General features: G+C 42.1%; 1 long non-coding RNA gene across 3 annotated transcripts; it reads right to left on the reverse strand.

Annotated features, from left to right (window-relative positions):
- Positions 1 to 350: 350 nt before the first annotated feature.
- On the reverse strand, positions 351 to 59,248 carry LOC107126973 (uncharacterized). 3 transcript variants are annotated; one of them, XR_012429124.1, is made up of 3 exons: positions 58,982 to 59,248; positions 50,661 to 50,855; positions 351 to 3,179 (listed from the first exon to the last, which is right to left on the reverse strand). It is a non-coding gene; the product is annotated as an uncharacterized lncRNA (long non-coding RNA). The 3 variants fall into 3 exon arrangements; XR_001484152.4 differs by lacking the exon at positions 351 to 3,179 and adding an exon at positions 31,447 to 42,066; XR_012429126.1 differs by lacking the exon at positions 351 to 3,179 and adding an exon at positions 48,690 to 50,231.
- Positions 59,249 to 144,179: the final 84,931 nt, after the last annotated feature.

Consider the following 144,179-nt stretch of genomic DNA (forward strand, 5'->3'; position numbering starts at 1 on the left):
TGCAACTTGATTCCTAAAAAGAGTACGATGGAGGTGAGGTGTGAGGCAGATTTTCTTGTAGCCTTAATTTCTTCCCACTCCCCATTGCCTAGTGAGCGCAAATAGCTGAGCCCCCAGTCCAGTGCCCGGCCCGCTCTTACTTTGTCTCCTAAATCTGCAGTGGCAGAATTAGCTGGGATGAGTGGGGCTTGTGGTCTGGATTATTATCTGATGGGTAAGGTGACGCCCATTTCTGTTGTTCTTCTCCGTTTCCCATCACACATCTGGGTTGAGAAGGAAGCAATTTTCTAATGACTTTAACTGGAAATTGTTTTCATAAAACATTTAATTGAGATAATCCCAAACCATGTTGTCACAATTCAAATCACACTTGGTTAACTGAAATAAAAAAACAGCTTTCCGAGACCTGGTCTTAGTGTCCAGGTCTCGGAAAGCTGTTTTTTTATTTCAACTCCTTTAATTCAATGCCTTTACCTTAATGACACTGCAAATAAAGGCATCCCAGGGAACTTCTCACCAGACCCAAAGAGGAGAGCTATAGCTGTGGGCCAGGCTGTGTCTATGTGTGGCCTGAGGAGAGAAGTGGGCACTGTGAAATCCTGAGGGGTAGAGGAGGGGTGACCAAGGGACTTTTAGGAAGAAGGATACCGAATTTTCCACTTAAATGTGTTAACATCTTGAACTGTGATGAAACCCCTAACTTCAGGATGAGCCTGCTGTGCATGCCACTCTGTACCAATAGGGTACAGTGGTCTCCGCAGGATGAGAACAGCACCGAGACCATTCCAACGCATGTCAGGCACAGAGTTAGCAGGCCTGAGAACTTAGTGAGAGACGTAACTCAGAGAACTTAGGCCTCAGGGATTTACTGAGATTTGGGGGTAGGTGAGCTGGAACTCCCTGCAGCCTCAATCTCCTGGGTTCAAGCAACCTTTCAGCCTCAGCCTCCTGAGTAGCTGGAACTACAGTCATGCACCCCAGGGGCAACTCGTTTTTTAACTTTTTGTGGAGACGGGGGTCTCACTATATTGCCCAGGCTGATCTCGAGCTCCTGGCCTCAAGTGATCCTCCTGCCTCCATCTTCCAAAGCACGGGGATTACAAGCACGAGCCACTGTGCCCAGCAGACATGAATGAAGTTTATACAGGAGTAAATAGTAAATAATAAGGTGACATAGCAAGGGGACACCCAGGTGATAAACTTCTGTGTAACCTCAGGTTATAGGAAGGTTATGAAATCAACAGCAGTGATTAATTTTGCGTTCATCCTTGTTCAGGTATCTCCAATCTGAACAAAACACATTCTTCTATTCAATAGATATTTCCGAGCAGCTGCTGGGGGCCCAGTTGTGTGCCAGGTGCTGGGGATATAATGATAACCAGAAAGTTGGTCCTGGTCTCAAACAGCCGGGATTCCCGGCTCTCCTCTGTGTCCCCACTCCCTCTGAAGCCCAGTCCTGTCACATTTACATGACCCCTCCACCTTCCTCTTCTGCACTTTCACCAATGACCCTCCCAGAGCCTCAGGTATTCATTCATTTATTCAACAACTGTGTGCCAGGCACTATTCAGGGCAATGGGGACTCAGCAGTAAACAGAATCGATTAAAATCCCTGCCTTCTTAGAGTAGATGGAAAAACAGTAACTAGGATAAAATGCAGCCAAGATACAGCGTGTAGCAGATACAGCATGTTGGGCAGTGACAAAGAGAAACAACAGAGCAGGGGAGAAGAGAGGTAGTCTGAGGGGTGGTCCAGCCAGGCCAGGAGTCTTTCAGAAGGTTTACGACAGGAAGGACTGGAGAGAGGATCCCAGCAGCAGGAAAAGCAAGCGCAAAAGCCAGGGGTGGAGGTCAACTCCTGACCTCACGAGCAAGAGCAGGGGGGAGCAGTGTGGCTGCAGTGGAGTACAGGGAGAAAGAGACAGAGGTGAGCCCAGAGTAGGGTGGGGCTGGAAATCAGACCAGCTAGGTCCTTGCAGGAAGAGGAAGAACCTGGCTTTTCCTCTGAGTGGTGCAGGAAGCCACGGGTGTGTTTTGAGATGTGGGGAAACATGGCATGTCTTAGTTTAGCAGGTGGCTGGCTGCTATGGGAATAGCATAAAAGAGCAGGAGGCTACTATGGAACCCAGGCAAGAGATATTGGTAGCCTGGACCAATGTGTGATGGTAGAGTGAGAGATGTGGTCAAATCCAGGATATATTTTAAGGTGGGGCCAATGGGATTTGTTGACAGATTGTTAGATATAAAAGACCTAAAGATGACATCAAGTGTCTTGACCTGAGCAATTACTGAAACCAGGGAGACTGCAGGAAAAGCTGTTGGGAAAGAGCATAAGCTTGACTTTGGACATGCTGAAGTCTGAAGAACCTATCAGATGTCCAAGTGGAGATGTCAAGTAGGCAATTGGATACTTGGTTCTAGCTTAGGAAAGAATTCCGAGCTTGAGATGCAGACTGGGGAGTAATTATGACTGACCATGGACTTTAGGCTGGGAAAGGAGAAGATGAGGGGTTTAAGGGACAGCAAAAAGGGAAAAGAATTATTAGATTTGGGAGTGGAGGGTGGGGAGAGTCACTACCATACTGAGAAACTGAACAGGCCATTGCTTGTCCTCAGCAGAGCAAGTTTCAGCAAGGGAAAGGGAGCATTCAGGGAAAAAGTGCAGAGTTGGGGATTTTGCTGATGACTGGCAGTGAGTTCCAGAGAGCACAGAAGTTTCAAGAGAAGCAGGGGAGAAGAGGAGGTGGGGCTGGAAAATGTGACATTCTGAATAGAATGTGCATAAGAGGACAGAAGATGAGGAATGGTCTCTGAGTTTGGGGCCTGTCATGGGGACAGAGGTAAAGAGGGAAAAAGGCATAAGGATGCTGGACCTCTAGGGACCAAGACCAAGGAGGTGAAGAGGGTGTGAATGTTCTGGTGCACGGGGTGAGGGTGGGCCTGGGGCAGGGAGCACTCCCACTGGACTTCAGAGTCCACCCTCACATAGTTACCTTTCCAGCCTTGGCCCTGGGCTACACTGCTTTTGGGGCACTTTTCCTTCTGACCTGTTGACTGCAGGCTCCCAGGCCTCTGTCCTGAGCCAGGCTCTTCTTTCTTTTGCACTGCTCTGAAAACGCCAAAGCTTACAAAGATTCCTTCTGTTTCATGCAGGTGCTGCACTTGCCTTCTTCGAGGTCCTGAAAGTAAAGATGTGTTTGGGACTCATGGGATTGCCCAATGTGTGCCCGAACTGAGCTCATCCTTCACAAGCTGTCACATTTTCCCAACATCTTAACGTCTATTTCCTTTTCCTCACAGCCACTTCCTTAACCAGCCATAAATGAAAGACTTTTTAAAGCCAATATTTTGCATTCTTTGTTTTTAATTTTTAAAACAAATAAAAGTCAACTGTCTTCCTCCTTCTGGGGTCTCCTCCAACCTTTTTTTTTTTTCTTTTCATATATTGATTAATTAATTAGTTAGTTAATTTTGACACAGGGTCTCCTGTTGCCCAGGCTGGAGGGCAGTGGTGTGATCACAACTCACTGCATTCTTGACCTCCTGGGCTCAAGAGATCCTTCCACCTCAGCCTCTGGAGTAGCCAAGACTACAGGCACACGCCACCACATCCAGCTATTTTTTTTATTTTTTGTAGAAATGGGGTTTTGCCGTGTTGCCCAGGCGGGTCTCAAATTCCTGCCCTCAAGCAATCCACCCACTCTGGCCTCCCAAAGTGCTGGGATTACAGATGTGAGCCACCACACCTGGCCTTTAAAAAAACAAGCAAACAAACAAACAAAAAAAACTATAAGATTGATAGCCTTCTGTGATGAAAGGATTCCCTTGTGTTCCTCTAGCCCTTTGAAGCATTGGATTTCCTACAGAATTTTTCTGAGGGCCTTCTCCTCTCTGGGCACAGTGTCACCCATAACCTTTCTCCAGCCCAGGGCTTCTACCCTTTGGCCCACATTCTCTGGGCCCCACTTCCTGACCACCAACTGGGCACTGGCTCTCCAGGAACCCCATCTGTCTTCAAGCAATACTAACAGCAGAAACATCATCTGGCAGAAGAAACAAACGGGAAGATGGTGCTTGACAGACTACTCATCTGACATGGTTTGGCTCTTGTGTCCCCACCCAAATCTCTTGTCGAATTATCATCCCCAGTGCTGGCGGAGGGGCCTGGTGGGAGGTGATTGGATCACGGAGGTAGATTTCCCCCTTGCTGTTCTCATGATAGTGAGTGAGTTCTCAGGAGATCTGATGGCTTAAAAGTGTGTGGCAGTTCCCCCTTCTCTCTCACCTGTCAAGCTGTGAAGAAGGTGCTTGATTCCCCTTTGCCCTTCCACCATGATTGTAAGTTTCCTGAGGTCTCCACAACCATACTTCCTGTATAGCCTGTGGAATTTTGAGTCAATTTAACCTCTTTTCTTTATAAGTTACCCAGTCTCGGGTAGTTCTTTATAGTAGTGTGAAAACAGACTGACACACCATCCAAGAATGAGCAGGAACAGAAAAGGCACATTGTACGCAACACTGTCAGATGGAAAATACAAGGCTAATCAGAAGGACAGAGAGAAGAAACCCCTTCAGTGGCCAGGCTGTTCTCTCTAGAGGTGTAGTCTTTTTAAGCTATTGTTTGCAGCTCTGCCAACAGGTTTCCTATCAGAGATTCCAGGGAAGAACAAACTAATCACCATTAAATGTTCATGAGTAGCTACCACAGAGTTGGATCAGAGCAAGTGATGGCTGGGTTCTTGGGTTTGCTTTCTTTCTTCTAACACAAGCACATGACATTGGTTGCCCTGACTTGCGGGCAGCTGGGCCTGCCCCTTGCTCCCGCTGGGCTCGTTGGAACAGATTTTTAAAAACAGGTCAGGGAGGAATCCGTCTCACATGACGCACTGCACATGAACGGCTCCCATGTGCTTTCTCACCCTGAACATGTCCCCTTATTAATTATGATGACAATCCCAAGCTTGGATGCTTTAGAAAGTCATCCATCTGCCTGTGTGTGTGTGCGCGCGCGTGTGTGTGTGCTATGTGTATGTTCTTTGTGCTCTGTGTGCATGTGCGTCATCTTAGACAAGAAAAAAATATTTCGCTGTTTAAAATACCTTGTCAAGGTACAGGTGGCTGGCAAGATGGCCAAACAGGAACAGCTCCGGTCTGCAGCCCCCAGTGAGATCAATGCAGAAGCTGGGTGATTTCTGCATTTCCAATTGAGGTACCCGGCTCATCTCATTGGCACTGGTTAGACAGGGTGGGGCATCACTTCACCCAGGGAGTGCAAGGGGTGAGGGAACTCCCTCTCCTATCCAAGTGAAGCTGTGAGGGACTGTGCCCTGAGGAATGGTGCACTCCAGCCCAGATATTACACTTTTCCCATGATCTTCGCAACCTGCAGACCAGGAGATTCCCTCAGGTGCCTACACCACTAGGGCCCTGGGTTTCAAGCACAAAAATGGGCAGCTATTTGGGCAGACAACAATCTAGCTGCAGGAGTTTTTTTTTTGTACCCCAGTGGTGCCTAGAGTGCCAGCAAGACAGAACAGTTTGCTCCCCTGGAAAGGAGGCTGAAGCCAGGGAGCCAAGTGGTCTAGCTCAGTGGATCCCACACCCACAGAGACCAGCAAGCTAAGATCTACTGGCTTGAAATTCTCCCTGCCAGCACAGCAGTGTGAAGTCAACCTGGGTACTCAGCTTGGTGGGGGGAGGGGCATCCACCTTTACTGAGGTTTGAGTAGGCAGTTTTCCCCTCACAGTGTAAGCAAAGCTGCCAGGAAGTTTGAACTGTGTGGAGCACACTGCAGCTCAACAAAGCTGTGTAGCCAGACTGCCTCTCTAGATTCTTCCTCACTGGGCATGGCATCTCTGAAAGAAAGGCAGCAACCCCAGTCAGGGGATTATAGACAAAATTCCCATCTCCCTGAGACAGAGCACCTGGGAGAAGGGGCAGCTGTGGGCACTGCTTCAGTAGATTTAAATGTTCCTGCCTGCCAGCTCTGAAGAAAGCAGTGGATATCCCAGCAGAGCATTTGAGCCCTGCTAAGGGACAGACTGCCTCCTCAAGTGGGTCCCTGCCTCCTGACAGGGAGACACCCCCCAGCAGGGGTCGACAGCCACCTCATACAGGAGAACTCTTGCTGGCATGAGGCAGGTGCCCCTCTGGGATTAAGCTTCCAGAGGAAGGAATAGGCAGCAATCTTTGCTATTCTGCAGCCTCCACTGGTGATACCCAGGCAAACAGGGTCTGGAGTGAACCTCCAGCAAACTTCAGTGGACCTGCAGCAGACAGGCCTGACTGTTAGAAGGAAAACTAACAAACAGAAATGAATAGCATCAACATCAACAAAAAGGACGTCCATGCCAAAACCCCATCCAAAGATCATGAACATCAAAGACCAAAGGTAGATAACTCCATGAAGATGAGGAAAAATCACAAAAAGCCTGAAAATTCCAAAAACCAGAATGCCTCTTCCTCCAAAGGATCACAACTCCTCGCCAGCAAGAGAACAAAACTGGATGGAGAATGAGTGTAATGAATTGACAGAAGTAGGCTTCAGAAGGTGGGTAATAACAAACTCCTCCGAGCTAAAGGAGCATGTTCTAACCCAATGCAAGGAAGCTAAGAACCTTGAAAAAAGGTTAGACGAATTGCTAACTAGAATAACCACTTTAGAGAAGAACGTAAATGACCCGATGGAGATGAAAAACACAGCACAAGAACTTCGAGAAGCATACACAAGTATCAATAACCGAATTGATCAAGTGGAAGAAAGGATATCAGAGATTGAAGATCAACTTAATGAATTAACGTGTGAAGACAAGATTAGAGAAAAAAGAATGACAAAGGCTTCAAGAAATGTGGGACTGGCCGGGCGTGGTGGCTCAAGCCTGTAATCCCAGCACTTTGGGAGGCCGAGTCGGGCAGATCATGAGGTCAGGAGATCGAGACCATCCTGGTGAACACGGTGAAACCCCATCTCTACTAAAAAATACAAAAAACTAGCTGGGCGAGGTGGCGGGCGCCTGTAGTCCCAGCTACTCGGGAGGCTGAGGCAGGAGAATGGCGTGAACCCGGGAGGCGGAGCTTGCAGTGAGCTGAGATCTGGCCACTGCACTCCAGCCTGGGCGACAGAGCAAGACTCCGTCTCAAAAAAAAAAAAAAAAAGAAAGAAATGTGGGACTATGTGAAAAGACCAAACCTACGTTTGATTGGTGTATCTGAAAGTGACGGGGAGAATGGAACCAAGTTGGAAAACACACTTCAGGATACTATCCCAGAGAACTTCCCCAACCTAGCAAGACTGGCCACATTTAAATTCAAGAAATACAGAGACCACCACAAAGATACTCTTCAAGGAGAGTAACCCCAAGACACATAATCGTCAGATTCACCAAGGTTGAAATGAAGAAAAAATGTTAAGGGCAGCCAGAGAGAAAGGTTGGGTTACCCACAAAGGGAAGCCCATCAGACTAACAGCAGATCTCTCTTCAGAAACTCTACAAGCCAGAAGAGAGTGGGGGCCAATATTCAACATTCTTAAAGAAAAGAATTTTCAACCCAGTATATCATCCAGCCAAACTAAGTTTCATAAGCGAAGGAGAAATAAAATCCTACACAGACAAGCAAATGCTGAGAGATTTTGTACCACCAGGCCTGCCTTACAAGAACTCCTGAAGGAAGCACTAAATATGGAAAGGAAAAAACAGTCCCAGCCACTGCAAAACACATACCAAATTGTAAAGACCATTGACACTGTGAAGAAACTGCATCAACTAACAGGCAAAATAACCAGCTCACATCATAATGGCAGGATCAAATTCAAACATAACAGTGTTAGCCTTAAATGTAAATGGGCTAAATGCCCCAAGTAAAAGACACAGACTGGCAAACTGGATAAAGAGACAAGACCCATCAGTGTGCTGTGTTCAGGAGATTCATCTCACGTGCAGAGACACACATAGGCTCAAAATAAAGGGATGGAGGAAGATCTACCAAGCAAATGGAAGGCAAAAAAAAAAAAAGCCGGGGTTGCAATGCTAGTCTCTGATAAAACAGACTTTAAACCAACAAAGATCAAAAGAGGCAAGGAAGGCCATTACATAATGGTAAAGGGATTAATTTAACAAGCTAACTATCCTAAATATATATGCACCCAACACAGGAGCACCCAGATTCATAAAGCAAGGCTTTAGAGACCTAAAAAGAGACTTACACTCCCACACCACAATAATGGGAGACTTTAACACCCCACTGTCAATATTAGACAGATCAATGAGACAGAAGGTTAACAAGGATACCCAGGAATTGAACTCAGCTCTGCACCAAGCAGACCTAGTAGACATCTACAGAACTCTCCACCCCAAGTCAACAGAATTATACATTCTTGTCAGCATCATATCACACTTATTCCAAAATTGACCACATAATTGGAAGTAGAGTACTCCTCAGCAAATGTAAAAGAACAGAAATCATAACAAACTGTCTCTCAGACCACAGTGCAATCAAATTAGAACTCAGGATTAAGAAACTCACTCAAAACCACACAATTACATGGAAACTGAACAACCTGCTCCTGAATGACTAGTGGGTAAATAACAAAATTAAGGCAGAAATAAATAAGTTCTTTGAAACCAATGAGAACAAAGACACAATGTACCAGAATCTCCGGGACACAACTAAAGCAGTGTTTAGAGGGAAATTTATAGCACTAGATACCTAAAGGAGAAAGCAGGAAGATCTAAAATTGACACCCTAACATTGCAATTAAAAGAACTAGAGAACTAAGAGCAAACAAATTCAAATGAATTCAAAAGAAGACAAGACATGACTAACATCATTGCAGAACTGAAGGAGATAGAGACACAAAAGACACTTCAAAAAATCAATAAATCCAGGAGCTGGTTTTTTGAAAAGATCAGTAAAATAGATAGACTGCTAGCCAGACTCATAAAGAAGAAAAGAGAGAAGAATTAAATAGATACAATAAAAACTGATAAAGGGGATATCACCACTGATCCCACAGAAATACAAACTACCATCAGAGAATACTATAAATAATTCTATGCAAATAGACTAGAAAATCTAGAAGACATGGATAATTCCTGGACACATACACCCTCCCAAGACTAAACCAGGAAGAAGTCAAATCCTTGAATAGACCAATAACAAGTTCTGAAGTTATGGCAGTAATTAATAGCCTACAAACCAAAAAAAAAAAAGCCCAGGACCAGAGAGATTCACAGTCGATTTTTACACAGTCGATTTTACGATTTGAGGTACAAAGAGGACCTGGTGACATTCCTCCTGAAACTATTCCAAACAATAGAAAAAGAGCAGCTCCTCCCTAACTCATTTTATGAGGCCAGCACCATTCTGTTACCAAAACCTGGCAGAGATACAACAAAAAAAGAAAATTTCAGGCCAATATCCCTGATAAACATCAATGTGAAAATCCTCAATAAAATATTGGCAAACCAAATCCAGCAGCATATCAAAAAACTTATTCACCATGATCAAGTTTGCTTCATCCCTGGGATGCAAGGATGGTTCAACATACACAAATCAATAAACATAATCCATCACATAAAGAGAACCAATGACAAAAACTACACGATTATCTCAATAGATGCAGAAAAGGCCTTTGATCAAATCCAACACCACTTCATGCTAATAATTCTCAATAAACTACATATTGCTAGAACATATCTCAAAACAAGAAGAGCTATTTATGACAAAGCCACAGCCAATATCATACTAAATGGGCAAAAGCTGGAAGCATTCCCTTTGAAAAGCAGCACAAGACAAAGATGCCCTCTCTCACCACTCTTATTCAACATAGTATTGGAAGTTCTGATCAGGGCAATCAGGCAGGAAAAAGAAATGAAAAGTATTCAAATGGAAGAGAGGATATCAAATTGTTTGCAGATGACATGATTGTATATTTAGAAAACCCCATCATCTCAGCCCAAAATCTCCTTAAGCTGATAAGCAACTTCAGCAAAGTGTCAGGATACAAAATCAATGTGCAAAAATCACAAGCATTCCTATACACCAATAATAGACAAACAGAGAGCCAAATCATGAGTGAACTCCCATTCACAATTGCTACAAAGAGAATAAAATACCTAGGAATCCAACTTACAAGGGATGTGAAGGACCTCTTCAAGGAGAACTACAAACAACTGCTCAATGAAATAAGAGAGGACACAAATAAATGGAGAAACATTCCATGCTCATAAATAGGAAGAATCAATATTGTGAAAATGGCCATAGTGCCTGAAGTAATTTACAGATTCGATGCTATCCCCCTTGACTTTCTTCACAGAATTAGAAAAAACTACTTTAAATTTCATTTAGCACCAAAAAAGAGCCTGTATAACCGAGACAATCCTAAGCAAAAAGAACAAAATTGGAGGCATCATGCTACCTGACTTCAAACTATACTGCAAGGCTACAGTAACCAAAATAGCATGGTACTGGTACCAAAACAGATGTATGGAACAATGAAACAGAACAGAGGCCTCGGAGATAACACCACACATCTACAGCCATCTGATCTTTGACAAACCTGACAAAAACAAGCAATGGGGAAAGGATTCCCTATTTAATAAACGGTGTTGGGAAAACTGGCTAGCCATATGCAGAAAACTGAAACTGGACCCCTTCCTTACACCTTATACAAAAATTAACTCAAGATGGATTAAAGACTTAAACATAAGACCTAAAAACCATAAAACCCTAGAAGAAAACCAGGCAATGCCATTCAGGACATAGGCATGGGCAAAGACTTCATGACCAAAACACCAAATGCAATGATAATGAAAGCCAAAATTGACACAGGGGATCTAATTAAAGGGCTTCTGCACAGCAAAGGGACCTATCATCAGAGTGAACAGACAACCTACAGAATGGAAGAAAATTTTTGCAATCTATCCATCTGACAAAGGCTAATATCCAGAATCTACAAGGAACTTAAACATATTTACAAGACAAAAACAAACAACTCTATCAAAAAGTGGGCAAAGGATATGAATAGACACTTCTCAAAAGAAGACATTTATGTGGCCAACAGACATATGAAAAAAAACTCATCATCACTGGTCATTAGGGAACTGCAAATCAAAACCACAATGAGATACCATCTCAAGCTGGTTAGAATGGTGATCCTTAAAAAGCCAGGAAACAACAGATGCTGGAGAGGATGTGGAGAAATAGGAATGCTTTTACACTGTTGGTGTGAGTGTAAATTAGTTCAACCATTGTGGAAGACAGTGTGGCAATTCCTCAAGGATCTAGAACCAGAAATACCATTTGGCCCATCAATCACATTACTGGGTATATACCCAAAGGATTATAAATCATTCTACTTTAAAGACACATGCACACATTTGTTTATTGCAGCACTATTCACAATAACAACGACTTGGAACCAACCCAAATGCCCATCAATGACAGACTGGATAACGAAAATGTGGCACATGTACACCATGGAATACTATGCAGCCTTAAAAATGGATGAGTTCATGTTTTTTGCAGGGACACAGATGAAGCTAGAAACCATCCTTCTCAGCAAACTAACACAGGAACAGAAAACCAAGCACTGCATGTTCTCACTCATAAGTGGGAGTTGAACAATGAGAATACATGGAAACAGGGAGGGGAACATCACACACTGGAGCCTGTCAGGGGGTGGGGGACTAGAGCAGGGATAGTGTTAGGAGAAACACCTAATGTAGATGATGGGATGATGGGTGCAACAAACCATCATGGCACATGTATACCTATGTAACAAACCTGCATGTTCTGGATATGTATCCCAGAACTTAAAGTATAATTTAAAAATATGTATATATATCTTGTAATGCTATTCTTTTAAGGAAACAGCCTGAGGCAGTGGGCAATGGAGGAGATTATACTTGATGGATTGTTTAATAAAAAATGATAAATGAATATAAAAATAAAGTTAATAGAATAGATAAAACTGCATTTTAAAGAGTTTTTACTAGATATTTATTGGGTATGTTTACTATTCTAGGCATTTCATATACAAGAACTTGGTTAAGCTCTCTAATAGCCCCAATTGAGTAGGCATTATTAATTCTACTTTATATATAAGGCAAAGTAACTTTTTTAAAAATATGCCATTAATAAGAGATAAAACAGAGGTTTTTAAGCAACTCTGCCTTACTCTAATGCCCATGCTTAGCCCACTACATCATGATGACTTTAAAAGCAACCAAAGGGCCCATCTATAAGGTGAAAATGTCTTTTGCCTGGCCATTATGGTTTGAATGATGATGTCCCCACAAAAATTCATGTTAAAACTTAATCCTCAATGCAACAGTATTAGGAAGTGTGGCCTTTGGGAGGTGATTAAGTCACAAGGGCTTCACTCTCATGAATGAGATTAGTGACCTTATAAAAGGGCTCACAATTGAAGGAAGCTCTCTCTTGCCCTTCTGCCCCTTCTGCCAAGTGAGAACACAGTGTTCCTCCCCTCTGGAAGATGCAGCAATTAGGGACTATCTTGGAAGCAAAGAGGAGCCCTCAGCAGACACCAATCCTGCTGGCACCTTGAGCTTAGACCTCCTGGCCTCCAGAGCCATGAGAACAAATTTCTATTATTTATAAGTTACCCAGTCGATGATACTTTGTTATAGCAGCACAAATGGACTAAGATACTCACAAATAACCAAGAAGTGTTTATCAAATATTGACTAGATGGGCAGCACTGAGATCGGGGCTAAGAACTCTTCCCACATTCAGATGAGACAGAAGCTAATTCTTGTGAGTTGTAGTTGGCTAACAACTGGGAGGGTGGCATGTATTTTTACTATGTCAAGCATTGCTTCCCAAGTAGCAAAGAGTGAAACTATTGATGTCTGAAGGAGGCGGCAAGGGACTAGGCATATTCTACACGGTCTTCGGTTGTGCCTCAGCTCTGACGTAAGTCCTAGTATTACCTGGGACTGCATCTCAAGCTTGGCTCAGAGGACAAGAACAGCCTATATTCCAGCTGGAACACACACACACTCCTCTCTACACTTTATCTGCCCCCAGCTGATACAAGTCCTTTTTTTTTTTTAAAGATAGAGTTTCACTTTTGTTGCCTAGGCTGGAGTGCAATGGCACAATCTCAGCTCACTACAACCTCCACTTCCCAGGTTCAAGCAATTCTCCCGCCTCAGCTTCCTAAGTAGCTGGGATGACAGGCATGAGGCACCATGCCTGGCTACTTTTTTGTATTTAGTAGAAATGGGGTTTCACCTCATTGGTCAGCCTGGTGTCAAATTCCTGACCTCAGGTGATCCACCCACCTCAGCCTCCCAAAGGGCTGGGACTACAGGTGTGAGCCACTGTACCCAGCTCCTCAGGGAATAGTTCTTTTCTTTTCTTTCTTTTCTTTCTTTCTTTCTTTTTTTTTTTTTTTTTTTTTTTTTGTGGTTGCAAGATTTAATAGAGTGAAAACAGAGCTCCCATACAAAGCGTGGAGACCCAAAGAGGGTAGCTGTTGCTGGCTTGAATGCCTGGGTTTATATCCCAATCATTGTCCCTCCCACTGTGCTCTCAGGCGATAGATGATTGGCTATTTCTTTACCTCCTGTTTTTGCCTAATTAGCATTTTAGTGAGCTCTCTTTACTACCTGATTGATCAGGTGTGAGCTAAGTTGCAATCCCCGTGTTTAAAGGTGGATGTGTTTGCCTTCCCAGCTAGGTTTAGGGATTCTTAGTTGGCCTAGGAAATCCAGCTAGTCCTATCTCTCAGTCCCCCCTCTCAACAGGAAAACCCAAGCACTGTTGGGGAGGTTGGCCGATGACCACTCTAACTGCTTCCTGCTGAAGTGAGGAGTAGTAGAGGTTGTGTAGTTGAGATTTCCTCGGGAGGGTGCCTTTGATGTCATCAACATTGGAGCATGGGCTAGCAGGCCGATCCAGGGGTCTGCAGTAGATTTTAGTCATGTACTGCATCTGGGGCTCCATTTGAAGAATGATTTGTAGCTTTACAGCTTTGATTCTGGAAGAGACAAACTTAACAAGGAGGCTAAAGATACAGGGATTGAAATGTATGGCCTAAAGTGCAGGGGAGTTTTTTTTTTGGGGGGGGGCACACTTCACAGGCCCTGACTATCTGCTTGATAGTTTTGAAAAGGCCTGGTCCAGTAAATAATGATTTGACCATCTGATGGGTGCTATCAATGCTTAAGTGAAAGGTTTGGTGAAGGGTTTTAAGTAATTTTCATTGGGTAACTGCTGGTGAAAGTATTTTTCCTTCTTTGGTGGCTAGCCATCCTGAGGGGAGGAAACTGTGTCCTCATGAGGTTCCCCATTTTATTTCTTCTGCTGAATATTGGGGCTTGGTTTCTCAGAAGGGATTATCCCACACTAGGGGGCTTTCTATAAGCATTTCTAATGGAGGGTCCTGTCTTGTGGTTCTTTTTGCTTTAATATCCACTTGGCGGTCCCCTTTTATTTCCCTTTCCTTTCCTTTCTTTTTCTTTTTCTTTTTTTTTTGAGACAGAGTCTTGCTCTGTCACCCAGGCTGGAGTGCAGTTGCACAATCTCGGCTCACTGCAAGCTCTGCCTCCCGGGTTCATGCCAGTCTCCTGCCTCAGCCTTCTGAGTAGCTGGGACTATAGATGCCCACAATCATGCCGGGCTAGTTTTTTGTTTTTTAGTAGAGACGGGGTTTCACTATGTTAGCCAGGATGGTCTTGATCTCCTAACTTCGTGATCCGCCCACCTCAGCCTCCCAAAGTGTCCTTTCTGATGACCCCGGCAGCGTAAGACTGCCACCTTTTTCAGTTTCTGTACTGCCAATAATAATCTCCTAATTATCAGGGAAAACCCCACCCCCGATATTTAACATGGGTTCTTTTTTATTTCCCTAAGCATTGGCTGGTCTGAGAAATAAAGGGAAAGAGTACAAGAGAGATAAATTTTAAAGCTGGGTATCTGGGGGAGACATCACATGTCGGCAGGTTCCATGATGCTCCCTGAGCCGTAAAACCAGCAAGTTTTTATTAGCGATTTTCAAAAGGGGAGGGAGTGTACGAATAGGGTGTGGGTCACAGAGATCACATGCTTCACAAGGTACTAAAGTATCACAAAGCAAATGGAGGCAGGGCAAGATCACAGGACCACAGGATGGGGCGAAATTAAAATTGCTAATGAAGTTTCGGGCTTGCATTGTCATTGATAACATCTTATCAGGAGGCAGGGTTTGAGAGCAGACAACCTGTCTGACCAAAATTTATTAGGCAGGAATTTCCTTGTCCTAATAAGCCTGGGAGTGCTACAGGAGACTGGGGCTTATTTCACTCCTTCAGCTTCTACTGTAAAAGACAGCCGCCTCCAAGGGGGCCATTCATAGGCCTACCCTCAGGGGCGCATTCTCTTTCTCAGCGATGTTCCTTGCTGAGAAAAAGAATTCAGTGATATTTCTCCTATTTGCTTTTGAAAGAAGAGAAATATGGCTCTGTTCCATCTGCCTCACTGGCATCAGAGTCCAAGGCCATCTCCCTTGTTCCCTGAACACTGCTGTTATCCTGTTCTTTTTTCAAGGCGCCCAGATTTCATATTGTTCAATCACACATACTCTACAAACCAATTTGTGCAGTTAACACAATCATCAAAGGGTCCTGAGGGGACATGCATCCTCCTCAGCTTACGAAGATGACGGGATTAAGAGATTAAAGTAAACACAGGCATAGGAAATCACAAGGGTATTGATTGGGGAAGCGATAAGTGTCCATGAAATCTTCACAATTTATGTTCAGAGATTGCAGTAAAGACAGGCATAAGAAATTATGAAAGTATTAATTTGGGGAACTAATAAGTGTCCATGAAATCTTCACAATTTATGTTCTTCTGCCGCGGCTTCAGCTGATCCCTCTGCTTGGGGTCACTGACTTCCCGCAACACCTAATGGCTTCCTGATGTTTGATAGGTGTTCCCTCGGAAGTTAGGAATTCCCTTTCCCTCCATATTGCTGCATGGGCATGGAGGACTAGGTAAGCATCCTTAGAGTCTGTATATATATTTACCCTTTTTCCTTCTCCTAATTCTAGTGCCTGAGTGAGGGCTATTAGTTCTGCCAGCTGAGCACTAGTTCCTGGAATGAGAGGATTACTTTCAAGTATTCCATTATCACTGACCACTGCATACCTTACTTTCTGAAGTCCTTTTTCTACAAAGGAACTTTTATCAGTATACAAGTTGAGGTCAGGATCAGTCAAGGGAACCTCTAGAAGGTCCCCTCGAGCGGCGTAGGTTTGAGCAATTACTTATTGACAGTTATGTTCTAACTTTTATTCATTGTCTGGAAGAAATGTGGCTGTGTTAAGAGTTGCACAAGTGTGCAGTTGCAGCACTGGCCCTTCAAGTAATAGAGCCTGATATTTAAGTAAACGGTTGTCTGACAGCCACAAGTCTTCTTTAGCAGTGAGTATGCCATTCACATCATTAGATGTCCACACAGTAAGATCTCTTCCCTGTATCATTTTAACTTTTCAGATACTAAGACTGCTACTGCCACCACTACCTGTAAACAATGAGGCTAAGCCTTTGCCACCACATCAATTTCCTGACTTACGTATGCCACGGGTTGCAAGCTCGTCATCCCTTGGACCTGTGTAAGGACTTCTGGAGTTATTCCTGTTTTTTCTGTGACATATAAAGAAAAGTCTTGCCCTGTTGGCAACCTTAACACTGGGGCTTGGGTTAGGGCCTTCTTTAGGGCCTAGAAAGCTGCTTCTGCTTCAGGTGTCCATCTTACTAAATGGGTATTGGCTTTCTGAGTTTCCTTAATTAGTGTATATAATGGCCTCCCCAGGGAATATTTCTTAGAATGTGTGTGTGTGTTTTTTTTTTTTTCTTGTAGAGCCTACTAGACCTAAAATAGCCTCCAAATACACACATGCATGTATGTCAGTGGCTTCCTACGGGCCTTACTGACAAACACTCTTCCTTCATACACTGACCGCATGAAAGGGAATACCTGGTCCCCATTGTTCTTGACAAGGCTGTAGGGACCCCACGCTATTTGGTTGTTCTAAGTGTGTTGCCAAGGCCACTACCATGAACAACTTTGGGCAGCAACTCCAAGTCTTGTCCTGGTCTTGTCCAAGGTAACCTGGAGCCAGGAAAATGCATGCCAGGATTTTGGGATTTGTCCCACTATTGGCCATCTTGCCCTGAAAGAAGCTGCTGGAGCAATTAAAAATCAAACAAAAGAGAGGCCATGCACACACACCTCCCTACCTCAAGGAAAAGGAACCCCATGGGGAAAATAAAATTTAGGAGGTTTATTGAACCCACTGTAGAGCTGATCCAGAATTTAAATTGATTCCATAATTTATTGCATTTTAATTAGCAATCACAGGAGACCAAGAATTGTTTACTCTCTTGTTAGGAGCTCTAGCTGGAAACAAATACCAGTGAGTCTTAATAAGGATGAGTTATATTTACTATTTTCCATTTTACAGCCTTGTTATAATCATCACAAGAAGAGATTCATTTAGTGCTCATCTGTTCTTGGTATGACATTTGTTGACCACTAGGGTGACATAAAGTCAGAACATACCCCAGAAGCCAAGCAAGAGCCCCTCTAGCCCTATCCCACCCCATGGTTGCTCCTGCATTGTTTTCAATAATATAATTTAATGTGGAAATATTTCTAGCTTAGATTAGATAACATGAGTTCCCATGTGCCACTGTCACCCAAAATGCATCCATCTGACTGTTGTTGGTTATTTATTTACAAAAGAAAAATGCTACAAACAGACAGCTGTATTTATATGCACCACTCCGACTTAGAAGCACCAGCTCCATCAGGCAGCCAAGACGCTCGCTGCCTCTTGGCCACAGCGCACACCCTTCACTTAGCAGCCATCCATCCGACGTGTGATTCCACTTGCTTGCTTTCATTCTGCATTGTTGTTTTGGGGGTTTATGTAATATTAATTCTTTTTAATGACAGTTCTCCAGGGCCAGAGCTTTTGGGACTTCTAAACAGCTCTTGTTATTTTACGTAAGCAGGAAGAATCCTGCACTTCTACTTGTGGGTTGGGACTCTCCGGAGTAATGCGTTTCCCTGGGAGCATCCTGGGTTCCTATTTCTTGCTAGGAACATTATCAAGTACTTTTTAAGTACCACTGCATACTGTTCCAGCGATTCCCATCAGTCATCCCAATTCTCCCTCTTGAATCGGGCTCCCAGCAGGTCAGGAAGCTCATTATCTCAAGTCTAAAGGATTTTTCATTGAATGAGGAAGGAGGACTAGATTCCAAAAGGCCATCCTCACAAAAGGGATGCTTTGTGTAACCTGAATACACATTCTCTTTTGAGACTTTTCATTGAAAATGGACTTTTTTCCCCGAAAAGCAGGTAGAGTAGGTGCCATTGTTTATTTACTCCTCTTTTTCTTTTTTAACCTAGTTTTTCTGCTTAGCCACAGAGGTACCAATCCTATGCTGGAGTTTTAATTAAACCTTGCTCTCTATTAAAAAGCTCCTATTGTCCTTTTCATTTAAATAGGATTCTTCTTAGATCTTTAACAAGACCACGGAGGAGTAATAAATCTAAGTAATTGTCCTTATTAAGAGGAGATTATTCTCACAAGACTATAACAGTCACCAAAGTAACTAAAGCCATTTCCAGATAGCACTTAGAGTATTCTCCTCCTACCCAAATACAAAAATGCCTCGTTAGTCACTTTCTTTGGTGCTCAAATTAAATTAGATGGCATTCTGTTTATTTTTCATATCTTTTGCTAACAGAAGGGGATTTGCCTTTTGATGGCATTAATCAGGAAACCTCAAGTCCAACTACACTGAGTCCATGGGATGGAGACGACCCCTCCCTCCCTTCTTTCCTTCTTCTTTCCTTCCTTGCTTTTACAACTGATGACTGAGTTCCTGCCAGGCATTCTGCTAGGCATTAGTGGCTCCAAGATAAAAAACCTAGTCCCTTGGATGGTATATCATATGTTCATCTAATCTTTACTAAACATCTTCCATGTGCAAGGCACTGTAGTAGGTGCTGAGTTTTCAGAGGGGAAAAGCCCACCTTCTTGGAACTTAAAATGTAGCAGGAATTTAGACATTAACCCAATAATTACATAATCCACTACAACCATGGTGAAAAGTTATGAAAGAGAGGCCAGGGTACTATGCGAGCGTGTTCCAGAGAGTTAGAAGCAGTCCACCAGAATTACCCACTTAGTTTATTCCATTACAGATGCAGACCTCTGCTTTCCTGTCTTACAGGGGAAGCTTTCCCATTTCCAGGGAAGCTTTCCCATTTCCCAAGTTCTTATGTAGTCAGTGGCTCCTGATGTTTTCAGTTTTTATTTAAAATCCATGTTCTAAATAAGCCTCCCTTAGAGAAAGCCAACCTAACATTTCTAGAATAGAGTTGTCAAACAATAACAACAATAACAAAAACTGGTAGCAAACTCAAGCATCCCTTAAAGTTTAAGAAGTACCTTACAGAAGTGCCTGCCAAGAAATGGACTCCCTAAGGAGCTTGGGGAGGGGGGGTTAAGCCAAAATGAGAAAGTATTGTGTGTCAATCTTATTGGCTTCAGAGTTTGTCTTCAGATCTTGAGGGCATAGTTGGCATCAGCTTAGCTCTTATAAACACTTCATGTTGAGTGTTCTGTGATGTTTGGGAATTGCTAGTAAGAACTGACACATTTGTTGCTCCCCAGATTGCCAGTAACATAGAACTTTTGGGTATTACTTGCAAAATTCATTTTCAGGGCACAAAAGAGAAGCAACCTGAAGCTGTGCAGAGATGAAAATTGGAATCTTGCAATTTGAGATGGAAAATTTCGGATTATATGACAATAGAAAAAATTAGCTCTCTTTTCACGCATCCAACAAGTCAGAAAGTTTTCTTGAAGAACAATATCAGCAGCCCATCTGCTGGGAAGCCTTGACTGGTGGACTTCATGGCCTTTGCAAATTGTCCATGAGCTACGTTGGACTTCAGCCTTGTGGATTCAGAACTTAGACAATGTACCAAGAGTAGATCCACTTTTCTGAGAGAGACCCATTAGCTAAGTAGTGAGATTGAAGGATAAAAGCACTATGCCAGGGTACTAATTAGCAATGAGAAGTAACTGTCAAAGGGGCTGAAATGCTCCAAAGTCTACATGACCAGCACATTATTTTCCTGAAGCCCACTCCAAGTCATGATCAGAAGACTCCTGGGGAAGTGTATCATCAGAAAAAGAAGAGTTAGATGACTTGAATATTTAGTGAAATAAAACTAATACCACTCAGTCCTTCCATTTAGCGACAGAACTAACTGGGGCTAGAAGACTGGAACTCAACTGGCCTTACCCCTCCACATTCATCTTCACATTAAGGATACTTTTGCCAATGAGAGGGAGTGACTCCGTTTGTTGAGTTTGACCTCCTTTAACCTCCTTTAAGTGAATCTTCCCCAAATGGCACTTTGCTATTCACAATAAAGTAATCAAGAGAGCATTCTCAGGAAAACATTTTTGAAGTCTTAAAAGTAAAGCTACTTCCTCTTTACCAAGGGATGCTTAAAAACAAAATCCTCATCTTATACATGAGCATATATGATAACCATTTATAATTAAGAATCAGTAATTAAGTAGGGACCAGAACCATGACCTCAATAGGGTGGGATTCTCTTCCCTGATTTCCCACGGCCTCTGGGATCCAGCCGCAATTCCTTTGCACTGGGATTCAATGCACTTTGCTTATGCCACTAGCACATGCCCTGGTACTTCTTCTTCCTCTAGGCTGCCAAAGCTGACTAGCTTTTCTTATAATGGGCATGTTCTTCCTTTATCTATGTTACCTCTTCCCTGGATTGCTAATGGGGTTTTAGAGGCCCTGGAGCCATTTTGCCTTCATCAAGAAACTTTGCTTCTTTCCGATATTGGTCTTGTTGTTTGGCTTTCAAAGGGCAGTCTTATTTCTGGTTCTCAGGGAAGCAGGGTGAGGTGAGGGAGTACCTTACTAAAGCCCCAAGTACACAAATAAGGGCGCCATCATCATAGCATACTTGAAACTACAAAAGGAGTTGGACTTTCACAGTTACCAGTATACAGCACAAGTGTGAAAACACATGCACACACACTTCCTCTTTGTAGGCTCTGCTTCGAGATCTCTAGTAGCAAAATTCTTTTGAATGAAAATGTAATGACCCAAAGTAACAAAGAGAAATATCTGTATTTTCCCTTAAGCTTAACAGAGTTCATTATTATAACTTTCTCTCTCTTCTTTTTTTGAGACAGAGTCTCACTCTGTCACTCAGGCTGGGGACAGTGGCACGACCACAGCTCACTGCAGCCTCGACTTCCCCCACCTCAGGCAGTCCTCCCACTTCAAGCCTCCTGAGTAGCTGGGACTACAGGTGCATGCCACCATGCCCTGCTAATTTTTGTAGTTTTGTGTAAACAGGGTTTCATCATGTTCTCCAGGCTGGTCGTGAACTCCTGGGCTCAAGAGATCAGCCAGTCTTGGCCTCCCAAACTGTTAGGATTACAGGTGTGAGCCACCACACTTAGCTATTATAACTTTTTCTAAAATGACTTAATACAACAGATCTTTAGTGACAAATAATCGTAAATAATGATCAGAAAACTTAAGATTAACCCACAACTCAAGTTATGCCATATCCTCTGGGCTTATTTGTGTTTCCACAGAATAATAGGGTGGCTTTGACTTCCTTATTAGTTAGTTCCCTTTACAGAACTCTTGCTGCTTATGTTGTTGCATTTCTTGCATTATTAGTATCCATTTCTTGACAAATGAAGAGGCTGCCCCTCATACATTCCTATCCCACTGTACAGGGTTGTCCTGTGGCTCTGGGCAGGAAGTGAATCACGCAGGACACCTGTGCTAAAGGGGCTCTGATTTAATGATGCTGGACATAGAAAACAAAAGGCCTGGTAAATGGAAGAGAAAATCTCTAGAAAGTATGAAAATTGATCTTTGAGCTTTAAAATTGTCCCCAGCAGAAATGGGTCCCTACTGTGTGTAGCAGAGACTGCTGGTGTTCACTGAGACCGCAGGCTCCTCTGTTCCCAGCCTCCTTGCAGTTGGGAGGGGCAGCATGACTAGGTTCTATCCAATGTGGGCAGAGCATGTACTTCAAGGCTTGGCCCCTAAAATGCCCTGCAAGCTCTTTTGTGGTCCCTCTCTTTGCCAGCTGTGTTCCTGGAGCAAAGGACCCTGAGAAGTCAGAACCACATGCCATGTCAGGAACTGAACCCCTGAACTCATGACTTAAAGTTGCCTGACCTGTGACATTCACATGGGACCTTGTGTGAATGAAGAATAGCTTTTATTGTGTTAAGTCACTAAGGTTTTGCAGTTGTTTCTTGCCATGCTTAGCCCAGCCTCGCCTGAGGGTAGGCAAGCCCAGTGAGTCAGCATGCTGCCAGCACTCCATGGAGTCCATCCCCAGGTGCCTCTGTCCTCTTTGTTCTGATGCATGAACACAGGATGCACGCACCACCCAGGACGTTTTCACTCTGGGGATCCAGCCAGCTCCATACTTTCTAGTACATTTGTAAATGATTTTCTTATTGAATAAATATTCCAGATGGAAAAGCCCATCAGACCCACTATTGCGCCCAAACTTACCACTGTTGGTGGACACAAATTGTAATTGTGTCCAACAGTGGACACAAATAAACAACTTTGTCCATAGCTTTCTCCTAAAAGGCATTTTTCCACAGCCCAAAGACCCCAAGAATTCTTTAGATATCCACGTAGGAAAGGAAAGCCCATCTAGGATCCCGCTAGACGTGAACAGAGTCTGTGGCTCCATTCCCAGCATTCTCTGGAGTTTAGCTTGAGAAAATAATAAGAATCCTATAGGATCAGTGATCTCACTCATTTGGACTACAGTAAATCTCTTCTATATTACTGCTCAGCCTCTGAGAATATTACATTGGGTCTCATTTTATTAAAGAATGTCATGCATGCCCAGAAGTCGCTATTTAATTTTTAGCTGCAAGATACAATTTTGAAAAACCATTATCTAGAAAGTGCAATAATCAAACAATGTAATCATGAATGTTAAACCTCCTTGGAATATTATTTTAAATGCTTGCCAGCTGGAAGCAAAAGTTGACAAGGAAGTATCTGACTTGGTTGGCTTTGTAATTTGTCAAAGCATCTACACTTTCCAATATGATATATTTGTTAAGATATGTTTTTTTCCTCTGCATGATTGTTTTGAAACTATCAAAGAATACAAAATCCTTAAACAAGGAAGACAGCTTTGCATTTTCTATTTGTTCCAGCCTAAGATTTAGGATTAAATCACTTTAAGAGATAGAATTGAATCCTTTCTCAGAGGAGCCAGACGGTCCACATACATCATCAATTGCCTCTGAGCTTTCTGGCTGCTCTGTGAGATCAGACTCATAAATTCTGTGGCATATGGAAAACATCAGAAAGCCACGGCATGCATTTTAAGAGAACCCAGCAAGTTGGACTTACACTGTCATGAAAGATTCCTGGCAATTTCCCCATTTTTCCCATCACTCAACATTGAATCTCCACAGAAAGGGTCGATTGGATATTTGGCCCATGACTGGGAGTCTGGGGGGCGATCCAGCTATCTGGCGAATGTGCCACCCTCCCTGCCTAAGGGGGCCCAGCAAGTCTATGCATCACTGAGCAGTTCCCCAGGAAGGACATCTTTTTTTTGTGGGGGGGAGGGGCGGGGCTCTGAACTTTGGTTCAAGAAAGTTCTGCAATCAGTGAACTCCCCATTTCATTCCTACACACTTCCCACCTACCTCTCTCTCAGCACTTGTTTCACTGTACTATAACTTACAGATCTGTCTTCACTATTGGGCATTGAACTTCTGGAGTGTGCTTCTCTTAGCACTTGGAATGGCTAAATATCAATGTCTGCTCCTTAAAAGGAAGACTGGAAGCAGGATCGTCATGCTTCCTTCCTCCCCAATGCCATCTCTAAGGAGTCCTCGATGGACCCAGAAGGGGTGGTGATGTTCAGCCTAGGCCTTATTGTCTTTGTATGACCTGAATTCGGCACTTATTCAGGCACTTGAGATGAACGAGTGAATGTCCACCTGCTTGGGGAGCCTGGGGATGGAACAGGGAATGATTTTAATTCCTGGCTTGTCTTATTCACGCTACCGTCTACCTTCAAAACCTTAGGCAAGATATTGAACCTTTCTTTAAGTTTTTTTTGTCTATGAAATAGGAATTATAGTGTTGCCTACCTCATAGGATGTGATGAATAGTGAATGGTGTATATATCTATTATATAAACTAAAAGCTAAAATGATAGCTTGCACTAGTAAGAGCTCAATACGTCTTAGCTAACAAAGTGAGTTCTCAAAAAATACGAGCTGTCCTTACTAGACATAATAATGCCTTTCCAAATGGCCCACTCCATTGAACTTCCTTCTACAGCCTAAGTCTCTGTGTAAAAAAGTGATGATTATTGGGTTTACTTAGAGGAGCTATTTGCTGGGGCCTCAGGGATTCTGGTAAAGTAAATAGGGATTTTTTTTTTCTGGGAGTGTGCTTCCCTTAGCACTTTGAATGACTGTATCAATGTCTGCTCCTTAAAAGGAAAACTGGAAACAGGACCTTCATGCTTCTTTCCACCCCAATGCCACCTCTAAGGAGTCCTTGATGGACCCTGGAAAAGGTGGTGATGTCTGGATCTGGCTTTGGACAGCGCTTCAGGTTCTAATGTCATTGAAAGTCTACAGACCCAGGAAGGACTTTGAAGGGCACAGGGAGCCACGGCCCTGGAAAGCAACAAGCCCTGCCCTGTGCAGATGGTGGGGAGAAGACTTGGTCACCATCCAAGGCCCCCTATTGACTTTGGAGGCATAAACTATAGAGCTTTAAACATTTCTAGGCAAAAGGGTAAGGGCATGTTTGAGAGAATGGACATGGGCATGGGTTGGGGGGCAGATAGATGTGCAAAACTGCCCCAGTCCTGATGGCAGGTGTCTCCATCCTCAGACCTGCCTTGCCCTCTGAGCAGGGGCTGTGAGCTGGGGAAGCAACTATCTGAGTATTGTCTGCAGGAGATGGGGAACGGAAGAGTAAGAAAGAATGAGACACCCTAGAGCCATTTCCCTGGAGACTCCCGAAATCCAGAGGCCCTCACCCGCAAAGGAAGCGATTGTGTGATGTTGGTCCTGAATCCACAGGCAGGTGACAAAGGAGCAAGTTCTAGCTCTCTGTCTATCTGTTTGGGGCCTTGGGTGGTCACCTAGCCTTGCCTTAGCCCCTCCTCCTGTAAAATGAAGCTAATACAACTATGTCACAGAGCCATTGTCAGTCTCTAATGAAGTAAGGCTTGGGATGTGTTCTGAGATCTATAATGTGATAAATTAATAGCAAGCATTTTACATATAATAATTGTACTTATGATTTAAAGACTCCTGGGATAGAACTGAACTAGGTTTTGTCTCAGGGGCTAGCTGCTGTGGTAGCGATGGTAGAATGAGTCCCATGAGGTTGGATGCCCCTGTCCAAACTGGCCTCTCTCCCTCATCTTTCCTCCACAGCCTGGATAAGATTAGCAGTAAAGGAGAGTGGTTGTATGGAAGCCAGAGACCTGCATTTGAATCCTGTCCCGGTCACTGACTAGCTTCATGGCCTCAGGTAAGAAATTTAAATTTTCTGTATCCATTTCCTTGTTTGTAAAATGGGATGATATTGTTGCCTACCTTGTAGGATGTTGTAAACACTGAATGATTTAATGTATGTATTATTGTTTAAAATGATAGCTAACAAAGTGAGCACTCACAAACTGTGAGCTGGGTTTATCAATCATGGTAATGTCATTCCAAATGGCCCAACTCCATTGACCTCTCTGCTCACTCAAAGAATACTGGGTCTGCTGGGTTTGGTGGTGCATGCCTGTAATCCCAGCTGCTCAGGAGACTGATGTGGGAAGATCACTTCAGGCCAGGAGTTCGAGACCAGCCAGGGCAAAAGAGAACCCCGTCTCTTAAAAAAGACACACAACACAACACACACACACATGTGCACACACATACTATATACATGTATATATACACATATATATGAATATATACATATATTCTTTGTGTGTCTACACACACACACAGATTACACACACACACACACACACACACACACACACACACACACACAGAACACTGGGTCCTTTCCACCCTGGCAGGTCAACCAGGAAGCCAGAAGAAAAAAAAAATTAGAAATCTCTGAAGAATGAAAATGTCTTTTGAGGGGAGAGGTTACACACCATGAGTAGTTATATGATTTACTAGGAATCCAGTAGATCCACAATTGGGGCTGTTCCCTCATGGTCCGATTTGACTTCCTATAGAGGAAGGCCCTCAGGGAGGCACCACCTTAGTTCAGTAGGACCTGCTCTCTTCTTCAGTTTCTCCAATGCTACTGCCAATGAGAATCACACACTTTAAGACTGGGAAGGACCCTACAACATCACTCAGGCCAATGAATCATGAGGTCCAGGGGAAAGACAGTTGACTGAGGGAGTTCTGTTCTTGAGAGGCAAAATCCACTACCTGCCTCCCAGAGCCAAATGCAGACAACGCAGCTCTGTGCTGCATAAGGGAGGACTGAGGATGTATTCCAGCAGTTCCGTGACACTCCTGGAGCATCTACCAACCTACCACAGTCCTGTGCCACTAAGAACCTCAAGGTTTAGTAGAGGGAGGCCCACGGTGAACATCGTCTCAACACAGTGTGGTTAGAGCCATGTTTTGGGTATTCACAGGGTTGTGGGGAAGCAAAGGGCAAGGGCACCAAGCCAGTCCTGGGTTATGTGTGGAAGGTGCTCTCCAGGAGTTGGTGACACTTGAGCTAAGATTGAAAGGAGGAAGAGAAGTAAATCTAGGAGAGAAAAATGAAAAGATCCTCCAGGTAAGAGTAGAGAGAGTGAACGAGCAGATCAGTGTGGATGGGGACTAAGGTGCCAGAGAGAGGGGAGAGTGACGAGGCCAGAGAGACCAGGAGCCAGGGTGCAGGGCTTATGTTCCTGAATGGAACAGGACTTTAGCTTGGATAATGGGAGCCACCAGTAGGGTTTTCCGCAGAGGAACTGTGTAAATGTGCAGACACTTGGGGGCTGACTGGGAGAGGATGGATTGGAGTGGACAGACCTGGAAGACGTTCAACTGGCTTCCCTGAGTGACGCTTGGGTTTACCACTTCCTTAGTGAACAACAGGGCTTCCTAGAGACCGAGGGCAACAGGCTGACAATGACATTCCACATGTGCCACCAAATATCTACCCCTCACCCTGTGGTAACTGTCCTTAATTATCCGGGTATTCCCTCACCCCAACACAGCCCATGTACTCATGGGGGACACTTTACTGCACCCAATGGGGATGAGGCTTACGCTTAAGTGAATGAGCACAACTGTATCCCTCTGGTCATAGTATTTGCTTTAAAAATGGTCAAGTGGCCAGGTGCAGTGGCTCATGCCTGTAATCCCAGCACTTTGGGAGGCCTAGGCAGGTGGATCACCTGAGGTCAGAAGCTCAAGACCAGCCTGGCCAACATGGCAAAACCCCGTCTCTACTAAAAATACAAAAATTAGCTGGGCATGATAGTGCACACCTGTAATCCCAGCTACTCAGGAGGCCAAGGCAGGAGAATCTCTTGAACCCGGGAGGCGGAGGTTGCAGTGAGCTGAGATCATGCCACTGCACTCCAACTCCAGCCTGAGTGACAGAGTCTCAAAAAAACAAAAAACAAAAAATGAGTGGTCAAGTGATTCCATTCAGGCCACTGAGACTCATGGCAACATTTTGCTGGGGGCTCTAGAAGGTGAAATGTGCAGATGTGAGGCTGGGAACTGCTGCAGCTATTTTCCATCATGAGGGAAGGCAGGCCTAGGACAAAGCTGGCCCATGGATAGCAGAAAACATCAGAAAAATGGTTTGAGGCCCTGACGATGGGGTGAATCAAATGGGATCAAAATGGGATCTCCCTCCCCACAGAACAGACCTCTGGACTTTTCAGTCACAGGAACCAATATACCCCCTTTGTTTTCTAAAACTTTTTTTCTTGCTTGCAAAAGCTCAGAGCTCAGGGGCAATAATGTCTCCCCTAGATCACAGTGGTTGGAACTGACCAGTTCTAAACAGCTCAAAAACAAAACCACAGGGTTTTCCTGACATTATTTTAGAAAACTTAAAAGTTGTTTTTAATGAAAACCATTTTTCAAAGCTCTTTGCTCTATGGGACTTGCCTCCCAAATCCACTTCCTTTCTGGGTCCCCCTAAAGCAGTGGTGCGCTGCCACCTGCTGGCTGCAAAGCGGAATGTGCTCTAGAAAGCAGATGGCGCGCATTAATGCCGAAAAAGGCGTTAGAGGTCAGCGTGGGGAATACAATTAAGGGGAAATTCGTTCTCTGCTAATGTATATTGTTGAGCTGTTTGAATTTTGATTGGGAGTTTTATTTTAAAAAATAAAATAGGCCGGGCGCAGTGGCTCACGTCTGTAATCCCAGCACTTTGGGAGGCTGAGGCGGGTGGATCACAAGGTCAGGAGATCGAGACCATCCTGGCTAAAACGGTGAAACCCCGTCTCTACTAAAAATACAAAAAATTAGCCGGGCGCGGAGGCGGGCGCTTGTGGTCCCAGCTACTCGGGAGGCTGAGGCAGGAGAATGGCGTCGGCCCGGGAGGCGGAGCTTGCAGTGAGCCGAGATCGCGCCACTGCACTCCAGCCTGGGCGACAGATCGAGACTCCGTCTCAAAAAAAATAAAATAAAATAAAATAAAATAAAATAAAATAAAATAGGGACAGTCACTTTCACAAATATAATATTGCATATCTTGTGGCATTTGTTTATTATACTTGGTTATATTCATCAATACCTGACATTTCCTTGAAAAGCAACAACTGCAACGACCACCACAAAAAAAGCCCTCCTTTCTCTCTCTGCACAAGCACATCTGGAAGCACACATGCACGTATTTTGCCTCTACTAACTCTGCCTGAAGCAGCAACCACCTCCCCTTAACTCCGTTTCTGGGGCAGTCGGCCAGCCCATTTCTTACCTGTCAGATTTTCTAGGCAGAAGTCTGACCTTAGTCCAGTGTCTTTTTATTCAGGAAAAACTTACCAAGCTTTCCAAGTATTCTCCTTAGAGTCTCTCTCCAGACTTCATGCAGGGCGCTGCCACAGATCCCCTCCTACCAACCCTGGGAGAGAGGGGATTTAACAGCTTCTCACTTTAAAAATTCTCTTTGCAAATCCTCTTTGCCTTTTCCTAATGGTTCAGGAATTTAAAAGGTGTTTACCCTGTTCTTAATACTACTTTGAAATTTCTGCACAGTAGCCCCTTCGGAATTTAGCATTTATTGTATTCATGCCTCAACCAAAACTAAAATAATAAAAATCCCGTCGAGTGCTGTTAAAAATTCCCTCCTGGCCTCCATTTGAGGTAGACCTGCCCAGAGCCAGGGTAGCAGTAGCCTCAGTCTACCAGCAGGTGGCGCCCAAACAAGCCTTATTGCCATTGCTCCATCTGGGACTGAGCTTGGTGCCAGACCATCACCCCTCCGCACAAAAGCCTCCCGCCACTACAACCCCCCTTCAGTCTGCTAAGGTGTGACTTAGATGCTTCCTGGACTTTGGCTTCTGTTACCGGTAAGCCCTGACATACCTGCCCAGCTCCAGCGGGCCCCTCCTCCAGGGATCTTTCCCTATGTTGCCCCAAATTCAACCCACCAGCTGGGGGCTGACCTGGCTGCCCTCTTCCCTCCTGGATGTCCACAGCCATGCTCCTCTCTGCATGACCATGCTCTCTCGAACCAGGCTTGAATTTTCCAGATCTCTCTAGACACAGCATTGTGGACTGACAGCCCACCTCACGGAGTTCACCATATAGCCAGGCCGGCTTTCCCTGGCCCCTTTCTACCTAGTCCAGGACCCTCTTACCCGCTGAGGCGGCGTTGAGGCTGCTCCCCCACGTCCACGGTACATGTGCATTTGTAGTCTGGAGCTGACAAGGCCAAATATGATCTGGTCCTGTTCTAACATCATCTCATCTGCCCGTCTCAGCCTTCATCTCCACTGTGCATGTTGGGAGAACCTCCAGTCTCTCGTAAAAGCCCACTCTCTCACTATTTCAATATTCTCCTATTTTAGTCCATTCAGCAGCCATGTGGTACCTGGCAGTTTCCTCCAGTCCAATTCCCAGTGGAGTGTCTGTGCTAAGGTTTCTGAGGCCCGCCAAGCCCATGAAGGTACCCGGGCCCAGCCACAGCTGCCATCTCCCTCAGAGTCCACCTACATCGTGTGATATCACCTTCACTGAGCCACAGCTCTGGGCACCGAGGGCTCAATGACATCGGTGGGCCCCTCTTGCCTGTTCTGTGTGGCCAGAATGTCCTTCCCCATTTTGTCCCTCTGTCATCCTTTAGGAATCAGCATTGATGGCCTTCTCTGTGAACCTGCTCCTGTATTTGGAACAGGAGACTCACCTGGATTGAAGGTGTGGTGCCTTCACCCAGGTCCTGCAGCTCCTCTGGCCCAGCCTCCTCAAGAGCTCCTGTCTCTCAAGCCCACATTGATCCCCTCTGAGCTGGCTACACCAAGGCTCTTTGCATCCTTCTGCCCATGGGGTTTAGAGTAAAGTGTACCTGGGCTCAAACCCTGGCTTCTCTACCTATTAACTCTGCGTGACTTTGGGGAAGTTACTAAACCTCTCTGAGCTTCTGCCCTCTTTGTAAAATGGGGTTGATAACAGCATCTGCCCCATAGGTTTGCTGTGAGGCTCCAGTGAGACTGACGGTGCACATAAAACAATTACTAAAGGCGTGGCAGAGATTTCGCATTCCATAAAGGGCAGCTCTTGCTAACCGCAAAAACCAAGGCTGCTCCCAACATTGCTCTCATCAGAGTAGGAGGTGCCTTTGAAACAGGAACTAACTTCCTCAACTTTATGTGCCCACCTAGGATGGTGCTTGATACACAATGGGGACTCAAATATCTATTGAGCTGAAATATTTGATAGCACTATGTTCTCTCTTCTCATTTAGGTTTTATCTTTCTTGAGGATAAAAATTACATGTCTTTTGTATACTGACTTTTTAATTTTGGTAAAATATACATAACGTAAAAGTTAACCATTTTCACTGATTTTAACTGCACAATTCAGTGGCATTAAGTCCGCGCACATTGTTGTACATCCATGTGGTATTTTTTAAAACATCCACAGCAGTCAGCGCAGGAGCAGGAATAGAAGCCGAACGGATATCGACTGAGTGGACATGGATAGAGAAGCCCTGCAGCAGCAGGCAGGCTTCGTTCAAACAGGGGCTGTGCCTGTCCCCCAGCACTCGGCACAGTTCCTGGACATGGCAGGTGCCCAATAAACGTGAAATGTGCCACAGCAGGAGTTGCCCACTGGCAGGGAAGCGGGACGGGGCAGTGAGGCATGTTGTCTGGGGCCACACAAAGTTTTTATTTTTTAAAGTTAAAAAAAAAAATTGTTTTGAATAAATTGCGCTCTCACACAAAAATCTATATTGTAGTTTCTCTTGAAGAACAGAAGGCTCTAGCAGCTTTGGGCCTGCATTTTTGGACGGCAGCACTCTGCGAGCACTGAGCGCCGGCTGCCCCTTTGGATGGGATGAGTGGTCTCCAGGCCGCTGCTCTCACTGAAATGACTCCACTGCTCCCCTGAGCACTTGAGTTTCAGACCCCTGCCACAGAGTCAGATGAACAGCTGACTTCCTCCGCTGAACAGCTCAGAGCTCTTAGGAGGTCAACCAGCCACCGAGCCTCCACATCCTCATGTGTAGAATGGGAAAAATGGCAGCTTCCTTTCTGGGTTTCTGTGGAGAGTGTTATGAGATCATGTATATCAAAGTGTGTGAGAGGCTGGGTGCTGTGGCTCATGCCTGTAATCTTAGCACTTTGGGAGGCTGAGGCAGGAGGATCACTTGAGTCCAGGAGTTTGATACCAGCCTGTGCAACACAAAAAATTGTCTCTACAAAAAGTTAAAAAAAATAGTTAAAAGTTTTAAAAAAAGTTTTTTTTTTAGTTAAAAAGTTAAAAAAAAGTTAAAAAAAAAAACTTAAAAAAAAAAAAAATAGCCGAGTGTGATGGCGTAAGCCTGTTGTCCCAACTCCTCGAGGCAAGAAGACTGCTTGAGCTGGGAGCTGGAGGCTACAGTGAGCCCCACTGCACTGCAGACTCTGTCTCAAAAACAAAGGGGCAACACAGTGAGACTCTGTCTCAAAAACAAAACAAAACAGTAACAAAAAAACACACCAAGTATGTGAGAAAATGTCAAGACCATGATACAAATGCTGGCCCTTCACCACAGGCCTGCTACCTGCAGTCTTTGTGCCTGCACTGAGGATGTATGGATTCCCCTGCCAACTGGAATCTCCAGGGTTTTTTATGTTGCATTCTCACCTGGGAAGACACCAGCACCTGGAAAAGCCAGGGTGCTGGGGCACTATCTGGTAAACACAGGCAGCTACCACGTACCTCCATCACCTGTCAGTCACCTCAGGGCTTTCGCAAAGTCCCTGCCTGGGTGTGGCACAGTTGAGAGCAAGTTCTGTGGGCACAGGCCTGCTCTCCAGTGCCCTTTCGCCTGAGCGCCCCACACACACCGCACAGCAGCCCCACAGGTATGGGATTCCACGGTGCACATCAGTGCATAACGCACTGCGTATTTGTCACACCTTAAGCCAACTCCTAAGGGTGGGGTTTTTGGCATCAGAACACCACCAGTTCCCTCCCCTGCCTCCTTCTCTCACTCTCCCTGCCCTTCCGTTCCCTTCCCAGGCTAAATTTCCATGGTACTTTTTCAGCCTCTGCTGTTAACACCATCCTTTCAAAATCTAAAGGAAATGAGGGCTCTTTCCCTTTAAGTCCTTTTTACAAACCCCTTTCTCTCAATTCACCTGAAAATTCGGGTCCACTGTGTTTCATTAGTAGCATCTTGATATCAACAAAAGAATTCAAGACAAGAAATAAATAGAAAAGTAAGTCAGGTGATTCTGTTTTGAAATAAAACAAGTTTGTATAGTAACTGGTTCCAGATTGCCTTACAGTCTAGCTTGGCAGGTAGAGATTTATTCCTGATAGCGTACCACATGTCACACTTGCTCTTCTAAGACATTTGCTTTTATCTCCAGCAGTTCCTGATGGAATAGATACAAAGAAAAGACTAGAGCCTTGTTTAAGCAGGGACTAGCGTGTTTGCATCCTGACACCAGAGATCTGATCATCTGAGAGCTTCCAATCTTGGGCTTAACAGCTTTAAAGAAATCAAACATGTTAAAACAAAACAAAACAATAGAAAACAAAAGCACAGAGAAGCAGTTGCACATATTGCAATCTTTTGTGTAAAAAGCGATAACATGCCCATGATACAAGAACCAGCCACCACCTAAAACAAGATGTGCGGTTTCCCTCTTCTAGAAGCAAACTAGGCCTCCAGAAATTGAATATTAGTTTCTGAGGAAAAGCAGAGGGTCCTTTGACAGCATTTCATTGTGACAATGAACTCAGAAACTCCTCTGAGACTCGTTTTTGCCAGGAGCGGCAGCCTTCTCCCAAGCCGGGCCCTTTGGTAGCAGCGCCTGCCCTGGGCCTTTCCTTCCCTTCCTGCCTCCTTCAGGCCGCTGCCGCGCGGTCCCGAGGGCACTCCCTGGCTTAGCAAATCTTAAGTACTGGAGGCTCTTTAGCAAGTCGCACAGACCCACTACAAACTGGCTTAAACAAAACAGCACAGCCCTGAGAAACTTAACAGCACTGATGCACAGACCTTTGCTCCAGACCTGTCGTTAAGAGGAATCAGCTCCCGTCTCCTGATCTCAGTGTCTCTCAGCTCCACATCCCAGGAGAGAGACGCTGTGTGCTCCAGCTTGGATCTCATGTCCCTCCTGCTGTAGTCAGCTAAGTCCAGGTAGGAGGGTCTCATAGACATGTGGCTCTTGAAACTCATCCTGGAGTTGGGGAGCTGACCAAAGGAGCAGGTCACGGCTGGCCAGACACCCTAGGAGGAATCTGCCACTTCATACGACTTGGTTTTGATGAGTGGCTGTGGCAGTGTTACAGTAGGTAGCGAATCAGACATGAACAGGGCAAGAGAGGGCCTCCCTACTCCACCAGGAGTTCCAGGTGACCATCAGGTGATGGTCAGGCAGTTGTTACACTGTCTCTCTAAAATAACTGTTGGTGGCAGCTGGCGCCAGGGCAAGGCAGTCCCCCTATAGAGAGAAAAAAAAAACCTGAACATAATCAGCAGTTTCCTGATAAGATCTCAGGAGTTGAGTGAGTGAACTCAAGTGTGCGCATTAAGAGGGGAAATGGTGGAGTTTAACCGGTATATGATCTCAGTGACATTTGGCTGGTAAGGGAAAAACACCTCAAGTTGAGCATGCACGCAACTCCAGTAAAAACACTGCGCATGCTCCCCTCCCTGGCGCTGGCAGACCACTGCGCATGCTCCCCTCCCTGGCGCTGGCAGACCACTGCCATGCGGACAGCCCATCCCAAAGGAAGAGTCAGGGGAGAAGGAAGGCAAGACTCCAGAAGCATGCCAGCATATAAAATCCCAAGTTAAAAGGTCAAATTGCACACTTGTCTTTCAAGTTGCCCGGTTGGCCCTCTTCCAAGTACACGTCTCTTCCTTTCCTTCCTGCTCTAAAGCTTTTTGTTTTGTTTTGAGGCAGAGTTTCGCTCTTGTTGCCCAGGCTGGAGTGCAATGGCGCGATCTTGGCTCACCGCAACTTCCGCCACCCGGGTTCAAGAGATTCTCCTGCCTCAGCCTCGGAGTAGCTGGAATTACAGGCCTGTGCCACCACGCCCGGCTAATTTTGTATTTTTAGTAGAGATGCGGTTTCTCCATGTTGGTCAGGCTGGTCTCAAACTCCCGACCTCAGGTGTTCCACCACCCGCCTCGGCCTCCCAAAGGGCTGGGATTGCAGGCGTGAACTACTAGTAGCGCCTGGCCTCTAAAACTTTTTAATAAGCTTTCACTCCTGCTCGAATACTTGCTTCAGTCTCTCCTTCTGCCTCATGCCCCTCGGTCAAATTCTTTCTTCTGTGGAGGCAAGAATTGAGGTTGCTGCAGACCCATAAGGATTCACCGCCAGTAGCAGCAGGGGTGGGACTTCTGTGTTGACTTACTCTCAGCGTAGAAGCATTATTTATAGGGGGATGAGAGATCACATGGCAAACTTAGGAGCTGTGGCTCAGGGAGCTTGTATTAGGAGTTTTCTATGGCTGTTATAACAAATTACTACAAACTTAGTGGCTTAAAACAACACAAATATATGATCTTACAGTTCTGTAGTTCAGATATCCAACACAGGCCACTGAACTAGGAACACGGCATCTGATTCCTTTCTGGGAGCTTCAGGGGAGAACCTGCTTCCTTGCCTTTTCTAGCCTCTGAGGCTACCAGCATTTCTTGGCTCCCGGCACCCTCCTCCATCTTCAAAGCTGGCAATGTTGCATTTCTCTGACCAGTCCATTGTCACCACTCTCTCCCTGACTGCAGATGGGAAAGATTCTCCACTTTTAAGGACTCGAGTGACTAAATTAGGCCCCTCCAGGATAATTCAGAATAATTTTCCCATCTCAAAGTTATTAACTTTAATCTTCTGCAAAGTCCCTTGTTAGGAGTTGAATCATGTCCCCCAGAAATTCATATATTGATGTCCTAACCCCCAGAATGGGACCATATTTGGAAACAGGGTTGCTGCCATTGTAATTAGTTATGTTGAGATCTTACGGTAAGCCCTAATCCAAAATGAAGCATCCTTATAAAAAGGGGAAACTTGGACCCCCACCCATGCAAAGAGGAAAGATGAGATGAAGAGATACAGGTTGAAGACGGCCATCTCCAAGGCAAGGAGAGAGGCTTGGAACAGATCTTTTATTCACACCCCTCAGGAGGAACCAATCCTGCTGACGCCTTGCTTTCTTACTTCTAGCATCTAGAACAGTGCCACAATAAATTTCTGTCATTTAAGCCACCTAGTTTGTGGTAGTTTGTTACAGTATCCCTAGCAAACTAATACCTCTCTTTTGCCACGTAAGGTAACATATTCAGATTCTGAGGATTCAGACATTGGAATCTTTGCAGGGACAGGGCCATTATTCTGCCTACCACTGGATTAGACAGCAGATCCTGGCCAAATGACTTTCACTTGACCTTGTCGTGGGACTGTGGTCGGTAGCCCCCTACCATAAATGAAATAATGTCCTAGACCACAGGCCTGTTGCTCGCAAACACCCTACCAGCATGAGAGTAGACTCAAAACGATTGGTCTTTGCATGGACACCATCCAGCTCCAGGCTCACTGGTTCTTATATATGACAGTGGAAGGTGTTGGTATTTTCTGCTATTTTTGAGAGGAAAGATTGTGTTCCCAGAATCAACTGAACTGGACATTGTTGGCTACTTTTGTACAACAAATGAAAACATATATTCTGTGTTATCCTTTGTGATGGTTAATACTGAGTGTCAACTTGATTGAAGGATACAAAGTATTGATCCTGGGAGTGTCTGTGAGGGTATTGCCAAAAGAGATTAACATTTGAGTCAGTGGGCTAGGGAAAGTCAGATCCACCCTTAATCTGGTGGGCACAATCTAATCAGCCTCCAGTATAAAGCAGGCAGGAAAACGTGGAAAGAGAGACTGGCCTAGCTTCCCTCCCTACATCTTTCTCCTGTGCTGGATGCTTCCTGCCCTCAAACATCAGACTGCAAGTTCTTCAGTTTGGGGACTCGGACTGGCTCTCTTTGCTCCTCAGACTTGCAGACAGCCTATTATGGGACCTTGTGATCATGGAAGTTAATACTTAATAAACTCCCCTTTGTATATATACATCCTATTAGTTCTGTCCCTCTAAGAGATCCCTGACTAATACACCCTTCACTGTGAGTTCACTGTAGGCTGCTTCCCCTACACTTTAGTGAGCAAGCAACGCTCCCAGACCTTCCACCCAGCTCCACCACCCACACAGGAACCAGGCCAGCTTGGCTCAGACTGTCTCCCCTGCCAGTTGGAGTAGCCCAGATGCCAGGTAGCAGAAATTGAAGTAGAGTCCTAGCTGGAGAGACATGAACAACAACATTGGAAGTAAATCTGTGACTGATAATAAAATAACAGGTTCATGCTCACTACAAAAAAGTGTTCACCTTGCTCCATGTCCCCCACCACTGCCCTAATCATATCCTTATTCTCTTTGATTTGGACCATGCAACACTCTTCTAGGTGGCTCCATATCCTCAATCTCTTTCCTTCCATTTTTCATCCTTGATCTGTTCTTGTAATCAGGAAAAAGAAGAGTAAAAAAAAAACACAGAAATCTGATAGTGTCATTCACCTGCTCAGGCCTTAAAGCATCCAGTGGCTCCCCCTGACATAAAGTGCAAGTTTCTCACCATGGCATTTGAAGTCCATCCCACATGGGCCCAGCCTGCTTTTCCAACCTCACTGTTCACTGCTCCACACACCCGGGAATCTATGACAGTTTTCCCCAAAGTAGGTCCTTGAGCACCAGAATTAGCATCACCCAGGGTTCTTGTAAAAAAATGTCAGTCCCTCTGAATCAGAATCAGCAAGTGCAGGAAACCATTTCTGTGCTCACTACAGCTGAGGTCACTCACCTAGAGCCACCATGTTCTTTCCCCCTGTGTCTCCCTAGCCATTCCCCCTTCTTGACTGCCTCCTTTTGAAGCATTGTTCATGTAGCCTCTTTTCTTTCTCATAAGCCAAATAAGTATTCTTCTACCCCTATTTCTTTAGCACTTTATGCAGACCCTCATAATACGTTTTGGTTTACAGATGTTTGCTACAGATCTGTCTTTCCTGTTGAGTTCTGAATTCCTTGTCATTAAGAACCAGGTCTTATTCACACTTTTTCCTGTAAGTAACTCTACAATTTCTCTGTTTCTACAGTGGGAATGTGTATTGAACATGTTTTCCTTTTCCCTGGCCCCCTAATGCGCTTAGGGTAAAATATCCAACTCAAGTATAACAATTAGGAAGGCCTGCATGGGCTGTGTATCTGTGTCCTCTTTTCCCTCTGGACTTGACCTATTTTAATTTATATTTCCCTTGCCCTGAGTTTTAAAAACCTGCATTTGGATGTTTTGTTTTATATGTTTCTGCTACAAGCTGCCTCACATCCTTTCTGGAACAAGGTGGGAGAGAAATAAATTATTCATCTCTGTATTTCTACCAACCTGGACAGCATCTGGCAGATAGAAAATACTCAATAACTGTTTGTTAAATGTAATCAAAGGAATAAAGTTACGTAGATTCTGTGACAGCTATTTGAATTGTCACTTAGACTTTCTGCTGATTTTTATCATAGTGTTCAAGAGCTAAAAATACTGAAAGGATACCTGGTGGATAAGTGCCTATTTCTGTATTAGGTTGATGCAAAATGTATTTGATTGCAGCAACTCAATTATTGCAGTTTTCCACCTTGATCCAAATGTAACCCATCTGAGAACTCGGACTACTCATCAACTCTGTACTGCGTGATTAATCTTAAAAGATGGTGACTAGATAGCCGGGAAATGAGAAAGGGGGCCAGGACAATGCAGCTCCATAAACAGGGAAGAGAGGCATTGACATGGGATTGCATGAGGACAGAGCTGAGGATGGGACACAGGATGTTAAGGACAGGACCTCAGAGATGGGGAAGCACACCAGAAATGGCAATAGACCAAGGGTGAGGAGCCCACGGGCAGAGGCCAGACTTCTGTTTCCTAAAGACAAACCATCGCTATGTCCCCGTGTGCTGCTGGAAAGATGAGTGTGTTTAAGCACACAGTTAAAGATGTCAATATCAAATCTCTGCATAATAAAACTATGAAGAGATAAGAGGAAAATCTTCAGAACAAAAAACAATCTCACTTTTTATACTCATTTTTCTTCAATTTACAACTAATGTTTCCTTAAGAAAAGCCATATTTTCCATCCCTATGTATTATATCTGAAAAAATAACAGCAGCACCCACATCTCTTTAAATTGGAGATTTTTTTCCCTTGAAAACACATGAGCATGTGTAGTCTTGACTTTCAGTTGTCACCTCAACTTTCTAAACAAGTCCCTCACGCTTCCAGTTAGCTATTTTCAAAACATCATTCAATTGGAATTTTTTTTTTCTTTGAAGAAAATAAAGGTATGCTAACCTACTGATTGCTACACATAACCAACTACATGTAAAACCACATTTAATTTAAATTTGCTCCAGACATATTTGTTTCAATCAAAAACATCAATTCAATGTGTTGATTTTAATCGTGTTTTTCTTCACGAAAACCTAGGGAATCTGAGTGAATTCTTTGAATGACATAAAAGAAAGGTGTTAATATTAAAAATATTAAAATGGAGAGTTTGTAGGAATGAATTTGGTTACATTGTTACCATGTGAAAACATACATATGTAAGATTAAAGGACTAGGCCATCATAATAAAGTATGGCTCTTTCTCCCAAAATGACTTGAACAGAGAAACTGTGAGTTAAGGTTTGGGATACATGGTTTTTTACATTGTCTTGGCCCAATGAGCTACTTGTTCTGCCTGGGAGTTTGGTCTGGGCCTCAAAGGATTGAGTGTTAATGACAAGGCAGTCGGCCGGGTGCGGTGGCTCAAGCCTGTAATCCCAGCACTTTGGGAGGCCGAGACGGGCGGATCACGAGGTCAGGAGATCGAGACCATCCTGGCTAACACGGTGAAACCCCGTCTCTACTACAAAATACAAAAAAACTAGCTGGGCGAGGTGGCGGGCGCCTGTAGTCCCAGCTACTCGGGAGGCTGAGGCAGGAGAATGGCATAAACCTGGGAGACAGAGCTTGCAGTGAGCTGAGATCCGGCCGCTGTACTCCAGCCTGGGTGACAGAGCGAGACTCCGTCTCAAAAAAAAAAAAAAAAATGACAAGGCAGTCACCTCATCAGCCCAGACAAGGAGGCCTAGTTAACCTATGATCTGAGGGTCCAGTGCCTGGATATGTTAGACCAGGGCTGGGGTCAGGGGTCATGTGCCAGCCCCTCTATGGCAGGGGCCTCCTGCTCAGCTGAAGCTAAGCTGAGAGTCAGGCAAGTCTCTCATTTGTCACCCCCAGCCCTAACTGATGGCACCAATACTCTCAACTTGTAGGCATAGCCCTCTCGCATTCTGAGCCTGGGAATCACACCATGTGTATGGCCAAAACAGTAAACTCAAAGGGACTCGATGCTTGGCATGAGATTAGTCAAGTTGCTGTAAGCCTGGGAATGGGCTTAGGGACATCCTGGAAGTGTCTCTGCACCCATCAGGCTGCCTGGGCACTTCCTTGAACCCTTCTGCAGTCCCCCAATTCCCAGAATATGTAACTGCTCATAGCTGCTGCTATTTCCTCTGTAGCATTCCAGTTTCCCTTCTGAGACCTCAGCCCCCTTAATGGAAGTCTTGATACCTCATCAAACTTTGGTCAGTTCCATCCCAGAAGCTGTATCCTGACTTGTTAAACAGAGGCACAATCCCCTCCCCACATTCCTACTGGTAGCCTACCTGGTTCATCCTCCCTCCAGTCCTAGTCCCTAACAGCCCCCTTTCTATGCTCCTTTATGCCTCATGACTACTGCTGTTGTGATGTCAAATCACAATAATACAAGCTGACATGACTTCAGCCGTTGCCGTGCGCCAGGCTAGGTGCTAAGAACTTAACATACAGTATCTCAGGTCATTCTCCCTACAACAGGATGAGATAGATATACTGTCTTAATTTTACAAAGTAAACTAAGGCTCAAAGAAGTTAAGTCGCTTATGGGAACAACACTCATAAATGATAGGGCCAGGATTCAAACCTAGGATTGAAGAAGGCCAAAATCACCCTATTTCTCCCTTACAATGAATGAGAAACAAAGAGATCATGGGAGTCATCTAGAATCTTAAGGATATTACATTGCAGTTGGTTGATTTATTGACATGTCATGAGTACCACTCCAAATCCCTTCAGCCCTACCTCTTCCAGTCATGGAAAATGCAACTGGTTCTGTGCAGGCTTCAGTTTGCCTCATGCACAAGTAAGCAGGCAGTGCCTTGCCTCATCTTGTGTCTCCCATCCTGTCACTTCTTGCCCTGTGACTTCTCTGATGTCACACCATGGGACACCACAGCACAACATTTCTACAGGACAACTCAAAACATAGGGAGTTAACCTCCTGGGGCCGCTCTTGACCAGTGGCAGATGAGAGCTGATAAATAGATGTTTTACTCTTCCATTCCCATAGTGGATATTCTGAAACACATCTCATCTGGCTTCACAGAAAGTTTCACTGAGTCAAGTTCTAGTTGCCTATGGCTGTAACCAACCCAACAATACATCTTTATATTGGCTCTCATTCCCCATCCCTGCCCCCCTGGGACCACATCTCAAGTTACCTACCTGTACATAATCCTTTGTCTCAGGCTCTGCTTTCGGGGGAGCCCAGGCAGGTGAACAGACAAAAGCCCATTTCTCAAGAAAACTGGTCCATTAACTTACATAATGCTTACATAATGCTTTCTCCTAGTTACCACAGAGATTTTTCTCTCTGTTTCTGTTCAATATTTTTCATCGTGGGATCCCAGGCCCCCTTTCTCTTTCCAAAGTCACTACTGATTAAAATGTCCTGAAGCATATCTGACTGTGGCAGAGAGGACAGTCAACATCTCTAAGCCAAAGGCTTAGTGAGGGCAGGGCTTCCACAACACAGATGAAGATGTGAATTTAAACCAAACATAAAAGCTTTTCCTGCTACAAAGATAGAATAATTATTTTTGGAAAGAAGCCTCTCTCAGGACTGAAAAAACACACAAAGAATATCGCTCATCACCTAAATGCAGGCATCTGGGCTGGGACTGCAAGTCTGTTTCTAACCTGCTTCCACCAGGCTTCCCAGCATTTCTCTCCCTGTGGCAGACAGAGTTCCAGCCTCTTTGTTTCCTTAAACCATTGTTACTTTTAATCAATGTAGTTGCTTCTTCTTTCCACATATATTCTCAATGGGGAGGTCAGTGTCATCACTCTCAGCCTGAAGATGGGCCTAGGGAAATCAGGAAGATGAAATGGATCAAGAGAATCCCCATGGCAGCCATACTTTCCATCTTATCTCAGCAGCTGAGGTGCGCACTGAACATTCCTGAGTGCCCTACTTGAATTCCTCCATCTACTTGAGCACAGGCAAAACCAAGGAGTGTGCCAGCCTCTTTTCCAGCCCTGAAATGAAATTTATTCATTTTTTTCCAGATATTTATTTATTCTTATGTATTGTGAGACAGTCTCACTCTGTCACCAAGGCTGGATTGCAGTGGCACAACCTTGGCTCACTGCAACCTCTGCCCACCGGATTCAAGCGACTTTCCCGCCTCAGCCTCCCAAGTAGCTGGGATTACAGGCACCTGCCACCATGCCCGGCTAATTTTTATATTTTTAGTAGAGACAGAGTTTCACCATGTTGGCCAGGCTGGTCTCAAACTCCCTGACCTCAGGTGATCCACCCACCTTGGCCTCCCAAAGTACTGGGATTACAGGCAGATATTTATTTAGAGTTAATTTTACGTGAAGCCTTTCTGCTAAAATAGGCCTTTTACCCTTTTAGTTATTTTCATCCTGGTGACCCATTTTTTGCTTTTGGATGCAACAGTTTCTTTTCTAAGAAACCTAGAATTTAATAAAATCATAGCACCCATGTCACATAATACATTACACTAAGAAATGGCAGTTCCTCTTTTTGTGACTCTAGTAATGATCAAATGATTGCCTACAAGTACCCTAAACCATTGTAGCCACAGTCATCTTAATGGCCACTGCATTGCAGGGCTGTGTCCCAAGGCTTCAGACCTCTAGGGCTTTTGGAGCTGTTATGAGAGAACTCAAATCCAAGCATAATTTGTAGTCTTAAATACCTAATACCTATTGTATACATATTTATGACCATTTAAAAGTGTTTTCAGAAGCTGTTGTGAACAATACAATGCAAACCTATGCATTTGTTTTAGCTCATTAGAAACTACAGTGGTGGTAGGAGGTAGTATAAACATATTTTAACTATTAAAATGAGGTCCTAGTGCCCCCAAAAGATTAGAGTAATTGGTGTCATGGAAAGCATACTGAAGACAAGAATTAGAAGACTTAGGCCCATATTCTAAACTCAGTTGTTGATGGGTTCTGAAACCTTAGGCAAGACACTGGTCTTGGTAAACCTCAGTTTCTTCATCCGCAAGAAGATAATCACAGCCACATCACAGAACTTTTATAAGAAACATAATCTGGGCCAGGTGCAGTGGCTCATGCCTGTAATCCCAGCATTTGGGAGGCCAAGGCAGGAGGATCTCTTGAGGCCAGGAGTTTGAGGCCAGTGTGGACAACATAATGAGACCACACCTCTACACAAAGTTTTTAAAAGTTAGCCAGATGTGGTGGAACTGAAGGGAAAAACAGACACAAATACAATAATAGAGGACTTCAACATCCCACGTTCCACAATGGATAGATCATCCAGATAGAAAATCAATAAGGAAACAGTGGACTTCAGATGGACCTAAGACATATGGAACATTCCATCAAACAGCAGCAGAATACACATTCTTCACAAATACACAAACATTCTCCAGGATACATCATATGTTAGGCCACAAAACAAGTGTTATTAAGTTTAAGAATACTGAAATCATATCAAGCATCTTTGCTGATCACAATGGTATGAAATAAGAAAATATGAGAAAAACTGGAAAATTAACAAATATGTAGAAATTAAACAAATACTCCTTAACAATCAACAAGTCAAACAAAAACTTAAAAGGAAAATAAAAAATAATCTTGAGGCAAATGGAAATGGAAACACAAAATACCAAAATGTATGGAATGCAGCAAAAATAATTCTAAGAGGGAAGTTTATAGTGATAAACACCCACACTATAAAACAAGAAAAACTCAAATAAACAACCTAACATTATACCTCAAGAAAACAGAAAAAGAAGAACAAACCAGGCCCAAAGTTAGCAGAAGGAATGAAATAATAAAGGTCAGAAGAGAAGTAAGTGAAATAGACTAGCAATACAATTTTAAAAACCAACGAAACTAAGTATTTTTAGGAAAGGTAAAAATAGACAAACCTTAAACTAAACAAATACAAAAATCAAATAAATAAAATTACAAACAAAAGAGGAGACATAAAACTGATACCAAAGAAATATAAAGATTTATGGGAGACTATCATGAAAATTTAATATGCCAACAAATTGGATAACCTAGAAGAAACAGATAAACTCCTAGAAACATATAGGCATACCTCATTATATTGCACTTTGCTTGAAGGTTTGTGACAATTCTATGTTGAGGAAGTCTATTGTTGCCATTTTTTTCAATAACCTGTGCTCACTATGTGTCTCTGTGTCACGTGTTGGCAATTATCACACTATTTCAAACTTTTCATTAATGCCATATTTATTATGGTGATCTGTGATCAGTGATCTCTGATGTTACTATTATCACTGTTTTGGGTTGCCACTTACTGTACTTATATTTAATTTGATTAAGATGGCAAATTTAATCAATCAATGTTGTGTATATCTGACTGCTCCACAGACCAGTTGTTCCTTCATCTGCCTCTCTCTCTTTGGGCCTCTCTATTCCCTGAGACACAATTATATTGGAATTAGGCCAATTTAAAAACCTACAATGGTCTCTAAGTGTTCAAGTGAAAGAGTCATATGTCTCTCATTTCATTTCAAAAGCCAGAAATGATTAAACTCAGTGAGAAGGCATGCTAAAAGCCAAGATAGGCTGAAAGATAGGCCTCCTGCACAGAACAGTTAGCCAAGTTGTGAATGCAAAGGGAAAGTTCTTGAAGGAAATTAGAACAATGATCTTGTTCCTGATCTTAGAGGAAAAGCTTTCAGTGTTCATCATTGAGTATCATGATGGCTGTGGGTTTCTCATATATGAATAGGAGGGGATTGGAGCAAGATGGCTGAATAGAAGCCTTTATCAATCATCCCCCACACAGGAACACCAAATTTAACAACAGTCTATACAAAAAAAGCACCTTCATAAGAACCGAAAATCAGATGAGCAATTACAGTACCTGGTCTTAACCTTCTTTCATATGTCTGAAAGAAGCTCTGAAGAGAGTGGGAAAGACAGTCTTGTCCAGGCATGGTGGCTCAAGCCCATAATCCTAGCACTTTGGGAGGATGAGGGTGGATCACTTGAAGTCTGAAGTTCGACACCAGCCTGGCCAACATGGTGAAACCCCATCTCTACTAAACACACACACAGACACAAAAATTAGCCAGGCGTGGTGGCAGGCGCCTGTAATCCCAGCTGCTTGGGAGGCTGAGGCAGGAGAACTGCTTGAACTTGGGAGGCGGAAGTTTCAGTGAGCTGAGATCACGCCACTGCACTCCAGCCTGGATGACAGAGTGAGACTCTGTCTCAAAAACAAACAAAAAAAAGACAGTCTTTAATTGCCATACCTGCCCCACCTCCATGGCAGTGGCCAGGTGACATGGAGAATCGCTGAGTTTGGGGAAGGGAGAGCACAGTGATTGTGGGACACTGCACTGAGCTCAGTGCTGTCCTGTCAGAGTGAAAAGCAAAACCGGGCTTAACACAGCTGACACCCACGCACAGAGGGAGCATTTAGAACAGCCCTAACTAGAGAGAAATCGCCCATCCCAGCAGTCAAAACTGAAGTTTTGGCAAGCCTCACCACCATGGGCTAAACAAACTTGAATATATTTCAGGATCCTAAATAAACTTGAAAGGCTGTCTAGGCGCAAAAACTGCAATTTCTAGGCAATTCCTAGTGCTGTACTGGGCTTAAAGTCAGTAGATTGGGGGGCACATGACCTAATAAGACACCAGCTGGGGCAGCTAAGGAAGTGCTTGTGCCACCCCTCCCCCATCCACAGGGAGCACAGCTTGCAACAACAAAAATGACTCCTTCCTTCTGCTTGAGGAGAGAGGAGAGGTGAGAAAACCTAGAGAAATTCAAGATAATGCAGAGGAGGAATTCAGAATTTTATCAAATAAATTTAACAAACAGATTGAAATAATTAAAAGAATCAAGCAGAAATTCTGAAGTTGAAAAATGATGCATACTGAAGAATGCATCAGAGTCTCTTAATAGCAGAATTGATCAAGCAAAAGAATTAGTGAGCTTTCAAACAAGCTATTTGAAAATACACAATCACAGCAGACAAAAGAAAAAATAATAAAAAAGAATGAAGCATGCCTTCAAGATCTAGAAAATAGCCTTAAAAGGGCAAATCTAAGAGTTACTGGCCTTAAAAAGGAGGTGGAGAAACAGATACGGGTAAAAAGTGTGTTCAAATGGATAATAAGAGAGAACTTCCCAAACCAAGAGAAAGATACCAAATTCGAGTAAAAGAAGGTTATAGAACACCAAACAAATTTAACCAAAAGAAAACCACGTTAAGGCATTAAATAATCAAACTCCCAAAGGTAAAGGATAAAGAAAAGATCCTAAAAGCCACAAGAAAAAAAACAACAATACAATGGAGCTCCAAAACATCTGGCAGCAGACTTTTCAGTGGAAACTGTACAGGCCCAGGAGACGGTGACATGATAAAATGTTGAAGAAAAAGAACTTTTACCCTAGAATAGCAGGTGAAAATATCCTTCAAACATGAAGGAGAAAAAAAGACTTTCCCAGACAAACACAAGCTGAGGGATTTCATCAACACTAGACCTTTCCAACAAGAAATGCTAAAGGGGGCCAGGCACGGTGGCTCATGCCTATAATCCCAGCACTTTGGGAGGCTGAGGCGGGCGGATCACAAGGTCAGGAGATTTAGACCATCCTGGCTAAGATGGTGAAATCTCATCTCTACTAAAAATACAAAAAAAAAAAAAAAAAAAAAAAAATTAGCCGGGTGTGGTGGTGGGGAGGCTGAGGCAGGAGAATGGTGTAAACCTGGGAGGCGGAGCTTGCAGTGAGCCGAGATCGTGCCACTGCACTCCAGCCTGGGCAACAAAGCGAGACTCCATCTAAAGAAAAAAAAAAAGAAAAGAAATGCTAAAGGGAGTTCTTCAATCAGAAAGAAAGAAAAAAAAATGTTAATGAGCAATAAGAAGTCATCTGAAGGTACATAACTCACCAGTAATAGTAAGTACAGAGGAAAACATGAATATTTTAACACTATACTTTTAGTGTGTAAACTACTCTTAAGTAGAAACACTCAAAGATAAACCAATCAAAATAATAACTACAACAACTTTTCAAGACATAGATAGTACAATAAGATATAAATAGAAACCGCAAAAAGTTAAAAAGCAAGAGGATAAAGTTAGAGTTTTTATTAGTTTTCTTTTTGCTTGCTTGTTTATGCAACCTGTGTTGTCATCAGATTAAAATAATGGGTTACATTGTATTTGGAAGCCTCATAGTAACCTCAAATCAAAAAATATATGACAAGCCGGATGTAGTGGCTCATGCCTATAATCCCAGCACTTTGGTAGGCCAAGGCAGGCAGATCATTTGGGGTCAGCAGTTCAAGAACAGCCTGGCAAACATGGTGAAACCCTGTCTCTACTAAAAATACAAAAATTAGCCAGGCATGGTGGCGGACACCTGTAATCCCAGCTACTCAGAAGGCTGAAGCAGGAGAACCTGCTGGAACCTGGGAAGCAAAGGATGCAGTGAGCCGAGATTGTGCCACTGCACTCCAGGCTGGGTGACAGAGTAAGACTTCATCTCAAAAAAACAATAACAAAAAATATGACAGATACACAAAAAGTAAAAAGCAAAAATTAAATCATACCACCAGAGAAAAATCATCTTCAACTAAAGAAACACAGAAAGGAAGGGGAAAAGGAAGAGAAGACCAGAAAACAAATAACAAAATGACAGGAATAAGTCCTTATTTGCCAATAATAATATTGATGTAAATGGACTTTTATCCATTTAGAGTAGGTGAATGGATAAAAACAAAAGAAGGCCCAATGATCTCCTGCCTACAAGAAACACACTTCACCTATAAAGACACACATAGACTGAAAATAAAGGGCTGGAGACGGTACTTCATGCAAATGGAAACCAAAAAAAAAAAGGCAGCAGAAGTAGTTATACTTATGTTATGTCAGACAAAATCGATTTCAAGACAACTATAAAAAGAAACAAAGAAGGTTATTACATAATTATAAAAGGGTTAGTCCAGCAAAAGGATATAATAATTTAAAAAATATATATACCCAGTACTGGAGCACCCAGATATATAAAGCAAATGTTATTACAGCTAAAGAGAGAGATAGACCCCAATACAATAATAGCTGGAGAATTTAACAGCCCACTTTCAGCATTGAACAGATCTTCCAGACAGAAAATCATCAAAGAAACATTGGGCTTAACCTGCACTATAGACCAAATGGACCTAATAGATATTTACAGAACATTTCATCCAATGGCTGCGGAATACACAATCTTCTCCTCAGCACATGGATCATTCTCAAGGACAGACCATGTGGTAGGTCACAAAACAAATCTTAAAACATTCAAAAATTTTAAATAATATCAAACATCTTCTCTGACTACAATGGAATAAAACTAGAAATCAATAGCAAGAGGAATTGTGGAAACTACACAAACATGGAAATTAAACAATATGCTCATGAATGACCAGTGGGTCAATGAAGAAATTAGAAGGAAATTAAAAATTTTATTGTAACAAATGATAATGGTAACATGACATATCAAACCTATGGGATATAGCAAAAGCAGTACTAAAAGGAAAGTTTATAGCAATAAGTGCCCACATCAAAAAAAGAAGAAAATCGTCATATAAATACACTACCAATACATCTTAAATAACTAGAAAAGCAAGAGCAAACCAAATTCAAAATCAGCAGAAGAAAATAAATAATAAAGATCAGAGCAGAAATAAATTAAATGAAGAAAACAGGCTGGGCGCCGTGGCTCACGCTTATAATCCCAGCACTTGGGAGGCCGAGGCAGGCAGATAATGAGGTCAGGAGTTTGAGACCAACCTGGCCAATATAGTGAAATCTCATCTCTACTAAAAAGACAAAAATTAGCCGGGCATGGTGGCACATGCCTGTAGTCCCAGCAACTAGGGCGGCTGAGGCAGAAGAATTGCTTGAACCTGGGAGGCGGGGGTTGCAGTGAGCTGAGATTGCAACACTGCACTCCATCCAAGGCAACAGAGTGAGGCTCAGTCTGAAAAAACAAGAAACAAAAACCAACAGAAACACTTGATGGTCTTAGGTTTAAGAAATATTTCTTAAGTATGACTCAAACAGCATAACATATAAAGAAAAATTGGCCAGGCACAGTGGCTCATGCCAGTAATCCCAGCACTTTCGGAGGCCGAGGTGGGCAGATCATGAAGTCAAGAGATAGAGACAATCTGGGCCAACATGGTGAAATCCCATCTCTACTAAAAATACAAAAATTAGCTGGACATGGTGGTGCGCACCTGTAGTCCCAGCTACTCAGGAGGCTGAGGCAGGAGAATCGCTTGAACCCGGGAGGCAGAGGTTGCATTGAGCTGAGGTCATGCCACTACACTCCAGCCTGGCAACAGAGCAAGACTCCATCTCAAAAAAAAAAAAAAAAAGAAAGAAAAGAAAAATTTAAAAATTGGACTTCACCAAGATTAAACACATTAGCTCCTTTAAGGCACTATTAAGAAAATAAAAAGGCAAGTCATAGACTGGGAGAAAATATTTTGAAAGCATACATCCAACAAAAGACATATCTATTAGGTGAGTACAAAAGTAATTGTGGTTTTTGCATTGTTGGAATTTGCCATTTGATATTGGAATACATTCTTAAACAAATGTGGTTATGTTATACATCATTTTAATGTGCATTTTTCACTTTATGTTTTTTGCTAATAACTTATCACTTGCTGTTTATGTTTATTTTAGACTATGGAAATGATATTATTCGAGTTCAAAATGGGTCGTAAAGCAGCAGAGACAATTTGCAACATCAACATTGCAATTGGCCCAGGAGCCGCTAACAACATACAGTGCAGTGGTGGCTTGAGAAGTTTTGCAAAGGAGAGGAGAAGCTTGAAGATGAGGAGCGCAGTGGCCGGCTATCAGAAGTTGACAACGACCAACTGACAGCAGTCATCTAAGCTGATCCTCTTACAACTATACGAGAAGTTGCTGAAGAACTCAGTGTTGATCATTCTATGGTCATTCAGCATTTGAAGCAAACTGAAAAGGTGAAAAAGCTCCGTAAGTGGGTGCCTCACGAGCTGAGTGAAAATCAAAAAAATCGTCATTTGGAAGTATCGTCTTCTCTTAATCTATGCAACAACAATGAACCATTTCTTGATCAGATTGTGATGTGTGACAAAAAGTGGACTTTATATGACAACCGGTGATGACCAGATCAATGACTGGACTGAGAATAAGCTCCAATGCACTTCCCAAAGCCAAATTTGCACAAAAATTTGTCATGGTCATGGTCACTGTTTGTGGTCTGCTGCCAGTCTGATCCACTACAGCTTTCTGAATCCCAACAAAACCGTTATATCTGAGAAGTATGCTCAGCAAATCAGTGAGACGCACCTAAAACTACAACACCCAAATGGGCATTGCTCAACAGAAAGGGCCCAATTCTTCTCCACAACCACTCCTTACCGCAATGCGTCAAAAGTTGAGTGAATTGGGCTACACAGTTTTGCCTCATCCTCCATATTCACTTGACCTCACCAACTGACTGCCACTTCTTCAAGCATCTTGACAACTTTTCGCAGGGAAAACACTTCCACAACCAGCAGGATGCAGAAAATGCCTTCCAAGAGTGCATCAAATTCCGAAGCATGGATTTTTACGCTGCAGGAACAAACAAACTTATTTCTTGTTGGCAAAAATGTGTTGATTGCAATGGTTCCTATCTTGATTAATAAAGATGTGTTTGAGCCTAGTTACAATGATTTAAAATTCACGGTCCAAAACTGCAATTACTTTTGCACCAACCTAATATGATACATAAAGAATTTCTATAACTCAATATTAGGAAGACAAACAACACAATTAAAAAATGGGGTCTGAACAGTGACTCCACCAAAGAAGATAAACAGATGGCAAATGGGCACATGAAAAACTGCTGTACATCATTAGACATTAGAAAATGCATATTAAAATTAAAATAAGACACCACCACACAGCCACTAAAATGGCTGTTATAAAAAAGAGTGAAAATATCAACTTCTGGGGAAAATGTGGAGAAATTAGAGCCATCATAAGCCGCTGACAGGAATGTAAAATAGTACAGCCAATTTGGAAAACAAATTGGAAATTTCTTTAAAATTAATCAACTTACCATACAGTTCAGCAATTCTACTCTTAGATATTTACCAAAAAGAAAGAAAAGTGACCAGGAGCAGTGGTGCACACCTGTAATCTCAGCACTTTGGGAAGCCAAGGCAGAAGGATCACCTGAGGTCAGCAGTTCAAGACCAGTCTGGCCAACATGGTGAAACCCTGTCTCTACTAAGAATGCAAAAATTAGCTGGGCATGGTGGTATATGCCTGTCATCCCAGCTACTTGGGTGGCTGAGGCAGGAGAATCACTTGAACCTAGGAGGTGGAGGTTGAAGTGAGCTGAGATCATGCCACTGCACTCCAGCCTAGGCAACAAAGGGAGACTCTGTCTCAAAAAAAAAAAAAAAAAAAAAGAAAAAAGAAATGAAATCATTTTTTCACCCAAAAACTTGTACACAGATGTTCATAGAAGCTTTATTTGCAATAGCAAAAGACTAGAAAAAATGCAAATGTACCTGAACTTGTGAATGAATAAATGAAAGTTGGCATATTCATATAAGGTAGTACAAACTACTGATAAATGCAAAAACAGAAATGAATCTCAAAGCATTATGTTAAGTGAAAGAAACCAGACACAACAGGCAACATATATATGACTCTAATTACATGAAAGAAGGTAGATGCCAGGGCCTAGAAGTTGATAACGGCATCGATTGCAAAGAAGCACAAGGAAAGTTTTCAGAGTGTTGAAACTGTTCTATACCATGACTGTGATGATTAGGAGACTTTATTATTTATAAGCACTTATCACATTTCACACTTAAAATTGATGAATTTTATTATATGTAAATTATATATCAATAAATCTAATAGAAGAAGGTGGAGGAGGAAAAAGAAAAAAGGAGGAAGAGAGCAGGAACAACAACATCTAGAAGTTTCTCTACCTGAGTTTGGTAAAACTACTGTAATCAAGATGGTGTGATATAGATGGGGAAAAAGACAAACCTATAGATCAGTGGAATAGACTGCCTGGATTCCAGGAATTCACTCTTAAATCAGATGTGCCAAGGATAGTAGTCCATGTTATGGAACACTACGTGTTCATTTCTTTTATTTTTTTTAAATTGGGGCAAGGGAGCAGGTGACCTAACTTACACCATCAACAAAAATAAAGGCCAACCAAATCTTCCTTACTGGAAGAATACATAGATGATAGTGACTATTCAGTTCCCCATTCAGGGATCCTGCACATCTAGTGCTGTTCTGGCGTAGGTGCACGGTATTGAGAACTCATCTGAGAATGAAGTCAGTTCATAGGGAGGCGCAGCTAACAAATGGTAGGAAGAACAGAACCTCTTGTGTTCTTAATATTGGGCTCATGGAGCTAGTTATACCTGACCCAGATCGTCCTTGAACAATCTACTTCTTTGAACTAATAAGTTATTTTGAACTAATAAGTTCCTTTTTCTGTCTAAGCACATTTGAGTTGGGTTTCTATTTCTTATAACAAAAGGAGTTCTGAATAATGTATATGTGTACCATGAGGTAGTACTAGAAAAGCACTGGCTTATGCACATACTAAATGGGTGCCCTGGGGAGGGTCTTTTAAAGCTCCGGGCCCAGGTTTCTCATCTCTAAGTAGAAGTGATTGGAGTGGGACAATAGTTTCCCAGAAGAGTTGCACAAAACAAAGGCACCACAGTGACCTCGATAGGAAATGAGGCAGAAGCACAGTCTCTACCTAAGCTAGACTGGAAGTAAATCCTCCTTTTAAAAAGTTTTACATGTTGGAATTACACAGAGTGTGATGTGAAAAAAAATTCCTTTTCTTAAAACAATGGCTGGGTGCGGTGGTTCACACCTGTAATCCCAGCACTTTGGGAGGCCAAGGCAGGTGGATCACCTGAGGTCAGGAGTTCGAGACCAGCCTGACCAACATGGCAAAACCCTGTCTCTACTAAAAATACAAAAACTTAGCCAGGTGTGGTGGTGGGTTCCTGTAATCCCAGCTACTCAGGAGGCTGAGGCAGGAGAATTGCTTGAACCCAGGAGGTGGAGGTTGCAGTGAGCCAAGATCACACCATTGCACTCCAGCCTGGGCAACAGAGAGAGACTCTGTCTCAGAAAACCCAAAAAAACAAAACTTTTGTGGTCTTCTGTAATTCCAAAATTCCAATATTCTGTGTTGCTTTCTCAGAGGCATGTGGCATTGGGCATTGTATTCCAACATGTCAGGTTGCCTGGGGTCTGAATCCAGCTCCACCCCTTACTAACTGTGTGATCTTGAACAAGTTTCTCTATTTCTTGGCTTCTTCATCAGTAAAATAGGAAAAATAATACTATCTATTTCAAAGGGCTGTTACGAGGGTTGATTGGCAATATATCCAAAACCTTTCCAACCATGCCTGGCACCTGGTACAAGCTTGTTAACTGTTAGCAATGGTGATGACAAAGAGAAGGCCTTGAAGATTTTAGTGAAACTGACTTTGGGTTTGCCTTTGTCACCTCTCCCAAGGAGTAAGCTGGAAAAAGAACAGAAATGCAAATCAGGTCACCTGCTTGTTCCCTGTAATGGTGTCAATAGGTTGAAAGTAGTGAAAACCTCTGTCTCTGTTCTTTGTTTTCTGAATATAATTATCCTTTCAACTAAAGACTAACCTAAATAACATTTTTTGTAGGCTGGTCGCGGTGGCTCATGCCTGTAATACCCAGCACTTGAGGAGGCCAAAGCAGGCGGATCACTTAAGGTCAGGAGTTCAAGACTAGCCTGGCCAACATGGTGAAACCCCATCTCTACTAAAAATACAAAAATTAGCTGGGTATGGTGGCACGTGCCTATAATCCCAGCTACACAGGAGGCTGAGGTAGGAGTGAGCCAAGATTGTGCCACTGTACTCCAGCCTGGGCGACAGAGTGAGACTTCATCTAAAAAAAAAAATATATATATATATATATATATATATATGTATTTATATATATACACATATATAGTATGTGGCTTAAATATACTTTTTTCTGATTATTAATAGCATATACACATTGCTAAATATTTTGAAATTTAAAAAGAAAATATTAAAACACTTATCATACTATCAACAGATCTTATCCTACTATCAACAGATAAATGCTGTTAACATTTTGATTATTTCCTATTTCAACTCGGTGTTATTTTCTTCCAGGTTTTCTTTTAAAGTATTTTTAAAAATATATAAATGCATATTCAAAACTTTATTGCATATGTGTATATATATATATGCGTATGCAGTTTTATGTCCTTCTTTTCTCAAAGTTGTGTTGTAATTTTCCATGACATTAAATATTCTTTGAGGCCGGGCGCGGTGGCTCAAGCCTGTAATCCCAGCACTTTGGGAGGCCGAGACGGGCGGATCACGAGGTCAGGAGATCGAGACCATCCTGGCTGACACGGTGAAACCCCGTCTCTACTTTAAAATACAAAAAACTAGCCAGGCGAGGTGGCGGCGCCTGTAGTCCCAGCTACTCGGGAGGCTGAGGCAGGAGAATGGCGTGAACCCGGGAGGCGGAGCTTGCAGTGAGCTGAGATCCGGCCACTGCACTCCAGCCTGGGCGGCAGAGCGAGACTCCGTCTCAAAAAAAAAAAAAAAAAAAAAAAAAAAAAAAAAAAATAAATAAATATTCTTTGAAACAACATTTTTATGACTTCTTAACATTCATCGTATCACTCTGTCATCATTTATGTGACAAGTTCCCTCTATTTGGATCTTTTTGTTGTTTTTAGTTTGGCTCTAGCATAAATAATGCTGTTATAAACATCCTTGGATAACAATCTTGAAATTTCTCTGATTAGGATCCCTAGGATACTATTCCTAGAGGTAGAATGTCTAAGTTAAAGTATGTGATCATTTATAAGGTCTCTGGTACACATCATCAAATAGCCCTCCCGAAAGTATGCACCAATTTACAACACTGACCAGCATTGTGGGAGCTTTGCAAACAGCGATTTTTTAGAAGTTATAAACAATTTTCATCATAGAAACTACAGTGGGAAAGCAACCTGCTGTGTGTATTGCCCTTGTTTGAGACATTAGATTAAATTATTTTTTAGAGTGTTTTCCTTTAAAGCTTACGAAACTAAGCTTTTGGGGCCCAATACAGATCATTTTTTTTTTCTCTAGCCCTTAAAGTTTACTATGTTTTTAAAATCATTCCTGTAGTATCATAAAAATAAGAAGTCCATCACATCACAGAGTGATTCAGTCTTTATAAGCCACAGTGCTTAGTAACTAGAAAACGAAGAAAACATTTTTATGATTATTTTAATTACCACATATTACCCAGGCCTTTCTTGCCATGCTTCATGAAGGACAAACAGCCTATAATTTAAACAGTGTGATCAAATGAATTCCCTGCCGCACACTAATGCTGACTTCACACTAGCCCTAGAACAATTAATGCTCTCTGGTTTAGATCAGTGGTCTGTGGTTCATTAAACATGAACATTTGAATTTAAGTGTAAAAGACAATTTGAAAATATTCCTTACACGTCTTTCATTCAAGCCCTGGAAACTTTAAGTAGGAAAATGGTGCAAGGGGGCAATTCTGTGATTGGAATGCCAAGTTGTGAAAAGCAAAATGGCATCATTTAGAATTTAAAATACTGTTTTTAAAGCCTCAATTTAAATTCCCTAGAGCTGTTAACTGTGTCCTGACTGACATTCTGTTTCTCCACAAGACCTGAATACACAGCTGATGTGATACATTCTTGGCCTCCTTCTCAGTGTGTGTCTTTATTAACATTAACTGCTCTTTGTAACTAACCTGAAGGGAATGAGCAGAGGTGAATCTGATCATGTGCCCATCCTCCCCGCGGCTTAAGCATCTTGTCCAAGCATCAGCATGACAAGCAGACCCCCGACAATCTGGATCCTGCTATTCCACCCTCACAGTCTGTCATCCTCCTCCATCCTTCCCTCTGGTCACACTGATTTTCCCACCACTCTCTGGCCTCACCTTGGCCTTCTGTGTCTTTACTCCTGCATCAGCTGTGTCCCCTGGAAGAGACTTTCTCCTTTACATAGTTTGGTAAATTACATTTTCCCACACGGTTCCAGTTCATACACACTAAGACCAAGACTGACATTCGTTATGTTCTTTTGGTTGCAAGGGATAGAAATTCCTCCAAACCACTTAAGTAATGGAGTTTGTTAGTAACATAATTATGGGAGTAAGAGACAGGTGAAGAATCTCATAGAAATCAAGAGCAGCCCGCTCCCTCCCATTCAAGATCCAAGACAGGCCTCGGATCTGAGTAGTTTTGTCACCCTCCTCAGTTACAAGATGTCAAGATCTCCATTCTTGTGCTCTCTTGCTAGGGCGCCTCCTACTCTCTGGCCCTGTGTATCTTTGTGTGCAACATCAGTTTCTTCTCCCTACCAACAGTTGGCTCTTCCTCTAACTCTCCATTCAAACTTGCTTGAAGTAGTCTCCCAGGCAGAGCTCCTCAGATAGGACTATCTCATACACATGTGCCCAATCCCAGGATTGGCTGCCTTTGCTGGCTGCCCCAAACTGGTCCACTCCAGTGGCCACCCTTGTTTCAATCCCTGTCTAAGACACTGCTTTCTACAACAGAATCGTGTGGGAGGGCAGATGCCCTTCATAAGGGCATAAAGGGCCGGGGGGGAATCTTGCCAGATATCTCTGATGCACCAAGTTTCTAAGTTTGGCCCTGTGAGTATTACTTTTGTGGACAGAAGATGGAAGACCGTAGTTCTTACGTGCTTCATATGTTGTAAGGCAGAGGATTCACAATGATCTTGCTTTTTTTTTTGAGACAGAGTTTTGCTGTTGTTGCCCAGGGTGGAGTACAGTGGCGCAATCTCAGCTCACTGCAACCTCTGCCTCGCGGGTTCAAGTGATTCTCCTGCCTCAGCCTCCCAAGCAGCTGGGATTACAGGCATGTGCACCACCAGCATGTGGGCTAATTTTGTATTTTTAGTAGAGATGGGGTTTCACCATGTTGGTCAGGCTGGTCTCGAACTCCTGACCTCAGGTGATTCGCCTGCATCAGCCACCCAAAGTGCTGGAATTATGGGAGTGAGCAACCACACCTGGTCCTATAGTGATCTTTCAAGCACTATCCTAGAACGATATCAGAGATTTTTAGAAACTTGTTTTACCTATTCCTAGATCTATAAGCTGCTGCCCAGTGTCCACCCCATTCCTAGCCCTTTAAATGGGGCAGGCCTACTTACATAGGAAGTACCTAAAAAACAACCTTGGTCCACAGCTCCAATAACAGCTCTCCACCTACACTGACTTCCAGCTGGCCTTCCATAATCCCTTGGCTCCATTCTCCAGTTCCCGCCACCTGCCCCAGGCCAGCTTCCCCTTTCCCATGACCCGCTCTGCTGTGGCTCAGCACCTACTGCTCAGAGGAAGAGGTGTCTTCTCTGCTGGCTGTAATTTGCCAGCACCCCTTGCTCTACCCTCTCAATACTCCATCCCTTACCCTCAACCCTCAAGAGAGGAGATTCATGATGCAGGCAAAGTGGAGGGTTGCCTGTAATGAGCTTTTGGTTTGGACTATGGCTAAGGAACCAACATATTCTACTTATCTGAGAGATTTGTTGTGAGGACTAAATATATGTAAAGTGTTCTGAATAGCTCATTTATTTATTTATTTATTTATTTGAGACGGGGTCTTGCTCTGTCATCCAGGCTAGAGTGCAATGGCATGATCATAGCTCACTGTAGCCTCCAACTCCTAGGCTCAAGAGATTCTCCCTCCTCAGCTTTCTGAGTAGCTAGGACTACAGGCATGTGCCACTATACCCAGCCAATGTTTTTACTTTTTGTAGAGACGGGATCTTACTAGTTGCCCAGGCTGGTCTTGAACTCCTGACCCCAAAGGATCCTCCTGCCTCAGCCTCCCAAAGCACTAGGATTACAGGCATGAACCACTGTGTCCAGTCTAAAAATAATGTATGTATTATTATATTTCGCCATTTGAAATCCTCTTGGCAATCTCCTGAGCTGCTTATCCTTTCAGAGCAGGCTGCTCTGTGCTGTAGTCCAATTTATGCAGAACAATTATATTACCAAGAGATGAGCACAAAACATTTCATTTAGAAAAAGCATAGACTGTTACTAATACTAGCTAGCATTTATTGAGAGTTTTTAAAATATCAGACCCTATGCTAAGTGCTCTGTAAATTTTATCTAATTTAGCCCTCATGAAGCATGTTTCCCCATTATCCCCACTTAATTAATGAAGAAACTAAGGCACAGAGATATTAAGTAATTTACCCAAGGTCCCTTGGTCAGTTAGTATCAGAATCAGTATTCAAACCAGGGTGTCTCTTCTACAGCCTCAAATTTCTGCCATTAACACTAACTAGACTAACCGCTAACTAATGGCCTAGAAGATCAACTTGCCCCCACTGGCTCCTTTCACAGATGGAGAAACTGAAGCCCAGGCAAGTGAAATGATTTTACCCAGATTGCAAATACTGTTAGAGCACAACAAGGACTAGAACCACGACACTGCTTTCATTTCAGGGATTTTCTATTATACTTTATAAGTGTATTAGGGTTCTCCAGAGAGACAGACCAATAGTAGATAGATAGATAGATAGATAGATAGATAGATAGATAGATAGACAGACAGATATAGATAGATATAGATATGAGTTTATTAGGAAGAACTGGCTCACACAATTACAAGGTGAAGTCCCAGGATAGCCGTCTGTAAGCTGAGGAAACAAAAGCCTCAAAACCAGGAAGCCGACAGTGCAGTCTGTAGTCAGTGGTGAAGGCCTGAGACCCCCCTGCAAGCCACTGGTGCAGTCCCAGAGTCCAAAGGCCGAAGAATCTGGAGTCCACGGGCAGGAGGAGAGGAAGCAAGAGTCCAGCTCCGGTAGACAGAGATACAGAAGATGCAGCAAGCAGGCTGATTCCCCTTCTTCGCTGGCTTTGTTTCAGCCGCGCTTGCAGCCGATTGGATAGAGCCCACACACATTGAGGGTGGGTCTTCCTCTCCCAGTGCACCATTCAAATGTCAATCTTCTCCGGAAATTCCCGCACAGACACACCCAGATACAAGACTTTACCAGCTATCTAGGAATCCCTGAATCCAGTCAAGTTGACACCTAATGTTAACCATCACAATAAGTTTATATGTTTATATCTTTTAGGTCACTTTTATTAGCATCTGCAGAAATGCTATCTTCAGACAACAATGAAAACCAGGTTCATTTTCCTTGAGGGAGTTGTTTCTTCTTTTCATTTATCAAAGCCAGCTTCCATATTCAGATATATTCTCAAAACTTGGAGAAATTATGTAACTTTTCAGGAATTAATTTCTTAACCTTTTCCCGTTTAGGAAAAAAAAGTGCAGCTCGCTGCCAGTGCTCACTTAATTTTACATAAACACACTCTTTGAGGCTGAAGCAAGTTCGACTAATTTTCAACGTGAAAATAAAATATAAAAACTTTTATTGGAGTTATTTCTAAACAGAACTAACATCAAAATCGTCTATTTTGGAAAAATCAGATTCATAAAATGAATCTTCCATCAACAACTGTTCGAGAACCATGTTAACATCACGTATATAGAAATGCTATGTTTTCTAGGATTTGACATTTTTAGCAATCGAGAATCACTGTATTTTGTAAATGGAAATACTACTGCTAAAACCAGAATGCTATAAATAGAACGATGTCTTTTTTTTTTTTCCAAATTCATGTACTAGAGCAATACTAAAATAATACTAAAACCTAGATATTTCGTGGCAAAGTTATCTCAGGGTAAATGGAGCAGCCTCAAGTGTCGCGGCAAGAATTTTCAGGGCAAACGAGATAAGGGTTAGTATATTATACATGGTGGTTGTGTTTGATGAGTCATTTCTAGGTTTTGAATTTCAGCAAACAATAAAATTTCAAAAAAATTGGAGATGATATAGAATTACAAACTTTTTGGTTTTAAAGGTAGAGATTTTTAAAAATCCATGTACAAAAAATAAAAAATAAAAACAAACTACCATCTAAGATACTATCATCATTCTGTAATACAAGGAATATTTCAACACCCAAAAACTAGGATGACCATAATGTTAGAATAAAAGATAAATCATTTAAAATGAATAAAAGGTATTGCATGGAAAGACAAAAAATTGTTAATTGTTTTCATCATGGACCAGTAGAAATTTCGTCATAGATTGGCATTTTAGAATCTGCATTAGATGACCTTTGAGGGTCTTTCCAGCTCTTAAACTCTGTGATTTTGAGTGTCATTTTTTCCTTTAGGTGATTTTAGAGGTTTCCAGTTGTTGGGTATTTGTAAAGTAATCCTTCTTAAGCTTGTCCTTAAAGGCTTTGCTGTGTTGTGTGTGGAATGACTATTGGAGATTTTACAATCAGAATAGCAATGCGTGTGTGGACATATAATTAATTATCTGTGCCCCTTCTTAACACTTTGTAAGACTTCAGCTTCCCTTATCTCCACTCCAGAGAAGCAGAGCAATGAATCTGAACTCTGACCTCTCCCTTCTCCCCAGGCTCCTTCAGACCATGGGAGTCAGGCAGAAGCTTCAACTGAAGATTCGCTTCTCTCCTAAGAGACCTCTGAGATTTGACTTCTCCTGTCCAGGGTCTAACTACAGAATTTTGCCAACCCTTGGACTTAGAGGGAGAAATTCCTTAAGGAAGGACTACCTGATCCCATGTAACAACCTAGAGGAAGAACAGAAGTCCGGCCCCAGGCTCTTTTTGCATTTGTCCTTTCCAAAATTCATTTCTTTGTTTTCCACTTCATATTGCCATGTCGTGCCTATGTGTGTATTTGGGGTGAGAGGTGGGGATGGCAAGAGGAGGTCAGAGGATGCCAGGACTAAAGCCTAAATACAATTTAGGCTAGCAATTTGCTTGGCCATAGCAAGAGCTCCACAAATGTTTGCGAAATAAATCAAGTATTGAGCACACGAATTTAATAGCAACAACCCTTTATTGTGTGAACTACTAGTGCCAGGCACTGTGATCGACGCTTTACAGAAACTATTTCTACTTCTCACTAGAACTCTATTTGGTAGGTGCATCATTGTTCCCCTTATGTGGACAAAGAAACTGATGCACAAAGTGGTTAAGGAACACTGGCCAAAGTAATAAAATTAGTTTAAATGATAACCAAATCATATTTTCAGTGTGCTGAACTGCAGAGCCTACTCATAAGTTAAGTTCCAGGAGAAAAAGGAAGGGAAAGGTGGCTGCCATGTCCCTCCAAGGGCTTAGCAAATCCCTTTTCTTGGCCAAGTCTCTGCATAGGCAGAGAGGCAATTATGTCATCATCGGAGAGGACGGAATCACTGACCTTCTTTTTTTCTTTTCTTTCTTTTTTTTTTAATTATACTTTAAGTTCTGGGATACATGTGCAGAATGTGTAGGTTTGTTACATAGGTATACATGTGCCATGGTGGTTTGCTGCACCCATCAACCCATCATCTACATTAGGTATTTCTTCTAATGCTATCCCTCCCCTACCCCCCATCCCCCAACAGGCCCCAGTGTGTGATGTTCCCTTCCCTGTGTCCATGTGTTCTCATTGTTCAACTCCCACGCATGAGTGAGAACATGCGGTGTTTGGTTTTCTGTTCCTGTGTTAGTTTGCTGAGAATGACCTATCTCTCTGACTGCCCTTAACATTTTTTCCTTCATTTCAACCATGGTGAATCTGAGAATTACGTGTCTTGGGATTGCTCTTCTTGAGGAGTGTCTTTGTGATGTTGTCTGTATTTCCTGAATTTAAATATTGGCCTGTCTTGCTAGTTTGGGGAAGTTCTCCTGGATAATATCCTGAAGATTGTTTTCTAACTTGGTTCAATTCTCCCTGTTACTTTTAGGTACACCAATCAAATGTAGGTTTGGTCTTTTCACATAGTCCCATATTTCTTGGAGGCTTCATTCCTTCCTTTTCATTCTATTTCCTCTAGTCTTGTCTTCACACTTTATTTCATTAAGTTGATCTTCAATCTCTGATATCCTTTCTGCTGCTTGATCAGTTTGTCTATTGATACTTGTGTATGCTTCATGAAATTCTCATGCGGTGTTTTTCAGCTCCATCAGGTCATTTATGTTCTTCTCTAAAGGGGTTATTCTAGTTAGCAATTCCTCTAACCACTTTTCAAGGTTTTTAGCTTCCTGGCATTGGGTTAGAATGTGCTCCTTTAGCTCGGAGGAGTTTGTTATTACCCACCTTCTGAAGCCTACTTCTGTCACTTTGTCAAACTCATTCTCTGTCCAGTTTTGTTCCCTTGCTGGCAAGGAGTTGTGATACTTTGGAGGAGAAGAGGTATTCTGGTTTTGGAATTTTCAGCCTTTTTATGCTGGTTTTTCCTCATCTTTGTGGATTTCTCTACCTTTGGTCTTGGATGTTAGTGACCTTCTCATGGGGTTTTTGTGTGGATGTCCTTTTTGTTGATGTTGATGCTATCCCTTTCTGTTTGTAAGTTTTCCTTCCAACAGTCAGGCCCCTCTGCTGCAGGTCTGCTGGAGTTTGCTAGAGGTCCACCCCAGACCCTGTTTGCCTGGGTATCACCAGTGGAGGCTGCAGAACAGCAAAGATTACTGCCTGTTCCTTCCGCTGGAAGCTTCATCCCAGAGGGTCGCCCACTAGATGCCAGCCAGAGCCCTCCTGTATGAGGTGTCTGTCGACCCCTGCTGGGAGGTGTCTCCCAATCAGGAGGCGTGGTGGCCAAGGACCCACTTGAGGAGGCAGTCTGTCCCTTAGCAGAGCTCGAGCCCTGTGCTGGGAGATCCGCTGATTTCTTCAGAGCCAGCAGGCAGGAACGTTTACGTTAGATGAAACTGCACCCACAGTCGCCCTTTCCCCCAGGTATTCTGTCCCAGGGAGATGGGAGTTTTATCTATAAGCCCTTGATTGGGGCTATTGCCTTTCTTTCAGAGATGCCCTGCCCAGAGAGGAAGAATCTAGAGAGTCAGTCTGGCTACAGTGGCTTTGCGGAGCTGCAGTGGGCTCCGCCCAGGTCGAATTTCCCGGGCTTTGTTGTGAGGGAAAAACCGCCTACTCAAGCCTCAGTAATGGCAGATGCCCCTCCCCCAACCAAGCTCAAGCATCCCAGGTTGACTTCACACTGCTGTGCTGGCAGCAAGAATTTCAAGCCAGTGGATCTTAGCTTGCTGGGCTTTGTGGGAGTGGGATCTGCTGAGCTAGACCACTTGGCTCCCTGGCTTCAGCCCCCTTTCCAGGGTAGTGAATGGTTATGTCTCGCTGGCCTTCCAGGCTCCACTGGAGTATGAGAAAAAAACTCCTGCAGCTAGCTTGGTGTCTGCCCAAATGGCCACCCATTTTTGTGCTTGAAACCCAGGGCCCTGGTGGTGTAGGCACCCAAAGGAATATCCTGGTCTGTGGGTTGCAAAGAGCATGAGAAAAGCATAGTGTCTGGGCCAGAGTGCACCGTTGTTCCTCACAGCACAGTCCCTCACAGCTTCCCTTGGCTAGGGAAGGGAGTTCCCCGACCCCTTGCACTTCCCAGATGAGGTGATGCCCCACCCTGCTTCACCTCACCCTCCATGGGCTGCACCTGCTGTCTAACCAGTCCCAATGAGATGAGCTGGGTACCTCAGTTGGAAAGGCAAAAATCATCTGCCTTCTGTGTTGATTTCGCTGGGAGGTGCAGACCCTAGCTGTTCCTATTTGGTCATCTTTCCAGCCACCCTTTTTTAAATTTTCTATTTTTGTAGAAACAGGGTCTTGCTATTTTACCCAGGCTGGTCTTGACTCTTGGCCTCAAGCAATCCTCTTACCTTGGCCTCCTAAAGTCCTGAAATTACAGGTGTGAGCCACCATGCTCAGCCTGACTTTCTTAGACTCTCTAAATGCTCTTCATGTTTTTAACGGTATTTAGATCCATCAGAAAGAGACAGGTAGAGCCCAGACTATGAGCAGCTCTCCTGACAGCCTATCTGATGCTTTAGTAAACCTTCAGAGACCAGCATAACCTGGAAAAGCTCATTGTACCTATTAGAATAGGCAAGCTGCTACAACCACCACCACAACTATTTAATTAAAGTATCAGTAGCTTGACACAATAAGAATTTATTTCTCATTTACATCACAGTCTGATGTAGGGAAGAGGGAAAGAGGTGAACCTCTTCTCTTCCCTCTGGGCCGGCCCTCTCTTAGGCTCTTGGTGTCCTTGGTGTTCTATTTCACCAGTAAATGAAAAAAAGAGAGGCAGGATTATACTGAGAGGGGTTTACAGGCCAGGCCTGAAAGTGGCACACCTCACTCTCACCCATTTCCACTGTCCAGAACTCAATCTGGTGGCTACATCTAATTGCACAGGAGGTTGAAGAGACATTGTCAAACTGTGTGCTCAGGAAGAAGAGCTCTCATAGACATTTGTCAGTTCTAGAAGTCTATTCCGGGACAAGTTCTAGAAGTCTTTTCTGGGACTAGTTCCCAGATTGCAATTTTGTCCTAAGCATACTATGAGCACTTGAACTTTAAGTCTCTATAACATATTTGTTTAAATATAACTTTCTTTGACATTCACTGTAATTAGCATGTTTGCAGACAAGGGTGAAAAGGCAGTGTCAAGCAGCTAAACAACTTTACATGGCTCTTCAGGGCTTCTTGTCCTGCTTTGGTTGTTTTGTTTCATTTTTGTTTTGCTAATATTTATCATATACTTACTACTTGCCAAATAGTGTACTAAGCATTTGGCACGTGTTATCTGTGCTAAATCTCACAGCAACTCTGAGAGGTAGGTACTATTATCATCTCCATTTCCCAGATGTGAAAAGGTAGCTTAAAGGCATTAAGAGACTGACCTAGGTCACAAAGCCAGGAAATGTGAGAGCTGAGATTTTAACCTGAGTCTTTTCCATTCCAGATCCTATGCTGTCCACTCCATCGTCCTCTGACTGGCAAAATTCTGGCCAGAGCTGAAACCCAATTACAGCCTGCGACAGTTCTCTGAAGTTTACACACCTCTGAAGTTTAACCTCCATTTGTTGACATGTTGAGGCAAAGGTCACCAAGTGTGCTCCTCTATTAATATAACCTGCGGGGGATACCGACTCCCACCAGCATTCTGATCAAGTGAAGACATCAATATTGCCTCAACTCTTCCTTGAGTGTAAAAGAAGTTCTTTTATGTAAATACATATTTGGCCTAAGTTTAGAGACTAATTTCACCCAAAATGAAATAATTTATGTTCAGTCAAATATCTTCTAAATAACTTCTAATTCACAGGGATATTTCAAAAGGAATACTGTAGCAGTTCTCTTAACCACCATGGTTACAGGCTAGTCAGATCTTTCATTACATGCTTTTAAATACTTAGAATGCCCTGAGATTGAAGCATGGGATCAATTAGGGCAAACTGACTAAAGGTTAATTTCACAGAGCCCTGAACTGATGCTCTGCTGTCCTGGCAGCTCGATGGTCTAACAAGCTGAGCTGCTTTGACTGTGTAAACACCATTAAAGTATAACTGGTTGTGTACCCACCCCACCATTACAGAGTAGCTTAAAGAACCTTATTAGAGGAAGCCATTGGGTGGGAAGCTGGGGAGCAGAAGGGGGACATAGGTGTCTGTAAGCTGTTGAACTCTGATTGCACTATAAACAAGGGCTTGTTATAAGCACCACTCCCAGTACTCTCAGCATGTGATCTCCTTTGGGAGTTTCACTGTAAGCAGAATTTAATTGCACACCTGTCCTTCTAGGGCATCGTGGCACTCCACTTGCCTCTTATTCAAGTAACTGAAAGGTGTGAACAACTGATTTTGAGATCCTAGTGCTTTAAAAGTAGATTATGCAAAGAGCCCCCAAGCAGCACAGGGCTGAGACCACTCTGGGATGGTTCCATGGCTCAGGAAGCAGACTGGGAGCTGGTTCCAATGCCATGCACTCTTCTCTAGCAGTGACAGTCATCATGGCCATGGGCTGCCATATGTTAATTTTCTAGGGACGCATCACCTGGTTTTTAACTTGTCCCCATAGAGGAAAGGGGAGTCCCATGAACACCTGAGTGTCCCACTCCCTGTCTAGCCCCGTAGTTCTGTTTCCTGGCTGCATTTCAGAATAACCTAGGGAACTCTTAAAATACTAATTCTCGGGCCCCTCCCTCAAGAGATGGTACTTTTCACAAGCTCCTTGGGAGGACCTAATGTGCAGCCCAAGTTGAGAACCATGGGTGTGGCCCCCATCCTTCTCCAGCTGGGTGATTCTGTAGCAGATGGAGTGATTTGGTCCTGCTGGACATTTTGGATATGGAAAATGGAACAGAAGGAGGTGAATCTGAGAACTGCTAACTGTGACCAAGAGCAACCATTGGGTAGTCCAACATGCCCAATTTTATTAAGGAACGGGGAACATGCTGGTGTTGATAATCCTAGGTTTTCAGCTCCCAACACAAGGCCTTTGCTTTTCCTTCTTCCTGTCACATTGCCTTACTTCTTGCCATGTGACAATTTAATGAACATTTATTGTATGTCTTCTATATGCCAGGCACTGGGCTGGGCACCATTAGGAAAAAGAAAGGAAGAGAAAGACATGATCCTTATCCTCAAAGAGCTTACTAACCTTCCCTAGGGAAAGCAAATGCAGTGGTATGGAAATCAGTTTCCTACTTATTTATAGCACATATTAAAGGTTCCATGGGGTGAGATAAAAATGTCATATTTCACAACATTTTGAAGGATTATTGGTGCTTTGCCCCATTATAGAAGTAATAAAGTGTTATCAATATCCCTTCTCTAGATCCATTCACATATGTGGTACACATACACACATACACACACACCCAAAACCGGAAAGAGCTAAACATAGATATTTTACACACCAGTCACAGGCCTGCTACCTTTTTTTTTATACAGAACCTGTTTGTAGAAACACCTGGGTGAGCTAAGTTTAAGCAAGGCCCCAGAGTCCCTCTAGTTAGTCCCAAATTAACAAGAGCTTCCCACTGAGCTCATTAGGCCTTTTCACAGGATCACTCCAGACCCCTACATTTATTCAAAATTTGAGTCCTATTATGCGCTGGACACCATCCTAGACACTGGAAATGAAATAGTAAGCCAAAAAAAATCTCTAGTGGTGCTTAAAATCTAGGAAGGAAGATAGATAATCAATTTAAAATTACTGTTGCAGTAAGAAGATGTACATGAGGCATGTGAGAATGTTAAAGGGGGAACATAGGAAGTCAGGGAAGGACCCCTGAGAAGCTGATCATGAACCCAGGCTCTAGGGCACAGAGTGTGATGGCCTGGTGAAGAGGGTGGGCACCAGGAGTGGGGCACATTCCAGCCAGAAGGAACGGAGTGAGTGAATTAGTGAGAATGGGTTGGATTGGTGATTCTCAAAGAGATGTCAGACCACGGGAGTTCCAGAGATGCCTCCAGAGGTTTTATAAGGTCAAAACTGTTTTTATAATGACACTAAGATGTTACTACCCTTTTCATTTGATTGACATTTGCACTGATGATACAAAAGCACTGGTGGGTAAAACTTCTGGTGCCTGAGCATGAATCAAACTGCACTAATTATCTTTGTATTTGTATTCTTTACCCCATGCACTTGCAGGAGAAAAACAAAAAAACAAAACCTGTTTTACTTTAAAATGCCTCTGATTAAGTGTAAAAGTTATTTCTCTCATTAAGTCACTACCCAGGAGAGTACACATCTGTTTAATATTCTCTGTGACAAATGAGAAGTATGCATAAAACCCTTCTACTGCATACCGAACTATGATGGTTGTCTCGAGGAAAAGCACTTGTTTGATTTTTTTCAGTTGCAAACGGAACTAGCTGCTTTTATCATGGAATGACATTTTTACTTGAAAAAACTGACAAACTCTAGTTATTCAAACTTGGGTAGTTGGCAGACATTTTCTTGAAAATGAATAAAGTGAGCCTGTCACTTCAAGAAAAATGACTGACAGTGTTTGTTGCTAAAGATAAAATACAAGCTTTCAAACAAAAATTGGAATGTTAGAAAACTTGTAGCCACCACTATCAGCTAGACAGCTTCCAGTACTTAAAGACTCCAATAAGATTGATGGTGATATTAATTAATGTGATTTTTAAAAATATTGTATAAGGAAATATGTTAACATTTGGAAGATCTGTGTAACTCAGTGAACTAATCTTTTCCAAATAACCCATCATGAGGTTATAAGACCATGTATGGATAAAGGATCCTTTCAAAGTGCAAGACAGCCTAACAGATTTTAATGTAGCAGAGCATGAAAAGTTCATTGACATGATTTCAGATTCTACATTGTAACTAACTTTTAAGAAACTACCACTTTGGCCAGGCATGGTGGCTCATACTTGTAATCCCAGGACTTTGGGAGGCCAAGGTAGGAGGATCACCTGAGGACAGGAGTTCGAGAACAGCCTGGCCAACATGGTGAAATCCTGTCTCTACTAAAAATACAAAAAAATTAGCCGGGCATGGTGGTGGGCACCTGTAATCCCAGCTACTCAGGAGGTGAGGCATGAGAATCGATGGAACCCAAGTGGCAGAGGTTGCAGAGAGCCGAGATTGCACCATTACACTCCGGCCTGGGCAACCAAGTGAGACTCTGTCTCAATTAAAAAAAAAAAAAAAGACAAGACAAAAAAAAAAGAAAGAAAGAAAAAAAAAGGAACTACCACTTAAAGAGTTTTGATGCAGTATCCAAAAAGAATATCCACGATTATCAGAAGAGGCTATTAAAATACACTTCTTTTCAACTATGTTATCTGTGTGAGGCCAGATTTTCTTCATATAGCTCAAAAACAAAAACAACAACAAAACAGACTGCAATTGATTAAATGCAGAAGCAGATATCAGAATTCAGCTGTCTTCAATTAATCCGGAGATTTGCAAAAATCTAAAACACTGCCATGGGTTTGTTATGGCAGCTAGCTGTTTTTCATAAAAATATTTAGGTTAAACTGTAATTGTTTTATTATTGTTATTTTAAAATTAATATATGCACATCTTAAAATTTTCTCAGTTTTGATTTCTGATATGGAAATATTGATACATGTAACCCACATAAACAAAAGCTCTTTGGGATCATCAATAATTTTTAAGGGTTTAAGGGGATCCTGAGACGAAAATGTTTGAGAACTACTGGGATAAATTGTTTTGCAGTAACAAAGGTGTCTTGAATTTCAGTGGTTTAACACCACAAATGTTTATTTCCCACTCATACACCATCAGGCAACTTTCAGCTGCCTTCCACATGCTGAGTCAGCAATCCGGGTTACTCCACTGTGCAGTTCTGCTGTCTGAACACACGGCCTTCACGATTACAGCTGCAGAAGACAAAGCTGGAAGATGGCACAAGACTCAATATTCTTCGGTGTGTCACTGCCACTCACTGCTCACTTGGCAGAACTGGTCACATGGCCCCACCCAACTGCAAGTGGGCTAGAAAATGTGAGACAAATATTTGGTGAGCCACAAATGGCTGTAAACACTATGTGCAAAGAATGTGTGGTGAGAAACTGTAGTTCCATTGAATGAACTGATGGAGCACATATAGTGAGATAAGATGTAATGCAGATTTACAAGAAAAAATCAAACAACCCCATCAAAAAGTGGGCAAAGGATATGAACATACACTTCTCAAAAGAAGACATTTATGCAGCCAACAGACACATGAAAAAATGCTCATCATCACTTGCCATCAGAGAAATGCAAATCAAAACCACAATAAGATACCATCTCACACCAGTTCGAATGGCGATCATTAAAAAGTCAGGAAACAACAGGTGCTGGAGAGGATGTGGACAAATAGGAACACTTTTACACTGTTGGTGGGATTGTAAACTAGTTCAACCATTGTGGAAGACAGTGTGGCGATTCTTCAAGGATCTGGAACTAGAAATACCATTTGACCCAGCCATCCCATTACTGGGTATATACCCAAAGGATTATAAATCATGATGCTATAAAGACACATGCACACGTTTGTTTATTGCGGCACTATTCACAATAGCAAAGACTTGGAACCAACCCAAATGTCCATCAGTGACAGACTGGATTAAGAAAATGTGGCACATATACACCATGGAATACTATGCAGCCATAAAAAAGGATGAGTTCATGTCCTTTGTAGGGACGTGGATGCAGCTGGAAAACATCATTCTCAGCATGCTATCACAATGACAGAAAACCAAACACCTCATGTTCAGGTGGGAATTGAACAGTGAGAACACTTGGACATGGGAAGGGGAACATCACACACCAGGGCCTGTCGTGGGGTGGGGCGGGGGGAGGGATAGCATTAGGAGATATACCTAATGTAAATGATGAGTTAATGGGTGCAGCACACCAACATGGCACATGTATACATATGTAACGAAACTGCATGTTGTGCACATGTACCCTAGAACTTAAAGTGTAATTTAAAAAAAAATGTAATGCAGATATAGGCTGAGGAGACTTCTAGGGCCAGATCGTGTAGGCTGGTCTCATAAGCTGTGGTAAAGATTGTGGGCTTTTTCAGAGCAATGGGAAGACAATGAACGGTTTAAACAATTGGTGACAACGATCAGCTTTATCTTTGGATAGATCACTGCAGCTGTGGAATAAAATGTAGGGGGGTGGGAGTGCACATAGTGAAGTGCTGTGCTGACAAATCAGATCTTCAGGGAAAACCAAATGCCTTGACTCATGGTGCTTGCCAATTTCTGTAGTGCAAATATTTCCACCATGGCCAATTTCAAGCTTGCAAATTTGATGTCACTGAACACAGTTATGAAGAGGCATGCACAATTGGCTGTTATGAGCCATTAAAGCAGCCTTCAGCCTTTCTTGCCCGGAGGCAAGAAAACTATTTGGGAGGCTACTCCAGACATAAGACATTTGTAGCTTAAACTTTCCTCTCCTTTGAGCATACAGCTGGAGCTAACTCCAACATTTAGTCACAAACTGCATTTCAGTGACTAAAACCTCCTGCCTACACCACAAATACAACTACCACCAACACTGCATATCATCAAGATTTTTCCTGCTATTACTATAATATATGAGGGTGAGAGGTCTGGCTATCTCCCCCCTTCCATCCACAGTCTTGCTTCCAGTCCAAAAAACATGGGCCTATTTCCCGTAAGGATAGGCAAAGAGATTCTCTTCCACAATTAGCTCATCTTCCTAGTGCCACGTTTGCAAACACCTCAGATATTCTGGCATAATATTTCTTCTCAACTCTTCCAGGAAGCGGGCAGCCCAGAAAGCTGCTACAAAGGCCCTGCTTGGGTTTTTAGCCATTTCTGATTTACATGAAAAGATTCACAAGAATCAAAATAGTTACAGGCTCTACAACTACAGGTTCTACTAAAGACTTTGCAAACTTATGAAGCGGTGAAACCTCGGCTTTTGCTAGCTGGCTCAAAATGGAACCAGATGACCGTCTGGCAGGGATGAGAGACTGAGCGAGAGTGCCTACTCGGGGCCCTTTTGCTGAAGTTACCAGGTATCCAAGACTTGCAGCAGCAGACAGTCATTCCCTTTGTCTACCCGACCTTAGATTTAGCTAGTTTACCCAGGCTCTTTTTCCTTCTTCCTCCCCACGGCTCAAGTTTCCGTGCAAAATAACAGCTTGTATATACCTGAAGTGGTGCCTGGGGTGCTGCTATTTAAATAATTCTGCCTCTAAATACAACAACAGGTGTCCCTCACAATGTAGCTCCCACATTTTAACTGTTTTGTATTTTTCTCCAGAGAGCCATAGGAATTTTTAAAAAATGGCTTGTCTGGCTCAGATAATTACCCCTTCTTTTTTCTCTCCCTCCTTCTTTTCCCTCCTTTCCTTCCTTCCCTCCTCCCTTCCTTCCTCTCACTCTCTCTTTTCTTTTTGCTTTTCTCTTCATATAAAGTAGTCTTTCTCAGCTGCCTCACCCATCCCTCCTGCTGATTCTGGAAGTCACTGACCCTTGGGCAGAGTGGGACATTGATGTGCTGGCTCCAAAGTTCCCTTCTCCTGGCTCTGCCTGTTGGACAAACCTCTAAACAGAAAAAAAGGGACTCTAACCAGGTTCAGTTGCAATCAAAGGTCTCCTGTAACCCATGTCAGCAGACACCCAAGTAATCAAAGGGCAACAAAGGTAGATGTGGTGGGCAGATGAGGAAGAAAATCCACAAAAACCTGGATGCCATCAAATGCTAATGTTCTCTCTTGAAACAAATTATAAGAACAAGATTGAATAGCATGGACTTTAATATTCTGTTTTACACATTTCAGTTCTTGTTCCTAAATTAACTGAAACCACAAACCAAATAGAAGAGCTGAAAACCAAAGAGAATACACCTCTAATTTTGCTGGAGTCACCTAATCCAAATATTCCTGGCTATGCTGGCAGAAATCCTGAGTGAACGGATTAAGAGGCCGACTTCTTATATTGCAAGGTAAAGATACTATTTTAAAAATATATTTTTTATCACCATCATGTAATGAAATAAAGGATATTTAAACATCAAATATTTTAATGAATTTAGCAGGAAGAAAACTCTCTACATTATCCTTTTTTCACCTGGCAAAGGAATGGTGAAAATTATGGTCCTTTTAGCAGCATTTGAGAATCTAAGTCTCAGTGCATTCAGCTACATCTAAGGGAAAGACACTATATTTGTCAGGTATTCTCATTAGATCTATGGAGAAATAAAGTATCAGAGGGATTAAACAACTTGCCCAACACCACATCGCTAATAACATCAGAGTTAGAATTCAACCCAAGATGCAACTCTTTCCATGGGGAAATAAAAATGGTAACAGTAGATTTTCCCAGCCTCAGTATTGGATATAGGCCTATTCTTCCTGTTGTATAATTCTCTGCCCATCAGATAATCTTCCAATCATGTTTTTGATTTCACAAGGAAACCTACTAGCAGGTAAAGAGATTCTGAAATAGTCTGCATCCGGTTGTAAATTATTAGCTTTGCTGTTTACAAATCAATCTCAACAGAGTTCAGGTGTCGGAAGCCTATTTCCTGAGGCAGGGCCGGGGAAATGAAGAATAGACTGTGGGATTTTTAGACTTGAGAAACCTGACTTTCCAGCTCTAGAATTCAAAGGCAACAAACATGCTGATGAGCACTGACAGGGCTGTAGAGAACATTCTGTCTGGCTGTGACCAAGGATGGACCCTCCACCTGCCAAGCAAATGGTTCTCCAGCAGGTATTCTCTGCAGGTGACGCAGTAGCTGACTGTGAGCATGGGCACATCACTACACTCTCCACCCAAGTTACAGTTTCTTCATCCATGCGTGGGAAGGATCTGGATAAAATAGTCTTGAGAACTTCTCCTAGATTGACAAGCTAAAGCAATGATAATGACCAATGAAATCCTAAGGACATTTTCTCCCGCTAAATGTAGAAATCGGCATTTTTCTTTTCTTTCTTTATTTTTTTAAATTCTAATTTGGTTTATATGGCATTTCTTGGTTTTAGCTGCACACGATCTGGGAACGAAGCAAGACTCATTTCCTTCATTTTCTTCCCCCAGTGTCATCCACTTCCACCAGCTCCCAGCAAAACACACACTGTGCCAGCTAAAGCTACTTGCTTTTGAGGAGTTCTTATTCATAGGTGAAATGAGAAACTGTCTGTAATTCATGTAGGGCGTGGTACCCTATAGCAAGCAGTCACTAAATGGTAATTATAATTATCGTAGGTCTACATCTACTGCTTGATTGCCTCCATTTTTTTAATAGTATGACCTAAGTCCCCACCTGCAAGTGTCCCCAGAGGGGACACATTTTACGCCCAGTTGGTCAGCTGCTGTCACCACAATACCTGCTCTACTGTGGTTCCTGCTGCCGTGGATCTGGCCCCACAGGCCCATGGGCCATTTGACTCAGCGGTGAGCCAATGTCAAAGTTCACCAAAGGAGTGAACCCTGGACACTCTCAAAGCTCCCAGACCCAGCATCAGAACAAAGCTGAGTGGGCTCTTAGGCAACAGAGAGGAGGAAGGAGAAAAATGTGTTGAAAGTCAATAAAGTTTGCCTCTTATCCAGAGTCATCCCTGCCCTGCCTGCTTTGTCACCTATTGGGTCCCCAGTCCAACCACAAGCTACAGAGCTATTAACTGACCATGCCATTGTTCAGTGATAGAGGTTGAACACATTTGCTCCCCTGGCTCAGCCCATTTGCTTTGATAGGCTTCCTCCACCTCTGCCCCGCCTTCCAATGAATCAAGTAATACTAGCCTAAAAGGTCATCCCCACCAGGCTAATCCTTACTTAGCCAGACCCAGAAGTGACTTCATAGTTCTCTAACTGGGCTCCCTTAACCCTTTGTTCAGAACTTGCTTCCAGCAATGATCTCTGCAGCACATTCGTTTGCTTCTCTGTCTCACCCACTAGATGGTGAGCATTTTTAAAATTCTCCTCCCAACTCAGTGCCGAGCTCAGCCCTGGAAACAGAGGAGAACTCAGTAAATGTTTACAAAATGAATAAATAATGAAAAAAAATAGAGTATGGGTGCAGTTATTTTGAGAGTCAATGAGCAAAACTAGCTGAAACTCTTATAGCAAATGAAAAGGGTAGGGTCAAAAATCTTTTAACAGAGGGAAAAGTGGAATGTTCATTCAACATTATTGAATAGATAAGTCATTTGGTAAGCATGCTCAGGGAAAACTGGGTTTTCCAAACCCCAACACAATGTTTTCTCATAATGCGTTTATTACCTCTGTCACATTACTTTTGTTTGTGATTTGCAGCCTTTTGAGAATTACAACATCATCCGTTCATTGTTTACTGGGTTTCACAATGTTCCCTTCCACAAAGCATATACAGTAACTGCTTTTTACATATCTAAGAATTTAAATTGTATTCTGTTTTGCAAACTTCACAACACCCCTTTGAGATAACTGGAAACACCTGGGGATGTTGTGAAAGCAGGCCTAGGAATGGCCTCTTCACAATGTGCTTAGCAGGGCTCCACAGTGGAGAAAGAACATGCAGTTCCTTGTTTGTAGTTTTCTTCTTTATATGTGTATCTGTGCCTATGCTCAGAACTCTCCATGTTCAACTCAGCTGGAACCCAGGAGAAAGTGGCAGCATAGTCCAAATTATTGAGGAGCCAAAAATCTAAGCAGCAATGAGCACTTTCCTCCAAAATAGGCTATTAATTTAGGCATGGAGTTTTATTTTTATTTTATTTTTTTAGAGATGTGGTCTCGCTCTGTCACTTAGGCTGGAGTGTAGGGGCACAGTCACAGCTCACTGCAGCCTGCACCTCCTGGGTTCAAGTGATCCTCCCACCCCAGCCCCCCAAGTAGCTGGAATTAAAGTGTGGCCACCATACCCAGCTAATTTTTGTATTTGTTGCAGAGATGGGGTTTGGCCATGTTGCCTAGGCTCATCTCCAACTCCTGAGCTCAGGCAATCCACCCACCTTGGCCTCTCAAAGTGTTGGGATTATAGACATGAGCCACGGTGCCCCCACTTAGACATAGATTTTTGACTTGAATTATCATACTGTTTCTATTCTTTTACTTATTTGTTTAGTGAGTTATTTTAGAGACAAGATATCATTCTGTCACCTAGGCTGGTGTCCAGTGGCAGCATGATCAGAGCTCCCTGCAGCCTTACACTCCTGGCCTCAAGCAATCTTCCCACCTTGGCCTCTTGAGTTGCTAGGACTGCAGGTGCACACCACCATGGCTGGCTAATTTTTACATTTTTTGTAGAGACGGTGGTCTTGCTATGTTGCCCAGGCTAGTCTCAAACTCCTGGCCTCAAGAGATTCTCCTGCCTCGAACTCCCAAAGTGCTGGGATTACAGGCGTAAGCCACCATGCCCAATGTGTTTCTATTCTTTTGTTTGTTTGTTTGTTTGTTTGGCGGGGTTGGGGGGGATAGTCTCCCTCTGTAGCCAGAATGGAGTGCAGTGGCACAATCTTGTCTCACTGCAACCTCCGCCTCCTGAGTTCAAGCCATTCTCCTGCCTCAGCCTCCTGAGTAGCTGGGATTACAGGCTACAGGTGCCCACCACCACACCCAGCTAATTTTTGTATTTTTAGTAGAGTCGGGGTTTCATCGTGTTGGCCAGGATGGTCTTGATCTCTTGACCTCGTGATCCACCCACCTCAGCCTCCCAAAGTGCTGGGATTACTGGTGTGAGCCACCGCGCCCAGCCATGTTTCTGTCCTTTATTTGGTTTTACGTAGGTCTGTGTGGTCCAGTATGGTAACCACTGATCATTTATAACTACTGAGTACTTGAAATGTGGCTTGTCTGAATTTTGAAGACTTACCACAAAGACAAAATGTAAAATATCTCAGTAATTTTTAGCATTGATCACATATTAAAATATAATATTTCAGACCAGGCATGGTGGCTCATGCCTGTAATCCCAGCACTTTGGGAGGCCGAGGCAGGCGGATCACCTGAGGTCAGGAGTTCGAGACCAGCCTGACCAACATGAAGAAATTCCATCTCTACTGAAAATACAAAATTAGCCAAGTGTGGCTGGGCGCAGTGGTGGGTACCTGTAGTATTTTGTATTTTTTTTAGTAAAAAATACAAAAATTAGCCAGGCATGGTCGTGGGTGCCTGTAGTCCCAGCTACTCTGGAGGCTGAGACAGGAGAATCACTTGAACCCAGGAGGCAGAGGTTGCCGTGAGCTAAGATCACGCCACTGCACTCCAGCCCAGGTGACGGTGTGAGACTCTGTCTCAAAAAAAAACAATTAGCCAGGCATGGTGGTGGCGCACACCTGTAATCCCAGCTACTCGAGAGGCTGAGGCAGGAGAATCTCTTGAACCTAGTAGTCAGAGGTTGTGGTGAGCTGAGATTGTGCCATTGCACTCCAGCCTGGGCAACAAGAGCGAAACTCCGTCTCAAAAAAAAAAAAGAAGAAGAATATATCAATATACTGGTTAAACATACTATTAAAATTAATTTCACCTGTTTCTGTTTATCTTTTTTTAATGGGGCTACTAAAAATTTTCTTATTGCATATGTGGCTTTCATTGTATTTCTATTAGACAGTACTGGTGCACACAATGCCTACAGAACTTTGATTAAATAAATTTGCTACTCTTTTATGTTGTTAACCTGTCTTTTGCTATAGGAATGCCAGTTGTGACCCTTATGATGGGTGAGGAAAGGTCTCACACCTTTCTACCATTATGAGCTGATGTATGTGAAGCGCTTCACATGGTTCCTGGCACACAGGAAGTATTACATGTAAAGTGGCAAACATAATCATTTATCCTGTTAGTCAAGGTCAAAGGAGAAAGGTGGTACAAAAAAGAACATGTGGACCGGGCGTGGGGTTCACGCCTGTAATCCCAGCTGCTTTGGAGTCTGAGTGAGCCAGGAGAATCGGTTGAACCCGGGAAGTGGAGGTTGCAGTGAGCCGAGATTGCGCCATTGCACTCCGGCCTGGACAATAAGAGTGAAACTCTGTGTCAAAAAAAAAGAGGGAACATGTGCTTCGGTGTCAGATCTGGAAATATGTTGGCTCTAATCTATATATTTGTGGTCTCAGAAAAGTAACTTAATCTTTCTGTGCTTCAGTTTACACACTGGCAAGGTAGAACTACACCTTGTAGGCTTGTTATGAAAATTAAAGGGGACATTCTAAATATGCACATGGTGGTCAGCTATGATTATTGCTATTAAGATCTCTCCAATTTTAGCCTGAGAGACCTACCAGATTTACTACCTCCCAGCACCCAGTGCACCCCACACACCAAGCTTCCATGGCTGGGTTCCTGCTCTCTCACCTGTAAAAACTGACCACGATACATTAAAATCCCCCTACGATTCAAAATCCTGCTTAAACCTACTTCCTTAAATGTCCTTTCCTCTCCCCAGACAGAGAAGGTGGCTCTCCTTTGCTAATTAGTCCCTCTTGTAATCAATTCCAATGAGCCAGGTTGTGTTGCCCTTGGATAAATTCTGCCTTCTACACCAGTAGTTCTTTAAAAAACGCAACATAGAGGTCGGGCGCGGTGGCTCACGCCTGTAATCCCAGCACTTTGGGAGGCCGAGGCAGGCCGATCATTTGAGGTCAGGAGTTCGAGACCAGCTTGACCTACATAGTGAAACCCCATCTCTACAAAAATACAAAAATTAGCTGGGCATGTGGCGGGCACCTGTAATCCCAACTACTCGTGAGGCTGAGGCAGGAGAATCGCTTGAACCCAGGAGGCGGAGGTTGCAGTAAGCTGAGATCACGCCACTGCACTCCAGCCTGGGTGACACAGCGAGACTCCCTCTCAGAAAAAAAAAAAAAAAAAAAAAAAAAGGCAACATAGAGAAAAATGATAATAACATAGTGAGTTTTATAAACCAATTCACATATCTTTCTCCTTTTTAAAATCAGTGCTAGAATCTTCTTTATTTTATATAATCATGGTAATGATAGATGATAGTTACCTTTTTTTTTAGTGGCTTTCATCTCGTTTTATTTTTTATTTTTAGGGGTACAGAGTATGATATAGTTTGGCACTGTATCCCCACCAAATCTCGTCTTGAATTGTAATCCCCATGGTCAAGAGAAGGACCTATAATCCTCACATGTTGAGGGAGGGAGGTGACTGGATCATGGGGGTGGTTTCCCCCATGCTGTTCTCATGATAGTGAATGAGTTCTCATGAGATCTGACAGTTTTATAAGTGTTCGGAAGTTCCTCCTTCACACACTCACACTCTCTCCTGCATCTTGTGAAGAAGATGCCTGCTTCTGCTTCCGCCATGATTGTGAATTTCCTGAGGCCTCCCCGGCCATGTGGAACTGTGAGTCAACTAAATTTCCTTTGTTTATATATTACCCTGTCTCTGGTAGTATCTTTTTTTTGTTTCTTTTTTTGTTTGTTTTTTTTTTTTTAGACGGAGTTTCACTCTTGTTGCCCAGGCTGGGGTGCAGTGGCCGGATCTCAGCTCACTGCAAGCTCCACCTCCCGGGTTTACGCCATTCTCCTGCCTCAGCCTCCTGAGTAGCTGGGACTACAGGCGCCCGCCACCTCGCCCGGCTAGTTTTTTTTTGTATTTTTTAGTAGAGATGGGGTTTCACCGTGTTAGCCAGGATGGTCTCGATCTCCTGACCTCGTGATCCACCAGTCTCGGCCTCCCAAAGTGCTGGGATTACAGGCTTGAGCCGCCGCGCCCGGCCTCTTTCAGTTATTTTTAAATGTACTATAAATTATCGTTGACTGTAGTCACCCTGTTGTGCTATCAAATACTAGATCTTATTCATTCTAACTGTATCTTTGCACCCATTAACCATCTTCACTCCCCCCGCCAAACCCACTACTCGTCCCAGCCTCTGTTAACCATCATTCTACTCTCTATCTCTATGAGTTTGATTGTTTTAATTTTCAGCTCCCACAACTGAGTGAGAATATGTGAGATTTATCTTTCGGTGCCCGGCTTATTTTACTTAGCATAATGTCCTCCAGTTCTGTTCATGCTGTTGCAAATGACTGGATCTCCTTTTTATGGTTGAAGAGTACTCCATTGTGCATATGTATCACATTTTCTTTATCCATTCATCTGTTGATGGACACTTAGGTTAATTCCAAATATCGGCTATCATAAATAGTGCTGCAATAAATATGGGAGTGCAGGTATCTCTTTGATATACTGATTTCCTTTCTTTTGGATATATACCCAGCAGTGGGATTACTGGATCACATGATAGTTTTGAGTTTTTCAAGGCACCTCCATACTGTTCTCCACAGTGCCTGTACTAATTTACATTCTCACCAACAGTTCCCTTTTCTCTACATCCTCACCAGCATTTGTTATTGCCTGTTGTTGGGATAAAAGCCAATTAACTGGGGTGAGATGACATCTCACTGTAACTTTGAATTTCATTTCTCTGATGATCAATGATGTTTAGCCCTTTTTTGTTGTTGTTGAGATGGAATCTTTCTCTGTTGCCCAGGCTGGAGTGGAGTGGCACGATCTCGGCTCACTGCAACCTCCGTCTCCTGGGCTCAAGCAATTCTCCTGCCTCAGCCTCCTGAGTAGCTGGGATAACAGGCATGTGCCACCACACCTGGCTAATTTTGTATTTTTAGTAGAGATGGGGTTTAGCCATGTTGGCCAAGATGGTCTTGAACTCCTGACCTCAGGTGATCTGCCCACCTCGGCCTCCCAAAGCGCTGGGATTATATGTGTGAGCCACTGTTTCCAGCCTTTGGGCACCTTTTTATATGCCTGTTTGCCATATGTATATCTTCTTTTGAGAAATATCTAGCTGGGACTACATGCACATGCCACCACACCCGGCTAATTTTTGTTTTTTTGTTTTTTTTGTAGAGATGGAGTTTCACCATATTGCCCAGGCTGATCTCAAACTCCTGAGCTCAAGCAGTCCACCTACCTCAGTCTCCCAAGGTGCTGGGACTAAAAGCCTGAGCCACCACACCCAATGTATTCTGTCCATTTTGCCCATTTTAAAATCAGATTATTAGATTTTTTTCATATTGAATTGTTTGAGCTCTAATACTATTATAACAATAATTAGTAATCCCCTGTCAGATAGTTTGCAAATATTTTCTCCAATTCTGCCTGTTGTCTCTTTACTTTATTATTTCCTTTGCTGTGCAGATGCTTTTTAACTTGATGTGATCCCATTTGTACATTTTACCTTTGGTTGCCTGTGCTTTCAGGGTATGATGCAAGAAATCTTTGCCCAGACCAATGTCTTAGAGAGTTTCTCCAATATTTCCTTTTAGTGGTTTCATAATTTTTGGCCTTAGATTTTAAGTATTTAATCCATTTTGACTTGATTTTTGTATATGGAGAGAGAGAGGGGTCTAGTTTCATTCTCTTCCATATGGATTTACAGTTTTCCCAGTACCGTTTATTGATGAACGTATTCTTTCCCCAGTGTATGTTCTTGGCACCTTTGTTGAAAATGAGTTCATTGTAGATGTATGGATTTATTTCTGGGCTTTCTATTGTGTTCCATTGGTTTATGTGTCTGTTTTTATGCCAGTACCATGCTGGCATTACTATAACTCTGTGGTATAAGCTGAAGTTAGGTAATGTGATTCCTCCAGTTTTCTTCTTTTTGCTCAAGATGACTTTGGCTATTCTGAGTCTTTTGTGGTTCCATATAAACTTTAGAATTATTTTGTCTATTTCTGTGAAGAATGCCATTGATATTTTGATAGAGATTGCATAAATCTATACATTGCTTTGGGTAGTATGGACATTTTAATAATATTGATTCTTTTAATCCATATTCCCATTTTTTTGTGTGTTCTTTTCAATTTATTGCATCAGTGTTTTTTAGTTTTTGTTGGAGAGATCTTTTACTTGTAAATGATTATTATTATTTTTTTTTGAGATGGAGTCTTGCCTTGTCACCCAGGCTGGAGTGTGCAGTGGTGCGATCTCGGCTCATTGCAAGCTCCACCTCCCAGGTTCACACCATTCTCCTACCTCAGCCTTCCAAGCAACTGGGACTACAGGCGCCCGCCACCACACCCAGTTAATTTTTTGTATTTTTAGTAGAGACAGGGTTTCACCATGTTAACCAGGATGGTCTCAATCTCCTGACCTCATGATCCGCCTGCCTCGGCCTCCCAAAGTGCTGGGATTACAGGCGTGAGCCACCACACCTGGCGTAAATGAGATTTTTTTTAAATTTCTTTTTCAGATTGTTGTTGGCATAGAAATGCTACTGGTTTTCATATGTAAATTTTGTATCCTGCAACTTTACTGAATCTGTTTACCAGTTCTAATAGTTTTTTGGTGTAGTCCTTAGGTTTTTCCAAATATAAGGCCATATCATCTATAAACAAGGATAATTTGAATTCTTACTTGTTTTTCTCTTATCTGATTGCTTTAGCTAGGAATTCAAGTACTATGTTGAATAAAAGTGGTAAAAGTGGACATCCTTATCATGTTTCAGCTCTGAGAGGAAAGGCTTTTAGTTCTTCCCCATTCAATACTAGCTGTGGATCTGTCATATACGCCTTTTATTGTGTTGAGATATGTTCCTGTTTTTTTTTTAGAGTTTTTATCATAAAGAGATGTTGGATTTTCTTAAATGCCTTTTCCGAATCAATTGAAATGGTCATAGGGCTTTTGTCCTTCATTCTGTTGATATGATGTATCACATTGATTTGCTTATGTTATGCCATCCTTGCATCCCTGGGATAAACTTCACTTGGTCATGATGAATGATCTTTTAATGTGTTGTTGAATTTGGTTTGTTGGTATTTTGTTGAGAATATTTGCATCAATGTTCATGAGAAATATTGGCCTGTAGTTTTCTTTCTTTTTATTTTTTTGATGTATCTTTGTCTGGTTTTGGTATCAGAGTAATACTAGTCTTGTAGAATGAGTTTGGAAGTACACCTCTTGCTCTTTTTTTCACAATAGTTTGAGTAGAATTGATATTAGTTATTTAAATGTTTGGTAAAATTCAGCAGTGAAGCCATTAGGTCTCAGGCTTTTTTTTTTCTTTTCTGGGAGACATTTAATTATGACTTCACTCTCTTTACTCGTTATTTGTCTATTCAGGTTTCCAGTGTCTTAATGGTTTGATCTTGGTAGGTTGTATGTGTCTCAGAAGTCTCAGAATTTATTCATTTCTTCTAGGTTTTTCAATTTATTGGCATATGGTTGCTCATAGTAGGCCTCAATGATCCTTTGAATTTCTGTGGTATAAGTTGTCATGTCTCCTTTCTCATCTCTGATTTTATGTATTTGGGTCTTCTCTCTTTTTTTTCTTAGGCTGGGTAAAAGTTTCTTTTGCTTATCTTTTCAAAAAACCAACTTTTCATTTTGTTGATTTTTGTGATATGATACATCACATTGATTTTTTTGTTTCAATTTCATTTGTTTCTGCTCTGATCCTTATTTCTTTTCTTCTAATAATTTTGAGCTTGTTTTGCTCTTGCTTTTCTAGTTCTTTAAGATGCATCATTAGGTTGTTTATTTGAAGTTTTCTACTTTTTTAATGTAAGCACTTATTGCTATAAACTTTCCTCTTAGTAGTGCTTTTGCTGTATCCCTTAGGTTTTTGTATGTTGTATTTCCATTTTTATTTGTTTTAAGAAATTTTTCAATTTTTTTCTTAGTTTCTTCATTGCCTCACTGGTCATTCAGGAGCATATCATTTAATTTCCATGTGTTGTATAATTTCAAAAGTTTCTCTTGTAATTGATTTCTGGTTTTATTCCATTGTAGTCAGATGAGATTCTTGATGTGATTTCAACATTTTTGAAATTTTTAGGACTTGTTTTGTGGCCTAACTTACAGTCTATCCTTGATAATAATCTATGTGCTGAGGAGAAGAATGTGTATTCTGCAGCCATTGGATGAAATGTTCTGTAGGTGTCTATTAGGTTCATTTGGTCTATAGTGCAAATTAAGTCCAATATTTCTTCATTGATTTGTGTTTGAAAGACCTGTTGAATGCTGACAGTGGGATGCTCAAGTCTCTATCTATTATTGTATTGAGGTCTGTCTATCTCCTTAACGCTAATAATATTTGCTTTATATATCTGGGTGCTCCAGTGTTGGGTGCATATATATATATATTTATATATATATATAATATATATATTATATATATATATTTACAATTGTTATATTCTCCTGCTGAATTAACCTTTTTATCACTATATAATGACTTTCTTTGTCTTGAAATCTATTTTATCTGATAGAAGTAAAGCTACTTCTGTTCTTTCTTGGTTTCCATTTGCATGGAATATTTTTTTCCATTTCTTTATTTTCAGTCTGTGTATGTCTTTATAGGTGAACTGTGTTTCTTATAGGCAGCAGATCCTTGGATATTGTTTTTTATCCAATCAGCCACTGTATGCCTTTTTATAGAAGAGTTTAGTGCATTTACTTTTACTGTTATTATTGATAAGTAAGAACTTACTACTGCCATGTGATAGTTATTTTTCAATATTACTTGGAAAAAGAGAAGTAAGCGGCCCTAAGTTGATCACCAAAATGTTTTTGGTTTCATTTATTTTGCTCTTTTACTGATTTACAAAACAACAAAACAGTCTGGAAACTACTCCTTTATAGTGTACAGTATAGAAAAAGGAGATAAAAGGATGGAGGAGTTGAGATTAATAGGAGCTGGTCAGAATATCAAGTCTCAGTGTAGTGACTTTCTGTAGGCAGAATGGGACCCCAGAGGTTCTGTTCAGGTGCCAATCAGGCACCTACATAAAACAGGCCACAGTTAAAAGTACATTTATTTGCTAGAACCAATGAATAATCATGTAAACCAAAAATAAAAATCGAAGCCCCGAAACAACTGAATAGACCCATCTCTCAGCCGAGGAGACCCAAAGAAACCTAAATAAGTGGTTCAGGCCGTAATGAGAAGAGAGGTTAAGACATGCCTCATTATACTCTCCTCCCTTTGGAGTTCAGGCATAACTGAGTAGCATTAACATTAAAACAGAGATCTTAAGACTGAAAAAACAGACTTTCTAGCAATAAGATACTAAATTTTAACCTGACTGTAATGTAGCATCATATGACAAATAACAGACCCTAAAAAAGAAAAGTATTTTACTCTAAAATATATTTCTTTAAAATATTTTAGAATGGCCCTGCACAGCTGTCTCTTATGGGAGAAAATTGCATTCTGTGGGAAACATTTATGATCTATTGTCTCTAAGAGTAGACACTTATGAGACTTCATGTATGTGATAAGAAACTTGGTCTTCACAACTACTTATCTTTTTTTTTTTTTTTGACAGAGGAGTCTCACTCTGTAGCCCAGCCTGGAGTGCAGAGGTGTGATCTCGGCTCACTGCAACCTCCAGCTCCCAGTTTCAAGCGATTCTCCTGCCTCAGCCTCCCAAGTAGCTGGGATTACGGGTGCCCACCACCACGCCTGACTAACTTTAGTATTTTTTGTAGAGACGGGGATTCACCATGTTGGTCAGGCTGGTCTTGAATTCCTGAGCTCAAGTGATCTGCCCACCTCGGCCTCCCAAAGTGCTGGGATTACAGGCCTGAGCCACTGTGCCCAACCCACAACTACTTATCTTAACCCAGACACTCCTTTATATTGATTCTGGATATTTAGATAATAACTTAACTCTTTCAACCAATTGCCATCAGAAAATCTTTGAATCTGCCTATGATCTGTATGCCCTCCCTTTGAGTTGTCCTGCCTTTTTGGGCTGAACCAATGTATACCTCACATGTATTAACTGATGTCTTATGTCTCCCTAAAATGTATAAAGCCAAGCTGTAACCCAACTGCCTTGGGCACATATTCTCAAGACCTCTTTAGACTGTGCCTCAGGCCATGGTCACTCATATTTGGCTCAAAATAAATCTCTTCAAATATTTTACTGAGTTTGGTATTTTTGTCAATGATCATCTCTTTCTAACTCCAAGTAGCAACAGGTAAGCCTGGCTACACCAGTTTTAAAACAATGCTTTTTAAACTCCAACATGCAGAAGAAGCACCTGGAAAGTTAGTTAAACTCTAGAGTCCAGAGCCCACCCACAGAGCCTCTGATTCAATAGATCTGGTGCATCTGCATTTTAAACAATCCTCCTGGGAATTGCTGATGTAGGTGGTCCCCAGGCCAGCCAGACATTGAAAACACTGTGCTGAAAGCCAAATATTGACCATTTGGCTCTCTCCTATGTATCCAAAGGTTCACTCACTCCAAGCCTCTACCTTTACCAGCTTCTGTCTGATATTGCATCTGCTTTCACAGATGTGCAACCCTAAGGTGTCCATAAAAATTGTTTTGTTGGGGGGCCTTAGTAATCAAAAGACTCTAGATGGCTAACTTCTCCTGGATCAAAATGAAGTCCATGTCAGTTTTTGGCAGCTTATTTAAAAGTCACAAGTATTGTGAATATCTGGGGGTTCTAAGACAAAGCAGCACACCTTCTACCTCCCCATCACTGCATCCAATCCATCTCTAGCAAGAGGCAAATGTTTTTCTTTTACATGACTATATTGTGCAAGAAGCCACAGCATTCTGTTTCTTAGAGCAGATGCTTAGGTGTTTGTTCATGATCAACTATCTGAGTTTAGTACCACAGGTTTTCAGATGTCACAGGAGAAAAAATATAGCTTAAAAAATTACCTACTCTAAGTTGGCTGGGTGTGGTGGCAGGTGCCTGTAGTTCCAGCTACTCAGGAGACTGAGGCAGGAGAACTGCTTGAACCTAGACCAAGGTTGCGGTAGGCCAAGACCGCTCCACTGCACTCCAACCTGGGCAACAGAGTGAGACTCTATCTGAAAGAAAGAAAGAGAGAAAGGGACAGAGAGAAAGACGAAAGAAGAAAGAAAGGAAAGAAAGGAAAGAAAGGAAAGAAAGGAAGAAAGGAAGAAAGGAAGAAAGGAAGAAAGGAAGGAAGGAAGGAAGGAAGGAAGAAAGAAAGAAAGAAAGAAAGAAAGAAAGAAAGAAAAAGAAAGAAAGAAAGAAAGAAAGAAAGAAAGAAAGAAAGAAAGAAAGAAAAAAGAAAGAAAGATTCTGAATGTGGCTGATCTAGAAAAAGCAAAGATAGACCTAAATGTGGAAATTTGCTCTTTTGTTTTACCAAAATCACTTAATTTCACTGACTTCACCTTCAGCCTATGCTCATGACATTTGTCCATTTTCTTGTTCTAATCACCAGTTAGTGTTGCTGTCATATTTTAATTATTTCTTTGCAAAAATCTTGACCAAGATTCATGCAAGTAGCCCAAAATAAAGGAAAAACAACCTTTCCTGAGACTCCCCCTATTGGAGTTTGCATCCTGGTGTTTATCCAGAATCATAAAGACTTTTGAAAAGACTTCACAGGTGGGTAAAGCTCTCAAAGAGATTGATTTACAAAACGCCAGCCAGGGGCCAACCATACTCCTCAAAGACTTGAGTTTCTGGAGGAGTGAATTTTAGAGGCCTAGGAACAAAGCCTAGATTTGGTAAGCTTAGGAGGATAGCTGAAGCAAGGAATTTCTTTGCTTTACATACAAAATAATTGAAAAAGGAGGTGTATCAGTGAGAAGTGTGGGGGAAGGGCACTCATTCTTGTGTTAAAAGAACAGAAAAGGACCATATTTTGCTTTTTAATTTTTTTTTATGTAAGGCAGATGGGCTGTTGATCAATACTAAATTAATCCTTGAATAAATGAATCTCTCAAGCACTGGGGAGGGTGGTGATGGAGAGAGTCAGGGGAGGATGGGAAGTGCCTTGTGCATATGGAACAGATAACTTTTTAAGAAAAGGGGGATTAAAAGCAAGAACCTCAGGGCTTTTAATAACTGTGGTGTTTTATTCTTACTTTATGTGGATTATTGGGGATTACCTGCTAAAAGCAAGAGCCCAGTCTCAGTCTAATGTTACTTTTTGACTCACCCTTCCTTTTCTCTCATTTAAAATTTTCTGTCTCTTCCATGATTTTCGTTTGGCTAATGGCTGACAAACCCAGCATGCAAAAAAAGTTTTCCTGATAAATGGAAGGTGCTACACAATCAACCTTCACTATAGGTTTTACTGTCAAATTCCACCTTTATAAAATCAAAAAGGCCAATTAAATGCATTAAACAGTAGATCCATAAAAAGCTTTTCAACCAACTGCAGTGTCTTAAAGCATTGAGCTGCTGAAGCTCAGTAAAGCCAGTTAGCGGCAGAGTGTGGGCCAAAACCCAGGCATCAGTAGAAAGTGCTACCTTTCATTCCACCACATGATCTCTGCAGGTTTTAGGTCACACATGTTTATGCACTTTGCCTCTCAAACATCACAAATTACCTGCATTTCCAAAGGAAGAGTCTTTCCTTGGGCTTTGTGGAGACAGAAGAAAAAGAAATTTTAAGCCCAAGCCTAGCATAGGTAAGATTTAGCCTTTATAAATTCAGTTTGGGGATTCTAGACATATGGGATAGTCTAGATATATGGTGTAGGGCTTCCCCTTTGCCTTTGGAAGTTTCCCTGAAAAAATCAACTTACAAAAGGTAGACTAATTTGAGAAAAGGCATACAAATTTATTAATGTGTACTCAAGGGAGAATCACAAAGTGATTACCCAATATACCAATGGAATCAAAATACTTACATAACTTTATTTCACAGAGGGGTAGGGGGAGATGGGAAAAATATGGATAATTTCAGGGGAATAGTAAATAATTCTTACTTTTTTTTTTTTTTTTTTTTTTTGAGACAGGGCCTCACTCTGTTACCCAGGCTGGAGTGCAGTGGTGCAACCTCAGCTTATTGTAACCTCCACCTCCTGGGTTCAAGCCATGCTTGTGTCCCAGCCACCCTGAAACCGCCTTTGCAAAATTATGACTGAGACAGTGAAAGCGATCTAACTTAACCGACTCCATCTTGCTTCTAATCTCCAAGCTGTCCTTGTTCATTCCTGGGCCCAGGCTAAACTAACTTTGGGAGAAACTTAGTTTATAGTTTAAACAAAGATGGTAACAGCCCTTTCCCAAAGCAGACCTCCTTCTTGCCTGGGGACTAGATTGCCTTTGTAGGACTAACATTAGCCACGAGATTAGAAATTACGGTTTAGGAGTCATGCAGCTGGAGGATACAAGATTCTGACCCTCTCTAAACTGCTCCTGAGATCAGTGCTTGAGATGTTTTGCAGACCCAGCACTTGACGGATCAGCTGGCACCACCCAGATTAATAAACTGGCTCATCTGATCTTGCGGCCTCAACCCAGGAACTGACAGAGGGCAAGAAGACATCTTGGACTCTCTGTGATTTCATCTCTGACCAATCAGCACTCCTGGCTCACTGGCTTCCCCCCACCCACCAAGTTATCCTTAAAAACACTGCTCCCCGAATGCTCGAATGCTCAGAGAGACTGATTTGAGTAATAATAAAACTCCAGTGTCCCTCACAGGCGGCTCTCTGTGAATTACTCTTTCTCTATTGCAATTCCCCTGTCTTGATTAATCAGCTCTGTCTAGGCTGCAGGCAAGGCAAACCCCTTGGGCAATTACAATCTGAGTAGCTGGGATTATAGGCAAGTGCCACCATGCCCAGCTCAGCTAATTTTTGTATTTTCAGTAGAGACAGGGTTTTGCCATGTAAGCCAGGCAATTTAGTGGGTTTGAGGAACATAAAAATGGCCTGGCATAAGCTTTGTTGGGCCTGCAGAGTGGACAGTGGTTTGTGACAAGTCTGTCCAGGTGTGTTGACTGACTTCAGTCTTTCTTCCTGTAATATGTGTTCAGTTAATGGAACTCAGGGAAGGGACCAGAGATAATTGTTTTCCTTTTGGGGAGTGTGACAGTTAATACTGAATGTCAACTTGATTAGTTGAGTATGCAAAGTATTGTTCCTGGGTGTGGCCAAAGGAGATTAACATTTCAGTGAGTGGACTGGGAAAGGCAGACCCACCTTAATCTGAGTGGGCACAATCTAATTAGTTGCCAGTGAGGCCAGAATAAAAGCAGGCAGAAGAATATGGAAAGATTAGACTGGCTTAGCGTCTGAGCCTACATCTTTCTCCTATGCTGGATGCTTCCTGCCCTCGAACATCAGACTCCAAGTTCTCCAGCTTTGGGACTCGGACTGGCTTCCTTGCTTCTCAGTCTGCAGACGGCCTATTGTGGGACCTCACCTTGTGATCACGTGAGTTAATACTTTTTAATAAACTCCTCTTTATATGTCCATCTATCCTATTAATTCTGTCCCTCTAGAGAACCCTAATACAGGGAGGTCTGAATTCTTTCAGATAACGAAATTTCAAAGAACAGCTTCATCCTGTCTTTGGGAGAAGTAGAGGATGGAGAGACAGGAAGGGAGGAGAAAAAACAATTGTTTTCCTTGTTAGATCTGTCAGGACTTTATGTAGATAGGAGAAAAGTCTCTTCCAGCATCTGTTGTTGTTCTCTAAGGGCCTTTAACTGAAAATACTCATTATACTAGGGAGCCATATTTTGGGTTCCCTGCATTCCTTTAATGGAATAATCTGGAAGATCATAGTAGTATCAGGAATTACAGAAAGAGCAATGGGTTTTGCAGCCAACTCCAAAGTGTGGATTGTACTCCCAGTCCTGTTACTTATTTATGTTTTGTCCTGGGACAAAGTTTTTATGTTCTCTAAATCTAAGTATCTTTATTTATGTAATAGAAATAACAGCATCTTTCTCACAGGGTTGTCAGTATTTATAATGGAATACACAGAAAGCTCCTTCCTTCAATATGCAAATGCTCAGTAAATATTACTTTCATTTTGCTCTTCTCTGTCTTCCTCCCACCTATCCCCAAACTCTTTAGTCCAACCAAAACTCTTCAGTGCTTCTGTGCCAACATGCCTCAGTCATGCTTCAGCCACTTGGCTCTTTCAGTCTCCTCTTTGCAGACCTCCCATGTTTAATAAATTCCACATTAATAAATTCTTACACTTTTTTTCTATTTATCTATTGTCAGTTAATTTCAACAGACTTAGACGTGAAGCTTCACAGGGGAAGAAAAATATCTCCTGACTCCTACTTTATCCCCGTCAACTCTAAACAGAAGCTGCAGAGCAGCATGCTGTTAACAGGAAGACTAGAGTCAGGTAGAGTAGAGGCCAAATGCTTAAACTCTTCCTCCTATATAATGAGGATAATAATAGTGTCTTTCTCATAGGTATTTTTAATTCCTCACTTGACATTGGTGGGAATAAATGTCATGTTATATTTAAAGCACTCTACAAGGGCCCTGTATGTAGTATGCCAGTATGTTATAAACGATGTTGTTACTGATAAGGAAGATGATGATAATAACATGATGATGAAAATATACATTTTCCATGTGATACACTGAAGAGCTCTCAGTAGGCTAAGCACATATGGTTGAGTATTCTCTATAAAATACGATGGTATGTTAGTCCAAAGCCAAATGGTAACTCTCCATAAATAGACATCCACCTTTATGTCCTGTTATGGCTGATGAGGATGTGGCATGGTGCTGCAAAGTGTACCAAGAACTTTCACATCCATAATCTTTTTTACTCCTCACAGCTGACCTTCAAGGTAGAGAATGAGGGCATAGCAATGTAGTGTAGACCACTGGACACGAGTCAGGCTGGAGTTCCACACTCGCCCTGTGACTTTGAACAAGTCCTTTCACCAGTTTAGTCTCCATTTGCTCACTTGTGAATTGAGATAGAATTCCTGTTTTGTGGAATCCACAGTCTTGTGGGAATCAAAGGGAGACCATATGTGAAAGTGCTAAGCCACCCTGCCCACATACAAAGATCTGATCTGCCCTTGTTTTGGAACATAAGGAAACTAAAATTGACAGAAATGACCTGACATGTGCAAAACCTCTCAGCTTACAAGAGGGAGAGGCAGAATAGGAAATTGGGTCAGTGTGCCTTCCTTCACACAGCACTGCTTCCTGAACCGCTGACATTCCCTGCAGGCCCTTCACTGCAGAGGCAAAGTAAGAGAAAGACGCAGGTCACACAGACCCCTGCGGTCAGAATTTTGCAAAGCAGACCTGGCCAGTAGATCACTGCACCCTGTCCCCACAGGTCAGGCCACCACCTCTCTGTGGGAAACACAGCTTCCTGTATCAGGCTCTGTGCCAAACCAAAGCCCTTTGTGGGTGTTTAACTCTTTGCGACGTTCCAGTTTATACTAGGGTCATGAGAGGCAGAGTGAAAGTGAGGGGGCACTGGGTTTAAGGTCTCTGCTGATGAACTTGAAGCCATTATGAATTTGTCAGAGGCATGTGAACCAGAGCAACTCCATCTTAAATAGGAGCTGGGTAAAATGAGGCTGAAACCTACTGGGCTGCATTCCCAGACAGTTAAGGCATTCTGAGTCACAGGATGATATAGGAGGTCAGCACCAAATACAGGTCATAAAGACCTTGTTGATAAAACAGATTGCAGTAAAGGAGCTGGTCAAACCCACCAAAACCAAAATAGCGACGACAGTGACCTCTGGTTGTCCTCACTGCTATACTTTCACCATTGCCATGACAGTTTACAAAAATGCCATGGCAACGTCAGGAAGTTACCCTATATGGTCTAAAAAATGGGAGGCATGAATAATCTATCCCTTGTTCAGCATATCATCAAGATATGGGACAACCAGCAGGCCATGGGGCTGCTCTGTGGAGTAGCCATTCTTTTATTCCTTTACTTTCTAAAACTTGCTTTCACTTTGCACTGTGGACTCGCCCTAAATTCTTTCTTGTTCTAGATCCAAGAACCCTCTCTTGGGGTCTTTCTCGTGCTAGATGCAATAACTCTCTCTTGAGGTCTGGATTGGGACCTCTTTCCTGTAACAAATTGATCGTTTAACTCACTCTTTTTTTTTTTTTTTTCTCCCTCTGTCGCCCAGGCTGGAGTGCAGTGGCACAATTTTGGCTCACTGCAACCTCCGCCTCCCGGGTTCAAGCGATTCTCCTGCCTCAGCCTCCGGAGTAGCTGGGATTACAGGCGTGTACCACCAGGCCTGGCTAATTTTTGTATTTTTAGTAGAGACAGGGTTTCTCCATGTTGGTCAGGCTGGTCTCGAACTCCTGAGCTCGTGAACACCTCTGCCTCCCAAAATGCTGGGATTACAGGCATGAGCCACTGCGCTAGCCCAGTGTTTCTCAAGGAATGGCCTGCAGGATACATATATCAAAATCACGTGATGCACACTCCCTCCCCTAACCTCACCTATCGAATCAGACAAGGAGTGGGAGCAAGAATGGGAGCCCAGAAATCTGCATTTCACAAGGCTTACAGTTCAGTCCCGTAGACATCCAAGTTTGAGAACCACAGCCACACTCCCCAGCCTCCCAGAAGCATTCAATCAAAAGACAGACAAGGAAGGGAACAGCGTGACCTTCAATATTGAATGCTTCTTTGACATCATTATGGACAAAAAAAGCCAAGTCCCTTTCCCCTTATTATTTGCTGAATAACCTGCACAGCTCTTCTTTAGCAGGTCTGAGTGGGACAAGGTTGTTTCTGTTGATTGACAGGGATTTTAGCATTAATATTTAATGGGCAGGGCAGCTGGTACACTTGACTAATGTAATATTTCAAACTCTGCTTTCACACTGAAGGGATTTGCCCTCCCTTAATGCATGTCTACATCCTGTCCCAGTCCTTCCAACAGCATTTCCCACACAGATAATGCCAGTTCAGAGGGCCTCTATTTCCCAGTCCTCAGAGTAAACTAGCACTTACTCTTATTTTGAGATAAGATCCTTCATGCTGATGGAAAGCTACTGGGCATTCTTTTGATTTTTACCATTTCCTGTCCTGGCCCTCCAACCCATCTTGGTTACAACCCACTGATAGAATCCACTTGGCTGATGTCGTTTAGATGAGTCACTTGGGCCTTTACCATTCTTCCTCTGTATCATCTCTGTATCTTTCTCTATCTCTATCTCTATCTCTGTCTCTGTCTCTCTCTCTCTCTCCTCCTTCCAGCCTCTGATATTTCCCAGCTTGCAAAATATTTGGTTCCAGTATTGTACTTGTAATTTATCTGAGCCAATTAGGGGGACAAAGAACACTGTCATCAAGAGGAACAGTCTTACTTGCTGTGTTTCTGAAAATTATTGGAGAGTAATTTCATGCAACTAACATTATACTTAATAATGAAGAACTAAATGCTTTCCACTTAAGTCAGGAATAAGGCAAGGATGTTTACTCTTACCCTTCTATAAGTTAAATAAATAAATAAATGCTTTCTGATTAAACAGAAATATGTAAAACCATCTTTATTCACTAATAACACAATATTGTATATAGAAAATCCCAAGGAATCCACAAAAAACTAGTGGAACTAATGAACAAGTTGTGAGGTTATAAGACACAAGAATAATACACACAAAAAACCAATTATACTTCTATATATTAACAACAAACAATCCAAAAATAAAATTAGGAAAACAATTTCATTTATAGTAGCACCAAAAATATATGTAGCAATAAATTTAATAAAAAGAAGTAGAAAATGTACACTAAAAACTACAAAACATACATGAGACACATTAAAGAAGATCTAAATAAATGAAAAGACATTCCATGTTCATATTCAAAGACTCAATATTGTCAAGATGGTAATTTTTCCCAAATTGATTTATAAATTTAATGCATCCCTATCAAAATCATAGCAGCTTTTTTTTGGTGTCATTCACAAATGAATTTTACAATTTATATGAAAATGTGAAAGACCTAGAAAAGTCAAAATAATTTTTAAAAAAGAGAACAAAGGTGGGGGATTTATACTACTAAATATTAAAATTTACTATAAGGCCACAGTAGTGAAGACAGTGTAGTATTAGTGCAAGGATAGGCATATAGATCAATGAAACAGAATTGAGAGTCCAGAAATAAACCTTACATTTATGGTGAATTGATTTTCAACAAAGGTGTCAAAAAATTCAATGAGGAAATTGTAGCCTTTTCAGCAATGATGCTGGGACAATTATTAATAGATATCCATATACAGAAAAGTGAACTTCCCTCATAAAATACACAGAGATTATCTCATAGACCTAAATGTAGGATCATAGACTTAAATGTAATAGCTAAAATGATAAAACTCCTAGAAGAAAATATAGCAGAGGCCAGGTGCAGTGACTCATGCCTGTAATCCCAGCACTTTGGGAGGCTGAGGCAGGCAGATCACCTGAGGTCGGGAGTTTGAGACCAGCCTCACCAACATGGAGAAACCTCGTCTCTACTAAAAACACAAAATTAGCCAGGCGTGGTGGCGAATGCATGTAATCCCAGCTACTTGGGAGGCTGAGGCAGGAGAATTGCTTGAACACGGGAGGGAGGGGTTCCAGTGAGCCAAGATCATGCCATTGCACTTCAGTCTGGACAACAAGAACAAAACTCCATCTCAAAAAAAAAAAAAAAGAAAAAAAGAAAAAGAAAATATAGCAGAAAATATTTGTGACTTCAGATTAGGCAAAGGTTTCTTAGATTTATCAAAAGTAAACCCATTTTTTGAAAACCTGAAAAATTGCATTTTATCAAAATTTAAAACATTGGTACTTCAAAAAATACCACTAATCTGATAAGGCACTTGTATTTAGAATATAAAAGAATTCTTATAACTCAACAATTAAAACAATAATGAATTAGAAAATGGGCAAATGATTCAAATGAACTTTTTCCCAAAGATATACAACTGGTGAATATCCACATAAAAATGTACTCAACATCATTTAGTTATTAGGGAAATGTGAATGAAAACCACAATAAGATACCAATTTACATCTACTAGACTGATTCTCTTCCACTGCTGGCGGGAATGTAAAAGATGTATACACTTTAGAAAACAGTTTGGCAGTCTTTCTCTCTCTCTCTCTCTCTTTCTCTCTTTCTTTCTTTCTTGACGTTGTCTCACTCTATCACCCAGGGTGGAGTGCAGTGGCCTGATCTCAGCTCACTGCAATCTCCGCCTCCTGGGTTCAAGCGATTCTCCTGCCTCAGCCTCCCGAGAAGCTGGGACTACATGCGCGCACCACCATGTCCGACTAATGTTTTTGTTTGTTTGTTTATTTTTTCTGAGACGGAGTCTCGCTCTGTCGCCCCGGCTGGAGTGCAGTGGCGCAATCTTGGCTCACTGCAAGCTCCGACTCCTGGGTTCTAGCCATTCTCCTGCCTCAGCCTCCCATGTAGCTGGGACTACAGGTGCCCGCCACCACACCAGGCTAATTTTTTTGTATTATTAGGAGAGACGGGGTTTCACTGTGTTAGCCAGCATGGTCTCGATCTCCTGACCTCGTGATCTGCCCACCTCGGCCTCCCAAAGTGCTGGGATTACAGGCGAGAGCCACTGCGCCTGGCCATTTTTTTTGTAATTTTAATAGAGATGGGGTTTCCCCATGTTGGCCAGGCTGGTCTTGAACTCCTGACCTCAGGTGATCCACCTGCTTCTGCCTCTCAAAGTGCTAGGATTATAAGGATGAGTCAGCACACCTGGCTGGCAGTTTTTCAAAATGCCAAACAGAGTTATTACATGACCCAGCAATTCCATTCCTAGATATCTAACCAAAATAAATGAAAATATATGTCCATGCAAAAACTTGTACATGAATGTTCATAGTAGCATTATTTATAGTAGCCAAAATGTGAAAACAACTCAAATGTCCATCAACTAATGAATGGATAAACAAAATATGGCATATCCATAAAACGGAATATTATCATCAGTAAGAAAAGAATGAAGTACTGATATATGCTACAACATGGATGAACCTCAAAAACATTATGCCATACAAATAAAGCCAGTCACAAAAGACCACATATTATATAATTCCATTAATATGAAATGTCCAGAACAGGCAAGTTTATAGAGACATAAAGTAGATTATTGATTACCCAGGGCTAGGAGGAGGGAGAATGAGGAATGCCTACTAATGGATATGATGTTTCTCTTGCAGATGATGAAAATATTCTAAAATAAGAGTATGATGATAATACCAAAAAATAATAAAAACCATTGAATTGTACACTTTAACAGGTGAACTTCATGGCACGTAAGTTTTATATCAATAAAACTGTTTTTTCGTTGTTGTTGAAAAGAAAACTAAAACAAACAAAAAACACATCATGAAGGAAAGGAAAAGATAAGACCGACTGGAAGAAAATATTTGCAAATTATGTATACAATATAGAACCTGTATCCAGAATATATAAAGAACATTTGCAACTCAATAAGACAGATGATCCAATTATAAAATAGGAAAAATATTTAAATAGACAATTCACCAAAGAAAAGATACAATGGCTAACAAACATGTGAAAAGATGCTCAATAACATTATCAGTCATTAGTCATTAGATAAATCCAAGTTAATTTTTTTTAGTTTTTATTTTTTTGAGACGGAATCTTACTCTGTCACCCAGGCTAGAGTGCAGTGGCGCGATCTTGGCTTGCTGCAACCTCTGCCTCCCAGGTTCAAGTGATTCTCCTGCCTCAGCCTCTCAAGTACCTGGGATTCCAGGTGTCCACCACTGCGCCTGGCTAATTTTTGTATTTTTAGTAGAGACAGGGTTTCACCATGTTGGTCAGGCTGGTCTTGAACTACTGACCTCAAGGGATCTGCCCACCTCCCCCTCCCAAAGTGATGGGATTACAGGCGTGAGCCACCACACCCGGCCAAGAAATCCAAATTACAACTACAATGTTATATCACTTTATATCTACTGGAATGGCTATTACCAAGAAGACAGATACCTGTAATAATACTTTGCTATGGGAATATAAAATGGTACAGCCCATTTGGAAAACAGTTTGGCAGTTTCTTAAAAAGTTTCACATTAAGTAACCATGCAACCCAGAAATTCTACTCCTAAGAATCTAGAGAAATGAAAACACATATTCATACAAGGCATGTTTGTGAATTTTCATAACAGCTTTGTCATAGCCCAAAACTGGAAACAATCCAGATATCCATCAACGGATAGATAAAATGTGATAGATCTACAAAGATATTTTTTTAATGCTACAATTCAGCAATAAACAAAAAGAAAGACAGGAAGAAAGGAAGAAGAAACAGGAAGGAAGGAAGGAAGGAAGGAAGGAAGGAAGGAAGGAAGGAAGGAAGGAAGGAAGGAAGGAAGGAAAGAAGGAAGGAAGGAAGGAAGGAAAGAAAGAAAGAAGGATATGTTGTTAGAAGACAACTCTCCAGCCGGGTGTGGTGGCTCACACCTCTAATCCCAGCACTTTGGGAGGCTGAGGCGGGCAGATCACCTGAGGTCGGGAGTTCAAGACCAGCCTGACCAACATGAAGAAACCCTGTCTCTACTAAAAATACAGAATTAGCTGGGCGTGGAGGCGCACGCCTGTAATCCCAGCCACTTGGGAGGCTGAGGCAGGAGAATGGCTTGAATGTGGGAGGTGGAGGTTGCGGTGAGCTGAGGTTGCGGTGAGCTGAGGTTGCAGTGAGCTGAGATCACGCCATTGCACTCCAGCCTGGGCAACAAGAGCAAAAACTCCACCTCAAAAAAAAAAAAAAAAAAATATATATATATATATATGTATGTGTATATATATATATATATATATATATATTCTCCATGGTCTGAGGCACCGATTGCCTGTTCCAGACCATCTTTTCAAGGATAATTGTATAGCAGACAGCTTCAGCTTTGGAAGACTGAGATAATACCTCCTTCTAAAGCAGAGAGATGGCTTGTGTGATATCCAGTTTACTAAAGACAATGTCTCTCTCCAAGGCAAAGGTTAAGTAGGTTTGCTTGAAGCCTCTTATAAAAAATTAGGGCCAGGTATGGCGGCTTATGTCTGTCATTTCAGCACTCTGGGAGGCCAAGGTGGGCATATCACTTGAGCCCAGGAATTCGAGACCAGCCTGGGCAATATAGTGGGACCTTCTCTCTCCAAAAAGCAAACAAAACCAAAATTAGCTGAGTACATGCCTGTAGTCGCAGCTACTTGGGAGGCTGAGGTAGGAGGATTGTTTAAGCTTGGGAGGTTAAGGCTGCAGTGAGCTGCGATCATGGCACTGCACTCCAGCCTTGGTGACGGCGCAAGACCCTGTCATAAATAAATAAATAAATATAAATAAAGGTTTCCTTAGCCTGGGGTCTCTCCGCTTTGATATGTTTATATCCACTGCCTGTGCACTATCCATCGAGGCCCCCTGTACCACTCCCTGGGACCTGAGGGGCATGGGGAAACAGCACAAACACAGAGCTGCCTGCTGAGCTGTGAGTAATGAAGTCCTTTGCCCATGATGCAGGAGTCTCATGGTTTCTGTCAGTACACATGAAACTGTGGCAGGCTACCTGATTAGCTTGCAAGTAGGTAAAATCTCAGAACTCCCGTAGTTCTTGATATACAAGCTAAACATGAATGAGCCTCAAAAATATTATGATAAGTAAAAGGAGCCAGAAGCAAAAGACTACCTATTGTATTATTCTATTTACATGAAATATCCAGAAAAGGTAAATTTATAGAGACAGAATGCAAATGAGTGGTTCCCTTGGGCTGAGAATGGGGGCAGAGACTGATTGCAAATGGACATGAAGCAGCTTTTTGGAGTGATAGAAATATTTGAAAACTGGTTTGTGATGATGTTTACACAAATCTCTAAACTTAATAAAAATATAATTAAGCTGTACCCTTACAATGGTGAATTTTTATGGTATGTAAACTACACCTCAATAAAGCTGTTTAAAAAACACAGTAAGGCCAGGCGCGGTGGCTCACGCCTGTAACCCCAGCACTTTGGGAGGCCGAGACGGGCGGATCACGAGGTCAGGAGATCGAGACCATCCTGGCTAACACGGTGAAACCCCGTCTCTACTAAAAATACAAAAAATTAGCTGGGCGTGGTGGTGGGCGCCTGTAGTCCCAGCTACATGGTAGGCTGAGGCAGAAGAATGGCGTGAACCCAGGAGGCGGAGCTTGCAGTGAGCGGAGATTGCGGCCACCGCACTCCAGCCTGGGCGACAGAGCGAGACTCCGTCTCAAAACAAAAACAAAAACACAAACACAGTAAAACACTACTTCATACTCACTGGAATAGCTAAAATGGAAAAGATGCAATAGTATGGGTTGGCGAGGGATGGAGAGCAGCAAGAATATTCATGCATTGCTGGTGTGAACACGAAATGGGGCAACCCCTCCAGAAACTCCATTTGGCAGTTTCTTGAAAAGGTAACATACATCAACCCTATGAGCCAGCAATTCAGCTTCCTAGGTATTTACACACAAGAAATGAAAACATCTGTCTGTCCATGAAAGGGCTGTACTTTAGTGTTTGTGACAGCTTCATTTATAATTACTCTAATTTGCAAATTACCCAAATGTTCTTCAACAGGTAAAGTGATAACCCAATTGTGATATATTCATACAATGAAATACTCTTGGCCAAAAAAATGTTACTGATATATGAAGTAACATAGATGAATCTCACAGATATTATGCTGAGCAAAAGAAACCAGATACAAAGGAGTACATAATATGATTGTGTATATAAAGTTTTAGAGCAGATAAAATTGATCTAGAGTAATAGAAATCAAATTAATGGTTATGAGGCATGATAAGGGAAGGAAAGGCCACATGGGAACTTTCTGGGGACTGGCAAACACACACACACACACACACACACACACACACACACACACACACATATTTCTTTTCAGAGAAACATAGTGAGACAGCATCTCACTATGTTGCCCAGGCTGGAATGCAGTGGCTATTTACCAGCACAATCATACAAATACACTGTGGCTTTGAACTGCTGCGCTCAAAGGATTCTTCTGCCTCAGCCTTCCAAATACATGGGACTACAGGCGCATGCCATCATGCCCAGCTAATTTTGTATCTTGATTTTAAGGTGGTGGGTACACAATACATACCTTTGCCAAAAGGCATCAACCTGTTTCATCAATCTGCTTACCTTGTATAAATGTTATTGTACATGAATTACTGTATTTGAGTTCAAATTAAAAACGTTTATTATCTTCTCTCCAAATCACCACTATCATGGACGATAACACCCTCCAAGTTAACCAGGTCAAAAACTTTAAAGGTTTGGTTGATTTTTCCTTCTTTATCTTTCAAATCCCTTTAGCCATAGGTCCAGTGGATTTTCCCTTTAAAATCTATACATTCATTCCTACCTTAGCCCCAGTACTGTAAGTCTATTGTTTCCTTTGGTCTTGCACAGGCAAAAGCAGAGGCAGAGTGGAGAAAAAAGAGAGAGGAGGAAGGGGCAGGGGAGGGAAACTGACAACCATGAATTCCTTGTTTGTTATTTTTTTGTGGGAGGCGGGATTTAAGCTTAACCTTTGTGTTTGGTTTCTATTATTGGCAACAAATGCTGAGGCAGAGTGATGTGGTGATTAGAAGCTTGACTCTGGAACTAGAATGACTAAGTTTCAATGAATCTTGGCTCTGTTAACTGTGTGGCTTTGGGCAATTTACTTATCCCTTTGAGCCTCAGTTTCCCCCTCATTACTGCACTACCACTACTAATGAAATAACCGCACACTGTAAACTCTTTTCCACTCCTTGAGCATTTTTTTATTACATAATTAAATATTTAAAAAGCAAACAAAAAGCACATGTTAGATGCTGTGATAGAGATGGTGACCAAGTGCTTTGGGACAGCTGAAGAGAAGCACTACTGCATCAGTCAGACTTCAAAGGCTGAGGGCTAATCCTTAAGACGGCCCTCACCAACTCCAAGTTCAGGAGTTCCCTGAACTACCGTCAGATGCTAGGATTCTATAAAAACACAGAACTTACAGAAAGCTATTATTCTCCCAGTGACAGTTTAATTACAGGGAAAGGATACAGATAAAAATCAGCCAAAGGAAGAGGCACACAGAGCAGAGTCTGAGAGGGTTTCAACTGTGAAGCGTCCATCGTCCCATCCCCCCGGAGTCAGGAAGTGTTACCCTCCCAGCATCAATGCCAGACAATGTGCATGGAATATTGCCAACCAGGAAACTCACCTGAGCTTCAGTGTCCAGAGTTTTGTGGTTTTATTTATTTATTTCTTTGAGATGGAGTCTCACCCTGTCACCCAGGCTGGAGTGCAGTAGCACGATGTCGGCTCACGGCAACCCCTGCCTCCCAGGTTCAAGCGATTCTCCTGTCTCAGCCTCCCAAGTAGCTGGGATTACAGGCGTGATCCACCATCCCCAGCTAGTTTTTTTGTATTTTTAGTAGAGATGGGGTTCCACCATGTTGACCAGGCTAGTCTCTAACTCCTGACCTCAGGTGATCCACCTGCCTCGGCCTCCCAAACTGCTGGGATTATAGGTGTGAGCCATCTTGCCTGACCTGTGGGGTTTTAAATTTTTTTTTTTTAATTATTTTTTACTTCTTAGGGTCTTGATATGTTGCCCAGGCTGGTCTTGAATGCCTTGGCTCAAGTGATACCCCTGCCTCAGCCTCCTGAGTAGCTGGGACTTTAGACATGTGTCACTGCACCCATCAGTGTCCAGAATTTTTATTGGGGCTTCATTACATAAGCAGGATTGATTGATTGATTGATTGATTGTCATGTGGTTGAATTCAGACTTCAGTTCCTATGATACTGCAAGACCCAAAGCCTTGATCCTAGGTCACGTGGTTGGCCTTTCTGATGTGGCTAGTTCCCACCTTAAGACTGTTAGGTGTGATAAACCCCACCCTGAAATCTGGTGTGGTCATCCGCCATCTTAACCAAAGACTGTCCTGTCAGGTATGACAGATTACCTCCTAGAAGTTTAGAGTAAAGCCAGATATTTTCTCTGGGTAAGGCCAAATTCTTAACTACAAAGAATTTGGGAGCCAAGCTTTATGGTTAGAGTTGAGATAGGTTGAAGTCTAATTGAAGACAGCAGAAGAATCTGACAAAAACCATGATGGATTGATTTGTTACTGATATTTTTATGTAAAAAAGCATCAGGGCTGGGAGTAGCGGCTCATGCCTCTAATCCTGTAACCGCCCAAGGAGTTCACCTTGCCTACTGCCTAGACAGAGCCAATTCATCAAGAGGAATTGCAGTAGAGAAAGAGTAATTCGCCCAGAGCCGGCTGTGCAGGAGACTGGAGCTTTATTTTTACTCAGATCAGTTTCTCCACGCATTCAGGGAGCAGAGTTCTTAAGGATGGCTTGGTGGGTGGGGGGAAGCCAGTGAGCCAGGAGTGCTGATTGGTCAGAGATGAAATCACAGAGAGTCCAAGCTGTCTTCTTGAGCTTTGTCAGTTCCTGGGTGGGGGCCGCAAGATCAGATGAGCCAGTTTATTAATCTGGGTGGTGCCAGCTGATCCGTCAAGTGCTGGGTCTGCAAAATATCTCAAGCACTGATCTCAGGAGCAGTTTAGAGAGGGTCAGAATCTGTCCTCCAGCTGCATGACTCCTAAACCGTAATTTCTAATCTTGTGGCTAATGTTAGTCCTACAAAGACAAGCTAGTCCCCAGGCAAGAAGGAGATCTGCTTTGGGAAAGGGCTGTTACCATCTTTGTTTAAACTATAAACTAAGTTTCTCCCAAAGTTAGTTCAGCCTGGGCCCAGGAATGAACAAAGACAGCTTGCAAGATGGAGTCAGTTAAGTTAGATCTTTTTCACTGTCTCAGTCATAATTTTGTAAAGGCAATTTCAATCCCAGCACTTTGGGAGGCCAAGGTGGGCGAATCGCTTGCACTCAGGAGTTCAAGACCAGCCTGACCAACATGGGTAAACTGTCTCTACAAAAAAATACAAAAATTAGCTGGGTTTGTTATGTGCCTGTAATCCCAGCGACTTGGGGGACTGAGGTGAGAGGATTGCTTGAGCCCCAGAGGTCCAGGCTGCAGTGAGGCATGATCAAGCCACTGCACTCCAGCCTGGGTGACAGTAAGACCCTGTCTCAAAAAAATTTCTTAAAAAAAATTATATTCCTTTTATACTTAAATATTAATAGCAATAATTCTTACCCCTAGATTTTAGTTTTATCCTGGCTATTCTTTTTTTTCTTGTTACCTCTTTATGAAAAGCTCATGTTGTCCTAAAATTAGAAAGATTTTAAAGATTATTAGAAAAACTGAACTGAATGTTAAACACATACATTTTGCCTTTCAAAGAAGAAAGCAAAAGAATGACCACAGTCAGGTTCAGGAGTTTATCTGTTTTCAGTAATCTGTGCATTGTTCTACATTGCTCTAGATAACTGAGAGTTGTCTGAGATCGGTTTTTGTAAATGTTTAATTTTGCCTGCTTTTACAAGATAGTCATTTAGCAAAAGAAATTTCCAAATAATTCCTCATTTCAGCAGTAATAGGCAAGAAAAGAAGATCAAATCCTTGAACTATTTACTTAGATGAACAGAAATATCCTTTTTGAAATAATGGATATTCAAGATTTAGCCATTAAAGGGTTAGGGTAAAATGAAAATCCTCTCAGTAATAGTTGAAATCTGAGAAAATCTTTCAAGGAAATTAAACACTTGATCAAAAAGAGGAAAGGGTTACTGGTGAGAGCTGAGATTAAACAGCAGAGTTGTCTGAGAAGAGGCCTCAATTATAAGAAGTATGCAGTTAATAATATCCTCTCAGGGATCTGCCTTTCCTCAAGACATCACTCTGGGGAAAAATGCAATAGGATTTCATTTTTTTTAACTAAGATAGGACACGCAAAGAAAATTTTAAAATGAAAAGTTAGTAAAAAATTAGAACAAAGAAGGAAGAATTTAGAAGTATACTTTTAGAATAATCTAAGAGATAGGAAACTGTTACTCCAAATTGGAGTCAAAGACATTTTAAAAGTACACATCCATTAAACTTTATTTTGTAAACTGAAATATAGAAACAAACCAAAAGCAAGATACTATTCACACTCACTGCCATGAAAATAACTAAGCACTTCCATCATGTAAGTCCTTTGGCTCCTAAGAACACAGAAATCTCCAGAATGAGTCTGTTATTTGAGTCTCGTCTTTGTCAATGACTCATCACATGGTCCTGAAGAAGAAGAACCACTCTCCCCTGTTGTGTTTCTCAACTGGGAAGTATGAGAATGCTTTACAGTCAAAATGCGCACCATCATTATCATCACCAACCACCACTGTCATCACCACAAACTACCATGTATTAGCTGCCACCTAGTATGGGCATTGTACCGTGCACTGTCCATAGTTTATTTATTTGTTTATTGAGACAGATTCTCACTTTGTCGCCCAGGCTGGAGTGCAGTGGCGCAATCTCAGCTCACTGAAACCTTCGCCTCTCGGATTCATGAGATTCTCTTAACAGCCTCCCGAGTAGCTGGGATTACAGGTGCCGGCTACCGCACCTGGCTAATTTTTTGTATTTTTAGTAGAGATGCGGTTTTGCCATGTTGCCCAGGCTAGTCTTGAACTCCTGAGCTCAGTCAGTCCACCCACCTCAGCCTCCCAAAGTGCTAGCATTACAGGTATGAGCTACTGTGCCCGGTTCACAGTTACTTAAATTAATTCATATAAAAGCACCAAAGGTTAAAGTATTATTATTCCCACTTTACAGATGAAAAATCTGGTGCTCAGATAATTCACAGAGTTAATAAGAAAAATAGTTAAGTTAAAACCTAGTTCTGTGCTGGGCACGGTGGTTCACACCCGTAATCCCAGCACTTTGGGAGGCCAAGGTGGGCGGATCACCTGAGGTCAGGAGTTTGAGACCAGCCTGGCCAATATGGTGAAACCCCGTCTCTACTAAAAATACAAAAATTAGCCAGGCATGGTGGCATGCGCCTGTAGTCCCAGCTACTCGGAGGCTGAGGCAGGAGAATTGCTTGAACCTGGGAGGCAGAGGTTGCAGTGAGCAGAGTACGTGCCTGCACTCCCGCCTGGGCCACAGAGTGAGACTCCATCTCAAAAAAAAAAAAAAAAAAAAAAAAAAAAAAAAAATTCCCTCACTCTTTATTCCTGCTTCTGTGGTTCAATAGTTTAGCATTTCTTGTGAGTAACTGTATTTGTAACTGCAGCCAGTGCTCACGTTGTCTTCACCACACTTGTGATTAGGGTTAGCTCAGTCCTTGGAAGGACAGTAAGGACTCTGCCTTGTCTGTGGGCCTAAGGCTAACAGAGGATGGAGCCTTATAACTCGATGGACAACAGGCAGCTTGAGGCAGTCATTGTACCTAGGCTGCGAAGAGAGCTGTGATGGGTCCCAGCAGCAGACAGACCAATCTCGAGTTGGGCAAACTCTCTTTCACACTCTACCCCGATACCATACAGTGCCTCATAACATTCAAAGCTCTTTTTGATAGCATTTCAAGTCTATATGCCTTCTCTTACAGCATACTCCTTTTTGAGTAAACACACAAACAAAAAAGGTTTTATTGAAGTAGTTTGTTAGAATTCTGGCTGAATGAGACAATGCCTCAACTTTTGCCTAAACAAAACAGATAAATCTATCGACTTACATAGCTAAATTGTGAGAAGGCAGGAACAGAGCTGGTCTGAGAAAAGACGGAATGCAGAGGACTGGGTACCATCAGGCTTATCTCTCTCCCTCTTTATGGGAGCACTGGTGGCTCCAGGCTCATACTCTCAGAGGGTGGCAACTTGAATGGAGAAAGTGTGCCTGTGAATCTGAGCAGCTCCACTTTGAAAAATGCTGGGAAAGAGTTGTGTCGTTCCAACTTGGGTTACGTGCCAATCTCTTGGACCACTCACTAAGGCCAGGGAGGCAGAGATATACAAGAGGATGTCCATTCCCGTTCTGACTACAGGACTAGAATGCAGGAAAGACGGGTGGTTTCCCCAAAGAAGGAAATGACACTGACATGGGGCATTACTGTGGCAGCCTCCCTAGCCCCAGTCAACCAAAGGTCGTATCTGAAGTAGGGATTAGGTTCTAGGGTCAGCCTGAAGGAGAACCATTACATATTTTTAAATCATCCTCAAAAATCTCTAAATTGGTTACACATCCCTAATTCTTAGTCACACTAGGGATTGAAAAACACCAAGCTTGATTAAAGGAAAGAACGACATACAAGTCTATAAAGTGATGTTTGGGCATTTAAATGAACTTGTTTTTTTGTTTTTGTTTTTTTTTTCTGAGATGGAGTCTCCCTCTGTTGCCCAGGCTGGAGTGCAGTGGCACGATCTGAGAAATGAGCATCCTTTTAAGGCACAAATCACATCTCTTCCTAAGAGTAGCAGATGCAAAGAAATTTCCAAAACTATGTCTTTTTTTTTTTTTTTTTTGAGTCAGATTTTCACAGTTGTTGCCTAGGCTGGAGTGCAGTGGTGCGGTCTCGGCTCACTGCAACCTCCGCCTCCCAGGTTCAAGTAATTCTCCTGCTTCAGCCTCCCAAGTAGCTGGGATTACAGGTGCCCACCACCACACCCAGCTAGTTTTTGTGTTTTTAGTAACGATGGGGTTTCACCATGTTAGTCAGAGTGGTCTCAAACTCCTGACTTCAGGTGATCCACCCCCTTCGGCCTCCCAAAGTGCTGGGATTACAGGTGTGAGCCACCACACCCTGCCAAAACTGTCTCTTCTTAATCACAGGGTGCGCTCCATTGTTTTTTTGATATTAAGCTTCTATTACCTTAAAACAAAACAATAAAATCATTTGTTGAGATGATTTTAAAAGATACGTATAAATACATAGCATAGGGTCTGGTCATAGAAGGTAGTCAATAAATAATTGCTGAATTTAAATCCAAATCTTTCTTGAATCTGAAAGAGAAGTTTCTATTTGGGTTGACGTTTTATGTTGTGGCTCCTCCAATCAGCAATCGTCTCCTGATCATCTGGGCTTGGTCTCTGACCTTCAATGGAATCACATATTAGAGGAGTTTCTTACATCATAGATTTGTGCTAGGAGAGGCAGCTGGAGGAAAATGAAATGTGCTTGGATGGCTTGAAGAGCCTGGGTTCTAACCCTGGCTCTGACAAAGTTAGTCATGAAACTTAAGGCAAACCCTTTCAGTTTGCTGGGCTTCAGTTTTCTCACTGGCAAAACCGGGATGTTAATGCCTCTCTACCAATAAAGCTGTTGGAGAGAGATTAAACTAGATAGCATATAACTGACTAGCTGGCTCATATTAAACACTGAAATGATGTCAGTTTCTTTCCTTCCTGAGAAGGAATTACATTATGGCAGGTCTCGGGATACTGACAACCAAAGAGAGTCTGTAATGCCCACTGATACACCTGGCATAAAATAGTTAAAGAAGCAAATTCCGACTCAGAAATACGGTATGCAGTTCTTCATTACCATTTTCTCAGGTGGACAGAACTTTTCTCTGTTTCTATCAAGTTGCCAAAAAATTATTTTTTAAAAAATATATACATAGATATATACACATACATATATGAAATGTGCTTGGATGGCTTGAAGAGCCAGGGTTCTAACCAGGCTCTTGTTTATATGTATATATATGTATTCATAAATATATATCCATATTTATATGTATATATATATTCATACATATATATCCATATTTATATGTATATATGTATTCATACATATATATCCATATTTATATGTATATATGTATGTATATATATTTATATATATTTTTTGAGATGTATAAAATATATATTATATGTATATATTTTTTGAGGCGAAGTTTTGCTCTTGTCACCCAGGCTGGAGTGCAATGGCATGATCTTGGCTCATTGCAGTCTCCACCTCCCTGGTTCAAGCGATTCTCCCACCTCAGCCTCCAGAGTAGCTGGGATTACGGGCATGCACCACCATGTCCAGCTAATTTTTGTATTATTAGTAGAGACAGGGTTTTACCATGTTGGCCAGGCTGGTCTTGAACTCCTGACCTCAGGTGATCCACCTGCCTCAACCTCCCAAAGTGCTGGAATTACAGGTGTGAGCCTTAATATGTTTTATATGGCGTGCCCGGCCATTTTAAATATACTAAATTGTGCCTAATGAGAAGAAAATTTTTTTTTATTTGGATTTATATGTATACATGTGATAGGATGTTGGTAAAGATATACAACTATTGAGTTATTGAGCTTTGAAAGGCATTCTGGACACAGTGCTGGCCGTTACAAATATTCATTTATAGTGTACAAGTTGTTCTAGAAATAAGATTTTTTTTTTTTACTGTTTCATTGCTGGCAGTTGAATTTTTTCCTTTCTCAACATAGCCATTAGCCTCTGTAACCTTTCCTAATTGATTGTTCCAAAATGGTTTACTACTGTTCATTATAGTAGAGTTCTTATGTATATGTGTAATACATGTTATGATTATGAGTAGGCCTTTTGGCTCACAGAAACCCAGATATGGCACAAATATTCATCACACATGGCCCCTGGAAATTACCTGGCCTGGAAATCTAAGCCAACATGGGATTAATTTGATGTAATTCAATCTCTTGGAAAGAGTGTCTAATATAATTGCCTTACATTATATTTATTGATTGGTTAATTTGGATAGAAATAAATTCTTTTTTGATAAGTGTGAATTAGAATCATATGCTAATTTTACAGAGGAGATAAAGTTATTTATTTAATTTTAATGTCCTCCCAGCACTCTGGTTCAATTGTTGGTGAAATACAGTGTTGCACAATAAGTTGACACCCAGATTTAATTAGTTTCTTGGGGGAATTATTACAAGATGGCATAGACCTTAGCAGCAACCCCAATTTTTAAAAACATATATTGTGATATTTCTTTTCTTGGGGCATGCATTCCCTTTTATCGTATCTTATCTCTGGGATACACATTTCTCTAGAACAAATAGAATATTCATGAACATTACATAGGTTAAAACACTTACACACTAGAGAGGGTCCAGCATGGGCCTCCAAACTATACCTAGAAGACAGTTTAGCACACACTTGTGAAATTAGTTATCCTGAGGATCATGGATCCAGTGAGAACATATGCCAGAATGCAGGACAAGAACATGCAGATATATCACTAACTTTTGTAAATAAAAAACATGAAATTTGACTAAAGCCAAGACCGAACCATTCAATATTCTAGATCCTACCACTGCTTGCCTTGTTCATGTTGGCAATCATAGCAGCACCAAGGGATTCCTAGTTTATTCGTTAGTCAGGGTGAGACTGAGAGTGTAAAGCATTTCAGGAAAAGACAGCAGCATGCTAGAAATGAGAGAGAGCCTGGGATGCTCATGGAAATAGGTCTAGGAGTGCTGGGATATGCAGACTAAGGGGAAGAGTGATGAGGAGGCATAAGGGCCAAAGTCTGCAGGAGTCTTTGGCTCATTCTAAGGACAGTGGGAAACCACTGAAGAGTGTTAAACAAGGAAGTTCCATGATTCGATCTGCATTTTAATAAGTTTTTGTCTAGCTGCAGGATGGAGACCAGAGGTCAGGAGAGTAGGTAGGAAGTAGAAGAAGGAGGCAAGGAAGACTCTCAGGCTTTTGACTTGAGCAGCTGAGAGTCTGGGCTATTTACAAAGCAGGGCAACACTGGAGGAAAGGCAGGGGTTTTTGTTTGTTTTGCTGTTATTGTTTGTTTTAAAAGATAGGGGAGAGGGTGATGAATTCAGTTTTGGACCCACTGAATTTGGGGTGCCTATGACAACAATGTATTAGTCAGCTTGGGCTGTCATAACAAAATACCACAGACTTGGTGGCTCAAACAACAGAAACTTATTTCTTATAGCTCTGGGGACTGGAAAGGTCATGATCAATGTGCTGACCAGGTACATTTCATTCTGAGGCCTCTTCTCTTGATTTGTCGGGGGCCACCATCTTGCTGTGTGCTCACGTGACTTCTTGTGAGCACACCATCTTGCTGTGTGCTCACCTTTGTGTCTTTGGAGAGGGCAGAGAGAAAAAGAAAGAGCGCCTTGGTGTCCTCTTTTTATAAAGACACTAATTCTGTTGGATCAGGACCCTACCCTTATGACCTCATTAGCCTTAATTACTTCCTTGGAAGCCCCGTTTCCAAATATAGCCACACAGGGGTTAGGGCCTCAGTAGAGGAATCTGGAGGGAGATGGGAACAAACATTCCATAACACTTACCCAAGCAGAGAGGTTAAGGTGTCATCGGGAATGGGAGTGGGAGGGGCTTTGGAGCTCAGAGAGGAGGCCTGGGCTGGAGCTCCTGATTTGAAGGCTATTGGTATAAAATTGCCAACTTGAAGCTTCACGAGTGGTCTGAAATCAACCAGGGAGAGAGAACTCCAAAGAAAGGAAGGTCTCTCTAGGATCTCAACTTAGGGTAGAGGAGGAAAAGCCGGCAAAGGGGATTAAGATGGAACAGCCAGAGAGCTAGGAAGAAACCAGAGGATCATAGTAACTTGGGAACTAAAGGGAAAAGAGCGTTATCCCATTTCCCTTCTCATGGCCTGGCAAGCAGGAAGTTCCCCTGAATGTCAGACTTCTGGATCTGGCTGTGGTTCTATCCCTCCCCAAGGCCAGAACTGTGATTATTGAACAGATGTCGGTTGAGCAGTTGGTGTGTCCCAGCTCTAGTGTTTCCTCCATGGAGGACAGGGAGCAGCTGAAGAAGCAAGTCCTATTCAAGGAACTTATGGAAGAGCCGGGAAATATTTTGAAAGAGAAATAACTCTCAGGGCAGGGACATGAATATTAACTGACATAACATGTATACGGTGACCGTCGTTAAGAGTTTAGAGGAGGCAGAGATTGCTCTGGCCTGAGGGAGTCAGAGGAGAAGTGGATTTGAGTGAGAAGGACTATATTCTTGTGGTGTGAGTGAGCAGGCATTTCAGGCAGAGGGAGTTGCATGAGCGCAGGACACTGAGATGACAAATCTGATCTTGCCATCGGTTCCCCAAGAGCTCCTTGTTGCTGGTACAAGGATTCTGGAGTCTTTAATGCTCGGGCCTCTGCCTGCAGCCCACACTCACCTCCCACTCCTACCCTACAGCCCACACTCACCTTCCTACCCCTCCCCTTCTAGAAGGTGCTTTGTATTCCAGCAGATCAGAACTCTTTGTAGCTTTTCACACATGAACACACACATACACACACACCAAGCTTCTAGCGTCCCTGCCTTTATTCATACCATTCCTCTGCTTTGCATGCCACCTGCCCCTCCTTCTGGTTTACCCTTACTCTGCCCCTAGGGCTGAGTCTAAGCCTACGTCCTCACTGAGAAGCTCATCGCACTCCATCACCGGCCCCACACGCTGCTCACACAGCACTGTGAGCAATATATCCCCATGAAGACCCCTACCGACACTCTGCTAAATGTCTAATTGTTTATGTGGCTGTCACCTGCACTAGATTGTCACATTCATGAAGACAGGAATCGTGGGGTTTGTTTGTTTGTTTTTGAGATGGAGTCTCGCTTTCTTGCCCAGGCTGGAGTGCAATGACGGGGTCTTGGCTCACTGCAAGCTCTGCCTCCTGGGTTCAAGTGATTCTCCAGCCTCAGCCACCAAAGTAGCTGGGATTACAGGTGCATGCCACCACACCCAGCTAATTTTTTGTATTTTTGTAGAGATGGAGTTTCACCATGTTGACCAGGCTGGTCTTGAACTCTTGACCTCAGGTGATTCGACTACCTCGGCCTTCTAAAGTGGTGGGATTACAGGCATGAGCCACCACACCCAGCCTTGTTTTTGTTTTGTTTTTTTTTTTTTTTAAACACAACCCCAGCATCTAACCCACACAATACATTGCTGTGGACAATGTTAATGAAAAAAATAAAGCACATCCTCCACTCCACTGTGCTAAATTTGACTTAACTGACATTCAACCTTGTACTTCTTCCATAACACAATAAAATACAATAAAACGTTAGAGGTATGGAAACGCAAAGTAGCCCGGGGCAGGCTTGGACATCATGTGATGGAAAGCATTAGCTAAGCAGCCAGGACCACTCTGGGTTCTTGCCTGTTTTGTCACCGTGAGCAGCACGCTCAGTAACTCATTGGTTTATGTGGATCAAATTTGGAAAATGCCACGATGAATGAGAGTGCAAAACCAATTAATAAGCCTGAGAATTTTATTTTGAAACATATAGGGAAAATACCAAAATATGGAAAACCATAATAGCTAACCTTTAGTGAGGACTTACTATGTGCTAGAGGCTGACTACAATATGCTCTTTACAAATATTAACACGTTTAATTTTCACAATAGCTCCATGAGATTATTTTTAAGTGAGTTAACATTTAAGGAGTGAGTAAAATATATTAGCATATAGTAAGCACTATGTACATGTTAGCTTTTTTTTTTTTTTTTTTTTTTTTTTTTGAGACAAAGACTTGCTCTGTTGCCCAGGCTAGAGTACAGTGGCACCATCTTAGCTCACTGCAATCTCTGCCTCCCAGGTTCAAGCTATTCTCCTGCCTCAGCCTCCCAAGTAATTGGGACTAGAGGCATGCACCACCACGCCAAGCTAATTTTTTGTATTTTTAGTAGAGACGGAGTTTCACCATGTTGGCCAGGCTGGTGTCAGCTGGCCTGCCCGCTGATCTGCCTCAGCTGATCTGCCCGCCTTGGCTTCCCAAAGTGCTAGGATTACGGGTGTGAGCCACTGCACCTGGTCCATATTAACTATTTCTATTCTTATGATCATTTTATGGAGGGGAAACCAAGTGACAATGGGATGAATATAAATAAATTGCCTCAGTAACTTGGTAGGTGGTAAAATTGAGATGTGAAGCCACGTCATCCAATTCTAGAGTCCAGACTCTTAACCATTACATTAGAAGGTGACCAAATCCCCTATTCCACTGTAGGTAAAGTCAGTTTAGCTATTTCATTTGAAACAAGATGATAGTGTTTACACAAGAGAACCTGTGACCATTTGGCACCTGTAAAATACACAGCCATAGGGAAGTCATGTTGTTTACCAAAGCAAAAAGTGCGGGTTGGACTGTAGGACAGAGGAAATCAAACTGTGGTTTAAAACATTCACCTGTGGGAAGTCTGTGCTAGTGCAGCAGTTTCTAAATCAGAAACATTGGCATGGCTGGTAAAGGGTGTGTGTGTGTCTAAAGGGAGCAGAGTCACCAAACATAAAGTCAAGTTCAGGACATTAAAAAGAAGTGATTGCCAGTTTCTGTCATTATCATTTTTAAAAGAAAGATATGGAGAAGAGAAAAGGTGAGAGAAATTACTGAATGCTAGGCACTCCACTGCATTCTTAACATATTTTAGCTCATAAAATCATTGTGGTCACCTGGGAAGTACCTATCATTATCCTGCTTTTGAAGAGAAGAAAACTAAGGTTCAATGACTTGCCCATAGTTTCCTAGTTTGTAAGTGGCAGGACTGAGATTTGAACCTAGGCCAGCCCAGTTCTGAGAACTACATTCTCCCCTTGATGCCAGACTATAGGTAACCAAACTTTCCTCCCAGTCACATTATTCTTCTTCCTATCAGAGCAATGGGAAACCCCTGTAGTACTTACTTTTCAAAAACTATTACATTACTCCTTTTGTTCCTTTTTTTTTTTTTTTGGTAGCAGAATATTAGGGACTTATAAAAAGGGTAAAAGAACAAAATCACTAAATTAAAAAACCCTTCTGGGTGCAGTGGCTCAGGCCAGGCCCTGTGGTTCATGCTTGTAATCCCAGCACTGTGGGAGGCTAAGGCAGGCAGATCACCTGAGGTCGGGAGTTCGAGACCAGCCTGACCAACATAGAGAAACCCTGTCTCTATTAATAATACAAAAAAAAAAAAAAATTAGCCAGGCATGGTGGCATGCCTGTAATCCCAGCTACTCGGGAGGCTGAGGCAGGAGAATTGCTTGAACCTAGGAGGTTGAGGTTGCAGTGAGCCGAGATCACGCCATTGCACTCCAGCCTGGGCGACAAGACTGAAACTCCGTCTAAAAAACAAACAAACGCTCAAATATCATTGTCCCGCAATGGTTAATAACGATACTTTCACCACTTTGGCTTAAATGAGAAAAATAAAAACAATATGCTCTGTTTTCCCATAAACTAAATGTATTCTTTAAAAAAAATAATTTCAACTTTTAGTTTATATTTGGGGGGACATGTGCAGGTTTGTTACTTGGGTATACTATGTGATGCTGAGGTCTGGGGTACGATTGATCCCATCAACCAGATAGTGAACACAGTTTCCAATAGTTTTTCAGCCCTTGCCCCCTCCCTCTTATCTCCGTCTAGTAGTCCCCAATGTCTATTGTTACCATCTTCATGTCCATGTGTACCTAAAGTTTAGCTCCCACTTATAAGTGAGAACATGAGGTATTTGGTTTTCTGTTCCTGTGTGAATTTGCTTAGGATAATGGCCTCCAGCTGCATCCATGTTGCTGCAAAGAACATGATTTCATTCTTTTTTATGGGTGTGTAGTATTCCATGGTGTATATATACCAAATTTTCTTTAGCCAATTTACTTTTGATGGGCACTAGGTTGATTCCATGTCTTTGCTTAGTGCCGAAATGGACATACAAGTGCATGTATCTTTTTGGTAGAATGAATTATTTTCTTTTGGATATATACCCGGTAATGGGATTATTGGGTCGAATGGTAGTTTTGTTTTAAGTTCTTTGAGAAATCTCCAATCTGCTTTGCCCAGTGACTGAACTAATTTACATTCCCACCAGCAGTGTATAAACATTCCCTTTTTTCCCCAGCCTCACCAGCATCTGCTATTTTTTGACTTTTTAATAATAATAAAAGGACTTTTTTTCTAAGATTTTTTTCCTCCTACCTACCTGGTGTTAAAATACCTTTATTTTATGAAGTGATGACAGCAACCAGTAATTTCCTTTTAATGTCTTAACCTGGCAATTATGTGTTTGCCCTGCCCCCTCCAAACCTCCCCCTGTCAACCTTCCTACCTCCTGCAAAATGTTATTGCTATCTCTCTAGGAACTGCTGCATGAATGCATGTTAATGTGTGTGTGTGTGTGTGTGTGTGTGTGTAAAAAGTTTGTCTATTTTTGCCCTAGATTCTCCTCCTCTTCTTGTTATTGCTTCTAATATCTGATGAAATATAAATGAAATTTCTCAATGTCTTTGTGCTTGCAACTGTATCCTGAACAGGCAGGATTTTTGCAAACAAAGAGATATTGACAATACAGTTATTCTCTGAAATATTTTCTCTGAAAAGAGTGACAGTGCTGCCTGCTGAGGTCTCTTACACCAAACATGATTCTGAACTACACAGTCATGATTATAAAAGTGAAACTGACTCCATAACATATTAGCTGTTTTGTGGAAAGTGACTTTCTGATATCAGAAGAGTGTATTGAATAGAATTGAAGCAAAATTATTCTTATGCCATATATAGAGAACTTTAAGCAAAATATATTTTTTTTCTAAGTTTATTTAGTAAGCTTCTTAAAATAAGATCCTCAGATATAGTCATTCATTCCTATAGTGTAATTTTAAAACCAAAAAGAGTTTCCATCCTCCAGATATCTTCTTGCCAACCTATAACAAAACACAAAGCAGGGAAACTGCCAACAGCAGGATTCCCAGGTTGTTTTGCCTTTGCAGGGTGACTTTCCTCTAACATTATCTGGGGTCCAGGTGCTCTGCCCCAGGGTTCACAATCGCTTTCCCTGCCTTTCTCCTTTAAGTATCCCTTCCCCTCTCCATTGTGCCTGCTGCTCCACTTCATAAGACTTTCATAAACTGTTTTTAATACAGTGAGCGAAACTAAGGATCACACAATAAATACAATAAATACAAACTTGGAAAGTATCCCAGTACTGAATTGTTTGACTCTAGATCCACATCCCGCCTTACACCCCTCTTCCTGCCACAAACTCAGACGTTTTTTCAATCCTTTGCCGCTCTCCTTCATAGTGAACTCAAGCTTCCTCCACTGGAAAGCAATCTTGCCATTTATGTTTCAGCTCCCTCCCACACCCTCTTTCCCTTAGTGTAGACCATTTCAACCTGGCTTTATACAATGGGTGGAATGCTGGAGCCAGCTCATGCTGTCTCAAGAGAGCTGATTATAACATTTTCGGGAATTTTGCAAGCTGGATGTTAAAACAGTTATTATTAAAAATTAAATAATATAAACTGAAAATCAAGAAAAGTATATAAAAACAAACATTATAAATAGTCCAAACTCACCACTGCCTAATTATTTTACTATGTGTTATTATTTTTTATGCATTGGAAGTTATTTATGTCCACTGTATCTGTGTGATGGAAATGGTATATAATAGTAAGGGCATCTCTTTCCCAGCCTGAGTTCAGTGGCATCATATCGGTAGCTTGAAATCTGTCATGGTTTACACCACTGCTGCAAATCAGGGTTCTGGCCTGGCACAGTGGCTCACGCCTGTAATCCCAGCACTTTGGGAGGCCAAGGTGAGCAGATGGCTTGGGCCCAGGATTTCAAGACTAGCCTGGGCAACATGGCAAAACCGTCTCTACAAAAAAAAAAAATACAAAAAATTAGCTGGGTATGGTGGCACATGCCTGTAGTCCCAGCTGCTTGAAAGGCTGAAGGTGGGAGGATCATCTGAGTCTAGGGAGGTCACGCTGTAGTAAGCTGTGATCTTGTCACTGCACTCCAGTGTAGGTGACAGAATGAGACCCTGTCTCAAACAAATCAGGCTTCCTCCCATCACACTGCCTAAGGCCAGTTGTGAAGTATTTACCAGCACATCTTCATGCAACACAATGGGAAGGCCCAGCTATTTAGTCTACAGAGCCAAGGAAAGCAGAGCCCTAATGATGTGGTTAGGCTTTGTGTCCCGCACCCAAATCTCATCTTGAATTGTAATCCTCAGGTGTTTAGGGAGACAGCTGGTGGGAAATAATTGGATTATGGGGGCAGTTCCTCCATTCTGTTATCACGATAGCGAGTGAATTCTTGTGAGATCTGGTGGTTTTATAAATAGTAGTTTTTCCTGTGCTCTCACACACTCTTGCCTGCCACCATGTAAGACGTGTCTCTTCCCCTTCCACTGTGATTGTAAGTTTCCTGAGGCCTCCCCAGCCCTGTGGAACTGTGAGTCAATTAAAATTAAACCTCTTTCCTTTATAAATAACACAGTCTCGAGTCTGTCTTTATAGCAGGATGAGAATGGACTAATACACTGACATATCAACACCAATAGAAATCCCTTCAGCTTCAGCTGGGCCCTCCGTGCTGCTCTGCAGTCTTTTACGCTGCTCTGGCCAGTTTTCTCTTCCTGCTCCAGATGCTTTTTTTTTTTTTTTTCTTTTTTTCTGATTTTCTTCACTTCCCTCCACTATCTAGCCATCTTTCTCTTTCCTCTTTACTCTCAGAAAACAAACTAAATTTCTATTTCACAAAGAAAATGGAAACCATTCAAGAATTGTTCCCTTAACTTTCTGGCTCCAAATATTTTTTTTTTTTTTTTTTTTTTGAGATGGAAAAGAAAAATACATACGACTCCAAAACCAGTTTTTTTTTTTTTTTGAGAGGGAGTCTCGCTTTGTCTCCCAGGCTGGAGTGCAGTGGCCGGATCTCAGCTCACTGCAAGCTCCGCCTCCCGGGTTTACGCCATTCTCCTGCCTCAGCCTCCCGAGTAGCTGGGACTACAGGCGCCCGCCACATCGCCTGGCTAGTTCTTTGTATTTTTTAGTAGAGACGGGGTTTCACCGTGTTAGCCAGGATGGTCTTGATCTCCTGACCTCGTGATCCACCCGTCTCGGCCTCCCAAAGTGCTGGGATTACAGGCTCTGGCTCCAAATCTATCAATGGACATGTGTGTGCACCCTGCCTTTTCCTGCTGCAGTGAAGGAGGTGTCCCTGCTTCTAAGGCTTGTCTTTCCGCTTCAGCCCTGGTCCTAGCCTCTTCTGCCTCCTCAAGAACTTCCCTTTCTCCATTATCCTCTGTCTTCTCTGTTGTCGCCTCCTTATCCAGTATTTTAACTTGTATTGTGCCCTCGTATTTAAGCAAATGAGTTTTCTCAATTCAGTGTCCTCCTATACCTACAGACCTACCTCTTCCCTTCTCTTCATAGCCACACTTGAGAACACTTGTCCAAACTCTTCAGATCTACTTTCTTTTCTACTTTCTTTTCTCCCACTCTCTCTTCACACTGGTTTCCCACCCAATTCCACCAAAACACTCTTGCTAATGCCATCAATGGCTTCCATGTTACTAACTCCAATGGACAGTTCTCAATCTTTATTTTAGTTGATTTCTCTCCAATATTTGAGCTGATTTGACCTTCTACAGGATTTCCATCACACTCTCTCTCTGAAATTCTTTCTTCTTTGTCCTCTGGGATATTGCTCTCTGCTGCTTTTCCTCATACTTCTGTGACCTCTGCTTCTCAATCTTCTGTGCAGTTTCCTTTTCTCTTTCCTTAGGAGTATGGGAGGAATGTAGAAAACCAAATGTTCTTGACAAAAGCTGGCACTGATTTTTCTGTACCACTGCTGTCTTTACTGTGATTATCATCAGCAACATTCTAACCACCAACCCCTCAGACACAAACCTGATAGGATGAGGGGGGAAATTTCTAAAATGTGTCTGTATTATTATAAAGTAGAGGCCGGGTATGGTGGCTTATGCCTGTAATTCCAGCACTTTGGGAGGCTGAGGTGGGTGGATCACCTGAGGTCAGGAGTTCAAGACCGGCCTGGCCAACATGGTGAAACCCTGTCTCTACTAACAATACAAAAATTAGCCAGGCATGGTGACAGCTGCCTATAGTTTCAGCTACTTGGGAGGCTGAGGTAGGAGAATCACTTGAACCCAAAAGTGCAGGTTGCAGTGAGCTGAGATCGCGCCATTGCCCTCCAGCCTGGGTGAGAAGAGCAAAACTCTGTCTCAAAAAATATATACATATAAATAAAATAAGGTAAGGTAGCGGAAGCAAGGAAAAAAACTAACATTTATTATTAAATGTCAGATACGTTCATATATGTTATTCCATTTAATCTTCATGATCATGAGTTAAATATTATCAACCATATTTTACAGATGATGAAATTGTCTAAACAGCACACAACTATCAAGCTATCAAGTAGCAGAGGCGGAATTTAAACCCACCCCTCGGACTCCTAGGGTAATGCTCTTTTCAGTGATAGCATACCTGACCTGCTTCTGGTTTATAAGGGTTCTGTGGAAAACATTAAATGCTTCTGTTGAATGTGCTGAGTTGGGAGAGAAATGTCCTATCGTTGTTCAGAAGTAATGGGTTGTTGGCCTGGCTGGCTGACCTCCAGGCAAGACTTCCAAGCACAGCAATATGTTATGGAGGACATTACAGACCAGGGTGTGGTTTTTAGCTCTGCAGACTGAGAAACTTCATTCTTGCCAGAACACCCAGAAGCAAACAGTGTCTAGGGGACAGACACATCTGAATTCAAAAGACTGGTATATAAAGCAGAATGCCAATTTATACAACTATCAAAATTCTGGTATTCACTCACTGATATATTCTGAGCCTATGGAAATATCTCTGTGAGATATTTTTTAATCAGCAGGCAACTAGGCAATACATTAAACAAGGAAATAAGAACCAGGGAGTTACACTGGTGGTCTTTCTTGCTGGAGCAGTTAAACTATCATCTTTGCCAACAAAAGGAGGAGTGGGGAACAAAATGTCAGGTACCCTTAACCCCGGATTAGGCTGGAGACCCCCTGGCAAGTTCCTACTCTATAAGTCTCCAGGTTGGCCATGCACCCCCATTCTGCTTATATGATGTGTTAGTTGGGGCACATGCCAAGCTGCTAGCAAAGAGAGCATAAAATATTGTGATTCAAATATAATGGGGGTAAAGGGGCAGACTGAAGTGAATGCGGAGCTCTGCACCTCAAAGTCCTCCAGGAACTCAGATTTCTTCAATCTTGCTGATCAACTGTCCCCTAAGACTTCAAAGTGCAATGTTCAGAATAGCAACATGAGCAATACCTGGGAGCTTGTTAGAAATGCAGAATCTCCATCAGCTCCAGACCTACTGAATCAGAATCTGCATTTTAGCAGATTCCCAGGTGGTTCTTGTGCACATTAAAGTTTGAGAAGCGCTGCCCTGGGGTGTTGCTCTTGACAGCATGGTTGAAACTGGTTTAACACCACATTTGCATCCAGTGTATGAGAAAGCGGAAGAAAGGAAGTAGAGGGAAATCTATTTTTTTTTCAAGGTGGTGGTATAGACATCACACAAATCATTGCCATTCAGATTTCATTGGTGAGAGATTAATCACAAGGCCACATACTTAGCTGCAAAAGAGGCTGAGAAATGTAGCTGCTAGCTGGGTGTCTATGTGCCTTGCTAAAACTCACAGGGATTCTATTACCAACAGAGAAAAAGAGGAAATGCATCACAGAGACAGTAATAATCTCTGTTATATATGTTTTTCAAGACAAAAAAAAAAAAAAAAGATCAGGCTGGGTGCTGTGGCTCACACCTGTAATCCCAGCACTTTGGGAGGCCGAGGCAGACAGATCACTTGAGGTCAGGAGTTCGAGACCAGCCTGGCCAACATGGTGAAACCCCATCTCTACTAAAAATACAAAAATTAGCCAGGCATGGTGACAGGCGCCTGTAATCCCAGCTACTTGGGAGGCTGAGGCAGGAGAATCGCTTGAACCCAGGAGGTGGAGGTTGCACTGACTGAGATTGTGCCACTGCACGCCAGCCTGGGCGATAGAGAGAGACTAAAAAAATAAAAAGTCAGTGCTATTTTGGGAAAGAGTCAGGGAACAATGAAATATTTGACTGACTTCTCAAAGGTTTCAGTCAAGACACTGAACCTGATTGTCTTTCACATTAAAAACCACTTGTTTACAGTGTGGGTTTCTTTGCAGATTTTAATGTCTTTCACACCATATCATAGTCTCTTGATGTCAAATATCTTCTATCACTCTGGGTATTGCCCAACATGGGAGGAGGTTTTCTGTTCCTGTATGGGACACAGAGCTTTAGGTACTTAGGAGGCCTCCATTTCCCATGTTCGGAGAGTAGTGTTTTAAAAGAAACTTACTTCACATTTAACAACTTGAAAAAACATCTGTGTTAAAATAAAGGGGGTGGTTTCTACAGAGGAGAACCAAAATTACAATAAGCATTAGTTGTTCACACATCTGGGGTCAACTGCAGATCAGCTAGGTGGCTCCACTGACTGCAGCAAGGCTCATTCACACTTTGGGAGTCAGCAGGATGAGTGCTGAAATACACTCACCTGGCTGCGTGGGACTCTGCTCCATTTGTTTGTCATAATCTCATTCACGGGACTATCAGGTGAGTCTGGGCATTTTCTCACAATAATGGCTGAGGCACAAGAAAGCAAGTCCATTTTAAGCCTCTGCTTTTTTCATGTCTGCCAACATGCTGGCCAAAGTACATCTGGCAAGGATGTTGGCCAAAGTACATCTCATGGTGAGACTTCTTTTGATGAATGAGGCAGTTCTCTCTTCTTATGGTGGGAAGGCATCATAAAATTACTTGGCAAAGAGTATGGATACAGGGAGAAGTAAAAAAAATTAGGACTATTTCCTCAGTCTGCCAGAGACTTCCCTCATAATCAAAATTATTCATGTTCCTCTCAGTGAAAAATATGTTCACACCCATTCCACTCCCCTTAAAGTCTTATCCAGGCCCGGTGGCTCGCGCCTGTAGTCCCAGCACTTTGGGAGGCTGAGGCGGGTGGATCACCTGAGGTCAGGAGTTCGAGACCAGCCTGGCCAACATGGTGAAACCCTGTCTCTACTAAAAATACAAAAATTAGCCAGGCGTGGTGGTCCGTGCCTGTAATCCTAGCCACTCGGGAGGCTGAGTCAGGAAAATCACTTGAACCCGGGAGGTGGAAGTTTCAGTGAGCCAAGATTGCACCACAGTGAGACTCTGTCTCAAAAAATAAAAATAAAAATAAAAATAAAAATAAAAATAAAAAGTCTTATCCAGTCACAGCCACAGGCTCAAAGTCCAAGATCTTATGATCTACATCAGATTCAGATCAGATGCAGCTCCTCCGAATCTGGAGTCCCATGAGCTAACAACGTTATCTGTCCCCTACCCACCCAACAATTGCTGAACAGGTACAGGGTAACTACAACAAAGACTCCTATTCAAAAAATGGGAAAGAACAGGAGGTATACAACAGTCCCTGGTCCATAATAATTCTGAAACCCTGCTAGGCAAATGTCCCATACTCTGGAGTGGAGAGTGCTCCTTGATTAGGCCCTGGTTTGGCTTCCTGGGTCCCTCCAGTTTCCATGCTTCTTGGCTCTCCTTCTGAGATGTCTCTCCTTTTCCTTCATTCTCCTTGGCTATTTCTATGGAGAGCTTTGGAAAACAGCTTTGGGCAACTTTCTCACCCTACTTCTTTCCCAAAGAAAGTTGAGAGCCCATAAGCCTTTCCCTGCCCTCAGCATTTTGAACAGTTTCAGTCCAAGCCAACAGTGATTCTGTCAATACAACTCTCTCAAAAACTCTGTGGGTTTTTTGTGTTTTCAATTCCAAATCCCTCCACTTACCAAAAAAACACAACTATAGTGTTTTCTTGAGACATGCCTCTGTCTTTAGACTTAATCATTATTACTTTGAACACGTTAAGTTAACTGTGGGACAAATACCCCTTAAGATTCAGAAGTCTTTTTTGTCCAGTTACAAAGATCCATTTGGGTCTACCTTAATTTTTTTCAGACCTGGTGGCAAGATTGCCCGGGCATATTCTCATGGCTTTGGCAAAGGTGCAAAAAGCAAATTCTAAGGAGCCCATTTCAAGCCTCTGCTTGTGTCTTATCTAAAAAACTCCCTTCGCAAAGGCAAATCACACGATTAAGGCCAATGTCAAGGGGAGGAGTAGGAGTGCACTGCAAAGTTATATAGTAAAAGGCATGGCTCTGAAGAGGAGTAAAGACTTGGGGCCATTGTTGCAATCTATCACACTCATTTTCCTTGAAAAATTATTTATAGGACATTTTTTGAGGCCTAGGATGAAGTGATAGTCCACTAGAAAGGACTTAATGTGGTCTTTGCCAGGTAACTAAAGGATGTGCTAGTCCAGTACTATTCTAAACTAAATTCATGCCTTGAGATTTCTGGTACCACCCAGGTGTATTAGTTTGTTTTCACACTGCTGACAAAGACATACCTGAAACTGGAAACAAAAAGAGGTTTAATTGGACTTATAGTTCCACATGGCTGGGGAGGCCTCAGAATCATGGTGAGAGGCGAAAGGCACTTCTTATATGGTGGCAGCAAGAGAAAAATGAGGAAGAGGCAAAAACAGAAACCCCGATAAACCCATCAGATCCCGTGAGACTTATTCACTATCATGAGAATAGCATGGGAAAGACTGGCCCACATGATTCAATTAACCTCCCCCTGGGTCCCTCCCACAACACATGGGAATTCTGGGAGATACAATTCAAGTTGAGATCTGAGTGTGGGCACAGCCAAACCATATCACCAGGTAAGATAGATTTGGGCTGAAAACCAGCACAAATACCAGTTGTGGTTGAACTTCTCATAGAGTGGTCCTCTCTTCCTTCTTAGCACCAGAACCAAGGGAGTTTTCCTTATTTACTTCGGGGATGAGGGTTGGTGGGGGAGGGGACTTCGTTCTGAATTATTCTATCCTGGGGTCTAGGCCTTTATAAAGTCTCAGTTTTCTTCAGAGAGGGTTTCCTATTATGGGTGTCCCGTAAGCCAAAACTATGAAAACTGTGTGCTACAATTTTCCTCCTTTCAGCAAACAACCTCAGGGCAAAAGTAGCTTTGGTTCTCAGCTACCCTCAGGATTCCTGCCTTCACTTAGATTTTGGCCTGATAATTTATTACCTAAAGGTAAGATGCTTTTAAGAAGACATTTTAAATATATTTTTGTCCAGCACTTCTTCGTTGTTTTTAGCAAGAGGATTAGTTCAAATAACCTGTCCCCATAGTACTAATATTAACATATGATAAGTCCTCAATAAAAGATCGCTAATATCTTGCACAAATGACCAGACAGATAAACTAATATGTACTCAGAATGAGGACTTGGGGGGGGCTGAGGCAGGAGAATCGCTTGAACCTGGGAGGCAGAGGTTTGCAGTGAGCCGAGATCACTCCACTGCACTCCAGCCTGAGCAACAGAGCAAGACTCCGTTTCAAAAAATAAAAATAAAATAAAGAATGGGGACTTGCTCAGTTGCATCTCTAAAAGTGTGCTCTTGCCCTGTCTTCATCCTTTGGTAGATTCTGGAGCCCCACCCTAGGCCTGCTGATTAGAATTTTGGGAATCAATCCAGATCCACATTGATAAGCTCTGTAGATAACTCATGAGCACTAAAGTTTGGAACAACTGACCTAAGACATGGTTTCAAATTAGATCTCATACATTCCCAGAAATTCCACTTTTTCTAAATCCTTCTCACCTGGAATATGCATTAGCAAAGCACTCATTTATGAGTAAGATTATTGCTCAGCATATCTTTTCATTTTCATCATATTTATAATTAAGTATTCATAGCAGATTCTTACTAGCATACTTAAATTACCATAAGGAGTGTATAAAACTTTAAAAATCCCAAGACTGCTTGACAGCATAACCTTCATAAAAATCTAGAAACTTGAAATCCAGTTATCAGTTGAATGGAGGAATTTAGACTGCCAACTGTAATTTAAATCACAAACCTAGTACCGTATTCCTAATCAGCATAAACCCTTTTACAGTTGCCAAAACTAAAATAAAACAAACAAAAATGCCTTCTTGATAGATTAAGGCATTTTGTAGTCAATGGATTATATTTTTCCATAATAGTATTTTCTTTTATTTATTTTAAACCCTTAACTTCTTTATTTGAGGTCTTATAAAAATTTTATATTCATATAACCTCTAACTCTAGTGGAAGTTCAACTTTGAAAATAGCCACAAGAACGTGATAATTTATGATAGCCTAAAAGTATCCTTAATAGCACATAATTTTTTTCTTTCTTTTTAATATTTGAAATTTTGGACAGATAGATATAAAAAAATAGCATAGAAATATTAATAGTAAGATCTGGAAAGCAGTGTATGAGTATTCACCAAAATATTCTTTCAACTTGTGTATGTGTGAACATTTTCATGGATCAATAGCTACATATGGTGAATGCCTGCATATTAGACAGCACAGCTCAACAACATGCTCTGCAGTGCCACAGTGCACCCTCAGCCTCAGACATGCCTTCACGCCCTTGACCACCTAAGGTTCGCACTTCCTTTGAGATGCCATTTGAAAATCAGATCTTTTCTGATACCCCACCCCAACACAGATATGATCAGGGCCTTTTTCTTCTGTACTGTGCCTTGTATACTCCACCTTTGTAGTTTTTATCATGTAGTATTGAGGGTGTTAGTTTATAGAGCTTAGATTCCTACTCAACTGTAAGCTTCCTGAGGACAGGGGCTGTCATTTTGAGAGGTGACAACATGCTAGCAGCCCTCACTCTCAGTGCCTCCTAGGCCTTGGCGTCCACTCCTGCAGCACTCGAGGAGCCCATCCTCCCACCATGGCACTGTGGGAGCCCCTTTCTGAGCTGGCTGAGGCCGGAGCCAGCACCCTCTGCTTGCAGGGAGGTGTGGAGGCAGTGGCGCGGGCGGGAACCAGGGTTGCGTGCAGTGCTGGTGGGCCAGCGCAAGTTCCGGGTGGGCATGGGCTCAGTGGGCCCTGCACTCAGAGTGGCCGGGTGGCGCTGCCGCCCTGGCAGTGAGGGGCTTAGCACCTGGGCCAGCAGCTGCAGAGGGTGCGCCAGGTCCCCCAGCAGTGCCGGCCTGCGGGAGCTGTGCTCGAATTCTCACAAGGCCTCAGCTGCCTCCCTGCAGGGCAGGGCTCAGAGACCCGCAGCCTGCCATACCTGAGCCTTCCCCCCACCTCCCGCCCCCGCAGGGGGCTCCTGTGCGGCCCAAGCCTCCCTGATAAGCGGCTGCCCTCTGCCCGGTGGGGTCGGTCCCATGGACCACCCAATGGCTGAGGAGTGTGGGCCCATGGTGTGGGACTGGCAGGCAGCTCCGCCTGCAGCCCTGGTGCGGGATCCACTGGGTGAAGCCAGCCGGGCTCCTGGGTCTCCTGGGGACTTGAAGAACTTTTATGTCTGGCTAAGGAATTGTGGATGCATCAATCAGTACTGTGTCTAGCTCAAGGTTTGTAAATACACCAATCAGTACTCTGTATCTAGCTAACTTAGTGGGGACTTGGAGAACGTTTCCATTACTCTGTGTCCAGCTAGAGGATTGTAAATGCACCAATCAGCACTCTGTAAAATGGACCAATCAGCAGGATGTGGGTGGGGTCAGATAAAGGAATAAAAGCAAAAAACTAGCCGGGCGAGGTGGCGGCGCCTGTAGTCCCAGCTACTCGGGAGGCTGAGGCAGGAGAATGGCGTAAACCCGGGAGGCGGAGCTTGCAGTGAGCTGAGATCCGGCCACTGCACTCCAGCCTGGGCGACAGAGCCAGACTCAGTCTCAAAAAAAAAAAAAAAAAATACATCAAGCTAGCCTAATTGGATTAGTTCTTGCTAGGAATTTGGAATTTTGCTTTCAGAGATGTGAATGCTAATCAGTATTACTTAGCACCTAAAGTCAGGTAATAATCTCTTGCCATACTTATGAAAAAACAGAGAAAAGTGGTCTGCAGAAAGAAAAGAACGAGTGTGCAAAGAAAGAGATGAGAGAGCATGTTCTCCTGCAGAGAAAGAAGTGGGTAGAGCACATGGCTTTGAGGTCTTTCTAGGTTCCCATTCATCATGAAGTTCAAGGGTGCATTTGACTCACCAGCTTCCTGAGATAGCCTTATAGTGTTAGAAAACCTCCCTCTGCCTTTTCTCTTCCTTCCTCCCTCCTTTCTTCATTCCTTCTCCCTTTCATTCTTTCTCTTTTTCTTTGCCTATTGTTTTAGCTATTTTGAGTATGTATCTATTATTTGCAATTAAAAATATCTTCTATTAAGATAGGATGGAGTCTTTGGTGATGATATTATTCTGATATGACAGGAACAACAGTTGTGAATTTGTGCTTCGAGATATAGAAATTTCTTGTACATGGAGTTACTTAGCTTTAATTAAACAAACTAATCTGTTTTTGAAGTTTTTCTCTTTTTTGAGGGTAAAACTATTTTACAATGAGTTTCTAAGTGGAATTGCTACATATTTTGAGGAACAAATTAAGGATCCTAATTTATGGAAAAATTCTTTTCTCTACTTTTATTTCATTATTGTTTCATATTTTTCATTCTGAACCAGTTACCTATAGGTTATGCTGTTGAGACTTAATCCATTTGTGCACAGCTAAGTAAGTCTTTGTTTTCCTTTGCTTTTAAAAAATGGATTTAGATTTGGAACAATCTGCATTGTGATGATTTCCCTTTGTCTAGAGATTATTCAAATTTAGCTGTCAGTAGAAAAGCTTTCTCTAAATTTTATCTCCTCACTGTTTGAACACCAATATTTCATGAAAGATAAATTTTTGAGTTGTTTTCTTCTTTTCTGCTTTGAACACGAATTAGGCACAAAGAATATCTAAATGACCCTATGAAATACTAACCTTTATACTTGTAATTTATTAAGAAAAAAATGAGTTTCCCTGTCTGAAAAATAAAGTGGGGGTATCAGATTCATCGCATAAAGCTTTGTGGGATGTAAAACAGTAATAACAAAACTTGAGCTTTTTTTTTTTTTTTTACTTTTGCTATTTTCTCAAAGGCTTATACAATGTAGAAACTCTCCTATATATTTGGTTGAACCATATAAAACTACTGACTTTCCCGTATTTTTGACTTAGAAAATTGGCAATTTTATGTTGTTCACTTTCAAAGGTTTCTCATTTTAATCACATAAAATATTGATCTATCTGAGAAATGCTGTCCATTATTTTGCTTCCTTTATCTTTTCTTGGACACTTTCTATTGGGCAAAATGTTCATAGCTATCAAATGTATTTTTTGTTCATAGTGGTTAAATGAATAAGTTATTTCTGTTTCTTTATGTTTATAACATTATTTTTTAAAATAACCAGTGGCAGCCATATATGCTTGTGTAGATTAGATTCTAAGAGATGACTTGTTTTAAAACTTCTTAAACTGTTCTCCTATTTTCACTTCCTTCTCTATGCTTGAATGAGAGACATCTGTTTCTGCTTTCCGTGTTCCTTTGTTACACGAAGTGGAGTATCAAAGTTCTCCTCCTTTGACAAGGAAAGAATGCTTCGGTTTTGCTTTTTATTTCCTTTTATTTATTTTCATTGGTTTAAAAATTATAAATGTTGTACAAAAAAAAGATGAACTGCTCTCCGAAAAAATTTAAACAATAGAAAGTACAAAGTGAACCTCTCTCATCCTACTGCTCCTACTCCCCAGGGGCAATCACTGATGAGAGTTGGTGTGTGCCTTCCAGACCTTTTTATATGTATATATGTAAGTATATATGTGCGTGTGCATATGTACATATACACACATGCACATATATATCATTAGAAATAGGATCATACTTCACAATCTAATACACTGGAACTTCTGAACATATGCTGGCTGCCATTGTCATTATTTTTCAACAATTATTTACTGAGCATTACCATATAATAGACATTGGGTATAAATCAGGGAGGATACATACACAACACAATTCTTGCCTCAAAGGATTACAAATCTAGTGGGAAGTTAGTCATGCAAGGTTCAATTATGAGACAGCATGATAATACTGAATTGAAGGTCTCTACAAAGTACAGTTAGAACACGAAAAGAGGCCGGCGTGGTGGCTCACGCCTGTAATCCCAGCACTTTGCAAGGCAAGGCAGGTGGATCATCTGAGGACAGGAGTTTGAGACCAGCCTGGACAAAATGGTGAAATCCCATATCTACTAAAAATACAAAAATTAGCTGAGTGTGCTGGCACGCACCTGTAATCCCAGTTACTGGGGAGGCTGAGGCAGGAGAATCACTTGAACACAGGAGGCAGAGGTTGCAGTGAGCCGAGACTGCACCATTGCACTCCAGCATGGACAACAAAGCAAGACTCATCTTAAAAAACAAACAAACAAACAAAAACTTAAAAAGAGCATCTAGGTCTAATACCATTTATGTGCTGATGAGGTTCACATTTCTAACCTTGACCCCTATTCCACATAGCATTGCCTCTGACCAAGGCACTCACTTTACGGCTAAAGAAGTGTGGCAGTGGGCTCATGCTCATGAAATTCACTGGTCTTACCATGTTCCCCATTATCCTGAAGCAGCTGGGTTGATAGAGGGGTGGAATGGCCTTTTGAAGTCACAATTACAATGCCAACTAGGTGACAATACTTTGCAGGGCTGGTGCAAAGTTCTCCAGAAGGCCATGTATGCTCTGAATCAGCGTCCAATATATGGTACGGTTTCTCCCATAGCCAGGATTTATGGGTCCAGGAGTCAAGGGATGGAAGTGGAAGTGGCACCACTCACCATCACCCCTAGTGACCTACTAGCAAAATTTTTGCTTCCTGTTCCACGACATTACGTTCTGCTGGCCTAGAGGTCTTAGTTCCAGAGGGAGGAAAGCTGCCACCAGGACACACAATGATTCCATTAAACTGAAAGTTAAGATTGCCACCTGGCAACTTTGGCCTCCTCCTACCTTTAAGTCAGCAGGCTAAGAAGGGAGTTACAGGCTGGGGTGATTGACCCGGACTATCAAGATGAAACCAGTCTACTACAATGGAGGTAAGAAAGAGGATGCATGGAATACAGGAGATCCATCAGGGCATCTTAGTATTACCATGCCCTGTGATTAAGGTCAGTGGGAAACTACAGCAGCCCAATCCGGGCAGGACTACAAATGACTTAGACCCTTCAGGAATGAAGATTTGAGTCACTCCACCAGCAAAAAGTCACAACCTGCTGAGGTGCTTGCTGAAGGCAAAGGGAATACAGAATGGATAGTAGAAGAAGGTAGTCATCAATACCAGCTATGACCACGTGACCAGTTGCAGAATCGAGGACTGTAATTGTGATGAGTATTTCCTCCCTATTTTGTTAAGAACATGACTGTGCATGTATACACTTGTACTAAGAAATTATCTTCATTTTATTTCCTTTTTCCTTTATCATGTGACATAAGATTTACAGACTTCATATCAGCATTTAAGTATTGTTAACTTTATGTAATAGTATTTGGGTTGGGGATTGGTGCATTTCTGGTTATACAAAGGATAGCTGTATTATGCTAAGTATAATTATGACCTTGTTATTGTCCTCATTTGAAGATTATGTATGATCTCAGGAGTTGTGTATGGGTTCAGGTTGATGAAGGGTGGACTTGTGATGGTTAATATGGAGTGTCAACTTGATTGGATTGAAAGATGCAAAGTATTGATCCTGAGTGTGTCTGTGAGGGTGTTGCCAAAGATTAACTGAGTCAGTGGATTGGGGAAGGCAGATCTACCCTCAATCTGGGTGGGCACAATCTAATCAGTTGCCAGTGAGGCCAAAATAAAAGCAGGCGGAAGAACATGCAAAGATTAGACTGGCTTAACCTCTGAGCTTACATCTTTCTCCCATGCTGGATGCTTCCTGCCCTCGAACATCGGACTCCCAAATTCTCCAACTTTGGGACTCGGACTTGCTTCCTGGATCCTCAGCTTGCAGATGGTCTATTGTGGGACCTCACCTGGTGATCATGTGAATCAATACTCCTTAATAAACTCCCCTTTATATATACATCTATCCTATTAGTTCTGTCCCTCTAGAGAACCCTGACTAATACAACCCCTCTCCTACTCCAGACACATGCAGAAAACTGTGACACTTTCTCACTGATGTCTAACAGGCATAAACTTAATACAATATAAACAGAGCTCTTGATTTTTCACCCTAAACCTGCTCCTCCCTCTGACTTCCCTCACTTGATAAATGGCACCATCCACCCAGTAGCTTGAGCTAAAACCTCACAGTCAGCTCCGAGGAAAGGAAGGAATCAAGAAATCAAGAAAAAGAGCTGAAACTGAGAAATATCTAATGGGTTTTATCTCCTGGCTAATCTTGTATTCATCACGAAATGTTCTTGGTTTCACTTCCAGTTTGTCTGCTTGGCTTCATCTTGGCTGCTACCACTCTCAGCCCGCCTCTGCCTTCTCGTTCTGAACTGCTGGAGTAACCTCGCAATCCTTCCTGCTCCTGTGCTATTTCTTCTATAGTCCACTTTCCACAGAGCAGCTAGAGTGAGACTCTTCCATGCCAATCAAGTCATCTTCCCATCTTGCTCACAGCCTTCTTTTAGAATTTAGCATAAAATCCTAACTTTTTTCCACAGCCTGCAAAGCCCTGCACCATCTGGCCACTGCCCGTATGGCTCAGCTTGGTCTACAAGTCCCCTCTGCAGAGCTGCTCTCCTGCTATTCCAACATCTTTTCTTGACTTGGAGCATTCTAAGCTCCAGGACCCTTTCATGGAGATTCCTCCAATGGAAGTCCCCTTCCACAGCTTGTCTATGTGGCCAGCTCATTCCCATCCTACAGATCTGCTTTCAAAGCTTTTTCTGACCACCCTACCTAAAGTAGCTTCTCCTGCATCAAAACTCTCTCTATCATGTCACCCTGTTCATTCCTTCACAGCACTTATCACAATGCAAAATGATCCTAATTATATATATTAACTGCTTATTTATTTAATGTCACTATTCTCCCCTCACCTTCCCACCCCCAGACTGGAATGGAAGCTCCCTGAGAGGTTGGACTTTTACTGTCTTGTCACAGCACCTAGAAGAGAACCTGGCACATAGTAGGTGCTCAATCAATATTTATGGAGTAAATGAAAGAAAAATTGTCTGGGAGAGTTAATGAAGTCTTTACAGGGAAGGTATCTTTTGGGTGAAGGCATGAATAATGAACTAAAATCAGCCAGGTTGACATTCAGGTGAAAGAATACTACACATTCTGAGAATTGGGATATAAAGAGAATGGAAAGGAGAGGAGTAGGAGGGAGGTGACATCAGAGAGCAAGATAGATGAGTAAGTTGGGAGCAAAGAATGACAAGAGTTTTACACTGTGCTAAGGAGTTCAGATTTTATCCCAGAGTGACTGGAGCCAGTGGTTAATTTTGAGCTGTGAGGCCTTCTGTGTTAGCTTTCTATTGTTGTCATAACAAATTACCACCACTTAAAGCAACACCTGCAAGTTAGAAGCCTGATGTGGGTCTCAGTGGGCTAAAATAAACGTGTCAGCAGGACTGTGTTTCTCTCTGGAGCTCTAGGGGAAAATCTGCTCCCAAGCCTATTCAGGTTGTAGGCAGATTCCAGTTCCCTGTGGTTATAGGACTGAGGCCTTGTTTTCTCCCTGACTGCCAACAGGGTGCTGCTCTTAGCTCCTAGAGCCTGTTTCGGTCCTTGCACTCCAACTCCTCCATCTCAGAGCCAGGAACAGCATACTGCCCTTCTCTCACTTGCTATCTCTCTGACTTCTTCTACTGCATCCCTCTTCCTCCTCTTCATCTCTGTCCGACTTCAGTTAGAGATAGTCCTCTGTTTTTAAGGACTCACGTGATTACACTGGGCCCATTTGGATATCCCAGAATAATTTCTGTATCTTAAAATCAAACGCCTTAATCACTTTGGCATGCAATGCAACATATTCAAAGGCTCCAGGGATTAGGGTGCCTTTTGAGGTGTGTGCGGGAGTACTTTATCTTCACATTCTGTGATCACATTTTCTGATTAGATAACTCAGCAGGCTGTGTGAGGTAATCGAACCAGAACTGAAGGGGCACAAGACTAGTAATATGGTGACTACTCTAGGTCAATAACAATGAAGGACTGAAATCAAATCAAGAAGGGCTGAACTAAGAAATATTTAATAGATTTTTATTTTCAGATTTGGTAACTGATTAGATGTGGGGATTGTGGCCAGGAAGACTCAGGGATGACTCCCAAGTAGTGTCATTTGGTGAGATAGGGTAAGAAGGAGCAGGTTTGAGGGAAAAATGATACATTTCCTGAGGTATTGAAGATAACTCCAAATTTTGTTGAAGAGTTATTCATAATTAGAAAATTACTCAAAGAGCTATGTTGACCATTTTCAACATAGTATTCTTTATAAGGGTTCTTAACAAATTTAGAGGATATTATTTTAAAACAAAATTAATTGTACGTACTCACTCCTTTCCAGACTAACAAACAGACCTAAATCTTTCTTCGCATAAAGTGCAGATAAGATATGTAAAATCCTTTCTTGTACTTGATGTGGAAGTAATGCCTGTCTAGCGAATTAAGACATGTAGGTACTGGCATGTAGGTACTTGTTTGTTTGTTCTTAAGAATTTTAAGGAAAGAAAAATCTTTTATTGAGTATTTACTTTTAAACATCTAACTTCATCTTTATAATAAACAAGTAAGAGGGAATTATTTTTATTCTCATGTTCCAGAAAAGGAAACTAAGCCTAGAGGGGGTTATGTAACTTGCCCTAAATCCCATAAAGAGTAAGTAGTAGAGGTAGAATTCAAACCAGGATTGTCTGATTCCAAACACTATGCTCTTTACCTGGGGCTACAGGACCTTACTCTTGAAGATCAGAGGAGGAAAGGAACTTCCAGACTTCCACTTAGATGCCTTTACCTTGCAGACTGTTTCTTGATCTCTCTGACTACATCATTTTCTTCTCTTCTGCACACCTCCACATAGCTCCTTTTGGGTACTTACCCACAGGTGTAATTTACTTGTGCAGGTAAAGTGTGTCTCTTCTCACTAGGCTCAAAATATCATAGACTAGTTACTCCATGGCCTCTGGTTTATCCTTGAATTCTCAGTTCTTAGCATAGGGCTTGGCACATAGTAGATGCTCAAATATAGTTTGTTCAGTAAATGTATGCATGCATGAGTTAATCAGTGAATGTCATTTAACTTCTTTGCACCTCAAGTCTGTGATCTCTAAAATGAAGTAATCAAGACAGATTAATTTATTTATTCATTCAAAACATTTTTATTTTCCTACTAAATGGTCTGTAGTTCCCTTCAGAGAGACAAAATACAGTAAAAAAAGAAATCTGTACTAGAAGTGTTAAATATGTTTATGCCTATTTATAACTATCTATCCATCTATCTTCTATCTATAAAATTTTTTCTACCTATAATTATTAGTTATTATTGGGCTACTAATAAAGACCTTTAATATTTTAATGTTGGGCAAATTATTAAATATGTGAGAATATTTGAATTCTAATATGTTCTGTTATTGGTGGCATTATCATTGTTGATGTTTTTGAAATGTATCCTTTTATAGTTGAGGAAATGTTATAGATTTATAAATGCAATTGTGTTAGCTTTATATTTTTTCTTTTTTACTACAAACTCTATGTTCTTTTTTTGTAATTGAAGCTGATAACAAGAAGCATGAATATAAGAGCTATATTTATATTTATTGTGTCTAATTTATTTATTTCTTTTTTTTATTTTTTGAAGACTTCCGCTCGTGTTGCCCGGGCAGCCGTCCAATGGCGCAATCTCGGCTCACCGCAAACTCTGCCTCCTGGGTTCAAGCAATTCTCGTGCCTCAGCCTCCTGAGTAGTTGGGATTACAGGCGCCTACCACCACACCAAGCTAATTTTGTATTTTTAGTAGAGGTGGGGTTTCAACATGTTGGCCAGGCTGGTCTCGAACTCCTGACCTCAGGTGATCTGCCCGCCTCGGCTTCCCAAGTGCTGGGATTACAGGCGTGAGCAACCAGGCCCGGCCATTTCTTTCTTATTAGCAGTTCTGTAATTGGAGCTACAGAACGTTACATTTTATTTTCTGCAGGCTATTGCTAACACTTTTTCTTTTGCTTACTCTGTCTTAGTGTAAATGTATCACTTCCTCAAATCGAAAATTTTAAAACAAAATTTTTTCACTTCATGTGAAGGAAAGTTTATTGTTGTAGCTATTTCACTTACTAAAGCTACTTTAGGCCGGGTCCAGTGGCTCATGCCTGTAATCCCAGCACTTTGGGAGGCCGAGGCGGGCAGATCACGAGGTCAGGAGATGGAGATCATCCTGGCTAACATGGTGAAACCCCGTCAATACTAAAAATACAAAAAAATTAGCCGGGCTTGGTGGTGGGCGCCTGTAGTCCTAGCTACTCGGGAGGCTGATAATGGCGTGAACCCAGGAGGCGGAGCTTCCAGTGAGCTGAGATCGCGCCACTGCACTCCAGCCTGGGCGACAGAGCTAGACTCCGTCAAAAAAAAAAAAAAAAAAAAAAAAAAAGCTACTTTATACATTTAATATTTTACAATATATTAACAGATAACAGTATTTTAAAATACCTTCCAGTAGGTTTATTATAGTTACAATGTACTTATATTGGGATTGATATTTGAGTGACACTCTTTAATGCATGGAAACTGTCTGGTTTGGGTAAGAATACCCATCTCAAGATAATTTACTTTATCAGTAAAATGAAGCAAGTCTTAGGATAAACAATAACCTCTAAAAAACAGCAATATTTTCACCTGTTATTCTTTATGTGTTGAAAGTGCTGTTGAAAACAATCATTCCAGAATTTTTAAAATAATCTTTTAATAACAGAAAACTGTTCAATACTTGAGTACTTCTTTTCTTTTTCTTTTCTTTTTTTTTTTGAAACAGAGTCTCTCTGTTGCCCAGGTTGGAGTGCAGTGGCATGATCTCGGCTCACTGCAACCTCCACCTCCCGGGTTTAGGGGAGTCTCCTGCTTCAGCCTCCTGAGTAGCTGGGATTACAGGTGCGTGCCACCATGCCTGGCTAATTTTTGTATTTTTAGTAGAGACGGGGTTTCACCACGTTGGCCAGGCTTGTCTCAAACTCCTGACCTCAGATGATCCACCTGCCTCGGCCTCCCAAAGTGCTGGGATTACAGGGATGAGCCACCACGCCCAACCGAGTACTTATTTTCTATAAGGTTATATGTTTAGTATTGATGGAGATGGACAAACTGAATGATCCTTTCTTACAAGTATCCTAAACAAGTAGGAAAGAAGCACAGCACAGAATGATTTTGACCTATTGACCTCTGCAACCCATTGGCCAAAGTCTCATGCCTCACTTTCTTTTTCCATAGTAAACTACCAGTGTCAGGGATGTTCTGAATAGTTCAGAGCAATTCCCTGAGACCTGCTCTGGGACACTGAAATTCAGCTATAACTAGCAGCTACAGGAGAAATCCGTTCTTATTTAAGGATACATGGCACCAACAGAAAATGATTGGAGGAAAGGGGAGATGTGTTGTTGATTTTTTTTCCTGATAATAAAAATGCACATAAGACACTTAAATAAATGGAGAGCAATATCATGTTCAAGAACTAGAAAAGTAAACATTGTTAAGATGGCAATTCTCCCCAAACTGATCAACAGATTCAATGAAATCCTGAACAAAATCTCAGCAGATTTTTCTCTTTTTTTGGTAGAAATTGAAGCTGACCCTAAAATTTGTACAAAAATACAAAAAAAAAACCTAGAATAGACAAAACAATTTTGAAAAAGATGAAAAGTGTTGGAGGACTTTTATATGTTATTTTAAAACATGCTATAAAGATACAGTAATCAGCTGGGCACATTGGCTCACGCCTGTAATCCCAGCATTTTGGGAGGCCAAGATGGGTAGATCACTTGAGGTCAGGAGTTTGAGGCCAGCCTGGCCAAAATGGTGAAACCCCATCTCTATTAAAACTACAAAAATTGGCTGGGCGTGGTGGCTAGCGCCTGTAATCCCAGCTACTCGGCAGGCTAAGGCAGGAGAATCTCTTGAATCCGGGAGGTGGAGGTTGCAATGATCCAAGATAGTGCGATTGCCCTCCAGCCAAGAGTGAGACTCAGTCTCAAAAAAAAAAAGGTACCATACTCAAAACAATATGATTTTGCCATAAAGGTAAACATATAGATCAATGAAACAGAATACAGAGACCAAAAATAAATATATGGCTAATTAATTGTTTTTGACAAAGTTGCTGAGCTAAATCAGTACAAAAGTAATTTTTTTTTTTTTTTTCAAAAAATGGTGCTGGCATAATTGGCATCTTTATGCAAACAAAACAAAACAACAAGTTGTTTCTTATCTCACCCATACACAAAAATTCACTCAAAATATACAATAGACCCAAATGTAAGAATCTAAAAATGATAGAACTTTCAGAAGAAAATGGGAAAAATATTTGTGATCTTGAGTTAGGCAATTCCTTAGATATGGTTTTAAAAAGCACAGACAACGTTTAAAATTGAGAAATTTAACTCCATACAAAATTAAAGTATTAGTTATAAGGACACCATGTTAGTCCATTTGTACTGCTACAACAGACTATCCAATTCTGGGTTAATTTATAAATAAGAGAAATTTGTTTTCTCACATTTCTGGAGGCTGGGAAGTACAAGAGTAAAGCATCTGCATCAGTTGAGGGCCTTCTTGCACAAATAATAATAATAACACATTACTATTGCAATTACAAACACCGTTTTAAAAAGTACCATACTGTGAGAAAATATTTACAACATATAATCAATGACAAAGATTAATATCCACAGTGTTTTTAAAAGCGCATTTAAAATAATAATAGAATAACTAAAATATTTAGAAACTAGATAAATTTCTAAAGGGCAAAAATCACTCACATACTGCCAGGAGCACATTATCACATTCCCTTCTAGTCTTGTTTTAACACATATTTTAACATAGTTGAAATAATAATTTTATGAGCCTGCAGTTTTTTTGAATTATTTGATGAAAGGCTGTATAAAATCCAATGCTTGGCTAGGCTAGGTGGCTCACACCTGTAATCGCAGCATTTTGGGAGGCTGAGGTGGGCGGATCACTTGAGGTCAGGAGTTTGAGACCAGTCCAGCCAACATGATGAAACTCTGTCTCCACTAAAAACACAAAAATTAGCAGGGCATGGTGGCAGGCGCCTGTAATCCCAGCTACTTGGGAGGCTGAGGCAGGAAAATCATTTGAACCTGGCAGGTAGAGAAGGCAGTGAGCCGAGATTGCACCACTGCACTCCAGCCTGGGTGACAGAGTGAAACTCCGTCAAAAAAAATCAAATGCTTAATTATAACATGAAAGGAAAAGACTTCTGGCTAATAATAATGAGTAAAAGGATACATTTGTTCCATATGAAATGCAGTGAATAACAAATACATATTTCTTTTCACCACTACTCCGTTCCCTTTGTGCCCATAATTAGCACTTCACCTAAGAAATGCTCCCAGGCTCCTCTTTCTCAGGTCTTTTTTTATCAGTTAATATAGAGCTAAGAAGTCAAAAGATCCTGGATCCTTACTGGATCCTTAATTGTGCTGGTATGGGTGGGCATTTAGTGGTGACCAAAAAATGACAGCCTTACAGAATCTCTATCTGGAGGGGAGGTTAGGCATTATAGATAATAAATAATTTATTTATAATAATTAAATAGTACATCATTGAATAAGTAATTAAATCACTACAAGACCTGAGACTAAATCTGAACCCTGTTTTCAATAGTTAATGTCTAAAATGTAAGCCTACTTAAATGTAAGCATTATATCTTGTATATACCATTATCCCTATAATGTTCTGTATTTCCTGGTCCCCAGTTCAGCCCTTCCTCCATCATCCAACTTTTAAGACCTTTCTATCTGACTTCTGTATTTACTCCAACATCAGTAAATTGGCCTACATTCTCATACTTATCCTTCTCAAACTGATGATTTAATATTGTAGTTCACTGACACTCAGGCCTAGCCCCCTTCCCTTTCTAGAAGCTCTCCCTGAGTGAGATCATTCATGTCCATAGTTGTGATCTACATCCTTACAGCTCCCAATTTTCTATTTTCTATCTTCAGCCCTTGAGCCTCAGACCTGTATACACAATTGCCTACTTGACATTTCTACATATAGTTATCTTAAATTCAACATTTCCCAAATTCAATTTGTGAGTTTCAACTGCCCCATCCAAAAACAAACCAAACAAACAAACAAACAGGAAGAAGGAAGGAAGGAAAAAAAAATGATACCATAATCCATTCAGTTTATAAGCTAGAAACACAGGAATCATCATTGCTCATTCTCTCTTTCCTCCTCCAACCCTCATTCAAGATTGAAATAAATTAATAAGTACGTTAAGAGTCAGGAAGATAGGAATCAATATGTCAGCTTAGCTACTGAAAAAAGTCCAGATTGAAGAATGTGACTTAGGTGTGTGGTAAAAATCATCTTCCTAACTCTGAACTCCAGCTTTAGGAAGGTTAACCTACCCAGTCCCTGATGGCACTGAAATACTACAGCCCTCTCCCCACAAAAACAGGCTCTTCATTAAAAAGTCTGACCTCTATGCAGACTGAAAACACAGGCTCCCTGCAGACAGGCCTGTGCTAAAGAAAAGGCAGGAAAACCTGAGCCTCTCAAACTCAGTTACTGTCCCAAAGTCATTAGCCACATGGAAGGAGCAGGAAGCCAGAAAAATATAAAGAAAATTTCTCTTCATGGAAACCAGAGGAATCCCCTCCCAATGCAATACAATACTAAAGCCTATTGATTTTATGTCCAAAATATCTCTGACATTACCTTCTCTCCTTTTCTATTACTACTTCCCTGATTCAAGCTAACATCATCTCTCACCTAACCCTCTGCAATAGACTTCTCGCCATTTTAACTATGAAAACATCCATTTTTACCTCCTTTCAATCTTTTTTTCCATGCATCATCCACAGTGATATTTTCACAATGCTAATCTGATCATATTTTTTCTTTTCATCTTTTCTACTTCCTCTCTTAAGCATGGTTCTTAGCATAAAGACCCAAATTATTTGCAAAGTCCTCAATGCCTTGTAAAGCCTGGCTCCATCTACTGTTGCAGCCTCATTTTATACGTGTATGTATTAGTCAGGGTTCCCTAGAGGTACAGAACTAATAGTGTGTATATAAATATATATATTTACTAAGTATTAACTTACACGATCACATGGTCCCACAATAGGCTGTCTGCAAGCTTGAAGAGTAAGGAGAGTCAATCCGAGTCTCAAAACTGAAGAACTTGGAGTCCAATGTTTGAGGACAGGAAACATCCAGCACAGGAGAAAGATGTAGGCTGGGAGGCTAGGCCAGTCTTGCCTTTTCACGTTTTTCTGCCTGCTCTATATTCGCTGGTAGCTTATTAGATAGTGCCTACCAGATTAAGGGTGGGTCTGCCTTCCCCAGCCCACTGACTCAAATGTTCATCTCATTTGGTAACACTCTCACAGACACACCCAGGAACAATACTTTGCATCCTTCAATCCAATCAAGTTGACACTCGTATTAACCATCACAAGTCCATCCCTTGTCAACTTCAACCCATACAAAACTCCTGAGATCATATATAATCTTCAATAAGACAATGGTAACATCATAGTTATGCCTAACATAATACAGCTATCCTTTGCACAACCGAAAATGCACCAATCCCCAACCCAAATACTATTACATAAAGTTAACAATACTTAAAGACTGAAATAAAGTGAATGCATCTTATGTCACAGGATAAAGCAGAGAGGAAATAAAATGAAGATATTTTCTTAGTACAAGTGTATACATGCACAACCATCTTTTTAACAAAAGAAGGAGGAGATACTCATGACAGTTATAGTCCCTGTTTCTGCAGCTGGTCACATGGTCATAGCTGGTATTGATGACTACGGCCTTTTACTATCCATTCTGTATTCCCTTTGCCTTCAACAAGCACCTGAGCACGTAGTGGTTTTTTTCCTGGTGGAGTGACACAAACCTTCATTCCTGAGGGGTGTGGCTTATTTGTAGTCCCACCTGGATTGGGCTGTTGTTGTTTCCCATTGACCTTTATCACAGGGCATAGTAATACTAAGAGATGCCCTAATGATCTCCTGTATTCCATGCATACTCTTCCTTAACTCCATTGTGGAGTAATAGACTGCCCAGAGCATCCAGGTGGCAATCTTAACTTCCAGTTTAATGGAATTGTTATTGTGTCTCCTGGTGGCAGCGTTCCTCCCTCTGGAACTAAGACCTCTAGGCCAGCAGAAAGTAATGTCACGGGAACAGGAAGCAAAAATGTTGCTAGTAGGTCACCAGGGGTGATGGTGAGTGGTGCCACTTCCACTTCCACCCCTTGATTCCTGGACCCGTGAATCCTGGCTATGGGAGAAACAGTACCATATATTGGACGCTGATTCAGAGCATACACAGCCTTCTGGAAAACTTTGCCCCAGCCCTGCAAAGAATTGTCACCTAGTTGGCATTGTAATTGTGACTTCAAAAGGCCATTCTATTGTTCTATCAATCCAGCTGCTTCAGGATGTTGGGGGAACATGATAAGACCAGTGAATTCCATGAACATGAGCCCACTGCCACACTTCTTTAGCATAAAGTAAATGCCTTGGTGAGTGGAAGTCCATGTTGCTGAGCCCAAGTGTAACCTCCATCCCTGCCACCATGGCCACTTTGTTCATGGGCCCATTGGGTGATGACAGGGGTGGTTGGGGAAAGAGGCTGAGTGGCGTCCATAGAATGGGTCATCCTATCTACTTTATTATTAAAATCCTCCTCTGCTGAGGTCACCTGTTGGGAAGCACTTACATGGGATACATATATCTTCACAGTTTTTGACCACTCAGAGAGATCCATCCACATGCCTCTTCCCCAAATTTCTTTGTCAACAATTTCTCAATCGTGCTTCTTCCAAGTCCCTGACCATCCAGCCAAACTATTGGTTACAGCCCATGAATTAGTATATTATTGCGTATCTGGCCATTTCTCCTTCCATGCAAAGGGCACAACCAGGAGCATTGTTCGAATTTCTGCCCACTGGGAAGATTTCCCTTCACTGCTGTCCTTCAGGGATGTCCTAGAAGGGGGCTGTAGTGCTGCAGCTGTCCACTTTTGGGTGGTCCCTGCATATTGTGCAGAACCATGTAAACCAGGCCCTAGTCTTCTCTTCCTCTGTCAACTCACCACAGGGAACTCCCCATGAGGCCATATATGCAGGGTAGGGAAGAGAAGGTATGGTGGCAGGAGAGGAGACCATGGGCATTTGAGTCACTTCCTCATGTAACTTACTTGTGCCTTCAGGATTTGTTTGAGCCCGATCATATATATGCCACTTCCATTTCATGATGGAATACTGCTGTGCACAACCCACTTTATAGCTAGATGGGTCAGAAAACACGCAGTTCATGATAGGAAATTCCAGTCACATGGTGACTTAATTACCCATAGTCAAAAGTTCAGTTTCCACCAAAGCCCACTAACAGGCCAACAACTGTCTCTCAAAAGGAGAGTAGTTGTCTGCAAAAGATGGCAGAGCCTTGCTCCAAAATCCTAGAGGTCTCCATGTGATTCACTTATGGGGACCCGCCAAAGGTTCCAAACAGCATCACTATCTGCCACTGACACCTCAGGTACCATCTGATCTGCTGGGTCATATGGCCCAAGTGGCAGAGCAGCTTGCACAGCAGGCTGTACCTGTTGCAGAGCCTTCTTCTTTTCTGGACCCCACTCACAACTGGCAGCCTTTTGGGTCACTCGATAAATGGGCTGGAGTTACACACCCAAATGAGGAATGTGTTGCCTCCGAAATCCAAATAGGCCCACTAGGCGTTGTGCCTCTTTCTTGGTTGTGGAAGGGGCCAAATGCAGCAAATTATCCTTTACCTTAGAAGGAATATCTTGACAGGCCCCACACCACTAGACTCCTAGAAATTTTACTGAGGTAGAAGATCCCTGAATTTTAGTCAGTTTTACTTCCCATCCTTGGTATGCAAATGTCTTACCAATAGGTCCAGTGTGTTTGCTACTTCTTGCTCACTTGATCAGACCAGCATACTGTCATCAATGTAATGGATCAGTGTGGATATCTTGCAGAAGCAAGAAACAATCAAGGTCTCTCTTAATAACATTATGACACAAAGCCTGAGCATTGATATATCCCTGAGGTAGGACAGTAAAGGTATATTGCTAGCCTTGCCAGCTGAAGGCAAATTACTTCTGGTGGGCCTTATGGACAGGAATGGAGAAAAAGGCATTTGCCAAGTCAATGGCTGGCATGCCAGGTACCAGGAGATATGTTAATTTCCTCAAGCAATCCAACCACATCCAGTACAGCAGCTGCAATTGGGGTCATCACTTGGTTAAGCTTACAATAACCCATTGTCATTCTCCAAGATCCATCTGTCTTCTGCACAGGCCAAATGGAAGAGTTGAATGAGGATGTGGTAGGAATCATCACCCCTGCGTCTTTCAAGTCCTTGATGGTGGCACCAATCTCTGCAGTGCCTCCGGGGATATGATATTGTTTTTGATTTACTATTTTTCTAGGTTGAGGCAGCTCTAATGGGTTCCATTTGGTCTTTCCCACCATAGTAGCCCTCACCCTACCAGTCAGGGAGCCAATGTGAGGGTGCTGCCAGCTGCTAAGTATGTCTATGCCAATTATGCATTCTGGCACTGGGGAAATGACCACAGGATGAGTCCAGGGACCCACTGGACCCACTGTAAGTCAGACCTGAGCTAAAACTCCATTAATTATTTGACCTCCATAAGTCCCTATTTTAATTGGAGGACAACAATGACATTTTGGGTCCACTGGAATCAACATCAGCTCAGAGTCGGTGTCCAGTATTCTCCAAAATCTCTGATCATTTCCCTTTCCCCAGTGCACAGTTACACTGGCAAAAAGCCAGAGGTCTCCTTGGGGAAGGATGGGAGAAAGATTCACTACATAAATTGTCAGTAATGTAGCAGAGTCTTTCCTCAAGGGGACCCAG

Source organism: Macaca fascicularis, chromosome 1, assembly GCF_037993035.2.
Source record: "Macaca fascicularis isolate 582-1 chromosome 1, T2T-MFA8v1.1".
Classification (NCBI taxonomy): domain Eukaryota; kingdom Metazoa; phylum Chordata; class Mammalia; order Primates; family Cercopithecidae; genus Macaca; species Macaca fascicularis.